At 40.3% G+C, this 112952-nt stretch overlaps 4 protein-coding genes across 5 annotated transcripts; 3 read left to right on the top strand and 1 right to left on the bottom strand.

The window, feature by feature from the left end:
* The first annotated feature begins 11520 nt into the window (after positions 1–11520).
* tmem115 (transmembrane protein 115) lies at positions 11521–24810 on the top strand. Its single transcript, XM_038723016.1, has 3 exons — positions 11521–12987; positions 13954–14318; positions 22678–24810. Exons 1-3 carry the CDS (start codon positions 12496–12498, stop codon positions 22982–22984), a joined length of 1164 nt encoding a protein of 387 aa, XP_038578944.1. The 5' UTR covers positions 11521–12495; the 3' UTR covers positions 22985–24810.
* A 7501-nt stretch (positions 24811–32311) lies between these two features.
* Positions 32312–41725, top strand: rhoab (ras homolog gene family, member Ab). The gene is made up of 5 exons (XM_038723015.1): positions 32312–32465; positions 34648–34805; positions 35832–35952; positions 37832–37962; positions 39482–41725. The coding sequence occupies exons 2-5, from the start codon at positions 34650–34652 to the stop codon at positions 39653–39655; spliced, it is 582 nt and encodes a 193-aa protein (XP_038578943.1). The 5' UTR covers positions 32312–32465; positions 34648–34649; the 3' UTR covers positions 39656–41725.
* Positions 41726–46886: 5161 nt separating this feature from the next.
* On the top strand, positions 46887–64755 carry borcs6 (BLOC-1 related complex subunit 6). 2 transcript variants are annotated; one of them, XM_038723013.1, is made up of 7 exons: positions 46887–47008; positions 53747–54330; positions 54602–54782; positions 55017–55199; positions 61416–61579; positions 61744–61827; positions 62406–64755. In XM_038723013.1, the coding sequence occupies exons 2-7, from the start codon at positions 53755–53757 to the stop codon at positions 62529–62531; spliced, it is 1314 nt and encodes a 437-aa protein (XP_038578941.1). In that variant the 5' UTR covers positions 46887–47008; positions 53747–53754; the 3' UTR covers positions 62532–64755. The 2 variants fall into 2 exon arrangements, with proteins under 2 accessions (XP_038578941.1, XP_038578942.1); XM_038723014.1 differs by lacking the exon at positions 46887–47008 and adding an exon at positions 48277–48296.
* A 2528-nt stretch (positions 64756–67283) lies between these two features.
* Positions 67284–84051, bottom strand: si:dkey-72l14.3 (Glyco_hydro_56 domain-containing protein). Its single transcript, XM_038723012.1, has 6 exons — positions 83442–84051; positions 82321–82569; positions 75691–75837; positions 75259–75345; positions 74799–74993; positions 67284–68062 (listed from the first exon to the last, which is right to left on the bottom strand). Exons 1-6 carry the CDS (start codon positions 84045–84047, stop codon positions 67694–67696), a joined length of 1653 nt encoding a protein of 550 aa, XP_038578940.1. The 5' UTR covers positions 84048–84051; the 3' UTR covers positions 67284–67693.
* Between the last annotated feature and the right edge of the window lie 28901 nt (positions 84052–112952).

The raw sequence follows: 112952 nt of genomic DNA, 5'->3' as shown, positions 1-112952 counted from the left end.
GCTCTTCCAGAGGCAGATCAGGAAGGCTCCTGGCTCAGACGGTGTGTCTCCATCCTGCCTGAAAATCTGTGCAGACCAGCTGGCCCCCACAAGCCCCTTACTGGACCCACTGCAGTTTGCCTACAGGGCTAACAGGTCAGTGGATGATGTAGTCAACTTGGGACTGCATTACATCCTGCAACACCTCAACTTTCCAGGGACATATGCAAGGATCCTGTTTGTGGACTTCAGCTCGGCGTTCGCATCATCCTGGACATCATCAGCACCAAACTCACCCAGCTCACTGTGCCAGCCTCCACCTGTCAGTGGATCACAAACCTCCTGGACAGGAGTCAGCAGGTGAAGCTGGGGAACATTGCATCCAGGAGGTTGATCAGCTGGCTCTCTGGTGTGGCCAGAACAACCTAGAGCTTAACGCGCTCAAAACTGACCAACAGACTCAGGAACAGTTTCTTCCCACAAGCCATCACTCTGATGAACAGCTGACTTCGGACTCACTGTCAGGAACAATTCCTGTGCAATAACCCAGTAACTGTGCCTCTAATCAGCCACCTGTTTACTGGTTACCACTAATTATTTATTCATCATTCTCTGGTTCTCTATTTCAGAGCTGTTTATACTGTTCATATTGTTATATTTTCATATTGTACATACTGTATACCAAATCCACCTACTTCAAGTACATAATACCTGCACATAATACTTATTTATTCCAGCATCCTCTGCACTATGCTCCCTCACACTGCGGACAAGTGTACATGTATGCATGTATGTGTACGTGCACCTGTATTTCATCCATCTCCAACATGTACATAATAATAACACAAATAATAATAATAATAACTAAAGCTGCAAGCAGCGTTGAAAAGGCACTCGCCCCCTTGCGCACCTCAGGTGGAGCGACAGCTGGGGTCTCTACACAGCAGGCCTGCTGATATGGCTCTGAAGTTAATACTGCACATATTACACAGGTGAAGTGTAGAAATTATTTGTGGTTGATGTTAGTTATTTAGTTGTCCAAGTTGCTAACTTCCAGTTGGGTTTAGGGTATATCTCTCAAAAAACAGCTTCCTGTTTAATTGCGAATAATTACTCACCAAGGCAAAAGCATTTGACAAGAACTTTGAGATGGATGTGGTCAACCTGCTATGAGGAGCATATATGCCTCACTGTGACCATTTTTGTCTGCTAAGGTGCTATGTGGGGTAAAAATAAAAATAGGCATTAGAGGTGAAGTTTGAAACATGTCCTTTCCTGACACCAGTAGGTGGCGCTATCACTATGACTGGATATTGACATGTAAGTCTCTAAGGGTATGTTACGTGAATTTTGGAACAGATCTGACCATGTCTAGTCCATTTACGTGTTACTTCCTTTTTCATGGCGAAACATCAAAATTCAACACCACACCATGGACATGCCATTTGAGCAATCAAAAAAAGCTTCACAATTTAACATCGCAAGGCTCTTAAGATTGCACTATCCATATTTGAAGTCGATCGGGTTCTGTAAATGGAGAAACCTCTTGTAAATAATTGAAAATGGCCAACATCCTGTTGGGTTTAGGGTATGGCTCCAAGAGGCTTATTTTTAGGTCTAGAGATGATCTCAACTTTAGTGCTCGGGCCCTAATAATAATAAAATAATAATTTGCTCCTGCATCCTTTGCACTCTGCTCATTGCACTATTGTCTCAATCTGTCAATATTGTTTTTGTTTATAGTGTGTATATATGTGTTCTCTATATCCTGTGTCTGATTTTATTATTGTATTATTGAATAAGTAAGCACATCATGAGCAATGTACAATCCAGAGTCAAATTCCTTGTATGTGTACACATATGTGGCAATAAAGCTGATTCTCATTCTGATTTAAACACAATGAGTGAATCTCTCTGCATTGAATGAAGCAGCTTTACAGAGTAACATTCAAAATAAATTCAGATTGTGTAAAACAACTGGGGATACACATCCATACTTATATACACATATTTGGGCACCTGTATCTCAGTTTTACTGTACTAAATTCATGACAAAACGTTACTGCATACTGCTATGCCCTGCACAGAGAAAGAGTAAAAGCCACAAGTGTTTGTCATTTATACTATCAATGCATAGTTGCAGCTTCGTGTGCTTATTCAAAGACATTTGTGTATACTGTTTGATGCAAAAACACAACTTTTAAAAGACTTTAAAAGTTTTGCAAGAATCTTTAGCTTCTGCAAGAGAGGTATTATGTTTTGCTTTTTGGTGTAAGGTTTTGTGGTTAGAGTGTAGAAATTTGTAGTAGTTTCTTATAGTTTCAGAAACGTTGATTGCCCACTGACTTGCAGCGGTTGTTTTTAAAGTAGTATATCGTTGGTCTTTCTAAATGTAATAATTTACATGTAAATACGTTTTTCATGAAATTAGCTTTCTGAGTCTTCATGTTATTCTGCAACATTGGACTAGATATGATATATATGATATATTTACAAGCAAAACAGTGCTGTGCCAGGCATTGCCTTCTGTTGGTACTTTGGCGGTGAGCAAGTATGTGGCATATTATACATTCTGCTCCCATTAGGGATGGGTTAAATGCAGAGAATACATTTTGTTACATGCCTGTGTATGTGACAATAAAGTACCTTTGTGTTTTTACCTTTACCTGTAGGTAGCACCACAGGATTTGAAAAATTGCTGATGGAGCAGTACTTGCAGAAGTATCAGTCACAGCTAAAAGCTGGCAGCTCTTACACTTATTTTCCATTTACGTGCTCCGTACTTTGACAAACTCCTCCCAGGGATATGTTCACATCAAATTCAGATGTGGGCTGTGCCATCCAAAGACTCTTGCAATGTTAAATTGCAAAGCTTTTTACGATACATTGAACACCGTGTCCGTGGCGTGGCATTCAATTTTGATGATTCGCCATGAAAAAGGAAGTAGCATGTAAATGGACTAGACATGGCAAATCTGTCCCATACTTCAAATGTGCGAGAGTTCCGCCCTGAAGACATCTACATGCCAATATCCATAGTAATAGCGGAACCTACTGGCACAAGAATTGACAAGTTTTAAACTTTAATGTGTTCCTCCAAGCACGTTGACCAAATCCATCTGAAAGTTCTGAGGAAAGCCATCGAAAATGTTGCATGGCAAGAAATTATCTATCCATCTATCTATCTATCTATCTATCTATCTATCTATCTATCTATCATCATGAGGTTTATTTTAACTTTAGAGATGATACATCTGCCTCAAGCTTCCTTAGCCCCTCATAAAAGAAGCTTCCTGATTCATAGTGAATAATTCCATCCATCCATCGTCAACTGCTTATCCTGCATACAGGGTTGCGGGGGGCTGGAGCGAAAGGCAGGGTACACCCTGGCCAGTCCATCGCAGGTCCACAAATAGACAGACAACCACTCACACCAACACCTAACGACAATTTTGGAGACACCAATTAACCTAGCCTGCATGTCTTTGGATGGTGGGATGTCCATATGGAGCCAGGGTGGGGGTTAATAGCAGAGAAAAAAAAATTCCAAGATGAAAGTGGCAAATTAACAAAAATCGCAAATTCCCTGAAATTAAAGTTGCAAAAAATCCTACATACAATCCTAAAAATATCCTCACTCTGGTGTTTCCCTCTGAATAGCCTACTCCCAATCCACGGAAAAGTCTCTAAGGTGCACTGCTAAATCCGATTGTGAAGTCTAATATAATTTTCCACTGCATGCATAATACATGGCAGAGATTCAGTTGTACCTTTACATCTTAACGATATTATGATATAGGTATAAAGATATATAAAAGACAAACCATCAAATACATAATAGAGAATTAGCCAACAATAAGAACCCTGAAAACACACCCCGAACGCGCACAATAAGTGGACACCAGGTTAACACAGACTCAACTAACCAACATCTTTAACCGTTTAACACTAGTATAGGGAGTCAGAGTTTGTCAACCCTTAGTTTTCTTGATAACCCTGAGTTAACTCTGAGTAGGTTAAACTCCCTTCGTAATACAGGCCACAGGAATAAGAACTATGGCACAAAGCTAAAACGCAGGACTAAGAACTAAGATAAGAGACAAGACAGATACTAAGTAAACTTAAACATGTGAATGAACAAAAGAATAAACTAGGCTGGAAGAGGTGTGTTCCCACGCTGCGGCAGTGATGATGTACACACTTTTGGCTGCCGTTGACAAGACAGAAGGGCAGACATGCACTGAAGCCATGCTCATGGACAAAGCCAAGCACAAAAAGTGATGTATGAGTTTTCTAACATTTTTGCTAACCAAGAGCAAGTTGCAACTCAAGACCATTTGCAGTACGAGACCATCTGCCTATGAGTTCAAGCTCTTCCATGCTCCACCAAAGTGAAGACCAAGAGGCAAAACCCAAGAAAAGTGCAATCCTGTCAGTCATCGAAGGCCATTCCTTCAGATACATGCCCAAGACTGTACAGTTGGATCTACCAACACCACTAACCACTCTCTATGTAAGCACCAGGCTTGAAATGGCAGAAAATAATTACATATAATACTTGGCTCTGCAATGTATTTCAGAGTTTACAGGATTATTTAAACTGCAATAGACCCAAGTAACTAAAACTGTAGGAAAAACATTTTACTTTACTTAATAAAAATATTGCCTTAAGATTTCATACTGTAAGCAACTACTGCCTGTCTAATCTGTTGGGACCACAGATGGGCAAATATTACAAAGATCACAGCACACTGCCACCATCTTGTCAAGGAAGGTAGATTGTCCTTTAGTGACTCCTTGGCAGAGAGACAGTTGGATGGTGGTCTGAAGGATGGTGTATTTGTTTCTGAATAGGCCATGACTCTTTCCACCTTGATCCTGACAACTACAAGTCCCCTTGTTGCTTCTAGTTTCAGTGATTGCAGTTGTTGCTTGCCTTTGGTGAATTCTGGTATTTTCAACTGTGCACAAAAGAGGCCTACTGCATCTTTGACATTGAAGCCTCCATCTGCAAGAATTACATCTCCCAGCAGTAATTTCTCAAGATATCCACAGTATTCTGTTTTGTGCTTGTCACTTGTGCGTCTACCCCAGCCATTTGACACAAAGGATAAAACACTGTGTGGTGTTGAAATCAAGTACTTTACAGTGTTGTGATGCTTGTACTGAGAGTATGTCTGTGCACGAGCTCTAAAATTCTTTGGCTTCTCTATGAATATTTCAAAACAGTCAATGATAGAAGTGCAGTTTGTTAAATATATCCCTGAAACAAATGGGCAGAATAACCTGAATTTGTTGTTTTGATGGCCAAAATATAAGTGGTGACAATTAACTAATATACATGCCATCTAATGTACTATTAAATAGTCTAACAACACTTGTCTTAGACATATGAAAAAACAGACAAAGAAATAAAAGGTAAATTAAACCTCATTCTCATCAGTGTTAACACAAAGCTATGAAAGGGAGTAAGTCTTGGACAGAAATACTGACAGGAAAGTAAAGACAACCATTAATTTTGCATAGCTTGGAAGGCCTGTGAGTTCCTGTACCATGTCATCATTTCCTTTAAAGGCCTCAAAGACAGCTCACCCACTTTGTCCTTTAGAGGATGAACCTCAGCTGTAAGTAGTGTACACTCGATTCTCAGTGCCTCGACTGTAGCTTGGCAAGCTGCATTCGAGCATGGTCCCAATATGCCTGAGCTATGAATAGCTTCAGAGTAATTGTGCTCCTCAGTTCCTCAGTGGCATTTATGGTGCTGGAAGGCACTACAGTCTTACAGAAAAAGGCTGGGTAAATAATCAGGGCTATGGGGGTTGTCATTTTTTCTTCCTAAGCAGACAGAGAGGTAAAAATAGAATATTAAATATCAAGATATTGACCGGCATGAGCAAAGTAATTTCCCTTTCATCTTTTTCTCTCAGACAGTTTCTCTCTTATTCACATATACTGCCGGTAAGTACTGTATATTTAATTACATGCAGAGATAATTAAATTTAGGTGTACAACTGGGTTGAATTGGGTTTAATAACTTTTTAACAAATAGCTAGGTAAGTAATTCATGTAATAAATAATGTTTTACTACCATTGCCCACATTGGGACTTGGACAGGTAACGCTGACGTTAGGTCACTTACAAGCATTTGATTGAATTTTGAGGACCCTTGTAACATGGCTAACTAGGGCAAAAATATGAAAGTTCCTGAATAGTTGTAAATTTGAGACTAACATCAGCAAGATAACAATATAGCGTGAGCTAGCTTTCTACACAGTCTGAATTTAACATTAATTTAGCTAACATTAGAATAATGCAAAATCAGGCCAATGGTGTGTTTGATTTGTTGACACTGCCTATGTTAATTATATGGTGACCGTACAACTGAAGTTAATGTTAGAGTATGTTTTTTATACGGCAAATGGAGCTAACATTAAAAGATAACAATTATAATTTGCTAGATTGAGTAGTTATCAGACATAAAAATGGGTGCGGTAAACCACCGTGATGTCATGTGGTCCGAATGAAAAGGCCTACTGCATTATATTCCCTTTAAATACTCTAAATTAAAAAACATTTCCACCCTCAATTGATGCAGAAAAGGCAGAAATTGGTGTAGAGTTTACAGTACAGGCTACTGGCTTTAAAATGAGCATCTACAACTGCTCCTGTCTTTTCCACCTTTGTCTGCAAACGAATAGATCATACTCAACAGTCAGATAGCCACACAAGTCTAGCCTAAAATCTTACATCCACATTAAATGTAGTATTGCTCGGAAATATCAGCCAGCATGCAGCGGTGTGTTTACAGTGAACAGCTGATGGATTCACGCTAAATACTGGGTTCAAAGTTGTTGTTTTAAGTTTTCATCAGTCAGGAAATTTTCACACAGAGATGAAGTCGGTCTCCTCTTCTCCAAAACAAGTGAACAGCTGATTACAGCAGGTAATAAAGCTCCTTAAAAATCCTGTTCCTCCGACGCCCAGGCGACGCATACGTGAGTGCTGCAACTGATCTGCAGCTCTTGTCGGCTGGAAATGTTTTAATGACCTACTAAACTGTCGTGATTTTATTTTTGTGTTGTTTTCTCTGTGCTGAAGTTATTTTAAGAACTGGATGGCTTTATCCAGTTTGTTATTAAATTGATAACAAACTTTATCGTGCGTCTGTCTATTATACTCCCACATAGAAAAAACTGTAGCCTGTAGTTTTTCATTATATTCCAATCAAATCTGATGTTCATTTATAATTTTTGGTCATGTAAAGTGGTTACTAAATAATGCTGGCTGTGCATCGCTTTGTACGGCGTATAGGCCTACAGCCTACGTCAGCTGGTTAATTTCCTTAATCTTTGCAGGTCTTTCGACCATGGTGGAAACGCACACAACAATGGACTGAAGGAACCTTTTACAGTAGTTCCTTGAAAAGAGATCTGGGGACTTAAAAGTCGCGGTTACTTTTGGTGGAAGTATGGCGAGAGACAGCCTATTTTTTAATCCTGTTTGAACTGTGCCCTGGATTAAACTTACATTACATGTTGTTTTGTGTGAAAACCGTTCAATGAACTACGTGGTAATGCTAGCTAACCTTCATTGCTTGGTTGCTGCTACCTAGAGAACTTCGCTATGTTCCACACAGAAATATATCTCACCTGATGTGTTTAATCCTACGACTCTCAGTCCTTTTATCACATCATCCTCTCATGTAAGTTCTTTGATTTTAGCTTCAGTAACGTTAGCTTCAGTCTTGAGAGAAAAAGTTCAGACGTCACATAAGCGACTTTTGGGTTTGTAGTCTTTGTAATTATGTATTTTCACAGTCTTATACATCAACAGTTTTACATCAAACTGCGACTTTCTTGACTTTTAAATGTATCTTAAATTGACCATCATCATATGTGTAATTCAGAGCACATTTTGTTGTCCCTTGCCATTGATACCCTACATATCTTTGCCGAAGTAAGGTCCCATGGTGGTCCGCCGGAAAATGCCAGAGGTATTGGCATATAGCAGAGGTTTGCAAAGGGAAGTAGAGGTGCCCCAAATGCAAAGGTGAGCATAGAGTGAAAGAATCTAAGGAAAATGTGCAGGATAAATGATGTTATTATGGTGGTCAAAACAGGGTAACATATGGTGGACGTAAAGTCAAGAAGAGGGCTGTGGAAATTGCAAGTTAAAACAGTTAACAACATAAGTTAGACTAGAGAAGGAAATATCATAGTTGTTAAAACTTTTGTTCATGTAGTAGGTTGTCATTAGAGCAACTGGATAAACTGGTGATACAGTTTGTAGGGAAGGTGATCTGCTGTGGGGATTTTAATGCCCATAGCACATTATGGGGTAACTGTAATGATACCGATGGAATGGTAATTGAGGAGTTAATGGAGACAAAAAATTTAGTGTGCTTAAACAACAGAAGTGGTACAAGAATTAATATCAGAACTGGCACAGAGTCAGCAATAGATTTTACATTAGTGTCAGATTCATTGGCAGCCATCTGCATATGGGAAGTAGTTAGATGAACAATTGTAGGAAGTGACCATTATCCTATTGTAATAGTAGTAGGCTTGAGTCTAGATGAATATGAAACAGGAGGATTTCAGAAATGGTCATTCAGCAGTTTTGAATGGGATACATTTAAGAATATTAGTGATCAAGAAATGGAAAAAAAATTATAGAAATAAAGATGTTGATAATTCATTTTGTAAAGTTGTTCTAGAGGCTGCAGAGAAGTCAATAAAAAAGAAGGCAGGTAAGCGCAAAAATGAGATTGTAACATGGTGGACAAAAGAACGTGAAATAACAATTACATTTAAAAATAAAGCTTTTAAAGTGTTAAAAAGGAATCGCTGTTTTCAGAATTTTATTGAATAAAAACAAGCAAATGTAAGAAAGAATATTGGAGAAAACTGTGTTGCTCAGTAGGAAGGGAGACAGAAATTGGTAAAGTTTGGGGGATGATAAAAAGAATGATGGGATCAAAAGAGAGTATGGGTACCCAGCCTTAAATGATGGAGAAACAACAGCAGTGAGAGATGAGGAGAAAATAGAGATGTTGGCTAAAACTTCTGTAACAATTCATAGTTCAAGTAATATTTGTGAAGAGGGAAAAAGAGGGAGGTAAACTACAGTAAGGGAGAGTGAATTAATTAGATCAGTATTAGATTATGGTTGTGTGGTGTATGGATCTGCATCAAGCACATCCCTCTTAAAGTTAGACAACATTCAGTTTTAGGCTTTGAGATTATGCACAGAGGCATTTAAAACAACATGCAGAAAGGAACAGGAGAGAAGAGACAATTATATCAAGACTAAGATTTGGGCACACTAGATTAACTAGCACTTTATTCAAAATAGGTAAACAACACAGGCAGGTGTGAATACTGTGGGCAACAAGAGACAGTCAAACTCGTCATGGTACAATGTCAGAAGTATATGGGGAAAAGAAGGAAATGATCCTAAACCTTAGAAGGGAAATAATAATTTTAATAGAAATTCTTACAAAGAACTCAAGAGATAAGTGCAATGGAATAGTTTTTCATTATCTTAGAGTAATCAATATGATCAATATGTTTTGTTCTGGTTTTATTGTGTTTCGTCTAATGTAAGTAGTAGTCATTCTGATCCACACTCCATAAAGCTCAAGTAAATAAGAGACAATGGTTGCAGTATTTTTTGATGTGGAAAAGGCATATGATATGTTATGGAAGGAAGGGTTGCTAATTAAACTAAATGGGTGTTGGAGGGAGAATGTTTAATAGGATTATGGACTTTTTAAATGAAAGCACTATTCGGGTGAAGATAGAAGCAGAATTATCTAGTCAATATGTTGTAGAGTACGGGACACCTCAGGGGAGTGTAATAAGTCCAACTTTATTTTCCATTATGATAAATGATGTACTCGTAAACATTCCAACGGATATTAGGAGATCATTGTTTGCAGATGACAGAGCATTGTGGAAAAGAAGGAGAAATGTGGAATATTTAGTTATATATATATAATATATATAGATATTTAGTTAAGAAAATGCAAGATGGAATTAATCAAGTCGAAAAGTGGGAGGATTTATGTTTTCAGTGGAAAAAACAAAAGTTATGTTCTTCATAAGAAAGTCAGGAAAGGGTATTTGAAATTGTATGGGAATTGTATGAGAGTTGAAAGTTTTTCGTAAGTGTATTTTGATGTGAGATTAACGCAGAGGGAACATATTAGATATGGAGTTGATTAAGTGTAAAAAAAGTTATAAATGTCATGATGTGTCCCCCAGGATTGGGGTGGGGAGCAGCCAAATCTGTTATACAAGACAGGCTTTAAGAGGGTGCTTAGGACCTCCCCAGTATGTGCTCTCCAAATTGAAGCCGGTGAAATGCTACTGTGGTTGCTGTGTCAATCTAAGGGCATCGAGATTGCCATGCAGCAAAAAGGGTGCTACAGACATGCTGGGAGAAGGAGACAGACAGACAAGAGATCAAATGGCAAAGGACGCAGAAGTATATGATAAAGAGTTTGGCGCCAATATGGTGTGGCCTATCAGACCTTTCTGGGAATTAGAAACGTGTAGATTTGGAACTACTTGAGATTAAACACAATAATAAGACTGCTGATTTAACTAGTATATATTATAGCTATAGTGAAAGTAAGTATAAGGAAAGAATTCAGATTTTCACAGATGGGTCAAAGGATAGAGCAACAGGTTCTCCTAGGTATCAAGTGGAACTTAATTAAAGAACATTTGATTGACTCAGTGACTACAGTTGAACTGTTCGCCATATTGATGGCGTTGGAATGGACAGAACAAAGTAGCAGAAAAATGTCGGGGAGGGGAAAAATGTCATATTCACGTGGGTCCCTGCACACTCAGGGATTCAGGGAAATGAGAAAGCAGACAAGTTGGCAAAAGAAGCAGTTAAAAAAGGAGATGTTGAAGTCAACATTAAATTATCAAAACCAGAGGGGAAAGGAATAGTGTGGAGAAGTGTAAATCAACAATGGCAACAGAGCTGGGATAATGCAACAAAAGGGAGACATTTACATGCAATCCAAAGCAGAGTAGGCATATCAAGAAGTAGGGGAGCAAAGCGGAAAGAGCAGGTGATAATAAGTAGGCTGAGAATTGGGCATAGTAATCTTAACAGCACACTTTTAATTACAGGAAAACATCCTACAGGAATGTGTGAACAATGTCAGGAGGTGGAAACAGTAGAACATATTCTTACAACATGCAGGAAATTTACTCAGGAGAGACAAAAAATGATAACTCAATTACAAAAAAATCAGACGGGTGGATACAGTACAGTAAAAAGTTTATTGGAGTATGGAGAGCGTGTGGAAGGTAGGAAATGATATTTGTTTTTCTGAGGGCGACTGGCATGAATGAGAGCTGAGGGTAAATAAAACCTGAGGGTGGTAGTAATGCAACTCAAGGGATGCCAGCTGCCGTAACAACCCAAAGAAGAAGAAAAATAATCTACACTCCATACCAGTTAGTGGCAGTAATGCACCATTTCGCTGTGTGCCAACCGCCGATAAAATTCCATAAAGAAGAAGAAGAAGCAGATGACGGAGGCAGACAACGCAGGTCAGAAGTTGAGTGGTGTATAACCATAACTCAAAGGAGGGGTCTCTGTCGTGATAATAACATTTCCTCCAGTGACCTGCGCTCAAAAGACGAAGAGCTGTAATCTAAACGAATGAAGCTAAGGTAACGGTAGTATGAAAAACCTCAGAAGTATAAACTAACTGACGCTGGTTTAGAAGCGTCTGTAACATTGTTTTGAGGGCCTGTTGCTAGCTACGGGAAATCCTCGGGCTAGCCCGGCATACACCGGGCCGAGAGAGGACCAGGACAGGAGCTTCGTCGGCTAGTTTGAACGATCAGGTTTTACAGACTCTAGCTGCCCTATTTTATCATCAAACGAAGACGTAACCTCATCCGTAGCTTTATAAATAAGCGTGACGTTAACACGACAAGCTTGAGTTTGACAGCTAGCTAACATTAGCCATCCCGTGTTTACAAGCTATCCCAGCCAAGATCCTCTGAAGAAGTTGGCACTTCGGTATATTTGTGTCAGTTAGGATTTGCATATTTGTCTCGTACAACCTGCCTGCTAGCTAGTGGTGGTTTGTAAGCTTGTTCTACTTATATGTACGCCGACTGAAGGTCGCCAGCTAGGCAGCTAGATCAGAAGGTCTCCTAGCTAAGGTTATTACATCTTCAGGCTTATCTCAACATTACTGCAGCCCAAAGTTTGTTAACGTTACCTGGTTTTAACAGAAGGGATACTGTTTCAGAGTAAATTACCAAAGCTATCTTTAACCATTTGAAAGACAGTATCTCGGATGAAGGCTCACATAGAAGTGTGGATTTTGATGCTGTCAGGACATACAGGTGTCACCTGGTCTGGTTGGCATTAATAATCTCACACCAGCATCCAATATCTGCTACACCAGAAGCAACTGATCTGCTGTTTCTCTCTCTTGAGCTGATTTGCTCAAGAAGGATCACCTTCAAGTCCACAATGAATCGTTACCTGCCGGTGGCACGACAGCACTTCCTGGCTGCCCTTGCCAACACCAGTGTGGTGGTAAAAACTGTAAGTGCTGTGGTGGTTCTCCTCTATCTGTTGTCATGGGCCGTCAACACTCCATACGCACTGGGAGTGACCCCAGGCTACCTCTTTCCACCCAACTTCTGGGTGTGGACACTTGTGACCCATGGGGTGGTGGAGCAGCACGTTTGGGGTGTGGCGGCCAATGTGGGAACAGTTATGGCTTGTGGGCACCTGCTGGAGCCTCTGTGGGGCGCACTGGAGCTCCTGATCTTTTTCGCAGTGGTCAATATCTCTGCAGGCCTCCTGGCAGGCATCTCCTACTTCCTCACCTATGTTGCCACCTTTGACCTGGACTTCTTGTTTGCTGTGCGTGTCCACGGAGCAGCCGGATTCCTGGGAGGTGTCCTGGTGGCACTGAAGCAGACCATGGGGGATAGTACAGTGCTCAGAGTACCACAGGTGAGGCTAACAACTAACAAAAGTAAATGTTGCTGTACATTGATGCTGTTTGGCAGTTGATCTATTAACCCTGTAAATAATACTAGACCAGTAAGGAGTGGGACTGCACAGTTAAATTGAGAATGTAGCTAAACAAGAATCTAAACAGCACTGGAAAACTAACCACTAGTCCCTGAGATGTATACATAAAAAAGCCTTTTTCAGACAAGTTTGAGTTAGGAGGTGGTTGGGGTGGACGGGTGGGCCAGAAAGAGGACTCACCCAGGACACCAGTGTTCCTTTCCCTTGTAAAACAAGTAGACAACATTGTTTTTTTAGTTAAGTTACTTAGGTTTTGTAAGCTAAGTGAGTTAACTTACCTAAGTAAAGTATACGTGTGTGTCTGTGTGTGTGTATGTGTATTAGGGCTGTCCCCGATATATTAGGATTATCTCAGCAAAGGACAAGTGCTCACTAACACAGATTGTGACAGGTTGTGAATAATATTTGAGAGAAATGGACCTTTTGTGTACATAGAGAAAGTCTTTGATCGTTGAGTTCAACTCATGATGAATGGGAGCCTAAACAAAAGTGTTTATAAGTGTGTTTATAATTTTGTTCTGTGTGTGTGTGTGTATGTGTGTGTGTTTGCTCGCTCAACTTGGCCTGTGTTCTCTGGTTTAGGCATGTGATTGTCTTCTCAGCTTTTTTTGAATGTTTGAGTTTGTATAAAACTGGGTTACTTCAGTCTAAGCTTAGTAAGCTAGGAAAAGAAGTCTCTCAGTATTCTTGTACACTTTGACTATGACTCCTGACTGCCAGCCTTGCATGTAAACAGATGTTGTTCAGTCTTTCAATTCCATAAATCTAGCTGATTTAAGAATTGTGGGGATTGGCAGCCACAGTGGTCTGTAGACAAAATGGTAGCTGTCCCTTTGCCTAAAGATTGTTTGTTCACAAGACCTTAAATCTGTTTCCCCATCTCAGGTGAGGCTCAAAGCAGCACCTGCATTGGTCCTCCTCCTCCTGGCCTTACTCCGCCTATCTGGGCTGTTGAACAGCTCTGCCCCACTGGCTGCATACAGCTATGGCGCCCTGTCCGGTTGGGTCTATCTGCGCTTTTACCAGAGGCACAGCCGGGGCCGCGGGGACATGTCGGACCACTTTGCATTTGCTAGTTTCTTCCCCGAGGCGCTCCAGCCAGCTGTGGGACTGCTGGCGGGGCTGGTCCACTCCGCCCTGGTGAAGATGAAGGTGTGCAGGAAAATGGTGAAGAGATATGACGTGGGAGCACCCTCCTCCATCACTATCAGCCTGCCAGGGACAGACCCACAAGATGCAGAGAGGAGGAGGTGAGTTAGAGCAAAGAAGAATGAGTTTATCATACATCTGCATGCAAACATGTTTACATACTGATCCCCGTGCAAAGATCTGATATATTGGCGTGCCTTTCATTAAATATCTGATAGTAGCCAATTAGTTTTATAGAGTAAGTAAACAAAAATATACATGAAATATTTAACCTATATTAAAATAAAATGGACATCTTTGAGAATGCTCAAACAGAGCTGTGCAAACAACAATAAAAATGTAAAGAGAACAAAAATAATAAGCCGACAAATTCCTCCATCTCAGCAGAGCATGGAAGGAGGACAAGGACAGAGTCTCTCTCCAGTATAGGGCCCCCGCTGACACTCGGAACACCCTGATCCAAACCTCTTTCAGTTCTTGATGTTTAAAATTAAAATATCAAATATTAAAGCAGTAGAAATATAAACACCCATAGATTAATAGAAATGGAAATTAATTAAAGAAACATTTCTAATTGGTCTGTGTTGCACTGCATCACCTGCCATCAGTGCATCAATTAAATCAGAGGTCACTAATAGACGGACCGCGGTCCGGATCCGGACCCAGCCGCCGTCCTCTCCGGACCGCCGACCTACAGCCCATTTATTATTGAGACTTACTACCTCGTGACGGAGAGTTTCTATTTTAACCCACGCAGCTTTTCTAGCATTTACTGTACTGGTTCAGAGGACCAGGAAACTCACAGACCAATCGCATGTGCTCCAATCGTCTCATGTGACGCTGCTCGGCCAATCAAATCTGTGCATACCGATGCTTGCGAGTCGAGTCCGCGAGATTCACCAGAGACGTTTTGGAAACACACCCGAATTGAGGAGACGAAGGATAAAAGAGATTTCACATGACTTTTAATCAAGAATGTACAGATTTTTACATGTACATTCCTCCCACGGGCAGTTCAAAACCAGAATATCTCATAGATCTCCAATATGCTAGCTGGAGCTCACGTTTCTCACTGAACAACAGAAAGTAGGAAAATGAAAGAGAAGAGGAGGCGTTACAGCTGTTCATTTGTTATGATGTGTTGAGTGTTTATTATAAAATTGGTTAAGACTACACTTCATCACTTCAAGCTACACTTTTTATTACATTTTTTCTAAAAATTAGGCACTTTAGTTTACTTAAATTTAGAATTTATTATTTGAATAGTTATTATTTATTATACCTCCAGTTTGATGTGAAAACTGACTGAAATATTATTTGATTTGACAGTCCGTTGTTGACTAAAAACATGTGTTGATACAGCTATAGGTTATAGTACTGAATGATAACGCAAGTTCGTCGTTTTGATGTTCCGGACCTTTGCTTCAGGAAATTTTCTCTAACTAGACCTCTTTGAAATCTAATTGAATACCCCTGAATTAAATCATAGAAATCTGAGCACCTATCTTTTGTAACTGTGTGTACTCTATTTGCCTTTAGTTATGCCTTCAGCAGTATGATTGCCTTTGCACCTCCTGAAATGTAGGCAGCATCTATAAAAAAGTAAACAGAAACACACAAACTACCATCACAACAGGCCTACCTTGTGTGAAAATACAGCTACACAATAAATGAATGTGTATATAGAATACATAACCCATATTAAACATAAATAGGTATATTTCTGAGAATGCGGCTACTCAGAGGTGCACTATAAATTAAAGAAACAAAAATAATAGGCTTACATGCTCTGAAAAAGTAGTTAAGTATTGTACTGAGGTAGACAGTTATTTACCTAAAGCATTTCCTCCTATGCAGCCATGTAAATCTCTTACAGGTTTAGTGCAAGGAAAACTTGCCTATCAACAGCCTCAGGCTTCAGGGAAGCCATGTGGCAGGTTACAATGAAATCACTGCAACTGAAAACCCTTTCAGAAGGGAAACTGGTGGCAAAAGATACTTCCTTGCCAGGACTTTTTGTCAGAGGATAGGACTTTTGTGAGCGCTCCCTCCTGGTCTGGGAACCTCTAAATCATTTGCTGCCTTGATCCCCGGCGTGTGGCTGACTCGTTGATGAGCTGAAGAGCCGGCAGACCCAGCTGAATCTGAACTTCAGCAAGCTCTCTTTTTCTTCTCCAGCTGTAGGAGAAGCTGCTGACAATTCTCTTACACAGAGAAATGGCCCCCGGGTGATGCGGTTGTCATCCATGCTTTGTCCTGTCAGAATAAGAATCCGCTTTAATGGCCCAGTGTGCTTACGCATCCAAGAAATTTTACTGGTTTACGAAAGCTTCTTGTGCTTGCATAGTTCAGGATAACATATCATAACATGCTCAGGAAGCAGAGACGTATTTCATGTAGGTCAAAATACAAAATAAAAAAAGTTAAAGGAGTAGTAGGCTGAATGACTACCACCCTGTGGCACTCACCCCCATTCTGATGCAGTGCTTTGAGAAACTGGTTCTTCAGCACATGGAAAAACAACATGCAGCCAGCCTGGACCCTCACCAGTTTGCTTTCAGAACCAACAGATCCACAGAGGATGCCATCTCCACTGCCCTCCACTCAGCCCTCACACACCTTGAGAAAAACAACACCTACCACAGAATGATGTTTGTGCGGTTTGACAGCCTTAATACAACCTTAAGATGTATAATGCAACTGTGAAACTGTCTGCTTCTTTCTGAGATCGTCTTTCTCAACAAATCTGACAATATTTCTCCGGGGAGTGCAGTAACACACAGTGGCAGCGCTGACAGTTTGTTGGACTTAGCATTAGTGTCTAAGGGGGGGCGTGGCTTAGCGAAGGGTCAATTGCAGCTTGAGTCAGGGAGATGTTGAATATGTCCATGAAGACATGAGACAGTCGGACTGCTCACTCCTTAAGCAAGTAGCCCGGTATCATGTCTGGACCAGCAGTTTCTGCGGGTGGATTTTCCTCAGCACCTGGTGGACATCTGCTGGATCCAGTGTAAGCACCTGGTCTCCTTCCTGTGGGGTTGGTTTTCCTCGCTAGTGTGGTGTTCTGTGCTTCAAACCTACCAAAATAATTGTTGAGGTTGTTGAGGAAATCCATGCTGTTGTCACAGGACTGGAGAGCAGTCCCATAGTCCGTGACAGCCTGGATTCCCTGCCACAGTATCCTGGTGTCTCTGTGGTTGTTAAAGTGACCCTGGATTGTATTGTCCATGTGCCCTCATTGCCAGTCTGATTGCTTTGTTCAGATTGGCTCTTGCAGACCTGAGAGTAGTTACGTCCCCAGATTTGAAAACAGAGTTCTGGGCTTTAAGCAGGGCTTGGACCTCAGGCGTCATCCTTGGTATCTGTTTCGCCAGGGCTGTGACGTTTTTTGGGACACAGACACGTTCCCTGCACTTGAGTATGTATCCTGATACGACATCGGCATACTCCTCGATGTCTGTAGTAAGGCCTTTGGTAGCAGCATCATTTATTTCAAGGTACTTGTAACAAGCAGTAATTAACAGTTAATAAGACACCTATAAGACCTTTTATAGGATAGCTTAATTAACATTTATTATTGCTTATAAGAAAATTATAGGCTCTTATTAGAAACTTGTTAACAAGTTAAATATACGTCATGAACGTTAATAAAATGTTTATTAACATTAATGAGACTTAGTTAGTAATATCCTAAACACATTTATTATTGCTTGTAAGATATTTATGAGCAGTTATTAGAAACGTTTATAGACGACTTATCAATGTTAATAGGATGATTAATGACATTAATCAGACTGTAAGAGGTTTATATTACTGCCTTATACAGGTTAATATATCCTTATTTATGCACTTATTAACCATTAACAATGCATCTTTGCAGCTTCCTGAACTAAAGTGGGAACAGTGCCTTAAGATGAGTAAATGTTCATAAAAATAAGTAATAAAAGGAGGATGTGTAACATTTTTTGTGGAAAATGAAAATTTTTTACATTTCATGACTTTCAAGTTTCATAACTTTCAAATAAATGCAGCAACAAAAAACATCAACTGTAAACATTTTGTATGACAACAAGTTCTTTTTCAATTAAAAAAGGACATTGTACAGATTTCTTTTCAATACAAGTTTGCTTTTCAGTCCTTCGCTTTCAACAATGTCTGTATGGCTTTATGGTCAGTAAGCTGACTTTGAGATCGGGGACTTGGGGATCATTTTTTGATTCCCATCCTCCAGCTCCAGGAAGATCTTCTGCAAAACATTAAAATGTGTACTTCAGTGTCTTTGGATAGCTTAGTTCCAATCCTTAAATATAGCCCATTCGGTAGGTGAAAGCCTGTACTACAATGGGAATACCAAAAGGGACCATTGCTCCAGCTTGCTGCTTAAGACTTCCCGCCCTGATTTTTCTTGACCACAAAGATGTTGAGAACAAATGAAGGGAGGGCCTCTTGGATGGCTGAAGCATTGTCATCATCTGTAAAATATAGCAGAGAGAAAAAAACCTAAATTTTTTTCGCAAATAGATCGTTGCTCTCCCTCTGAACAGAAATCTGGGTGTGCTCACGTAGTTGCTGCGGTGTTTTGATTTAAGTCAAGAAATGTGTGTGCGCTTCAGAAATACATTTATGAACCTTAATGGTTTTTTTACGAAACAATAAGTATCTTGTGTGAATTAAAATATTTATGTGGAAAGAGTCATGTAAATATAAATCAAGAAATACATTTGCGATTCCTTCAGTGTGCAGTCATAAAAAGTGAGAGGGCAGAAAACAGACTTCTTTACCTGGTAGTCCTTGATTAACTCCTCTGTCTTTCATCAAGGTAGAGAATGAGGCTTCTGATCACAGCTTCTATTAGGGTCTCAATGCTGCTGTCCTAAAGATATATGAAATACAAGATTAAGTAAGTACACATATCAGAATGCTACAACATGGCGATGCACCAAATATAGGGGAACCATATCTCTGGTATGTGCACATTAACATTACCTTATCAATTAACATTTAGATAATCAATTTTTTTTTCATCTGTTAATTTAAAAAAGTAAAACCAGCTTTAATAGTTGAGCATATTTACAGTAAAAACCTTGTCAGTGAGCTATGAGGGCAAAAGTCAAAAACAAAATCGTTCATTAATCTTAATCGAGGTAAATTGTTCAATTAATCGTGATTATGATTTTAGACCAAATTGTCCAGCCCTATATGTGTGTGTCTCCTTTTTTCCTAAAATCAACAATGAGCTCCTTGGTTTTGCTGACGTTATTTTGTCACTTTGTCTGCTTTTACTACAGATAACAGCTCTCTGTGAGCCGGCTTTGTTCCGTTATCTGCACGGCTACATAATCCTGCATAGAGCATTTTAGGAGAACGTTTTGCCTGCCTGATTTTGCTGACTTGTTCAGATTCTGTTGATTCTGTTGAAAGGTCTTAAAATAAAATCAGAAATATTAATGTCTTAAATTTACTGTAAATTTTCTGTAGGTTTAAAATTTGCTGATGGTGCGTTTAAGTCTGGTGGGAAAATTGTCACCCACAGAGGTCTAACGTAAAACGACTAATTGGCATGTATTTGTGTGATTTAACTTAATATTGACAATGCGAAACCCTGCCATTAGTAAAACTTCTATGTTACGTTTTTGTTAGCTGCAGACGTTGATCTTGCCGCATGTCATTTTTCATTAAAGTCAGTCGTGGCTGCAAGATTGGGAGTTTAAAGTTGTTGGAGGAAGATCCGGTTGTTCTGTCTAGCTCAAACAATAGTTGTTGTAAAATGTACAATTACATGAGATGTGTTCATTTTTGTATGGGTGGCTCACAGTGGGTGTGATTAGCCTTGTTAAAGACCACTTAATAGTACTAGTAAAAGGGATAAAGTATGGCAGTTATTAATCCTAGCAAATTCAACTCTTTACTTTGAATGTGTAAAGTATATGTAAAGTTTGTTCCAGATTTGTTAGTAGGCTTTTGCCTGCTAATAAATCTAGACTTGTAGGCTGCTGTGTTACTGGTGTTCAGGAAAATCATTGGTGTTCAGACAGCAATACAATATAATTCATAAGAAAAAGGGGGTATAAGTTTATAAATTAATGGTAATGGTACATTTTTATTTATTGAGCACTTACCAAGCATAGAGCACAAAAGGCTTTCCAAAAGAAACAAATAAAATGATGGAATGCTATAAAAAATTAAATAACAATATTAAAACAGAGCATTAAAACAAGCAAGAAAAAACAAACAGTAAGACAAGATAGTAGGGAAAGTAGTGACATTAAAACATCTAAAGGTTCCATATACTGAAATGCATTTGAAACATAGATGCCTTTATTTAAAGTACGATATAGAGGAATTTAAATTGATAAAGACATTATTTGCCTACCAAGCCAACCAGTCTGCTGAGGATACAGTCTGCATAGCACTCTCCCCTTGGCTCTTCTCTCTTTACACCGCCCACTTTACATCCACACACACACACAGGTGAGAACAATAAAGTATGTGGATTACACAACCATGTCAAACAATGATAAAACCCAGTACCGCAATGAGGTGGACCAAGCTGTTGCTTGGTGTTGAAGCAATGACCTCCAAACACAGCCAAAACCCAGGAACTCATTACTGACTTCAGACGCAGGCCATTAACCAAAACACCAATACAAATGAACGGCAATCTAATCACCGCCACTGACTCTTCTAAATTTCTAGGAACACACCATACCAATAAACTGAAGTGGACAACTAACACTGAACACATCACTGCAAAAGCTCAACAAAGACTTTTCAGACAGCTTAATAAATACCGGATCAAGCATCAACTCCTTGTTCTGTTCTGCTACGCTATCATCGAGTCCGTTATCACGTCATCGATTACAATATGGTACAGTAGCACGGACAGCCAAACGCCAAAAACATTACAGCGGATTGTCAACAAAGCATCCAAAATCATAGGCAACCCACTCCCCTTGGATGGATGTGCTGGTCATATAATTAGAATATCATCAAAAAGTTGATTTATTTCAGTAATTCCACTCAAAAAGTGAAACTTGTATAATGTATACATTCATTCCACACAGACTGATATATTTCAAGTGTTCATTCCTTTTAATTTTGATTGAATTTTGATTTTTGATTATAACTGACAACCAATGAAAACCCCAAAATCAGTATCTCAGAAAATTAGAATATTGTGAAAAGGTTCAATATTGAAGACACCAGGTGCCACACTCTAATTAGCTAATTAACTCAAAACACCTGCAAAGGCCTTTAAATGGTTCTGTAGGCTACAGAAGTCTGGAGGAAGAGAGGAGAGGCACAGAATCCACGTTGCTTGAAGTCCAGTGTAAAGTTTCCACAGTCAGTGATGGTTTGGGGTGCCATGTCATGTGCTGGTGTTGGTCCACTGTGTTTTCTGAGGTCCAAGGTCAACGCAGCCGTCTACCAGGAAGTTTTCGAGCACTTCATGCTTCCTGCTGCTGACCAACTTTATGGAGATGCAGATTTCATTTTCCAACAGGAATTGGCACCTGCACACAGTGCCAAAGCTACCAGTACCTGGTTTAAGGATCACGGTATCCCTGTACTTAATTGGCCAGCAAACTCGCCTGACCTTAACCCTATAGAAAATCTACGAGGAAGAGGAAGATGCGATACGCCAGACCCAACAATGCAGAAGAGCTGAAGGCCACTATCAGAGCAACCTGGGCTCTCATAACACCTGAGCAGTGCCACAGACTGATGGACTCCATGCCACGCCGCATTGCTGCAGTAATTCAGGCAAAAGGAGCCCCAACTAAGTATTGAGTGCTGTACATGCTCATACTTTTTATGTTCACACTTTTCAGTTGGCCAACATTTCTAAAAATCCTTTTTTTGTATTGGTCTTAAGTAATATTCAAATTTTCGGAGATACTGAATTTGGGATTTTCATTAGTTGTCAGTTTTAATCATCACAATTAAATGAAATAAACATTTGAAATATATCAGTCTGTGTGTAATGAATGAATATAATATCCAAGTTTCACTTTTTGAATGGAATTACTGAAATAAATCAACTTTTTAACCATATGACTAGTGTGTGTGTGTGTGTGTGTGTGTGTGTGTGCGCGCGCCATACCTACACACAAAGCATTCTCAGTCGTTGGTTTCAAGTCTTCTTCAACACAGCATGACAGCATAACTGCAATTACGTTTTAGTTTAGTTTTTTTATATCCAGAATGTATTTTAATTATCGATTAAACATGTAAACAGTATAAAAGGGAGGGAGGGACAGCAAAAATTGTCTTCGGGCCAGTAAGTTTCAAACCAACTGGCCTGGTGGGGCCCAAAGCCAAAAAAGTTTAACGTTGAGCCCTATGCTTGTATGTTGTTCCTGAAATGTAAGTCGCTTTGGATAAAAGCGTCTGCCAAATGAGTAAATGTAATTTACTTCCCTCTGGGATTAATGAAGAACATCTCACTTTTCCTTCCAGACAATTAGCCCTCAAGGCTCTGAACGAGCGTCTAAAGCGCGTGGAGGACCAGTCTGCCTGGCCCAGCATGGATGACGAAGAAGACGATGAAGAGGACGAGGTCAGAACTGACACACAGCCGCTCCTCCCTGGTGGGCATGACACCTCCTCCTCCACGCCGAGACAAACAGGGGGACCCGTAGGCGCCTCCCTTTCCACCCCCTCCTCAACCTCAATCTCACAGATCACCGGAGCATCATCCACAGGCGGAGTACAACACCCAGAATCCAGCATTATCACCTTCGAGGATGCAACTTTTAGATCGTAACAAATAGAACACCTGTGTACAGATACACACACTCTGTTTGGTGTCCCTGGAAGGTATAGTGTACTCAGTGTCCCTGACTAGTATACGCATATATTCAGTGACAGTGATTAGGCACACACTTGATATCACACACCAACACACACAACAACTTTGAGCAGTTCATACCCAAGACTGTGCATTCAGAAACACTCTGTCGATGTCATTGTGAAGCCCAAAGGGGTGGTAACTGTACATTGCTTTCAGTTCAGGCATGTTGGTTGTAAATGCTCAATGTAGTTGGGCAAATTGGACAATTAAAACTTAACTCTTCCTTCCTGCATATGACCGAATGTCAACCAAAAATTCTGTCTTGTCTGGACTTAGGCCCAACTTGCAGAGCTCTGTCCACTGCTTCATATGTCTTTTTCTCTTGCTTTCTAAATAAATAACAAAATGGGTGTACAATTAAAAAGAATTTTTGGAAGTCTTTTTCGGGACAGCCATAGTTGTTCTCTAATCGGCTGCCATGAGAAAGCCGTCAATGAAAGACTCATGGCCAGTTCTTGATGAAAGCCGACTATGCGCACTAGTTTGATAAGCAGGGAAAAATAGCTGCAAGTGACATTGGCTTTTGGTTAACTGGTTCTAAAAATGTAACGAGGTGTGTAAATGAGGACGTATGTCATATTCACATATTCAGCAACAATTGCTGAACCAGAGGATAGAAGCTGCTGCATGTCTCTCCTGCTAATGAACTACAATACAAAATGTGTAGAAAGTGCCATTTGAAAAGAATTTTCCAGACCAGGTTAATTTGCCACCTGGTGTCTCTGGAACAACAGGCAGAGAAATGGACCATGTACCTGATTGATTATTTATTTTTTTTTTATCCCCATTTTTCATTCAGTGGAGATGAATTCTGTTTTCTTTCTTTTTTTCTTCTGTATCTGTTCATTACTAATCAACAACAAAAAAAACACTTCTGTGCGCTTACAAGACATGTCAATGGTTAATGATTATTATGATTCCTTTTGTTTTATGGTTTGTAAGTTGATTATATTTTTAAGGTTAGTTTTCAAGCCGCCTACTCAAGTATTGTCCTGTATTCTTTTACACTTTGGCCTAGTGGGATCTGAAATGATAGAAGAATCAGCAATCAACTATCCAGGTGCATCTGATAGTTGTGTATGCACAGACATATTGCCATTGCACATATTTTTAGAAGGTAGAATGATTGATTCATTAATTGTAGATTCAGATTTTTTTATCTGTGTGGCGTCAAATACTGTTTTGTTGTTTCTCAGACACTGGGTAATAGGGATTAATGATTCCATAGACATAGGACAAGGTAAGTAGTCAGCCTAGCCAGGGTTTCCCAGTCATATAACATCTTTAATTTTTGTGCCAAGCAAGGGAGAGTGGTGAATTTTTTTTTAGGTAGGATGATGGGCTAAATGTGTTCATATAAGATGCTTCAGAAATTCTATGCAGATGAAAAGATCAATGATCAATGTCATCATTGTAGCAGTCTAATATGGTAATGATAAAATCACTGAATTCCAGTTTCCCACCTGTCCTTCAGGTCAGCCAGATGAATTTAAACTTGTGAGCTTGTCAAGAAAGTGAGCCACACACTTCTGCTGCACATGTTTAACAAGGAAGATAAAGTACATAAGCTGATGTTCACTTCATCCCTCACCCCTTCAATCTGTTACAAAACAAGCCCATTAGATTAAGTTACAGATTGTTCCTGGTCGGACAGCTTTTGTGTCTTTGAAGGTAGCCGATTCTTTTATTTCACACACAATTTTGGAAACAAAATAAACGATGATTGATGGTCACTGCCATATGGTTTGGATTTTACTCATTACTTCAGCAGTTTCCTTCAGAAGCACTGCACATGAAGAAGAAATCTGGAAACTACCCAAAATTGAATTAAGTACAGAAAAATCTTGTTACATTTTAGTTCCAAATATAGTTTTCTTTTTTCATATTTAATAATCTGATATTTGTTTTAAGACTAATAATCTTGCAGTGGCCTTTACTGACCATTGTATTTGTCACAAACTGAATGGTCCACATTCACAAATTGAAAACAGACCAAAATTATCAAAGCAAATGTAACCCAGCTTGTTATGTGTGAAACCTATTCATGATATGGGAAATGGTAGAATTTGTCAAATGGAAAGAAAAGTAAAAAATTATGGAAGTCTGATTACTGATCAGCTTGGGGTTGTCTCTGGGTGGTTCTGTGGAAACCTTTTAGCCTTTAAGCTCAGTCTCAATGTCTGGACTTGAACTTGGATGACACATTTTATAGTGCAATTATGAGGAAGGCGGCCACAAGATTTGCTTTTTCACAAATACAGATAGTGCTGTTTGAATTGATGTATAACTCTGTGGAATAATCAAAAGATGTGTAGGGAACCTAAAATAATATCCAACCTTCTATAATGTCATAAAGTACGGCAAATTCAAATTACATATGTAGAGTTTAAGTTTAAACTCTGAAGTCCAAGCAATGAAAAACAGTCACTTTTCACCTGATGGAAACGTGGTATGTATAGAAAGTGATAAGCCATATTAATTGTGATGACATTCTCTGTGTTCTGTCCTGTGTTTGTCCTTGTTCCTTCTGCTCATTTCACTGCTCTTATTTTGGCAAGATGTTGTTTACACTGAGTGGGCCATTCTTTAATTAAATATGAATGAGTGAGTTATTTTTATGGACGCATTACTGACTGGGCACAGGATTGAGAGACTTGTCTTTCAGACTGGAGTTTAGTCAGAACTAGCTTCAGAGTAGAGAAGGCTGAACTGCAGTCAAAAATCTGAACTCTCAAACTGCATTCTACCATCAAAAGTATTGACAGTAGCCATCACTGTAAACCTGAATACGGTCAGAATACTCAAAATATTTGTAGAAACTGATTACCTCAAACTTTTTAAGTAGTGGTAATAATATTTTTGAGCAAACCTCAACTTCAATATAATACATTTTTAAAATACCTTTAATTTCCACATACTAAATTACATTGATTCACTGATGCTTATTACAATTAAATTCCACTAATTCTTTACTCAATAAATGTAATTGTGCACAACTTGAGGGAAATCTACTCAAAAAATTAATTGTGCTAGAATCAAATACTAATGGAAACTCACTCAACAAAACTACAACCTACTACAAAATGCCCATTTTCAGATAGTAATCCTGATAAAGACAAATACAACTCCATTATTACAATTCAAGTTCTCTTTATTAGTATCATCTCACAACATCTTCCGTCATTTCTACATTTAACAGACACAAAATAAGGCACATCTTGCACAAAGCTGAATAGACAAAGTAACTGACTGCTTGATCAGATAATGAACCAACAATGTTGATAATCAATTTGTTTTCATTCTTTCTTGCAATAATGTTAAACATTCTCTATTTCCAGATTCTTAATGAAATTTGGTGTTCGGTGTTAAAATAAATATAATTTCCTTTTACTACTTACTTGACTGTGTTTTGTCTGGAACAGGTCGCTGAACCTGCAGGAGGAGGAAGTGATATGATCAGCCGCCACAGTGATGTCACCCGTCAGTGTGTGTGTGAGTGCGTGCGTGCGAACCAAAGGTGAGGACAGACAGACAGGACAGGTAGGCAGGTGAGGACAGAGGGACTGATTAGGACAGGCAGGTGAGGACAGACAGACGGAGACCGGTGAGGGCGGACAGGACAGAAGTGAGGACGGTCTTTGGGTACCTGTTGAACAGCGGTTGTGTCTCCATCCTCAGTCTTCACAGTTCCAGCAGTAAACTGGCTCAGCTCACCCTGGAACAGATCCTGGAGCTCATGGACACCCTGAAGCTGAGCAACACCAAGAACACACACAGGCTTATTGATCGCTTCAGGAGGGATTGATAACTGATAGCTGATTGATTGTGTCTGTCTCTGCCAGTCTTCAGTCAGACCCCGATCCTTCGGCTCTGCAGCACGTTCATTCCAGCTGTGACGAGGTCCACAAGATGAGGTACGCACGCACTCACACACACTGACGGGTGACATCACTGCGGCGGCTGATGATATCACTTCCTCCTACAGGTTCAGCGACCTGTTCGCCCTGGCGGAGAAGTATGAGGACTCCCAGACCGAGCCGTAAGGCTCCGGCCTCCTCTCCTCGCTTCTGCCCAACAACGAGGAGGAGAGCGCCTCCAGCAGTAGCCCCACCTCCACCTGCTCCTCTGTGTGAGGACAACCTGAATCTGCGTCTCTTTCTTTGATTGGTCCGTTTCAAAACCACAACGGAAATTTGATATTTAATGTGTGATTTGTGAAACCATGAAGCAGCTTTGTGTCTTCACCAAGCAGGAACCTCCAGGTTTGAAAAGTGAAGCCTCTAACCTGCATTCTCTCTAACAGTCAGCAGGGGGCGACTCCACCGGCGCGGATATGGTCTCAGTCGCTGGTTTCAAGTCTTCTTCAACACAGCATGATGTTCATTTAGTAAATTATTGTCCCATTTAGAGGAAAATAGGTCAGACCAAATATGGTACCACATGAATGCTCAAGCAACGTATTTGAAGCCTACTGTCGCTGCTTAATGAATGAGCGCCGCTATTAAAATTTCACATGATCGTTATTGATTATCAGTAAGCTATGGTAACACTCAAGGCATGGCTGTCTCCCTCTCCTCTTTCTTCAAATGACTAGCAAATGTGAGAGAGAGCGCGGCAGAAAGTGACGGTGAAAGTTAGTGGAGATCAGCAGCTCTGTCTTCTACTGTACATCTTGATAGTTAAATTAAATTAAAAAGAAGACGGTGGTGACCACGGAGGAGCTGAGGTTAGTAACGTTAGAGAAAATTAGGGATTAGAGATTATTCTTTTGGATTTTGATGTACAAATGAAATGCTTGTAAAAATACAGAAGGGAGACGGTTCTCATGTTGCCTATTATTTATGTTAATTTCTACAAATGTATAAAGCAGTAAATTAAGACACAAAAGGCAAACATGAATAATCCTTTCTGTAGTGATTCTGAGGCCATGTGTTTTCCTGCCATTGTAAGGTGGTGAGGCTCAAAACTGCTTGGTGCAATGCAATGAATGTAAAATCATTGTGGAGAGCATCAAAACCAACCAAATGAATTTTCCCAGGTCTAATGGTTATAATTCAACCTCAGTAGACTTATTTAGCAAGTGTAGTTTTTGGGGTGTAGTTTATTCCAAATCTGCTCTAGATTTTCCAACTTATTATTCACAGATGTGGAAATAACAATGTTCCAAAATTATGTGGAATTGCATATTTCTTTATTGGAAAACATCATTTTCTTGGGAGGACCTCCAATCCCCCACATAAAAATACCATCTTCATTTTTTACATTATACCGCCCTATGAAAGCATGTTTTAATCCCTATGGACATTATTTCTATTATTATTTGTAAATGTACCTGCTTTGCGCCTGCCTCGACTTCGCCCTGCGCTCACACACACACACACACACACACACACACACCTTTTACCTCTGGTCTCTCACTGCAAACACACCTGCTTTCCCAGCTTCTCTTTGTCTTCCTGCCTGCTCCCCTGAGTTTATCCATCAGTAGTAGGTTATGTTTTATAAAGTCACCGAAAACACACAGAGCTTTCTTTATTTTTCACGGCAGCAGGTGCATTGCATGCCAGCTTGTTAATTATGTAGCTTATCAATGTCATTCTCCATTGTGTTTCATTGTTGACATTGTCCAATGCCAATTTTGTAGACATGCACTCTACCCTAATTTGAATACATAGATTTACTCTGCAAGTCATTTTGTGACAGCATTTCCTTTGTGCGTTTCTTTTTTTTAAGTCATGATACAGATCTTAAATTTCAATCATAATGGTCTTAAATAGTCTTAAATTTGACCAGGTGGAACCTGCAGAAACCCTGATATTACCTCCTCTACCTGACTTAACAATTTGCGTAGTGTAGGACTTCTTATTTTAAACAATCCTTATTAGCTATCTTTATTTGCTTGTGATTCCATAAAAGTCCACATTTATAGCTCCCTTTTATATTAAGTAAAAGTGCTGCTCATGGAATGAAATTATGCATAGTCGCTTTTTCCAAAAAACACAGTAAAGTAAGTAGTAAAAGGTAATTTTATTTAGCTCAAGAGACCTCAAGTTATTATCACTTAACACCAGAAAATCTCATTAAGAATCTGGAAATAGAAAATGTTCAACATTATTGCAAAAAAGAATGAAAACAAATTGATTATCAAAATTGTTGGTTAATTATCTGATCAAGCAGTCAATTACTTACTCTGTTCAGCTTTATGCAAGATGTGCCTTATTTTGTGTCTGTTAAATGTAGAAATGACGGAAGGTGTTTAAGGTTTTGATACTAATAAAGGGAAGTTGAATTGTAAAAATGGAGTTGTATTTGTATTTTTGAGGACTACTATCTGAAAATTTTTGTAAATTTCAAGTTGACTAGTAGTAACCTTGTTGAGTGAGTTTCCATTAGTATTTGAGTCTAGCACAATACATTTTTTGAGTAGATTCCCTCAGTATAAGTGGTGCAGAATTATATTAGAGTAAAGAATTAGTGGAATTTTATTTTAATAAGCATCAGTGAATCAATGTAATTTAGTATGCAGAAATTAAAGGCTTTTAAAAAATGCAGTCTGGTGGTGTGGCAGCAGAAACTTCTATATCTCTTCCCAGAAGGCAGCAGGGTGAACAGGCTGTAGCTGGGTGGGTCCTTTAGTATCCTTTGGCCTCTGCGTAGGCACCTCACCTCACCGATATCACTGATGCTCTGGAGATGGCAGTTTTAATCCCCCGCTGCCTGCAGAGCCCTCCGGTCCTGGGCCGTGCGCATCCCATGCCAATTTGTGATGTTTCCAGTCAGGATACTTTCTATTTGCTCCCCTATATCCATTCCTCCCTAGAAGAGGAGGTGTTTGTGGTCTTTGCCAGGTCTGTGCCAGGTCTTTTGTGCCAGGAGGCTTGTCTAACATGCGGTTAATATTTTGAAATGGTCACAGGTTGGTTAGGTTTAGTCACTATGGGTTAAGGAAAAGATGTGAGAATTATTAGAATGTCCCGTCTGAAAATAAGACTGTTTATAGTTTGACGTACAGTATCTCAGAAAAATGAGTACACCCCTCATATTGTTAATATTTGGATATGTCTTTTCATGTGACAACACATGAACCCACATATGGCCAGTCCGTCCTCTCTCTCTACTGCTCTCTACCTGCTTCAGCCTTCTCTTCAGACAGAGCAAGGGCCAGAGCAAGTACTCTGCTCTGTGTTAACATTTTTACATCCAGTAAAGTTAGGTAGAAACACTTGCAACCACGGATTTTATGTATCATAGCAACCGAAGCAGTCGGAAAAAACGCTGTGCCTCAAAAACGCCTGCTAGCGCTCCCTGCTGGGCGTTTTCAGAAGAGCAGCTGGCGTTTTCAGCTGGCAAAAACGCTTTGGTGGACACGGGAGTAGCATGTAGCTGCAGTACCGGAGGCTGGAGTTTCAGGACTGCAATCCTAGGACCGGAACTGCAATTCCAGGACCCTAGCTAGCTAGCCAGTATGTGTTACTCTTTGCAGCCCCCCGAAACCAATTACCCTTACCACAACCAACACTGAGTGTGTGCCTCAACCTAAGTTATTGATTATATATGCATGTCAGCTGGTTACCCCTACAGCTAGCAGACAGGGTTAACCTCCTTCGTGTTGCTGTGCATGACCTCCGCCAATCCAGTAGATGGTTCTGTCGTAAAAGTACTACGGTCCTTGAAATGTGGTTACGCTATCAGGAGCTGGAATACAGACAGTGACATTGAGAGACATTTTATTCCACACTTGATGTACTGGGACATAACGTATCGTTACTGAGTGCTCCTTTGCACCACATAGATAACACAGGAAGTGAGTTAAATATTTCGTGAAGCGTCCAAAGAGCAACACTATCGAGAGGGTCCAGCTGCAGCCCGCAGACAAACCATAGACTGTATATAAAAAAACAGACAAATGTGACAGAAGTTGAACTTCCATATATGGGTTGTCCCAGAAGCCACAGCGCACAAAACGGGATGACGTTTATCTCGACCGCTCGGTCCACGCATAGTTGTTAAATGAAAAAAAGCTGTTAAAAAAAAGGTGTCAAGTGTCAGCGTAGTAATCAGTGTACGATATGTGTTAATATTTACTATACTATACTTATATTATTAATATAGTATATTTATACTATAATTCCTGCAAATACTTATTTATAATAGCCTAATGATAATAATAAAGCAATGTTTCAATTCATACCACTGTTGTATATTTTATTTCTTCCAAAGTGATTTTAAGTTTCACAAACCAAGAATATTCTGTAATGTTACATCACGACCCAGATGTGTCTCGATTCTGGTTAAAACTTAACATTACTGAGAATTTATTGACGGAATAACAGCGGTACGAACATTATCAGCTGTTGCTGGACACGTCTGCTGTGTTGGCTGCAGTGGTCTGTGTGACTGGGCCTGGGGGAGCTAACCGCAGCTAGCTGGCTATTCCTGACAGCCCCCCGAAGTATATTCCTCTTACCCCAACCAGGGTGTGTGCCTAAAGTTATTGATTATATGCATGTCGACCGGTTAACCCTATCCGTTAACCTCCATTGTGTCGCTGTGCAGCCTCCGGTAACGTTACTGCAGCTATATAACACCCGTCGGCACTTGCGGAGCTTCTCAACTCCGAAAACGTTTAAACACATTTTCGATTCGCTGCCAATTTTCGTAAAACTGCCGATCTCCGAAATCTACACAGTTGATTTCTCGCCTAAAAACTTCTCAGAAGTGTATTTAAAGTTCTGTTGTTGGCTTCTAAAGAATAAAACGGTTTGCATTAGGATCTATCATGTACGTAAGCCGAGATGAACGTCATCACGTTCTGTGCGCAGTGTCTTCTGGGACAAACCATATTTGGAAGTTCAACTTCCGTCACGGTCTGCAGGCTGCAGCTGGTTATACTTGACACTATCTGATGCGCCCGTCCAACGCTGATTGCTACTTCAATATTTAACTGAATTAGTCTGTGGCATGTGATTTTTTTTTACCTGTAGGTAGCGCTAAAGGCCTTGAAATTGCTGATGGAGCAGCAGCATTGGTAGTAGCCACAACAGCTGAAAGCTCTAACACGCATTTACTATAGTGAATGCCCGTTCTAGTTTTCAATTCAAATGCATTTTCACCTCCATTTTTATCATTTAATATTCATTACAGACGTATTCAGTTGACTGGCCAGTAATTTACTCTGCTCCTAGTGCTCGTACACCTCGTGTCCGCGAAGGTGTGGCTCTCGGGTCCATGGCCGTCACCCCTCCCCCCAGCTACAAACCACAAACCCTGGCGGCGCGCCCCCGTGAAGTATCAGCTGAGACGGGTGGAAACGGCGGCCGACTAGACTGGTCGACAAAGCAACACTGCTCCGGGAAACACTGAAAAATCCGACTGCTATCCACTTAAACTGCAGGTAAGCGACTTTATGAAGTGGCGGGTTATTCGTATTGTTTATTTTAAATGCTGACAGGATTCTTTTAAAAGTTGCCCGGAGCTTTAAGAGGCCGTGGTATCAAAGCTAAAAGCTAGCGAGGTTAGCTAACTGTAGCTACATTAGCTTTCCCCCAACTAAGCTCAATTTCCGCAATGGCCGCGCATTTGTGCCGAGGAGACAACATCTGTATTCTGAGTGTAGGAACTCCTGTGAACGAAAGACCTTGGCCAGAGTCTAAAACTTAAACTGATGCTTATAAATCTGAGCGTAAAGACCGGCCTGGACTGGCGATCCAGCCTTTAGCCACACAATGACGCTTTTTCACGACTTGCCTCGGCTGACCAGGCGGCTTCCCAAAGTCTCAGCGTCACTTCTTAAATAGGAGCTAGTGTTAGTTAACTTAAACATACAAAATACGGCTGTGTTAAAATTAAGAAGATGTCAGTGACCATAGAGCACACCGGGATGATAGTTTTACACTTTTCTGATACAAGGTTTTGTCATGAACAATCTTCGCATGGAAGTCATTTGTCTGTGTGGGTCTCGCTTAGTGTTGAGTGTGGCTAGGCCCCCCCACCCATTCTTCCACTGCGGACAGTAGCTATTTGTTGTGAAGAAGCAATCTTCCTGGTTGAACCCATCAGTGGCTAGCCAGTTTGACAGAACACTGGAAGCTATTGATGGTGTAACAATATTCTGGGTGTGAGTTGGTCTTTTTAGACAACAACTCTATAAATTAGATCTAGAGACAGGTGATATGGTGTTGGGGACAAACAACAGAAATATACTTGATTGACAAATCAAGACAAAATTTATGATCACTCATTGTTAACACAGTGTTTCCCCTAGGATGAAGTTGTAGCAGCAGAGGTGGAGCGAAAAAGATTTGTACGCATATTGCACCCTGCTGTGTGTCTGAATATAAAACCCCAATACACAACTTCTTAGGAAACAGACTGACTGGTCTTGGTTTTGAGAAGCTGACACACCGTAACCGGCACGTACATTTGCTGGCAGATAATTTTGCTCTGTTCGTATTCACCATCACTTTCTGCCGCTCGAACAATCAAACACTCGCTACGCACCTCTCAATTCCATACAGGAGTTACGCTGCTCTTATAACAGCACCTTTCACATAGATGTTCTGTGAAGAACGAGGAGAGGAAGCTAGCCAAGCGTTTAAAGTTACCGTGCTTGCGCAGTGTGCGAGTGAAAACATTAGTAGCGAATTGTTTAATGATCGTGGGAAATTTCAGTAGGCTGTCCATAATTCAGCAGAGGCACACCTCCACTCCTGACTGAATGAATGAATATAGGGGAAACACTGTTTCATCCCTGTGATGACACAGGGAAGAAAGCAAAATTCACGTCATAATGCTCGCCAAGCGGCTAGTCCGACACGCCCTCAAAACCACCGGTGGAAAACCAGTCCAAACACCAGCTACCCTCCAGGAAGTCAGTGGAGTTGTTACTGTGATGTAGGCAGCTCAGTTAAAACTTTATGGATGAAAGATACTTTTGTTACCTGATAACTCACCACTCTGAAACTCTCAGTCTATGTTGCTAAGCTGGTAAGGGGATGTACAGCTGAAACGAAGCTGTGTTTAGCGGCTTCTGACTGACCCGCCCTTCTCTGCTTCTGATTGGCTAGTAGTCCTTAACTAGGAACTGCACATGTGCGACTCCCAACAAAGATCATGTAGAGGCAAGATGTATCACTCCATAGCTAAAATCAATGTGCAGTAAGTAAAAATATGGTGTTTTTTGAAAATTAAACCATGTAAACCTGTTCTGGTACAACCCCTAAGTAAGATTTTAAACCTAAAAATGAGCATAATACCACGTCTTATATAAGAAATTGTTTGTTAATAAACTCTATGCAACTTAAATATTTTTCACTGTGCTCTTAAATTTCTTTGTGTGCTCCTAATTGTTTTCATTTAGGAGCATGTGTGCTCCTTGAGGGGGAAAGGTTAGTGCAGAGCTGTGACCCAGCAAAATACAGTGAGCTCACTCATGTAACTTGGGCAATGGCTGCACCGAAGCAACACACAATGGAGGACACTTTGCATTTCTGATTCTACTTCATCCTCTTTAGTTCGTCATGCTTTTCCTGTGGCTCCTTGATCATAAACTCTGTCTTCCTCTGTATCTTCTGCAGGGATGGCAGCCATCCGTAAGAAGCTGGTCATAGTGGGGGATGGAGCTTGTGGAAAGACCTGCCTTTTGATTGTCTTCAGCAAGGACCAGTTCCCTGAGGTCTATGTCCCCACCGTGTTTGAGAACTACGTTGCTGACATAGAGGTGGATGGTAAACAGGTGAGACAATTGTAGGGATTCTGTCACTACTATCTGTCTTTTCCATGTACTATCATTTCAGAGTTGTGCCTCTGGGTAGATGAATTGATCCAGTTGTTAAGTGACTCTCTTACTTGGTGTACAAATGGCATTTACACTGCATGCACAATTATTAGGCAAATTGTATTTCTCAGGATTCATTTTATCGTTGAACAAACAGTGCTCTCAGTCAATCCAAAATATAATTGAACCTCAAACCTGAATGTTTAACTAAGGAAAAGCAGGTTTTGTCTTGCTCGGGAGAATATATAAGTGTGTGGAATTACTCCGCAACTATTGGTGTGCAGAATCATTAGGCAGCTCAATTATCAAAATATTTTCTATCAAATTACTTTATTCTCAATTTTCAGAGTAAGTGTAATGACACAAAATGACAATTAAATAAAACCAGGGATGTGATTTTTCCGACCTGAAAATCTGACCTACGTGAATCATGTAGATCTGTAATTTAAAAAAAGGAAGGGGGGGGTGTACAGGAGCTGGCTGAGTGAAATTGAAAGGATTTTAGGCTATCTACAGGCTGACGTGTGTAAAGTTTTCTTCCTTTCCAAGTATCAACAAGGATGTTCGTATGCGTTCAGCTGCCACTTCCACACCTACGCAGTGTGTACCATAGTCTCTTTCGTGCATCAGTGATACGTAATGTGTTGGGCAATAATGAAAATTGTCATTTTATAGTTCCTGGTCAGGACTAAGGAAACTATAAAAGAGTCATTACTTCAGTGACAGCATTAGAACTCCCAGTATAACCCATCAAATCTGTGTTGTTTCACCTTGACTTAAAAATGGTTCCACAATTATAAACAAACAAACACACATTACATGATGTTCGCTGATGTTTTTTATCAAATGTTATTTGCTGGCTTCAGCGTGTCAGTTGTGTAGGTCTGAATTGACATGGTGTATTGACTTCTCTCACTCTGTGTCTTTTCTTTGTCCTCCCTTTCTCGTTCCCCTTTTTTTTTCTCGCTCCCCCCATATTCTCAGGTGGAGTTGGCTCTCTGGGACACTGCGGGGCAGGAGGACTACGACAGGCTGAGACCCCTCTCCTACCCAGACACCGATGTCATCCTCATGTGCTTCTCCATAGACAGTCCTGACAGCTTGGGTGAGTACAAACAAAGTCCTTATAGACAACTCATGCCACTTGGCAGCCATCCTGGTAACGCCTTTGGACAGTTGTTTCTGACTAACAACGCCAGGCCCCTATCTAATTGGATGGGGAGAGAGCCAGAACTTCACTTTAACTGGTCACAGGGACAGAATCGGCAGTAAAACCCTATAAATTGCTTAAAAAGTTTGACGGCTTTGCCCCAAAATATGGTTTTAAAAAAGGTTTTTCCTAACCGGTTTTACTACGCATGTGTGGTAGTAGTGATGCATGCGTAGTAGACCCTTGCGTCAGTGAAACCACACAATTGGTTTTGCTTCCTCGGCTGTTAAAAGAAGACGATTGGCTTTCTAACAGGAGGGGCGGGAGAACCGCTGTCTTTGGCTTTCCCTATAGAGTTGTATTGAAGATTCTAAATGTGGTATGTCACTATAAAACGTCTCTGGTACAAACCGTGTGCACACACACGTATAGACACACATCTTCACACATTCAAGCATGACATAAATTACCACATCTTTGTCTTTCTTATGCACTACCCTATTTTCCTTTTTCATAAGAAGAAAGAATTTTTGTGGTCTGTAGTGTGACCAGCTGTTGTGACTATTAATACCACTTGCATTTGCACATACACCAACACATACAAATCATTAGGCATGCATGGAGAAATGCTGTAAAACAACAAGCCATGCCTTTTCTGTCATAATTATTATGAATAGAACTTCCCTGATCATGTGGAAAAGGGTTTGCATAAAATAAGGTGAAAATAAAGTAGGGCTGCAGCTAACGATGATTTTAGCACTCACAACCATCACCTGAGTGCTATAAAAGTAATGCTAAGGTTTGGCTCCCCGACACCCAGTTAACTCATGGCTATGGCGTTAAAACCCAAAGTCACGGCCCAACCAGGAGAACAACAAACGCCGTGTGGACATTTTCAGCTGAGGCCTGCTGCTTACTTTGGCTAGCCTTCAACTCAATCATGATTTCAGTTAAATGCTAAAGTTGCTGTTACCTTGTGTGTGGTCCGCTGGCAGAACACCGGGTGCTTTCTGATCAGGTGCCGCTGTGCTGTTGCGGTAGATTCGTTTTTACGGTGGACGGACGGTAACATTACAGAGTTGGTTTTTCTTTTGGCTTGAAATAATCCCATACTTTGGACACTTTCTACTTCATCCCACTATTTTCTCTCTCTTCCTCCACTTTGCAAGCAGCGCCGTCATAGTCACGTTGTGTTAACACAGCGTAAGCGCGATGTGCCACAGTAATAAATGTCCGTGTGAAACAGTGTGCTATATAGTTATATGAATTAAACGAAGCGTTGATGCAAAGAATTTGCGTTGATGCTTTTTAGTAATCAATGAATTGAAGTGACTCACATTTTAAATAAAATTACTTTTGTAAATGTTAGTCTAATCAATATACTGGCATCATTTGATTGCTCTCTAACTAATTTAAAGATAAAGGTAATTGCTCAAACTTTTATGCAAGAGTTTAATTGTCAGTTTCTTTGGTTTTTCAGTTGAAGCAAAATAAATGGCACCAGCGTGTCCTAAGAGTTTTTGGGATTATATACTTTGGTTATAGAGACTTCCTGTTTTTAGACTTCCTTTAGTTGAGACATACGCTCCACTGTGACAGGGCAAGAATGGTACTGGTTTTATAGTTCTATCACTTTTTCCTTTGTTCAGCTGTGGTGGCCTCCTGTTGCTGGAAAGTTTTATTTTAGATGTTTTAACTCTATTGTAATGGGCCATGCATTAAAGTTGAGTTTGACAACCAAAATTGTCTTAGATAATACACACAAAATCTGACAAGATCTCTGGCCAGTGAGTACTAATCTATTTCTTTGTTCTCTGGTCTCTTTCCATCACAGAAAACATTCCAGAGAAGTGGACCCCAGAGGTCAAACACTTCTGTCCCAATGTTCCTATCATCCTGGTAGGAAACAAGAAAGACCTACGCAATGATGAGCACACACGCCGAGAGCTGGCCAAGATGAAGCAGGTACCTTTTTAATTAAAAATGTTTTTGTCCTTGACTCAAATTACAATTTAGACCTGTCTTTTTAAATTACATTAAGATGTATAACAATTTATAGTATTCTGCTGATGGGGTTCTTGTGAGTGAATGGGGGCATGGTGGGGCTTCAAATAATCACACTGACACCTGAAAATGCAAAGAGTAGGTAGGCCAGTTCATAAGGCACTAAAACATGACGCCATCTAACTACAACAAACAATTAAAACTGCGAGCAGCGTCGAGCAGGCCCTCACACCTCCCAGGCCGTGACATATCAGCATAGCTGTTGGGTGAGTTTGGTCATTGCGGCAAAGGAATTAAATACAGTTGTTGATCAGTAGGTGGCGCTATTATTATGCAGTATTTCCCCTAGGATTTTTTGGATCTCTCCAAAACTAGTAGTGTCACGGAGCGGGCGTCTAATGTGGACATTTGGTGTCACCATAGATGCAGCGCACTTATTTTTACCTGTGTAGGCTCGTCACCTTCTTCGTTCCTCTTCGACATGCACTTGCTACAGTTACGCTACACTCTGATATGGGGAGATAAATCCATGGATAGGGCCCTATGAAATACGTTTTAATTTTTGCCAGATTCCGTTTGATTATTTCCCAAAATTACGTGTTCTCCGTTAAAATTTTTCTGAATTTCAGGCACATTTTATCATTCGAGTGTAATCATGTGGTGGTAAATAAAATTCTAGTACACACTATTTAAAAGGGGACAATAAATGCATTGTTGCAATAAGGCTATTGTGAATTGTTCCCGATCAATCGGGTTATTACTTGACAGTTATTCTTACGTGGCAAACGCTCCATGTTTACAAAGTTTGACCAGCCGTAATTTTTCAAACAAAATCTGACTCAACTAAAGTTCAAATTAATTGAACTGTTGAGACCCAGAGGTGAATCCCTGTGTGAAAACTGTTACATTGTGCTTCCGTTTTTTTATATATAGACTAATGATACATATTTTTTGTCGTTAATTTATGTTCTAGCCTACTATGCAAATATGCATCAAGCTAGATTCCTGCCTTCAATCTAAACTATTAGCTTCGGGAGCTATCAAGCCATTTTTGCACACTTATTCTTGAGACCCATTCCAAGCATCTAGTTTCACCACTTCTGACTTGTGTTACACAACCACTTACTTAGAAATAAAACATTGCAAACAACAAACAAATTTTTATTCCAGGCATTTCAAGGGTCCTCCCCCCATTGGGGGCCTGGGTAATCAGTCCCTTCACCATTGGATGAATCCTAAAATGCATTGCAATTTAGCATCACAAGGGTAGATGTGTTCAGGGCGTGACCCCTATCACCTAATTCTGTTTCCCCTTAACTATATGCATCATTGAAGTACAGAGAAGTTGGTAAAATAGTATAAACATCACAACTTTCACTGGCATTTAAAGTAGTAGTTGGCTTTATTAGCTAGTTTTTTGGGTTTTTTTAGACTTCTGAATGTGTTCCTACGCTAAATTGGTTTTCTCCTCATTGAATAGGAGCCAGTGAAGTCAGAGGAAGGCCGGGACATGGCAGGCCGGATTGCAGCATTTGGTTACATGGAGTGCTCTGCTAAGACCAAGGACGGTGTGAGGGAGGTGTTCGAGATGGCCACCAGGGCAGCACTGCAGGCTCGCCGTGGCAAGAAGAGCAATAAATGTGTGCTACTGTAAAATGGCCAACACAGTTGGACATAGTTTTCACCTGGAGTGTGGGAGGGAAGGAGGGATGGATCACTTGATGGGGGTAGATGGAGAAACGAGTGCAGTAAGTGACTGCAGCTGTAAAAATCCCTTTGTTGGACTGAATTTTGCCTAGGATTTGCAAAGCTTTTATGGAGAGGGACTGATGGATGGAGGAGGGAGCACAGTAAATGTTGTTAACCATTTGGCTCTTTACCCTGCAGGTTTACTATCGAGTTGGGAAATTACCACCAGCCGAACACTTGTACATTGTGTCTTTTCAACAAGCCACAGACACTGATAAAGATAATTAGGAGATCCCAGTCCTTTCTAAAATAATTAAACAAAGATCTAGTGGACTGGTAAACCTGATACATTTTCTGTGGAATAATGGGATGTTCAATTGACTGTTTTCAGTGTGGACAACAAAAAAACTTTCCTTGCTGGATGGATTGACAGCTGGATTAGGGCAAACAGAGCACAGTTAATGAGTATCACTGTAAATGGCCACCAGTGAACTATTTATTCCCATGTGTTAATACCTGGAATTAGGGTGATGAAGTATAGTTTGTGGGCATGACCGTGATTGCATAGACTGCATACACCAAACCATATCAAAACTTAGTTTTCCTTCTGTTTTTTTTCAGTTTAACTGTTATATGTTCTAGTGACCAGGGCGGGTTATTTGAGCAACCCCAAAGTTAATCACCATGCATTTGTATTTTGGAAAGGTTTGGCCTGAGAGGGTTGTTGGATCCACAATGTTGTGATGTGCTGTCAGGTTTTGGGTCTTTTGTAGATAAACTGCAGCTAGTTCAGTTTCAGTCGGCAGAAAATAAGAAAAGTAAAACTTTTTCTGTGCATCATGTGTGTTGTAATTCAAAGTGGCTCTGTATTCCAGTTGCTGCGTTGCATATTAGGTATCTTACCATAATAGTGTTGTAAAGGGCAGTGTACAGTTTACTTAACTTCCATAGTAGCAGCAATGTGAAGCCTTAAGTGTCGGGGCTGGACATTGAAACTTGGTTTGTGTACTGAGCTGTCACCTGAAGGTTCTTTGACACTAAAAACATTGTTTGCACTGAATCAGTGGAAGTAGCAGGTAAATTATGGTCCTACTTGATGACAAAGGTAGCTTCCCGCCCTGCATAACATCCTGAGCAAACAAACTGCCATGGCTCAGCTCCCATCTCTTGTTCCACAAAGCTGACTGCTGGTGCTCATCTTCCCTCTGGTTTTAGAGGAGACTATTGTTTACATGCACACCACTGATCTCTTTATTTGGGATGAACAACTTAATTTTATTTGTGTAGGCATGTATTAAAGTCAAATGTACAGTTAAACATAAAAGAACAGACACAAATGTCATAACCTTTTTAATCCAGAATACTGTTCATGGAAATGCCAGAACTGTCACGTTGGGCATCCAGATTGATTTTGGGGTAAAACACGTTGGTAATCACTATCAACTTGCAGAATTTACCAATGTTTTTAAATTTGTGGGTATTTTTTTAAAGGTCTTTCCACACTATTAATAGTGTGGCCAGTCACATTTGGGATTCATCAACCAGTGTTATACCTTCCTTTTTTATTTTTTTTATTTCCTGCTTTTAAAAAAATCATAAATCAATCTTATTATTTAAAATAGGTGGAAGACTGCTTGTGTCATTGCTTTAGTTTATTATGTTAATTTCTGATTATTTCGAATGACCCATTCAATCATCCCTTCCAAATTCTGTTGTTGCAGTCAGGAGAAAGACTGGCCTCTCTGCTGCCTGTCTAGAGCATTGCTAGGACAATGTGCTGGCTCTTTTTATGTTTGTTAGTTTTGAACACAAACTTGGCTGAAAAAACAATTAAGTCTTATGTGTAAATCATTTTTAATTCTGCTTTTTATTGTATTTTTAAATCCTATTTTTGGATACTGAAGCAGTGATGTATGCAAAGTCTGTAAATATGAAATGTGGGTTTGTTCATACTAGACCATACACGCACAAGACTAGGAACTGTATTTGTAAACTGGCTTTGGTTTGTGTAATAAATTACTTTCTATAACACCCAGCTCCTATTCATTGTGCTTTTGAGGGGGTTCAGTTAATAAACATGAAGTATGGAGCGATGAAGTAGTAGTTTTATGAACTGATGGTTTTATTTAGGTCTCCTGGCTAAACACTACAAACACAAATGACACTGACAAAAGAAATACTTCTTTTAAAGTGAAAGACACAAATCAAATTTAAAATCTACTCTCACATCTGTCCCAAATAGTGTTTACCATTAAAAATAGTTTATTCTTATTCTACAATAGTTTTAAGAAAACCGTTGAACTTGTAGCTAGTTGTTTCAAGATGTTCACACATAAGGTGGTCTTATAACGAATTTATTCACAATAGAAATTAAGTAAAAAACAATTTGATTGGTATTCATAGAAGTAACTAAGAAACACCAAACCTCAAGGCAAATGCCATGATGGGTATTTCAAAGAGGGGAAATCATATAGACACAGAAACAAGTCTCCTTAATTGTCACTTTGCAAGCATCAGATATAGGGAGAATTTAGAACTGGGCACGCCTTCCCAAAACTAGACCCTCGCCACTTCCACTCCGTCACGGAGTGAACTCTGGACAGAATCACCCTCAGTCAAACTGAGCTCTAACCCGCGTAGGGTATAGATAGAGCGGCCAATTTTCGGACGAACTAGACAACGCCAAGCACACAAGTCGTTCTACCAAAGGGTTAAGAGTACATAGCAGTGTACCTAATAGGAGTTTATTCCGCGCAGACGGGACACAAGAGTCTGGTAAGACAAGGGGAGAAGGTCTGTATGTACATAAATGACGCCTGGTGCTCAAACAAGTGGATGGACAATGTTTATTAGATGTGGAATTTTTAATTGTAAGATGTTGGCCATACTATCTGCCCACATAATTCTCCAGTGTTTTTGTTGTTGCCGTTTACATTCTTCCAGTCCTCCTTACACCCAGCTGATTAAAAGGGTCAAGCCACCAATTAAAACCGTGAGGACAGATGAGGCTACAGCAGCTCTGCAAGACTGTTTAGGGAGCACAGATTGGAGTATGTTCATAGAGGCCGCCGCCGCGGAGAGCCACATCAACCTTGAGGGATTCACATCAGTGACATCATTCATCAGCAAGTGTGTTGATGATGTGGTGATCACTTAGATGATAAAATCATTCCGCAACCAGAAGGCCTGGATGAATGGAGAGGTGAGGGCTCTATTCAGAGCCAAAAAAGCTTTTCGGTTGGGTGATAAAGAAGCCTACAGCACCGCCAGAGCGAGACTGAAAGCTGGCATCAAGGAGGAAAAGCGGAGACATCAGCAGAGACTGGAGAGAGGGCTACAAAAGCAGGAGCTTTTAGAAAGCATCCTGACTGGAAACATCACTAACTGGCATGGGTTGTGCACAGCCCAGGACTGGAGGGTCTGCAGCGGGTGATTAAAACTGCTCAGAAGATCATTGGTACCCATCTACTGAGCATCAGTGATATTGGTGAAGTGAGGTGCCTACGCAGAGCCCAAAGGATACTGAAAGACAGTACCCACCCAGCCACAGCCTGTTCACCCTGCTGCCTTCTGGGAAGAGTTTTAGAAGTTTCTTCTGCCACACCACCAGACTGCAGAGCAGCTTTCCCCCCCAAGCTATCAGACTATTAAACTCTAATTCATCCTCAGCACTGCTCCAGTGATGATAGTTTATTTCTGTTTACCATTTTTATAATTGCTTTTATATTAATGTATATTGTCTGCTAGCCGAAGGGAGTTACAAACTCAATTTCTATAACCTGTTATATCATGACAAAATAAGTCTACCTTCCCACCTACCTTAAAAGAAGAATAAAGTGAATGTTTTAGAAAGGCCAAGTAAAAACTCCTTAAAATGATCAAAATGTTGTGGAAGGTTGAGGAAGCGAGCAGCTCATGTGAGGAAAGCCACCAACATCCAAGAGTTGAAGCTGTTCTGTACAGAGAAATGGGCAAATATTCGTCCAAGTCAATGAGCAGGACTGTTCAAAACTTAAAGGCGAGCCATTGGAGGTGAGCTAATACTGCCGACACTGTGTGAACTAAGTAAGAAGCCGTCACCGGGTGCTGGGTGAATGTCTGTCGAATATCCACCTTAAGACTAACTTCACTGCGGTGTCTGTGATCCATATTTTAAAGGTTCTGGCCGATATTGTACAACAGTTGTGGTGATCTGGGGGCTCATCCTTCCCAGACCCTAGTTTGTCATTTCTTTTCCCCCCTTCCCTGTGGCCAAGACTGAACGACCATCGTTGGTATCTTCAGCTGAGGCCAATAGGTTACGTTTGTTGAGTTTCCTGGGAAGTGATGAAAGGACAGCATTGTAAGTGGGGGATAAGTGGTGGCGTAGACCCCCTCCCCTGTTCAATGACGGCTTCTCAACCCTGGTGTAGATGGCTTCCTTGACACCTCTTTCAAACCATCCATCTTCTCTGTCTAAAATGTGCACCTGGTGGTCCTCAAACGAGTGTCCTCTGTCCTTCAGATGTAAGTAGACTGCAGAGTCTTGACCTGAGGAGTTGGCCTATTGGCCTCAGGTGAAGATACCAACGATGGTCGTTCAGTCTTGGCCACAGGTAGTCTTAATGAGTGTAACGACTGTTGTCACAGCAACAAGGAACACTAACGAACCAGCAGTATCGATGACCCGGGCCAACGACCCCACTGAGGTTAAATAGCTGAGTTTCCCTGCCAGTCAGTCAGAACTGAAGAAGTCCTTTGGATGAGGGACAAAACGTCTTCCAGTATCTACAACCAAGTCCAGTTGCCCTTGATTTTAACCTTTGTTGGATAACTATGACCTGGATGACTGAGAATCTTCATAGACAAGTTAGTTGAACGTCTTCTCCGTCTGCTTCAGTCCAGCGCGTCGCACACTGATGGAGACGCTGTAAGGTAATGTCAGTAGCGAGCCATCTAGCTGCTTTAATACACCTAACTTTCCTACCTTAAGAGTTTTATAATTAGCATTTATTTTACTTTAAATGAGCTATGTGATGTTAGCTAGCTGAGAGCCCATTCTTTCATTTCATTACCACTATATCATTTCATATTTTATGTAGGCCAACACGGGTGCTTAAGCATGAGCAGTGAAGCTGAGGATTAGTTATTGTAGATACACAGTTTGACAATAAATATTCATTTTTATTATTTCATTTTATCTTTTTGTCTTTCTATGAGTCTTTCTACAATAAGCACAATATTTGTTTTCACTGTGGAATTCAGGAGTTTTACCTGGCTAGGTAAATGTTAAAATCCGGGCTTGTTATTTCAGATGTATTCAGTTTTATCGCCAATTCATAACAAAAGGCTTCTCGTTGCACTTTTTATATAAAGCAGGTCTAAACAGTACTCTGTTTAATATTATTTCCAGAGACCAAAAATTCCCAATTCCCCAACTTTGCATGACAATTGTTTTACTGAACACAGATTACATTTCATTCTCATTCAACATGAGTAGGAGGAAAGGAGATATTTGCTAAAAACAAGTTGAAACTTAAAAGTTGAAATTATAAGAATTAGGAATTAGATATGATAATGCAGACTGTATTCAATGATAGTGTCTTTGGTTCTGGTTTAACATTGTGTGGGTCTGTTTTGAGTGGTCCTGATGGTCTGCTGTTGTGTGTCTGACCTGCTGGAAGTTTTGCTGTAGAATACTGACCTGACTACAAAAGTTGGGGCACCCATGAACTGGTGTAATGAATTTGATTTATCATCATCTACAGACTGTAAACATTAGTTAAATAAGCAAGGATATTGTAAGCATTGTAAGATTTAGTTTACTGAAGCCCGCGCCTGCGCTGTACTAGGTTTTCTTTTTGACCTGGAAAAAAAGGTGACCCCTCCACTGTATAATTTGCACCCTGAGTATGCTTAAATCTTTTCATTTGAAACAAAAAACTATTAAAGTTAAAAAAGCAACAAAAACTACCTTGGCATGTGGCCTCCTTAAGAGGGAGGAGCTGCTCTCATAAAACATCGTAGGCCTACAACAGCTTAATCCTGACAGTTTTCTCCCCTGTGAATGCCAGATTGTTGTTACCACATTTTTTATAACTGTTGAACACCTATTCATGTAGGGAGGAACTGCTCAGGCAGGATAGTGCACTAAAATGTTACCAAATTTGTGCGAGCACAGAGGATGATATTAGGAAACCAATGACAATGGTGAACAGTTGAATGATGGGTTTGGTGAAAGGTCAAAGTTCAACTAAAAAGTCGAAGTAGTCACGAAGTGTGAGTGTACATTTGTACAATATCAGCCAGAATATTTTAAATATGGTCTCAGAGGCCTGACTGACGTCCTCCTGAGAAGACATTCTCAGCGTTGACAGCCTGTTTTTTAAATAATTTAATTATGTTGTGGATTTTCTTTTGAGGACCTTGTAAAATGTTCTCACCTTATGGCTCCACAGTCAATGTTCTGCAGCCACAGAGTGTACATTCAGTGCCACTGAAAGTATGTATGTGCTATATATGTTGAATAAATGTTTAAGACTCTCTTCACTTGCATTACACAATGGGAGGGTGAATGATGAAGATGATAACTAGGCTGCACAAAAGACATAAATATCAAAAACCAAATAAAATGAACAATAATAAATACATCTGTGTCAGAAACCACCTGGATTTAAAACATTTAAAACAAGCAGTCATTTAAATACTGCCATCCACTGGTAGAAAGGGGAAACAGCTTGACCCATTACGGTGGAAACCACATTAAATTTAATATTTAAAATATAGCTCTAACAATAACAACTCTGCACACATAATAAGTTCTTAGGCTAACCTATATTACCAGCTGTATTGCGCCAAACAATGCGCTCATTAAACGGTGACTGTTGATGTGTGCATGGATATGCACGATATGAAATCACTGTAATAAACTACTGTTGCTAACATATTTACCTCGATCCAGGTTTATATATTTATTGATTTTTTTTATTCTAACGTTACTCTGGTATAACGTCAGTGGTGCATAATGTTATGACCGTTCTAAAAGCTTGGCTATATTTACTATCACTTCCGGGTCACTGGCCCACCTGACTTGTTTTTAATATGTACCTTGAAACGTAGAATTGAAAATAGGATTTTCTAAAAAAACAAATAAAAATAAAAATAAAAATCGGGCCTTGGTCTCTGTGTCAGTAGAAAAGAGCTGGAGTTTTTTCGCTTGAAAAGCTTTCTTTTTTTGTTTCATTTTTGAGAGGCGGAACTGTTCTGTTGAGATTCGTGGGGAAGGTTTTTCCAATCGGACTCCTTTGCTGCTTACGTTTTCTAAATAGAAACTACACTGGTGAGTGTCTTATTCATTAAATTAAGCTCTGTGGCACCATTGCATGAACTTATAAATAGATACGTGCGCATTTTACAATCAGTTGCCCATTATCATGTTACAGTGCGAGCCATTAAAAAGCAAAAAACATTAATTAAATTAAAGGCCGGGACCTCCAACATTAGCCTTGCTGCGCTAACATCACTCAACAACATTCACCGCTGACGAGCTAGCAAGGTGGCTAATGACACCAGAACAATATCAACTTCCTCCAGGCTGAATAGCAGATATTTATGTCAAATTTATGTATTTGTTCTTGTTTGTCTGTCATGCAACGTGACGTAGTCGTGTCCACGGACTTATGTTTAACCTACACGGCGGTGGTTTAGAGTCTCATGATGAATGCAGTAAAACTAAGATAGTGTTTAACGTTAGTGGCTAATCTTGTGCTAACCTAAGCAACCTAATCATACGTAATTTCACACTTAAGGGAAAATAAATGTAATCTCAAAGTGGCACAGCTGCTATCATGATCCAATAGTTTCGACCACCATGTATTTAACAGAATATTGGTATAATGGGGATGGCGCAGTGGATAAGACACATGCCTTTGGTGTGAGACCTAGGTTCAACTCTCGGCTGTGACACATCTACCAATGTGTCCCTGAGCAAGACACTCAACCCCTAGTTCCTCCAGAGGCGTCTATACCTCTGATATATTAATTGTAAATCGTTTTGGACAAAAGCGTCAGCTAAATGAATAAATGTCTTATTTATTGTTGCTTTGAAGATTAAACATCTGTAAGCAGAGAACGTGACATAAACTGTGAGATAATAAATATTAGTCACTGTCAGATGTTGTGCTATATCTCCTGTTGTGTTGTTAGAGAATTGTTGGCAATGTTGCAAATCAGTGAGCAGGACTGCTTTCCTCCAGGATTTCACGATGTCGCTATCACAACTATCAAGACAAATTAAACAAATCCCTGTGAATCATCGCTGTTTCTGCAAAAAGTTGTCACACGGTAGCTTGTCACTTCCTTGTTTACAAGGCGCAGCATACGTGTGATACTAGTGTCTGACATTTGCTGGAGATAAAAAAAGGACTGTGAAAAACCGTATCCGGATCTTTTTTTCCAAAGTGGGTGTTGATTGTTTTGCTAAACTTGCAACATTGTGGTCGAACATAAAAGGAAATCGTCTATTGACACACACAGTTGCAGAAACGCGTGGAGGATGTCATATGAGACACATTACTGTCACACAGGCTGTTGCATCCCGGTCCTGGTCAAGTGCTAAGAGAGTCAAGGTAAGCTGGTTTAAATATGCATGGTTAGGGCTAAGGTTAGGGTTCGGTCCGCGAAATCCTGGAAGTACTGTTTAATGATTCAACTAGTAAAAAAAACCTCACATTTACCTTTGCAGTTTTCATTTATTCCTACAATTTCATTGCAAAAAAACTCCCAAAACATTGCATCTTTCATCAAAATCAGGCATTTTAGTGGCAACAATTACAACAAAGGCCTGTGAAATCCTTGAGGGAATGCTTTCTGGCAATTAACAGAACTTTTAATTCAATGTAGAGCTGCAGCTAAAGCCAGTTCACACCACAGGATTTTAAGCCTGATTTGCTGTTCGGCTACCGTCAGGCTGTGATCGGGAGTAAATCAGCGATCGATCGGCAGTCGCCATCGTTGTGTGAACTACACAAAGACGCATCAAAATGGCTCCCCGACACATTTCTTACACATCGCCAATGCCAGCCAGATATCGAGCATGCCAAACATCTGGAAGAGTCGGTTGACTTGACGTCCACATCCAGCCAGTGAGAGCAGGCAGCTACTTATTCTCTGCAAAACACTTTTTACTCACCTCCCCCTCTCTCTGTAGCTTAGACGTTCCCTGCTACTTGCGCATGCTAATCCGTTCTTTCACCCAAATTCTTTGTCTTTATAATTGCTATCTTTATAATAACAAACAGCAGCAGTTTCGTGTGTAGGTTCGTGTCATTTCCTGTTTCACATTTCACGTGTGTTTTCTTGACAAAATGTGGTTTGGAGACCAGCTGAGCAGAGCAAGCTGTTGTCAGCTCGTGTAGTGTGTGACCTCCTGTCACGATCAGTCACGTAGTGTGAACGGCCCAACAACTTCAAGACTTCCGTCACAAGAGGGCAAGTTGTGTAGTGTGAACTGCACTTTACACAGTGCCGTGGGTACGAATCGGCTCTAGCTTGAATTCTTTTTGCTACCCGAAGAGTCGCCCCCTGCTGGCCATTCGATAGAATGCAGGTTTAAGGGACTTCTGCGTTCACATCAGATCAGTGGCCGGAAGCTTCCCGCTTGGTGCTAACCTCGACATACCAGCTGTATTGTAACGTTGACATAGCTATACTAATTTGCTGTGCTCCTTACATGCTTGCTTATAACTTATTTGAAGGTGGGTCTCTGACATTGACAGCATTATGTTAAGAAAATGGATAACTTTTTAGAGTTGCTTTAGTTTTTCTATAAACACACGGCTCCCTGTCCGTTTGTGAGAGAGAGAGTGGAGACCACGTGGCGGTGCTGAGCGAATCTATGCGCTGCGGGCAGCTCTGCAATGAATTATGATTTTACTCCTATTTAATAGTATGTGGCGGTCAGCATTGATATTGAGGCGTGTCGTGTCGCCACTAATAAATCAGTCAATGGGAAACACTGCAGTGTGGTGCAAATTCTAGAAACTTTTTATGTCATCTTAGCTCTGATAGTGAATTAGTTAAAATCGCCTCAATAGTGACGCATGAAAAACTCACTGATCATCCCTTCAATCGTCAAGAGCCGATGCAGTCGCCAATCGGAACAAGCCTATTACCAATCGAGACCAATGACATCGGCGATAAATATCTGACGTACTACCGGGTAGCGTCTCTTTCTGTGTGTTTCTCTGCAGGTGTAACTTGCGAACATCGTGTCTTTCACACCTACGATATGTTTTAGTGAACTAAAGTTGCTTTCAACTTTAAACAGCTTTGTGGTGTTGAAACTTAATGACCAACAAAATGTCAGATGCCTAACTAAGATTACCAAAATGACACCCAACAAGCTTTATTTTATGGTGAATGCACTTTTCTATCAACAAAACATTAAATTGTCAGGGGTGTCACATACAGTATATACATCTTTGAATAAGAACATGAAGCAGAAACCAGGTACTGATAGTATAAATGAAGGCACGAAGTGGGTGTGTTTGAATTTGTATGTTGTTGGTCTTTCTAAATACAATCATTGTTTACATGGAAGTAAGTTTTACATGAGGTAAGTTGTTTTCTGTGTCTTCAATTTATTCTGCAACAGTGGAATAGACCTAAAGAAAATATATTTACAATCAAAACAGTCGTGTGCTAATCTTTGAGTGCCCTCTGTTGGTGTCAATTCAAAACCAGATCAATAGAGAGAGTTAAAAGCCTTGTTCTCACAGTAAGACTGAATAGTCCGGTTGTTAAGATCGAGCCCTTCAGTTCAAAGGTCGAGGGATGAAATTAGGGCTGGGCAATAAGGACCTAAAAGTCATAACCCGGTACTATTAGGCTGAATACCGAGATATACAGGTGCTGGTCATATAATTAGAATATCATCAAAAAGTTGACTTATTTCAGTAATTCCATTCAAAAAGTGAAACTTGGATATTATATTCATTCATTACACACAGACTGATATATTTCAAATGTTTATTTCATTTAATTGTGATGATTAAAACTGACAACTAATGAAAATCCCAAATTCAGTATCTCCGAAAATTAGAATATAACTTAAGACCAATACAAAAAAAGGATTTTTAGAAATGTTGGCCAACTGAAAAGTGTGAACATGAAAACTATGAGCATGTACAGCACTCAATACTTAGTTGGGGCTCCTTTTGCCTGAATTACTGCAGCAATGCGGCGTGGCATGGAGTCCATCAGTCTGTGGCACTGCTCAGGTGTTATGAGAGCCCAGGTTGCTCTGATAGTGGCCTTCAGCTCTTCTGCATTGTTGGGTCTGACGTTTCACATCTTCCTCTTCACAATACCCCGTAGATTTTCTATAGGGTTAAGGTCAGGCGAGTTTGCTGGCCAGTTAAGAACAGGGATACCATGGTCCTTAAACCAGGTACTGGTAGCTTTGGCACTGTGTGCAGGTGCCAAGTCCTGTTGGAAAATGAAATCTGCATCTCCATAAAGTTGGTCAGCAGCAGGAAGCATGAAGTGCTCTAAAACTTCCTGGTAGACGGCTGCTTTGATCTTGGACCTCAGAAAACACAGTGGACCAACACCAGCAGATGACATGGCACCCCAAACCATCACTGACTGTGGAAACTTCACACTGGACTTCAAGCAACGTGGATTCTGTGCCTCTCCTCTCTTCCTCCAGACTCTGGGACCAAGATTTCCAAAGGAAATGCAAAATTTACTTTCATCAGAGAACAGAACTTTGGACCACTCAGCAGCAGTCCAGTCCTTTTTGTCTTTAGCCCAGGCGAGACGCTTCTGACGCTGTGTCTTGTTCAAGAGTGGCTTGACACAAGGAATGCGACAGCTGAAACCCATGTCTTGCATACGTCTGTGCGTGGTGGTTCTTGAAGCACTGACTCCAGCTGCAGTCCACTCTTTGTGATCTCCCCCACATTTTTGAATGGGTTTTGTTTCACAATCCTCTCCAGGGTGCAGTTATCCCTATTGCTTGTCCACTTTTTTCTACCACATCTTTTCCTTCCCTTCGCCTCTCTGTTAATGTGCTTGAACACAGAGCTCTGTGAACAGCCAGCCTCTTTAGCACAATGACCTTTTGTGTCTTGCCCTCCTTGTGCAAGGTGTCAATGGTCGTCTTTTGGACAGCTGTCAAGTCAGCAGTCTTCCCCATGATTGTGTAGCCTACAGAACTAGACTGAGAGACCATTTAAAGTCCTTTGCAGGTTTTGAGTTAATTAGCTGATTAGAGTGTGGCACCAGGTGTCTTCAATATTGAACCTTTTCACAATATTCTAATTTTCTGAGATACTGATTTTGGGGTTTTCATTAGTTGTCAGTTATAATCATCAAAATTAAAAGGAATGAACACTTGAAACATATCAGTCTGTGTGGATCGAATGTATACATTATACAAGTTTCACTTTTTAAATGGAATTACTGAAATAAATCAACTTTTTGATGATATTCTAATTATATGACCTGTGTGTGTGTGTGTGTGTGTGTGTGTATGTATGTGTATGTGTGTGTATATATATATAAAATCGGTATTTTCTGCTAAGTGGGCTTGCGGGGGGTGGTGTTTTTACTATTTGTGGTAGCTTTTTTTCTTATTTCACGGTTTTGATTACACTTCATTCTCCACCTTATTTAAGTGTCACTCACTTATTGAATCTGCAGTCTTCAGTTGTCTTTTCCCCACATTCACAGACCTAACGTACCTCTTTTGCAAACATGTCAGCGTGCGCCGCTTCTTTCAGTCTCTCTCTCGCTGTATGATCCATTGATTCTCCTTCAGTAGGCTACGTTATATAAAGTCGCCAAAAAAACCACAACTTCTTTTGGACCTTTCCTCCCATGATTCCGTTAACAGCAGCAGTTGCGTCGCATGTTGAGGAGCCTTTCAAAAACAAGCCAGGTATTCAGCAGTTTACAGTTTGTGAGTAGATGGCTGCATGCAGACACAGAGGGAGGGGTGTGGCTGTGCAGTAAGGGAGAGAGATGAGCAAACACTGGCAGGACTTTATAGAAATATATTAATTAACTCAACAACAAACTATATCAGTGTAAACGGTATTGTCTAATTTTTTTGCCAATGTTTTATTAGCTTTCAAGGAACACAGACTGGGCCTAAATACACCAGTCACAAAGAAGGCAATGAGGGGAAAAAATAACAAAACCCCCCCAAAACAGAAAAATACAAAAAAAAAACAGCAAGGGGAGGATCCAGCTGATACTTTGCTAAATTGTGGCCAGCCTAAGGCACACCTGTGCAAAACCCATGCTGTCTGATCAGCATCTTGATATGCCACACCTGTGAGGTGGATGGATTATCTCGGCAAAGGAGAAGTGCTCACTAACACAGATTGTGAGAGGTTTGTGAACAACATTTGAGAGAAATAGGCCTTCTGTGTACATAGACGAAGTCTTAAATCTTTGCGTTCAGCTCATGATGAATGGGGGCAAAAATGCTGATGCTGAAATAACTAACTCTGCCCTAGTATCCACGGTAGTTTATTCACCAACAATCGCTAGCTAGCTATTGAGAGCTACACTTTAGCTATGAACATTGAGTTGTAAAGAACAGAATTATGTTAGCTAATCTATACAAATAGTACAAACTTGAACACAGTTGTCAAATAATCTTATTGTGATACTATACCTTGGCAGTGGTATCTTCCGCACATGAAACTGATGAGTGGCTATTTGCTACTAACTTCCAGAGACGCTATCTCAAACAAAGGGATGGAGCCGCGTAGAGCGCCTAAAGCAGGAGATCCGCGGTTTGATGGGCATTTCTGGAATCCAAATGGAGATACTTGTTAAATACATAATGAAATAAAACATTGTTTCATTGGTCAATTCGATAACAAGTGCTGACAGTAGGACATATGCACATTCCAAATAAAGAAAAAAGTAAAAATCACTTTAAACAGTGGAGATACGTAATTTTCATCGGACAGCGACAACACTGTATTTGAATTATGGATTAAATATGGATTTAAAAAGCAGAATAGCTTCCTCCTAACATTCTCTCTTTCTTCACCATCAGGTGGAGGGATGAGCCTCTCCCCTGTGATTGCCACTGAAGTGCCAGAAACTGCTAACGGGGTTATGATACCCGTCTCTTCAGAAAACGGCCCTCACGTTACGATCTCAGTGAAATGTGGGAGGAACAGAGGGCTCTGTCCTGGGGAGGCGTCAGAAGATGGAGCCCTCGGATACACAGAGAGCCATGTAGATGGGGAAAGTAGAGTTTACGATGGCGAATACCGCTTGGATACAAAGATGTACAATAATGAGAGAACATCTAATTCATCACACAGCTTTCATGCGACAGACCTCTGCCTCCCTGCTGCCACACTCACAGATGACTCAGAATTAGGTTCCAAACACACAGGCATTCCTGTGGTCTTTAACACTGTTAAGGCCCCTGGTGCAGCTCTGGTGTGGGACTCAACACAGCGGGCTCAATTCAAAGACTCTTCTCAGCGAGAATACAGACATCAGACAGAGGCAAAGAGTGTAGATGGAGGCACTGACAGCCAGCAAGAGAAGAAAGATGGAGAGAAGAAGAAACAGGATAACCAAGAACAGTGGATTCATCAGCATGCATCAGGACGAACAGAGGTGGAGGTGAGTGGACTGTAGGATAATTTTCAGCTTTATTAGATTATGTTTACCAGAAAGAAGTCAGTCAACAGATGTAATGAGCATGATTTTAACTAAAGGCAGTGCAAGTAAATGTTGTTTTTATAAAGCCTCTGATGAGACTTCAGAATGCTTCAAATTAACTACAACACGTTGGCCGACTGAGTCCGACCATCATCCAAGTGAGAAAGTCATCAAAGTTGTCTTCTTCTTCTTCTACTCCATTCTTTGTTTACCTCCTCACCCACTTTTTTAGTCTTCACGACACTACTCCTCCTCTGCCCCTGGTGCTAGCACCTCTTCCTCTTCTCCACCTCCTCTTCTTCCCTCGGATGATGCTCCTTGCCCCCCTCATGTCATGGCTCAGGTCTGGGTACGCAATGTCCGGGGGATGCAGGACAGCAAGAGCCTGGATGAAATCAGCCAAGCATGTGGAGGTAGATATGTCAGACAGGATGGATTTTGTGTTTTGTGCAGTTTGGCGAACTCTTTACTTCCCCTTTTTTAATTGATAAATACATGTAACTTCTTACAGTAAAGCAATAAATTAACAGAAAAAGTACTGGGAATTTTAATTATATTAAATAGAACTCCCATATTGACCCATAGGTCAGTAATTACTGGTAATATTTTACAACTTTATTCAGCTGATATTGGCATATTCTCCAAAGGTGGTTTAGGGGCCCGAGGAGGGGGCAGAGGTGGCCAGTCAGAGGGCCGACGGGCCACAATCTCCTCGGCTCTTGAGCTAGAGGGGACTGTCAGTCATGAAGGAGACCTGACTAACTTCATTACCAAGAACCTGGAGCAGAAAATCAAAATGAGCTCCAAGCCCGGTCTCGACTGCAGTGACTGTGAGTATGGAGCTGATGTAAAGTTCCCAAGATTTTAATTAAAGTGACGACCCACAGCTCTTCTGTGGATTTAGGCAGCCTCAGTTACTTCTCTCTCTCCATATAATTCCAGACAGACTTGCTGTTGAGATCAGGGCTCTTTGGGGGCCATGCCATCACTTCCAGGACTAATTGTTTGTCTTTACTTTGAAGATAGTTATTAATGATTTTTGCTCTATGTTTGCGGTTGTTGTCACGCTGCAGAATAAATTTGCCTCTGTCTTCCTTGAAATTTCTGCCTGGGAGAGACCTTGCTGATGCCATATAACTACCTTGTGTCTTGTTACTATGCTCTTACCATGGTGTATGACTTTGAACAGTCTAACTGTCTTCAGCAACCTCACCTGGTTAACTGAGTTTGGCTGTACCTCACCCAGTTATATTTCTCCTTCACAGCTGTTTCTGTTTCAGTAAATAATTGTGTTTCAAATTTCATACTAAATTGGTGATCAACAGCACCTGTTTGGTATAATTGTTTAATCATACACCTGATCATATGCCTACAATGTCCCTGACTTTGTGCAGGTGAACCTAGAAGATTTTATGCTCACACACAATATTGATTTGATTTAGATTTTTCCTCTCTTTACTCACTTTGCATTTTTTTATTTGATCAATATAATCTATAAAAATGTCTTCTTTTTTTTTTATATAGTATTCTTACTTAACAACAATTTTCCCTGTGGGATACAAGTCAGGTGTATCATTAAGTCATCAGTTCATGATCATTATTTGATGTGTTGGCTGAACAGATTAAAAAACAGGCAAATGTGAAATTGATACAAAGAAGGTTGATGACGACACTTTCAATTCAATTAGGAAGTCCACGATGTACTCATGAAAGCTTTGGTATAGTGAAGAAAAGTGTTGACATAACAGAAACTACAGGGGCAAAATTCACAGCTCTATCACAGTGAAAATCTAAGTTTTTTTTAGCCTCTTTGTTGGTTAGATTGAATGAAAAGTTGATGAAATGGGGTTATTACAGTGACATTGCATGTTTCTGAACTGCTTCTTCTATCTGCTTTACGTGAGGGATGTTAGTCAGACAAAAAACTTTGGTGAGAGAATGATAAGGGACTATCCTTCTGGGCACGAGAAGAGGAAAAAAAAAGTTACGTCAGGTAAACTTGTGCTCTCTCTTCCTCCTCTCCTCTCCAAGTCTGGCAGAAAGAAAATCTAATCTCTTCTCATCTCTAATCTTAAATTTGTGCTAGCTTGCAGTGAGTCTCTCTCTTGCCAGACTTTTTGCCTGACCAGTGTTAGAGTGAAATACAGCTATTTATTACATTTGATAACCACAGATGGGCAACAGTGTTTACAAACAGCAAATGACACATTGCTACAATGTAAAGAAGTGAGTGTACAGCTTGTACAACAGTGTAAATTTGCTGTCTCTTCAAAATAACACATCACACAGCTATTGTCTAAACTGCTGGCAACAAAGGTGAGTACACCCCTAAATGAAAATTATGATAACAGTAAACTATTAACTAAACATTATACTCTCTTTAATACACTCATGTACACATCCTCCTCCAAGTTGTGGATAGAGGCTCTGCAGTAGACAGATGTACACTGAGCTATTTGCTGCTTCTAGCCGCCTCCTCCGTAGAGCAACTTGCTCCCTTTGCTCTGTTTTACTTATTGTTATAACTATTGTTTGTTGTTTAATTTTGTTCAAGTTGAGAAATACACATTTCGAAATGTCAGTATTTTGTGCATTCCTTGATAATCAAGCAAGTAGACTCGTAGTAGTATTTGTTCCATTATAATCAAATTGCAAATCGCAATGTGACTTTTCTTCAAATCTTGCAGCCCTGTTTTGATTGATTTAGAGAATTGAAGAAGGCGGCAAAGGTTTTGGCAGCACTGATGCTGGTTGAGAAGGACTATAGGAGCATTTGGTTGCCCTTAAGGTCTGCAGGGTCTTTGGTTTTTCACCATTTTCTTTCTGCTGCTCTGAGATCAGTACGTCACGGATGGTATCAGTTAGCCACGAGTGGGACTGGTTCAGGCGAGCAGGTTTGGTGGATGGAGAACACAGGCCATCCAGGCATGAGCTCAGTAGAGCACAGAGATTGTGTGGCATCATTGACCTCGAGTGAGGAAAATGTGTTGAGGGGAGGGAGAGCGAAAGCTACCACTGAGGCAAAGTGAGTGGGAGACGAGGTTGTGGAGGTGTGAGACATAAGCTGCTGGAACAGCGGGTTGTTCCTGTAGGCATACTGTGAACTGGATGAACTCCCAGACGGTCGGGGGGGTGTGGGTGAAAGAGTAATTGGTGGACAGCGCAGTGGGAGTAGCAGAGTTTTCTGGTTTGATCCAGGTCTCACTGAGTGCCAGTTGCCCGAGAGATAATGTATTGGCATAAGCAGTGATGAAGTCAGCTTTGTTGACTGCAGACTGGCAATTCTATGACTCAGCAGAGAAGTAAACAGATGTGAGTGGTGTCTGTGCCTAATGGCATGATACCTGTTGTGTGCACCGGAGACAACAGGAATAGTAGCACATGGCCTGAGTGAAGTGGTAGCCGGCAGCTTTAAGTGAGTAGGTGTGCTTAGAAAAAGCTACTCTTGTAGGTGGCGTTGCTTGGTGGACTCACACAAGTTGAATCGCTGGTCTTGACCCAAGTAGGTCTTCACACAAGGAGCAGACACTGATGGGTTTCAGTGAAGTAGTATGAGTCTAATTGCACACAGTTGAGACCGCTCTCCAGATTGCCAAGAGAAAAGGTTGGTTTCACTGGGTGGGGGACACACCCAGTTGTTTGAGCTCGCTCAGCCAGCATGCAGAATCTTGTAGAGTGCACAGTAAAGTCCAAAGAGATAGCGCATAAGAAAATAGAGTAAAGTAATACGTCACTGCTGCAAAGTCACGAGTGAGCTGTGAGTGCACATTGTTCTCTGTTAGGTGCCTTTCTTGAATCAATGCAATAGATATTCACTTGCGACCGAGAAATTCTAGACAGCCAATGTGCTTAATGGGCGAGTTTAGACCTTGAATATTCCAGCTGAGAATATTTAGGTTGGCCATTTAAATGGTAGAATATTTGAGGCCCAAAAATAAAAGGGATAAAAATATAAATGGGAATGCATGTTAATAAAAACCTGCGTATTCCACTACAGTTGAGAGTTAGAAATGTACCAATCGCTGCTGGGATTTATTTTGCCCTGTTTGAATCAGTAGGGAATGGTTAATCTCTGTCTCTCTCTGTTTTCGTGTAGACACACTGGGGTGATGCCGGCGTAAGCTAAATGAGTTGACATGTTTTAAGTATTCCCACTGACGTAACCTTCATTTCATGTAGCAGATGCAACATACCGTTGTTTTTTTTTAATTCCATCTGAAATTTTTAACGTTGGCCATTTAGATGGTAGAATTTTTGAGACACAAAAATAAAAGGTATAAAAATGTTTATGGGAAAGCATGTTCATAAAACCTGCATATTCCACTACAGTTGAGCGTCTCTTGTCTGCAGCTATAAATGTACCAATCGTTGTGATGATTTATTTTACCCTGTGTGATTCAGTTGAGAATGGTTGGAGTATATCGAACCACGCTGCGTATAGATGCCTCGGCTTTAGGTGTACTCTGTTTTTATTTGTTTTTCTCTGTAAACCCAGTTTTCGGCTGTGATTCCCAGAACTCTTTCACAAGAGAAGAGCTCATGAATATCAGTGATTAAAAGGAACAGAAATAAATCAGTGGAATTACTGGACATTTTGGTTAAGGGCACGCACGCTGTTGTTCGCGCTGTGAAGCGCAGGCGGAAAGGGAAACAAGCCGGGTCGCTTGTGCATTTTCGCCAACGCGGACTCCACACACGGCCATGGCAATACTTCTTTCCAATGTGCGCTCACTGTGCAACCAACTGGATGAACTTCAGCTACTGGTGGGGAAAAACGGAGACTTTTTTCATCTAATGTTCTGTGCTTTACGGAGATCGAAACCGGACTCCGTGTTGCAGCTGGCTGGCTTCCATCTGTACAGAGCGGACCGCAACACAGATCTCTCCGGCAAAACAAAAGATCTGTTTTTACATCAACAATGGCTGGTGAAACGACGTGACTCAGCAGCACCGTTCTCATGATCTGGAACATTTACTCATTAACCGTAAACCGGTTTACTCTCACTGTGAGTTTGCCTCATTCTTGATTGGTTTTTACATTCCGACGCGCAGTACGCACAGCGCATGCTTGCCGACCGGATAGTGTGTGTGGAGCAGACAATCCCGGACTGCCTTGTTATTGTCGTTGGTGACTTGAACAGGGGAAACCTCAGCCAAGAACTCCCCAAATACAAACATTTGGTTAAATGTCCGACCAGGGAGGAAAAACGTGTCAGTCGGCTGTTGGACAACTACTTCATATTTATATAAAAAAAGGCTAAAACTTGGACATTACTTGGAGAAAAGAAAGCGATGAAGTTGAACGACCTGATGAATTCACAATATATGTGTCTGTAACTTTATTCAATCTATCGTTATACTTTTACTGTGAACAAGTTAGCATAGCATAGCCCTGATCAATCCGAACTCCATTCAGAACATTTTAGAAGTTGTTGTCATGCTGTCTTGCTGACAGACCTGACAAAGCATGAATTCATATGTTTAACAAATCTGCATCAGATTTCGTCATCAGTTTGATCTGTTTATTGCTATTAAATCACAGCAAAATGTTTACTTGGGTTTCATACAGCTGTAGTAGTGGCGAGTTGTGTTGATTCGTGTTATCGCATTGTGTGAACACTTGGCAGTTGTCCAGCGATGAAACACGTGAGGAAAGCGGATTAAATTCACATTTGGTCTGAATGCAGCATAAAAAACCAGTTACATGTCAACAGACTGTTCAGGAGGCAAAACCCCCGCAAAGCAGCTGGGCCGAACTCTGTCTCCACATCCACCTGGAGTACTGTGCTGATCAGCTGTCTCCGGTGTTCACAGACATTTTAACACTTCAATGGAGACATGCCATGTGTCATCCTGCTTCAAAGCCTCCACCATCCCTGTCCCCAAAAAACCAAGGACCACAGGACTAAATGACTACAGACCTGTGGCCCTGACCTGTGTGGTAATGAAGTCTATTGAGCACATTGTGTTGTCCCACTTTAATCCATCACAGACCTGTTCCTGCACCCCCTGCAGTTCGCCTACAGATCTCCTGTATTTTTATATAGTTATATATTTTTATATATATATATATCAAGTTTTATATAAATAAATAAATTATAATAAAAAAAAATATAGATATATATAGATATATTTTTACATTTTATTTATGTCAACTGTATGTTTGTGTATTTATAGCACATTATTAGCAAATTCCTTGTATGTCTAAAATACTACATGGCAATAAAGCTCTTTCTGATTCTGACTCTGATTCTGGTTGTCTACATGCTGTGAGGATAATTTATAGCTAAATATAGCTTGAGAGTAGAATAAAGAGACACACGTTTCAAGTTCATAACAAACTGGAGAAAGCCTAAAAAGAACTCCAGCACAGAGAAAGGAACAAAAAACACAAACATAAAAATGCAACCGTTTGGCAGTTCTGGAAACAGAATGGGGACAGACATTAAAACATTTCCAGCCGACAAGAGGTCTGCTCGCTGGTGCCCAGTGTCCACTGAGACAATTTTTTTGGGATGAAATTGCTTTTTTCAGTGTCTTTCATTTTTTAATGAGCGAGTTCATTTGTTTTGGAGAGGAGACAACCTCAGTGGTAATTCAGCTCCCAGTAGAAACCTGAAACTGAAAACACCTAAAAAGAGTACCTAAGCTGAGCTAGCAGCTCTAGCAGCTCCGCTCATTGCACTCACGTCCTATGTTTGCCTGAGCATCGGAGGAACATGATTATTATTATTTTTTTAAAGATATTTTAATTAAACATCAAGTAAAAATGCAAACATGAGCTGGTACCTGAGCTTCTCAAATTTAAGGAGTTGCTGCTTTTATCTGTTTTATATCATTATAGCTTAAATATCTTTTGGTGTGAAACTGTTATTTGAACAAATCAGGCTCTGGGAATTTGTAATGAGCATTTTTCACTAGTTTTTAAACGTTTTATAGGTTAAACTATATATAGAATCACTGAAAAAACAATTGATAGATAAGAGCCGTTAGCTGCTGCCCTGCTATTGTGTTGTCCATATAATTCCATAATTTTTTCTGATTAGCGGACTGTTCAGGTCCCATCTACCGAAGCCGCGGGTTGTCACGGAGACCAGCTGATATTCCTCCTATTGATCCCGCTGTCCTACTGGATCTTCAGAGACACACCCAAGAAGTGGCGCAAAGTGTTGAGATGATGATGCAGAGCCTCAATGGAACCATCCAGAATGTGAGTCTGTGTCTTCAAATGACCCAGTTAATGGTATATAGTGTATTTAGCTTCATCATTTTGTTTCACGCTTTCTAGTTGTTCCTCACACTCCCATTCTATATATTTCTCACCCATTTGTTTCTGTCTGTGTAACTGATTGATCCGTCTGTCTATTCATCCAGATGACAGCTCTGAGTGTGGGCTACATCCAGACCTACAGAGACTCAGTTGACAGCCTGGGAGAGTCTGTGGACATGAGTATAAAGGTGACCCTGTGTGTGTGTGTGTGTGTGTGTGTGTGTGTATGTTCCTTTTACAGAAAGTAACAAGTTCATGCTTGTTGTCTGGGGTTGTTGATAGTAATTCTGGAAAATATATGAAGTCTTAGAACAAAGAAAGTTGAGTGGGTCCACATGAATTATAAACTTTCACTACAAAATCAGTTACAATTGGTGATAGTTTTTTTTCTTTTTCTTTCAGTTTGTCCAAATATGAATTGTCATACATTCTCTTGGGCACACATAATACATTTTTATTTGTTGGATATCATGTCATAATCATTTTATGAATAGGTAATTTTACAAGAATACTGGCTACCAGAATACGAAACATATAAACCTAGACTGTTGAAAAACAGCATGAGCAAATGATGTGTGAAGCGAATGCATTCGCCAAAGCAATTTAGCATCGTTTTAAAAAGAAGGTTACTAAATCTATGATGGGCAAGCACATCATAGATTGTTATTTTTGTCATGCCCCAATTGTTTCATCCACTTCTGATTTGGGTGAGGTCTTTATCAAAGTATCAGCATTTTCATTGTCTGCCATATTTTTACTGCCATAGGGCATGTACACGCTGATGGCTCGCTGCGAGGAGTTGGATCGTTCCATGCAGCCTATACACACCCTGGCGGCACAAATCCGCGACATCAAACGCACCCTGGATGCTCTGGAGGGTATCTGCAAGTAACCCTACTTCTCCAGCACGCATACACATCCCAGCTGCAAAGATCCAACATCAAGCACATCCTGGACAAGGTTGCAAGTAAACCCACTTTTCTGCAGCTACCACACACACACTGCAGTGAAGATTAAGTGCACCTCTGGATTCTTGTAACTGTTGCTACTAGGCATGCTGGATGATTGGCGCTCATGGTCCTTTCGCCTGTCCCATCAGTTGAAGATAACTATGTTTGTCTTGTGAGATATCAATTGAATTGGGTTTGATTTCATCTCGAGTGAGCTTTCTCCTCTTTTGTTTTTTTTAAAAAGCAACCTCACTTCCTCTATTGAAGTTGCTATGAGCAAACAGATCCTTGAAGATGTGTGGTCAGTTGCTCTATTTTCCTACTTTTAAGTCTAAGGAGTAATAGTGTGTTATTTTCCGTCCAGCCCGCTTCGTTCAGATTGCACTAACCCTTTCTCCCCACATGGGGGTGATGTTTCTCCTCTGTGTGTGTCTTCATTTTTGGAGGGGCCAGGATGAACTGCTCAGAAGAAGGTGATTTTTGCACAGAAACAGAAAGTCTATTTTTTAATGTTATGCAACAAATATCCAATGTTTTTCAATGCAGGCTAAATGAGAGGAGGGGAGCTTTATGTCTGCCTGTCCATCTTTTTTTTTTTTTTTTATGTGTATTTATTCCGTTTCTGAGCATGCTTGCATTTTCAACTAAACTGTTACTCATTGTCACTGGGAAATGACCAGTACAACCACCACTGGTGGCCACTGAACAGTCACACTGGAGCATTTTGTCAAAGGTAATGAAAGTATTTTCATTTTTCTTCACTCTCAGACTGTCCATTAATTCAAAACTGTATACCTTTAAATCCCAGGTTTGCTTCTCTAATTTAAAGCTTCCTCCAGACATGTGCCATAAGATCCTAAATCTGACTTTCCTCCTCTGTATCAATGCAGTGCAGAACATAACTGGAAAAATATCTTGTAGACTACACAGTGGCTTTAAATCCTTGTAAAGCTTCAGATACTTATAATATGACTTTAAAATATCATCAAAACACCACATGCAAGGCAGATTCATTTAGCCATTTTTCATGAAATTTGAAGCTATTGAAAATGCTAAAATTTCCACGCGTGCAAGTAGCTAATAAACTGCTCAGTGTGTCATTAATTGGATTGTTGTTTCAGTTTTGATTCACGCAATTTAAAGAAATTATATATGTATTAGAAAAGTTAAATTTTAAATCCATTAATTCTTCTTGCCAGGTGAGGACTTAGCAGCTTATCTTAAACCATATATGAATTAATTTGTAGTTTTGGCTGTAAATTTAAGTTTTAGTCAGTTAAGTTAGAAGTAAGATTGTACTGAACAGTCACAGAGAAATTACACAAACAACGGTTAAATTGCTGTGAAGCATGTACTCGCTTTTTGTTTTCTTTAGCTTTGATAAGAATGAAAACTTTCAACAAAGTAGAATTATATCTGGGAAACAGCACTGGATGTAGTTGGGACAAAGCCCACAAACTGTCTCACATGTAACTGATGACAAAGTAATTTATGCGCATGGCTGTTGCTTTACCAACCTAAAGCCATTTGCTGTCATGGAGCATTACCCTGTGCCAGTTAAGTCACTGTACTGGTGAATGGGATTTTGGGATATTTTATCTACAAACCGTTATCAGAGCAATACTGCAGCAAAGTAAGTACACATTTGAATCATGGCTCTGCATTGCCTGAACTGTCTCTACCTGAGGCTCTGCACCTGTTAATGTGTTTTCACTACTATAGGAAAAGATCATGTTATTGACTTCACAAAAAGCTGTAACTGCATTCATTGTAAAATCTGCTCTTTGTTTCCTCGTCACTTTCCTTGACCTTGTCAGCAAAAATATGTGAAAATTGTCGAGAGCTTATATTAGAGAATATAATGATCCTGGTTTCCCTTGATAATACTAAAATTTACTCACATGTCAGTGGTCGTAAAGATGTAAATGATCTTTTGCAGATTAAAGTAAAAATGTAAATTTGGGGTTGAGAAAGGATTCTTGACATGGGAGATATGAGAGGAAATGTCATTTTCTTGTTCATGATATAAATAAATGTATGATTAATGAATTTTCTGTTGTACAATCTGATGCACCTGTGTAAATATGATCTTTCTGTAACCAAAAAACAGTTTAGATACCCTACATCTTGTATATTTTAATTAAAATGACAAATACATTTACATGAGATGCAAAAACAAACGTTCAGTCTTTTTTTCCCATGTACTTGCCTCAAAGAGCACTGAATGGTGTGGATGGGGAAGAAGCAGATATAAACAACACTGACTTATAAATAGGACAGTATAATGAGAAAAAATATATATTATATATATTCCTATTATGAACCAAGATAATAGTTATAGGAGATTAAATGACATGCTGGTGAGACCAATGGGCCTTTTTCACAGCAGATACAGTATTTTACAGTCGCAGTAGGAAAAGCACAGGTTTTAATATTAATAGAGGCTCTGTTCTATTGAACTGTCTCAATAAGTTGAGCCAGCATGCACAATACAATGACTTGAAACTGAAACAACGTGAAATGGAATTCGGACATCATTCATTTTATTATTTACACCTGTGCTTTTCCTGGTGCGTTATTTCAAATAGGACTATGGGCTTTTCTCATTGGATGACTTTTTAGGGCTTTTCTCATTTCAGTATTTTGTGCTTCCTTGATTCTCCGTCCTCCTGCCTGTGCACCTCAAGGAGCGAAGAGGCGTGCCGGAGGAGCCATAAGCCATAAGGATACACGTCTTTTCGGCAGCCTCAGCTTTTAAAAGCAACGTGACACACAGCTGGAATATAGTACCCATGTCAGGAGCAGGACTCTGCAGTGTTCTTTTGTATTAGTTATTTAAGATGATCAAATGCGCCATCATGCTTTCTGCCCTTCACCATTTGTGCAGCGCCTCATAAAGCATTGTTCTAACTGCATTCCTTAATCACGTTTCACCTTGATATTTCTGATGTTTTTATTGTTGAATGTGATAATGTGGATGAACAATGTTTAATAGCAGCTGGGTGAAACAGGGTGAAGCGTCTCCCCATGAAGAGAGACGCTGTGTGCATTTACACACAAGGCACACAATTTTATGTTTAAATCTCCCAACACGCCGACAGGATCAGTCGGGATCTAATGTTAATTAATGGTCTGTGTTCTTCTACACATCCAAAAGATCTCTCACACAGTCCAGGTTCATACAGTGAAACTGTTCAGTAAATCCTGAGCTCTGTCAGAGCAGCTAAACATGTATTTCAGAAGCTAAAAGTTTAATTCTAATTACTCTTTTCTGTTTTCTCTGTCTTCCCTGTCAAGGTTATTACAGTTTACCACAGTTTTCTTTTTTGTCCCACGATATTTGCTGTGACATTAGCCGCTTTCACACAGTAAACGGGGAAACAATATCTGCCAATATGCCGCATTCGCTCATTCATACTGAACCAACATTTGAGGCATAATCCTGCAACCATGTGTGCTTTCACATAGCGAGCCGGCTTTCTGGAACCAGCTGCGTAGAAAAACGCAGGCATGCCAGCTGTGGCTTTTCATGCAGATGTCATTCCGTCTCTGTTACTACAAACATCCGTGGCTCAGAGGCGGATCAGATCTAACACCCTTTCTGGCTCCATACCTTTCATACCGGCAAGCCGGCATATTGGCATATTGGGGTGGATCATGTATGTGTACATAGGGTTAGGGTTATTCAGATAATTTCAGAGCAGATCATGCATCACACCAATTCAACTGCTATGATCATCACAAAATAAGTGCAAACAGCTGCTGACATCAAATTGTTAGGCTGTCTTATCAACCAGAGCATCCTCTGCATTCAGCACTAACCTGCTGTGTTTCATGTTGTCATAGCCTATAGTAATAACCCATTACACAGTTGACAGTTGTAGTTGGGGCAATAGGCTATTTGAGATCAATTTTACATTTCTTACAGGGACTGATGATGAACCGTTCACCCTCATCAAGCTGTTGACTGTTGGTCTGCTCATCTGACAGAGATCACAGTGGCAGGCTGTAATGAAACAATGGACAGATGATCCAGCTGTGCAACATGTCATATTTAACTGACGTTGCTTTAAAATGAAGGATCCCAGGCAAGGACATCTCAGTCTGTTGCCTCAACTCCTCTCCTCGTGTCTCCTCCTCGAGTCCTCCGGTGGGAGGTTTTATGCTGCGTTCCAGACTGCTGGGAACTGGGAAATGTCCGAGTTGAAACATCCATCTTTCAACCTTAAAGCGTTTCAGATGCGTGGTGGTGCCTGACGCTGTGAAGTGAACAAAAAACATGACTGACCGTGACAAACTCTTTGTCAAGTGTACACCCAGTTGCACCCTCAGCACTGACCTTGGTGTGAATTCAAATTATGGCCGTTTTAATGAAGACAAGTGACTGAAGTGGTAATCCTCAAAAGACAGAAATACTTCCTAAAGTTTTGGCATTCTTTACATTTTACTGAATTTTTTTTTTTTGTGCAGAGAAGATGACAGAGATTCTTTAGTGTAACCAGCTACCTAGCAACATATTCCTACATCAATTTACATGCAGAACAGGTTTTACTTTTTAATCAGTCAATCAACATTTTATTTTATTTTAGGTTATTGTTTACCATTTACAATGTGTGCTTCCATGGGAGCTGCCATTGTTGTGTGACATCATTCAGCTGCTACTCGTGAAGTCGGGTTACATATATTTTCTCCAAGTTCACAAGTAGGAAATCCAACTTCAGGTGGCGTTCTATGGTATTTTTTCTAGCAACTAAAGAAATAGTCCCTTTGAAATATGCTGACATGTTTTATGTTTTTTTTGTCTTTATTTAGCTTTTTTGGTGAGCCGGCCTTTTACCCCAGCGCATCTACTTATTAATGGAAAGAGAAACTCCTGAGTACATTAAGTTTAAACTTAAAGTTTGTACCACTGTCTGTTGGCACAAATTTGGAATTTCTAGCTCTGGACAGCTGTACTTTTTTTAATGAGACGGGTTATACTCCGGTACAAAGCAGCACACCTGCAGTTAGCAGGGATTCAGTGTCTTGCTCAAGGGCACTTCTGAAGGGTCCATATTGCAGTTATAACCCAGACCTTTCAGGTGAAGGCTGGTTTGTTAGCATTTTAAGGTTCCAGGTATATACTGCCAGCCACTAGCAACAGCAGTACAGTAAGGTTTGGAGCACTGAGTGGATTCCTACCACCGTCTGTAGTTACTTCCATTAAAGGTGTTGGACTTCCAGTATCAGGTGAACTGCTTCCTCTTAACTCAGTCACAGAGGCACCTTTTGTTGCAGAAGCTGTGGTAGAAGTAGTCCCTATTACTTGTCCAACATTTTCTTCTACTGCTCCATCTTTGGGGGACTGCTGGTCTGAGACGTCACTGTCGGCAGTCTTGTACCACTGGCACTGGAAGTCCTTCTTCCAGATCTCAGCTGTGTCTGGTACAGCTGGTTTAGTGTCGGTGTCCGGCCAATCTGTGGCTTTTGCTGCCTGCGTTTGAGATGTTAGATAGAAAATAATGTTAATATTAGTAAACATTGCTGACATAGCTTTCACCAGAATTACTGGAACGTTTTATAATATCAGTCTGAAAACAAATATTAAACAGCAGGGTTCAAATTCAAAAGCATATAACAAAATGTTCATAGTAGTCTAACGTGCTATTCATACTTTATATTGTGTTGTACTTTTTTTGTTAACTGAATATTACCTAAGCTTCAACAGAGATTTCCAAAAAGTGTTGTGTTCCTGAGAAACACAATGTTCCTGTGTTCAGTGCTGTAGGATCAAACTCTGCTGGATCTTTAGCTTTTGTGTCTCAGCTACAGTTTCCTTTCCCCTTCCTTACTGTCTAAACACATATGACCTCAGGCAACTGAGCTCCCTGCTGATTTTTTCACCCTTTGTTATAAGTCTTTGTCTCTCTTATCTTTATCACTAGTAATTTAAAATGGGTTGTTTTGTTACCAACTTTCCACACAGAATGAACATAAATAAAGTACTCGGGTCTCTTTACACATGCCCTTATTTAATAATTGACAGAATTGAACTTGTTAAATTCACCTTGGGGCACCACTCTGAAGAGAAAATTGAACTGATTCTGATAAAATATACTAAGCTAACAGTTTGGAACTCTGATTAATAATTGAATTAATAACTATGATCAAAATAAATTAGTAGCTAGTAGTTTGAAAGATTTGGATTTCTACATAGAAGAGGTTGGCAATGTTTCACTCTTCTACAACATTAAAGAAACCAGCATGAATATTCACAAGCATTTATTTAAAAAATAAGCAAAGCAAAACACAGAAGATTAAATCTAACTACAATGTACTAAACTAAAGGACAAAGAAGTGTGTGTGTGTGTGTGTGTGTGTGTTTGTGTGCGCCAAGGTACTTTAGCGTGCTAGTTATTAGTTGGCAGATCCAGTATGGGTAAGCCAGGAGAGGAAGAATTGTGGTTGCATTACAGTCTTTTTCTGTGTTGTGTTCCGATTGTGCAGATGAAGGACCCAGTTGCTCCATCTGTTCTCCTCAGAGTTTGCCGCTTGGCACTAAGCAATTTTGTTGCTTCTCCTAGCATGTGAAGTTAGCTTGCAGACTTTGTGTCATTGACACTGGCTCACTAAGCTGGTTTGCAGGGGGTCGCTGCCATAAGTAAGAGAGTTTGGTTCTGCTGTGTGTCTGCTTTGAGCAGGCCACGCTGGGAGACCAGACAAATGAGAGAGTTCAGTTGATCAGTTGACGTCACAATGTGCTTTTTTTCTGCAAAGTAATCTAATTTGTGGGGGCCTAAACATGCTCAAAAACTCACAAAACTTTGCACACACGTCAGGCGGGGTGTAACATTTTGTATTTTATCGGTCATGCACATGGGCGTGGCAAAATGGCTCGATAGCGGCCCCTACAGAGCAACCCCTGGCCAAAGTTTCACCAACGTGTACAGAACTTCTGTGGCACATGTATCATGTCCAGACGTACAAAAAAGTCTCTTGGAGTGATGCCCATCACCCAACAGGAAGTCTGCCATTTTGGATTTAATGGTCATTTTTTGCAGTTAACACACTTTTACAAACTCCTCCTAGGGAATTTGTCCAATTGACTGCAAATTTTCGTTGTGCAGTCTAAACCCATTGACGATTAAAAGTTGTACAAATGGTGAGTTTTTGTCCACGAGCGTGCCCATGGCGTGGTTTCTAAAATCGATGATTCGCCATGAAACAGGAAGTTGTTATAACGTCAGTCTACATGCTCACATCTGCACCAAACTTTACAAGGTTGAAAAGAGTCCTGCCCTGAACACATCTACAAGCCAATATTCACTTATTGTCATGGCATCACCTACTGGCAACTAGGGCTGCAACTAATGATTATTTTCGTTTTCGACTGTTAATTATTTATTTGATTTGTTGATTAGTCGACTAGTCAGGATTATTTTTCTCACCCCCTCACCATAAGTAAACCATTTAACTAATTAAATATCTTTCAAGTGAATTACTGGTCTCTAACACACAGCCTAACTAGCTAACATTACCATTAAGTGAACAAGGACCCGGTCATACGCATTCTCCAGATCTACAAAGCACATGTAGACTGGATGGGCATACTCCCAAGCCCACTCCAGGATCCTTGTGAGAGTAAAGAGACTTTACCAGGAGGCAGAGAAGAGTGATAATCCTGTAATTGGCACACACTGTCTGGAGTGCAAAACTTGTAAAAACAAAAAATGTCCTGCTTTCTCCGTCGCTTTCCGCTTCTTCTTCTTCTTCTTCTTGCCCAAGCACGAAACATGTGCGCTGTGCTATTGGAACACAAGGGATTTTTTCCCCTGTAAAGTAAACTCCATTTTGGCGGCCGATTTGTATGAATTTTTTGTGGAACATGTATCAAGTCCAGACATAAAGTCGGCCATTTTGAATTTAACATCCTTTTTTTACGATTCACATTCTACGAACTTTAACCATAGACCAGAGGTCGACAAATAAGTCTGGTATCGGGCCAAATTTTTTTCAAGCTGTTACATGGTGTCCCAGAACAAGGCCAAATTATTTCAAATCCTTTGATACTTTTGTGTGCACGTTTAACTCAGTCGGTAGTGTGCGGGACTCCAGTTGGAAGGGTGTGGATATTTTTTTTCACACTTTTGGAGTGTATGTGTGCGTCCCGGCGTTTGATCCACATTCATAAACCTTTAGATGCTTATTTTCATTTCCCTGAGGAAATTCAGGAGAATCCAATGACACGTTTACTGACTGCTTTTTCAGACCTTTATCTGATCTCAGCTTCTGAAACTGAATTCCCAAAGTTTGTCTCATCTCGGGGATTAACATACTCAGAGTTTTCACTAAACCTGCTTTCTGAAACAGGGCCCTGTTCTGTCTCGTGTCTTGGCTTAGTCCAGCATTTTAGTTCTGTGTCTTAGTGAAGGTCTTTGTATTTACTCTTGGTTCTGTGTTTGCATTATTTTGGCTTTGTCTGCTGTGTTCTGTTTAATCCTAGTTTCAGTCTGTTTTCCCTGTTGATTGTAGTTTATTTGTATTGTGATCTGTTCTGGATTAGTTTGTTAGTTATATTATTCTGTTCCGTCTTATTTTGATATGGTCTGTTTTTTAACCTGTGTTCTGTCTGTTCCCCCAGTTATTCCTCTGCCTGTTACCCCTGCTTTCACTATGCCTGCCTGTGTGTCTGTGTGATTGATTAGTCCCTTATGTCTCTCACCTGTGTATCCCCTCCCAGCTCATTAACCCTGTGTATATATGTTGCCTGTGTTCCCTCAGTCTTTGTCTAGTCATTGTGGTTTGAAGCTTGTAGTTCCAAGTCTTGTCTTGTCTTGTCTTGTTGTTATGGATTCATTGGACTGAGCTGCTAGTAAGTGTGCTTGCTTTGTGTTTAAATAAATAATTGAAATGAACCAGTCAGCCTTCATGTCCTGCATTTGGGTCCACTAGCCTGCTCAACCCTACATCAATCATGACAAGGAGCTTTATTTAAGTTGTGTTTTACACATACGAGGAATTTGCTTTGGTGATAAGGTGCTACATATAGACAAACATACAGCTGATATAAATAAATGTAGAAATATATAAATATGGAATAAACAAATGCAAGTTATATAAGAATAAAAGAGTAGAGAAAAATAAAACAACTATTTGCAGAGAAAGAACTATGTGGCAGATATTTACATGTGCATTACTCCGGTTTGTGTTGTGCAGACGTATTGCAATGGAAGAGAATATTGTGTACATAAATAATTAAATTATATATATATAATTATGTAAATTATATATATATATATATATATAATTATATAATAAGGTTTGTGCATTATATGAAATGAAATAATATTTAGACGTGCAGAGACATTTGAATTATTTGAAAGGGGGTGTGTCAGTGGGGGTCCCGGGCCTTGATAATGAGGCAAGCTGCAGACGGGAAGAAGCTGTTTTTGTGGTCCTGATGGACTGCAGCCTTTTGCCAGGGTGTAGAGTCTGAAACAGTTTGTGTCCAGGGTGGGAGGGGTATGCTGCAATCTTTCCTGCTCGCCTCCTGCAGGCATACAGGTCCTGAAGTGATGGAAGATTGCAGCCAATCACCTTCTCTGCAGAGTGAATGATACGCTGCAGCCTGCCTTTGTCCCTGGCAGTGGCAGCAGCGTACCAGATGGTGATGTAGGAAGTGAGGATGGACTCAGTGATGGCGGTGTAGGAGTGCACCATCATTGTCTTTGGCAGGCTGAACTTCTTGCCGCAGGAAGTACATCCTCTGCTGGGCCTTCTTGGTGAGGGAGGTGATGTTCAGTTTCCACTTGAGGTCATGAGAGATGATGGTGCCCAGGAAGCGGAAGGAGTCCACAGTGGCAACGGGGGAGTCACACAGGATGATGGGGGAGGGTGCGGCTGTGCTCTTTCTGAAGTCCACAACCTCCACAATCTCCACTTCAGAGGGTTGAGCTCCAGACTGTTCTGGCTGCACCAGTTGACCAGATGGCCAGTCTCCCACCTGTAGTTGGACTCATCCCCCCAAAGAGATGAGCCCAATGAGGGTGGTGTCATCCGCAAACTTCAGGAGCTTGTCCTGCAACAGGGCCGGGATGATGGTGTTGAAAGCAGAGCTGAAATCCACAAACAGGATCCTGGTGTAGGTTCCTGGAGAGTCCAGGTGCTGGAGAATGACGTGAAGGGCCATGTTTACTGCATCATCTACAGACCTGTTTGCTCTGTAGGCGAACTGCAGGGGGTCAAGGAGTGGGTCTGTGATGGATTTTAGGTGGGACAACACAAGGGGCTCAAAACACTTCATTACCACACAGGTCAGGGTGACGGGTCTGTAGTCGTTTAGTCCAGTGGTCCTTGGTTTTTTGGGGACAGGGATGGTGGAGGCTTTGAAGCAGGCTGGCACATGGCATGTCTCCAGTGAACAGCACCGGAACTTCTACATTTTACTCTTTGGCACACCAGGGGCCTCATTTATAAATGTATGTGATAAAGACTCCTAGAGGTTGCGTATGTTCAAAACTGTGCATAAACAAAGTGCGTAAACACAAAAATATTCTGCTTTATAAAACAGTGCGTGCGCACGTCCTACTCCGATTTTCCTTTATAAATCACAATCAACTTGAAATGTGGCGTATGTGAGCGAGCTCAGACCCTTGAAACGCCTATAGTTGCCTATAAATGGTAAGTGAAATTCTCCTCATTAATATTAATATGTACTGACTACATGAAGACAAGGAATGCAAATTCTGACAGAAAAGCTACAAAACGAAAATTAAATTCAGGCTACACAAACAGTCTACTCACTTAATGAGGCTTCTGATGAGCATCTGGCATTCATTTCAATGTAATTTCTCCAACTGTTCACCATATTTATGAGAATAAATTGCACTGCATGCAGCTATTACTTAATATGATAGAACATATTTGAGGCATTCTTTTGCAGAAACATATCTCCATTTGTGTTTATAGTCCTATATCATGGTTCTTTTTGTGTCCGCTGCAAATTATCTTAAATTATGTTTTTCAATCGCGCACTTAAGGGAAAATCAATCAAACAGGTGTTTGTTTATGCAGAAAAGCTTTAAGCCTATAATACTAGGTCATTAATCGATTTATTTTACACTATAATATTTATTTCAAACTGTTTCATCCTTCTGCCACGTGAGTTGCCTTTTCTCATTTCTCCAGTTTATGTGCGTACTCATGCCTCAGAGTTGACGTGGAGGAACGCACATTCTCCTGTCAAGTTTGTTTTTTATAGATCACAACCTTTGCTTGGGAAGTGGTGTATGCACATTTACAGTCCTGCTGCAAATTACTCTTTCCTGCCCGCTCCACTGGCGGAGACAGAGTACGGAGAAGAGCGGGTGCTTTTTCTTTATCCAACCGTGTGCATAAAGTTGCTCATGAATGTCATCATGAACCGATCAATCACAGCCTGGATGTGGCAGGACGTTAAAAAACGTGGTGCTAACATTTTTACACTAAACAATCTGTAGCCAGACATTACCCAAATAACGTGTAACATATTTGTATTATACTAACATTGAACTTAAGTGTTATAATATTGTACTGTAATACTCCGATTTATACTGGTTAGTCCTCCAGTTGAACAGAGCCTCTGCTGAATACATTGCCACGTTGCCATCCAATTAGTTGACTCCAAACCAAAATATGGTCACCCTAGTTACCAGTACTGTACAGCTGTAAATCAGCTGACGTGCAAATCTTAAAATAGATTACATCACACTACATTGTGCAAGTAGTCAAATGCTCTGGCACAAATGAGTCAGTTATCAGTAAAGAAAACAAAAAACTGAATAGCTTCTTAGCTTCTACTTCCGGGCAGTAGTTGAAGCTCCGTGTATCTCATTAAGGGGCAGTGGTGGCCTAAAGGAAAGAAAGGTTGTTGGTTCAATCCCCGGACCGGCAGGTTAAATATGCTTGGGGAAAGTGAAAAGCAGGGCTTGCCCCTCCCTCATTACCACCTTTGTCGTGGAAATTCAATTTAAGTTTGTGTTGTGTCTTTGTCATAAGACACAACACAAGTATAATGACACAAAGCTGCTTTGATGATATGGCTAGACCAAAGTTTAAATCTTAACAAGGCTAAACAGGCCTCTGTCATTATGGCTTATAGGAGAGGGCATCAAACATGTGATAACAATACATAAACAGGGCTTTAAAATTCCAGTACAAATAAATCTAGAAATCTACTTTTATTCTCTTACCTTTTCTATCCCCTTCTCCGCCACTTCAGATGGGGGCGGTAGGTGGAGGTAGGTGGAACTTTCTGGATTTTGACGAATGCATCGGCCCTTTCCCTGGCACAGAGAGGCTGAGCAGAGTCGAGATGCCGTGGTTACATTGATGGAGTAGGGTCCCAAAACCTTACGGACAAACTCTGCCAGGTCCTGACACTCTCTCTGGAAAATAGACAGGCAAGACACTTTTATGTAAAAAGGAAGCATGAACAGTGGCACATGTTGATAGATAGAACAGACACTGTGTACATTTCCAAAACAAAGCAATCTTTGGAGATTTAATTAGTGAGGTAAAAAAAGTTAAATGGTAAAACATTGTCTGGAAAAACATGTTGAAAATGATCATTTCTATAAATATCAGTGGCTGTATAAGCATGTAGACATGTTCATGAATGTATGCATTTTATGCAGATGTATGGTGGTGTACCTCTGTCTTCATCTCACGTCTCTCCCAGATGACAACTCCAGCTGTTCCCATGGCAGCACTCTGTCCAATGGTGCTCACTAGATCTGCCTGTAAAAAAGGAATAATTCAAAGAAGACATAAATGAGTCACAGCACAGCATGCTCTTTTTCAACTTGTCTCTTTGTAATAATCATGGTATGATACAGTATAAACACCATTACACTTGTCACATAAGGCCTCCGTTTTTTCCCTAAATCTTTCACCTGATAGGTGCATACCAAAAGCACATTTCAGCATTATTCACTTCACCAAATAAAACTGTGAGAGAAGAACGAGGAATTAATTAGTGCTATGATACAACATGAATCTACTTCTGTCCTTCCTCTTCACTTGTTCTGTTTCAGCACTGATCCATTTGTAGGGTATTGGATCAAATGCAGATGTATATCTCACCTGTGACAGGAAGGTATTGGTTGAGATGTAGACACTCTTGATCAGTGGGAATACAGGAAGATCAAACGCCATCCCTGTCAAAGATGATACTCGTAGTGCTTCTCTGATTTGACTTGACAGATAAAGCCTGGCTTCAGAGGTCCCACCCTATAAAAAAGAGGACAAACGGTACACAGTTTTACCTATAAACCAAGTATAACACAGTTATACATTATTTGAACTATACCAGAACATAGATTACAGTGAAGTGTGTAAACAACAATAAACTGTGAACTGTTTTTCCTGTGTAATACTTTACATCACAAGGCTGAGGCGTTGGTGTTATGTGTTTCTTATTGTGTTACTTTTGTTGCTTCTGAGCTCAGGGAGATGAGCGCTATGTATGAACCTTTTCAGAACACCAGGGAGGATAAACATAGACTGTGTGTGCTTTCATTGATAGAAAAGACAATATTGTCTAGGCCCAGGTTGTTGTGCATCCCTTTGCTGAGCAGTTGGCCACTATCATGGTCCTCAAAATGAACTTACAGTTTTGTCTAAACACCTCCGACCACAGTGAGTGCATGTAACCGACACCCCAGTCTTTTTCTCAACCTGATGGCAAACCGGCAATACCGATAGCCTCCTAACTGCCTCCGTCTAGGTAGTCCCCAATTTTCACTCGCTCCTGAGCTGGTTCCTGTTTCCTGCTCGGAGTCCCCATTCTGAGACTCCTGGTTAGCATACAGGACAGCTGCCCCGAAGTCACAGCAAGATAACTGCTCCAGGACACTCATTCCTCTGTTGACATTTTTTGCAAACTTTGCTATGGACTTTACAGACTGTCAGCCCTCAACCAGCTAGTCTGTCAGCTAGCCCCTTACCTGCTCTGCCAGATCCACCTCCAGAAAAATCATCTAGAAGGAGACGTGGATCTTGCCATAATTATACCTCTCTACAGCCCAGCTCTCAAGTAAAAGTGAATGTCATCCAGTATAAACCTACTAGTAAAGTAAAGTAAAGTAAAAAAAAACAAAACCTGGTTTTAAAAATACAAAAGTAAAAAGTACTACACATTCAAATCTATTGACCTTTTAAAATTCACTCAAGACAGGTTTGAATACAGCATTATCAGTTATAGCGATTCACAATAAGGAAAGCTGAATTGCAAGAGGAGAAGTGGATATTTCCTGTATGTGTGGAGGTTAAGTCTGTGTAATTGCTCTGCTTGTTGTGGTAGTATCCCCTTCAGACCGTCTGACAGACACAGAACACCATTTGGGACTTTGGGTATTTTAAGATGAGACAAGGAGGCGGAAAACCAAAACTAACTGAAACACATCTCAATTCACAAAAATCCATACAGGTTAACTTCAGCACCTCTCATAAAGTGCAGCTCACACTCCCAAACAGAGCAAGTTTGGCTTCAGTTTTTAGATGTTCGTATTGCAAAACTCTACCAGCTACGTTACCACTCGGTCACAAACTGGCTACGACTCACAGAGTAAAAACAGAGCTGACACCACAATGCTCTCACTACAGTCCTCCCTCTGTAAGAAGCCTGAACCCTATTCTAGAAAAATCCAGTGCTGGTTTGAAAAGACCTCTGCGCACTAACTCAGTCCTCATGAAGTCTGATTTGACTGGGGGACAATCTGCTGGATCATTTGGTGGAGCAGCAACTGTTCCATTAGTATCTGAGCTGCTTGTATCTGATGCTGGCTGTACATCTCTGGTTGTGCTCGTACTGGCTGAGGCTGATTGTGTTTCACCTAGGTCTGTGGGACATGCTAAAAAATTCTGTACTGGGTCTGTGCTGGTACTGGCTGAGGATGGATGTGGATCAGCTGTGCTTGTACTGGCTGCCTGTACTCTACTGACAAACTTCAGCACAGCCCCTGTAAATTATAGATATTTTCTATATATCCATGTTATCAGCTGCATCAGACCCATTCAAACTGGCTCCTCCAGGTTTCCCTCAAAACATTTTCAAATAAAAATACTATTTATAAAATGACTTGGCTGAATATGTGATGCTTATTATTTACTGAGATGTGCACCCATGTTGCCCAGTCTGTCCAGCTAATCAGCATATTAATTAGTCAATGTGAATCCACTGCTTCCCATCTTGCATTAGTCCCGAGTTGTAACTAAACTTCATTGTCAAATGTAAAATGATGTATGAGGAGTGCCATCACATCCTGTCTGTCAGATGTTTCTTGCTCACTCATCTTTCTACAGTTTACAACACTATGGCCCGCCTGCATTTATCAAACGCAATAAAGAGTTGTATTTCATTCTAACAATGTTCAGTCACAGTCTGGCAAGCAACCAAGACACACTGTGGTTAAGTTAGTTTTAAGTTGGATATTTGACAGACATTCACTCAGGATCCAGTGATGGCTTCTTACTCAGTTCACCCAATATAAGTGCGCCTAGCTCACCTCCGATTTGTCGGGATTCATTTAGGGACTATCAATAAATTACTATTGTTAAAATATTGTTATGGGAAAATAATAATTTATTTCAATAGCTTCCGTGTGATGTTACCCAGTAACTCCAAACCAATGCCAAATTGTAGTAGTACACGGGGAAATGAGACACACCTCTTCATATTAGATTTGAGTGCATGTTTTTATATTAATTAATATTTTATTATTTTTTAAATAGCTTGCATTTCACGCAAGACGCAAGAACACCAACCTATGCTGCATTGTAGTACTACACTAGGAAAATGAGACATACCTCTTCATTTTAACTTTGAGTGCTTATTATAATTTATTTAATTTTATTATATTATAATTATTATCATTCTCATCCTGAAGTATTCCCTGTATAAGTAAATCTTAATACACTTTAAATAGATATGTAAGTCAAAAGACAATGTCAGCTCACAAGCTCAGAAACATTTGGTACCACCAGTGAATAACCAATGTTATTATTCATCTAATCGTTGCAAATGCATATGAGGGACGGGGAGAGGGCAGTAGCAATATTAGGCTACTTTATATTAGTAGTAAATGTATTTCTAAACAAAGCTTAAGAATGGTAAATTCTCATGGTAAATTCTTGTCAACTTTTACAGAGGAGCAATAGAAAGCATCCTGACTGGAAACCTCACCACCTGGCATGGGATATGCATGGTCCAGGACAGGAGGGCTCTGCAGCAGGTGATTAACACTGCTCAGAAGGTACTGGTACCCATCTACCAAGCATCATTGATATCGTTGAGGTGAGGCGTCTGCACAGAGCCCAAAGGACACGAAAGGACAGTACCCACCCAGCCACAGCCTGTTCACCCTGCTGCCGGCTGGGAAGAGATACAGAAGTCTCTGCTGTCATACCACCAGAACGCAGAGCATGTACTAGCATAAGCAAAAGCACACAAATATAATATGAAGTGTGTCTCATTTGTCTAATGTAGTATTACAATTCAGTATAGGATTGGAATCACTAGGTCACATGACATGGAAGCTATAAAAAACAGCATTTTCCCCCCATAGAATATTAATAAATATTTATATAAATTAGAATATGCACTCAATGTTAATGTGAAGAAGTGTGTCTCATTTGCCTAGTGTAGAACTACAATTCAGCATAAGTTTGGTGGCGCTCCTTAGCTGGTTAGCAGGACAGACAGACAAAGAGATTCACTGCTGACATCAGACTTGGAAAGGAGAGAGCACATGTTTATCTGACTGCTGTTCCCACACTTCACTCTCATTGAGTTTTTTTCTCTTCTCATGCCTAGAAGGATAGTCCCTCTTCATCCTCTCATCAAAGTTGTAAACATTCGTGTTCACCTTTTACAGGAAAGTCCAGCTCTTCACTCGACTATCACTGCATATGCTGGTGTCGCATCAGCTGGGTGAAGTTGTTTCGCGCCGAGTTGGCTTTATCAGTTTTACATTTGTTTTTCACTGCTGCTCCACTCAGGTGCGCTGCATAGGCTACCAATACTAATGTAACGAGGTTTGGTGCAGAATGTAACGGAGTAAAAAGTCAGATATTTGGTTTAGAAAAGTAAAAAGTTGCATCAACTAAAAATACTCAAGTAAAGTACAGATACTGAAAAAAACTACTAAAGTACTATAACAAAGTATTTGTACTTCATTACTTTCCACCACTGGTCACCACTGCCCGGCTCATCGTCCTCAACACTTTGCTGCGGAAGTGTCACGGCGGGGTGCCACAGACACGGAGCAGTCTGGTGTTATCCAGATGGAGAAGCCCAGCGTCAATGTGACATGCTGCCTGGCATTGCTCCATCTCTGCAATGCCAGGCAGCATGTTACATTGACGCTGGGCTGCGGAGCCAGTTGGCTTGTCAGTGTATCTGCAACTTCACTAACCAGTTGCACATCTAAGTCTTTGAGACTGAGAGAATTTGTCCACCTGTGCCACTGTGAAACAACTGTCTAGTGTTTCTAAAACTTTGTTACCCTGTTCTTCGGAGCCTGAGCTTGCCAGCATACATCAGACTTTGTCCTTCCCCTGAAACTGTGCAGACCCTTGGTCCAGAATTGCTTCAGCCTCATGTTTTCCTGGCTCAGTTGGTTGAAATTGAAGTTTCTGTGGCAGAGCAGCGTCAGGGACTAGCTGCAAACCAGTAGTGATGGGGAACCGCAGCAGCAGGCAGAACAGGCTGGTGGCTAGCCGACTGAGGACCAGTCTGCCGGATGCTTGCTAGCACACAGCTAGCTGGTCAGGAGTCAGACTGATCAATGGCAGCGGACTGGCTGCACACTAGCTGGCCGGCTGGCAGTTGGCTGGATGCTTGCAGACCGGGAATCAGGCAGCTAGCAGACCGTGGATCAGGTGGGTCGATGCTAGTAGCCAGATGGCTAGCAGGCCAGGAATTGGGCTTAGTGCTAGCGGGCCATGGATTAGGCTTGCAGATAGTAGGCTGGGGATCATGTGGCCAGATGCTAACTGGCTGGCTGTTAGCTGGTGATGAACTGATATGCAGTGGAGCTGTCATGCAGAGAAAATGGATAATCCACTCTGAAAGAGAGTCTCTCAACCATTGCTTGGAGTTACATAGTCTCTGAACCATAGCCATGACAGCCCACTTTTGGCTATCAAGGCTAGCTTTACACCACATCTTCTGGGGCTCCAACATATCCATACAAATTTCACAGAGTAGAGTTCCTCAGGCATTGTTTCTGCTGGGCCCATATGTGATCATTCTGTAAGGATTAGTCGTGAGGCAGACGTACAGGTTGTTGGGCCCAAACGCAAGACACAGCAGGATTGGTTCTCAGATATTTATTTAATTAAATGAAAATGTAACACTTACTGGGTGACTGTCCAAACAAAAGACAGTCTATACAAAACTAGGTGTCTAAATTTGCATTAATCCTAAAGGTAACAAAAACGGTTCACTGATTTAAAACAAATATCAAAACAAAAGATAAGCAGTTGTGAAAACAAAAGCGCTGACCATCAAATAAGGGTAGTTCAGGTAAGCAGACATGGACGACTTAATACTAGGACACGGCAGAGAACAGGACAGAGCACGACAAACTACAACGATCTGAAAAAGACAGAACTGAAATGACAACCATTTATATATAGGCAAACAAGCAGGGCGGGAGCAGAAACAGGTAATACAGGTCAGGGAAATCTGGCAGACTGGACAACAAACTATACATGAACAGCAGACGCAGACCAGCGTCAAAAAAAGACAGGCAACAGACAGGAACCAGAACCCAAAACACAGACCAGAATCAAACAAACAACAAAACAAGCAAAGAATAGATAAAACTATCAGGCACAGATCAAAATAATTCCAAATACAGACAGACTCAGACCAGGATCCTGACAGAAACAGGTTTGTCGGGTTAACTCTTCACAACATGTCTGGGCTCAACAAGTTTGTTCAAGTTCAAACCGCGAAGAAGTAGAACACTATTTTGTTTTTGTGTGTTTTAGTTATCATTATGGCCCAAGCATGAAACATGCGAGGACCCTATTGAAAATGAAGGAATTACTTTCTTTCTCTTTAATTTCTTTTTGGCGGCTTCATGAAACTATGCACAGAATTCAAGGGTATCAAAAATTTACTGTTTTTTTTTTTACATTTACAGTTTTTTTTCGCATGGGTATGGCAAAATAGCCCGCTAGCGCCTCCTACAGAGCAGTTTCACCGTATTGTCATTATTATTATTATTATTATTCTAAATGGCCGACTTTCTGTTGGGTACAGGAAGTCAATCTAAGGGCATCAATGATGAAAAGTTTACCTTTCCAGACACGGGTTCGATTCCCACATCTGCCTAATTAAAAATACCAAAACAACAGCTTAAAAGCTTTTTTCAAGGCAAATGCACTTTTCTATCAACAAAACATCAAAATGTGAACTTTAAAACAGTGCTCCTCCGATAGTTTATAGTGTGCTGGACTTAACCAGCACTTATCTTTCCAGATCCGGGTTTGATTCCAGCCACAAAATACCCTCAGGGACAAGGTCAGTCTACAAAACATTTCTGCCATTTTGAATTTTGTGAAAAACAAATCTTTTACATCCCCTCCCCATACATTGTAAGTCAATGTTCCTTGTATAGGTTCTCTTAATTATTATAGTAGGTTTAGATTTAATGTAAGGAAGGGCATGATTATAAAACGTTATTATAAAATATCCTAACCCACCTGCAGTTTCTCCAGGGTGAGGAGAGGATAGAGTGCGGAGCATCGTTTCCATAGCCAAAGAAGCTCATCATTTAGGGCCATCTCTGCAGAAGGACACTGGTTGGTGTAATTGGCTAACATGGTTTGGGCAGGATCGCCGCTGTAGCAGCTGGGGTAAGGGGAGAGGCCCCACAATGCTTTAGGCCTTAATCTTTTCACTTCCCGTAGAGTCTCCATCATTACTGACTGGGCTGCTGCCTCGAAGTCCACCTGTGAAAAGATCAAAACTTCACCTCAGAAGGTCTCCTTCAGACATTTTCAATTCTGATTTAAAAACTAGCAATTATTCAAAACTGTTTGTGAACAGTCCATATGAAATGGCCAAATCATCAGACTTAAGCAAAGATTTAGGGGATACACCAGTATTTACTGTGAGATAATAGAAACATGATGATAGAAAATATTTTCTGCACAGTTTCTACTGAGGTAGCGGTCATTTTAATAGTTCTGGTTATATTAGACCATTGTGGACAAGGTTGCAAATTAGTGACCAGGACTGCTTTATGGCAGTATTGGATTTATGCCTCAATATGATTAACTACCTTGATGTGTCAGATATTTCAAGGAATAATTTGACACTAATTCGCTTTCTTGTCAAGAGTCAGATCAGAAGATGGTACCACTCTGATGCCTGTACATTAAATATGAAGTGACAGTTATCTTAGATTAGCATCTTTAAAGCTTACTTATTAACACACTGTGTGTTTAATCTACACAAAAACGCGGTGATAAAGTGGCATGCTGTGGTTAGTGCTTTTTCTTGACTAGGCACTATGGCTTCCTGGAGTCTCTGCTAATTGCCTGGCAGGAAATAATCAGTTTTTACACATTATTTTTTGTACATACATGAAAGTGGTTTTGAAGTGTTGAAGTGTTTTGTTTTCTTTCATCAGCATCTTGCACGCTCCACCATCTGCCAACAACTTTGCTTTCTCTCCATCTCCCACCATGCTCCATCAACCTCTCCCATGTCCCTCTTTTCTTTTCATGTTCACTTATCTTCCTACTTTTTACTTCTTGTAAACTTGCTTTCTCTTTTACCACCTACCCCTTTTACTACCTCTTTGCCTTAACTTTCGTACCTGTGACCACTTCTCCACCTCCTCTGGGGTCCAGTTAGGGAAGAAGGCCTTCAGCAGCTTCCTTGATGCCTCCAGATACATTACCTGCTTCTCTCGGTTCCTTAACCACTGGGGGAACCACTCTGCCCAGTGTAGCACCCCAAGCCCCAGGTATCTTGGGGCAGGTAAAGCTGCTTCCAAGTCCTGCTGTGTCTTTTGGAGGTGTTTTTCCAGCTGTGTGTTCTGTGGTAGCCCCCCATTGATCGGTGTGTCTTTGTTTATGAAATAAGGGTAGTTCCCCAGTGTCTCCTCGTAAAAAACAGCCACTCGGCCCTCCTGTTCCATTCCGAAAGATCTGGGATCTGGCCTACCAGAGCAGGAAGCATCAGAGATACCCCAGAAGATGATAAAAGGCTGTCCAGATAGGAGAGGGGGGCGAGCTGGCTGGGGTGGGCCAGCAATAGTGAGATCAGCAAAGGCAGCAAGCAGGAGAAAGAAGGGCAGTAAAACTGAAGGCCCAGCTTGAAAGATGGCTGATGAAAAAGTTGTGGGAGTCCTAAGCATATAAGGACTCAGTTTTGGTTTTGGCTTTGGTTCTGGATGCGACCGTGGTTCGGTCCACGCCATTGAAGCGGCCACTTCTCTGGCTTTCACCCTTTCAGGCCCCCAAAGCCAATCATGTTCCTGTAAAACACATAGAAATCACACCTTATACAGTCTGTACTGTGATATAGTCACTAAACAAAGCCTTGATCAAATGATGAGAAGGAAGCAATAAACAAGTCAGCAGTGAGCAAGTATCATTTGTTGCTGGTGTCATTTAACAGAACTAACATTAAGTGATCATTACATACAAATTACAAAAATTACATTATCTCACTTTGCACTAATTAGAGCCACTCTCTAAAACATGAATAATCCCTGTGTAAACTGTTCAGAGTAAGATTTGTGGATTATCCAGAATAACCAGCATATGTTAATTAAAAAAAACCCTCAGGGTTTGATCTGCTTGATCTCTCTTGATTTCTTTACTGTATTCTTGCACACATCTCTTGATATTTACTTCTATTCTACTCTTTCTATCAGTGTCTTATTTTTAAACCTTCCTTAAACCACCATGCTTCAACCGTTTCAGAATAGGTGCCCTGGAACAAAAAGGTTTTGAAATGATTACCAGGGCCAAAGCAGCGACCACTGTGAGGTCCCTATTCTGTGTAAGAATTATTATTAGGGCCCGAGCATGAAACATGCCAGGACCCAATTGAAACTGAAGGAATAAATTTTAGGACCCAAGAATGATCGACTTCAAATTTTGGTTATACATTCCAAAGTCAGTGATGATGAAAAGTTGTGGTATTTTTTGTACACGTGTCCCGTGTACAAAGGCTTAGTCGCTGCCTGCATCAGCAAGGTCTCTCCCTTGCAGAAATTTCAAGGCAGACAGAGTTTACAGATGTGATATCATAGCTCTTTTGAAGAAGCACAAAGAATGGGCAACAGTGTGGACCGGAGATGCAGTGCCAAAGAAACTTGCTGCAGCAGATACACTTTGCTTACTTCCCTTCACAATCGGAAGATACTAACCACAGAAGTCTGGTCAGAAGTGACTGTCATGGAAGACTTTCAGCCAAAAAGCCATGCCTGACATGGAAACAAGGCCCAGCAACTCAATTATGCACGCAAACACAGGAACTGGAGGGCAGAAAAATGGCAGCAGATGCTCATTTCTGATGAATCAACATATTACTTGTTTACCAAAGGGCTGGACAGCAGTACAAGAATGAGAGTCTGCAGGCAACAGTGAAGCATGGTGGAGGTTCCTTGCAAGTTCTGAGCTGCGTTTCTGCAAATGGGATTGGTTTAGAATTAATGGTTTCCTCAATGCTGAGAAATGCAGTAAGAGAGGCATCTAATTGACCTCAGATTTATTCTGCAGTATGACAACAACCCCAAACATACAGTGAAAGTCATTAAGAACTATCTTCAGTTTAAAGAACAAGGAGTCCTGGAAGCGATCTTATGTCCCCTGTAGAGCTCTGATCTCAACATCATTGAGTCTGTCTGGGATTACATGAAGAGAGAGAAGCAAATGAGGCTGGCTAAATCTGTGGGCAGTTGTCCAAGATGTTTTGGCCAAGCTACCTGCCATTTGAAGTTCCTTCAAAAACTATGTGCAAGTGTACCTAGAAGAATTTATGCTGTTTTGAAGGCAAAGGGCGGTCACACTAAATATTGATTTGAATTAGATTTTTCTTCACTTTGCATTTTGTTAATTGATGATTGATTGATGAATATAATCTATTAGCATGGCTATTTCTGAAAGCATTCTTACTTCACAGTATTCTGTCCTTAGTGTGTGTGACTTTACAGAAATCGACAGATAGCTAACAGGCTTCAAGAAAAAGTCAGAGGCTGGAGTAAAGTTCAAGGCTCTTTACTGTTGTTGTAATTCTCATGAAGGAATTTTGTATAACTAAAATGATACAGAAAGATAGCTCCAATCAGTGAATGCTATTCAAACACATTATACATCAACAGACATAAAATAATCTACAGCTAAGCTACAAAGTTGTAACATACACATATATACATTCTGCTGGTACGTTCATAGCTGTAAATACCTGTAACTATAGTTTGTGCAGCTCAACAGCTAAAACCAACGGCAACTATGGGCGACCTCTTTGCAGAAAGGCTATACAATAGCTAGTTTAACTTTGGCAGGTTTCACATGTAAACAAATAAATATTCAAGCAAGATCACAGAATGTCTTACATGACACTTGTGTATCATTGTAATTAACTATAAATTGAAATAACTTGTAATAACAGAGTGGGGAAGGGATAAGGTAACTGGAGCTGCTAGATGACCGCATGACATTTAACTACTAATGTATTTCCTGATCAGACTGCATGATGTGTAGGGATGGGGCTTGATACCCGGTTCTAAGAGGAGCCGGTTCCAAAATTTCTTAAAACCCAAAAATCAATAAGGTCTGAGCTTATCGAGACTAGCAGGTCCTATAATGTAACGTTATGTCTTGAGCGAAACGCGATGGATAGGAAAACTAATGTTTCTAATGATGGCACCCAAATGCGGTATCAAACGGGCCCAGGACTGTTTATCATCAGGCTGCAGCCTCTGCTGCTCTCTGTCGGCTCCTACATACACATACAGCGGCCATCAGAGAGGGACGCCGCTTCGTCGCGGTGGAGATGGTGAAGTGTAGTTAGCTCCAAACTACCCGAGTTGACGACAGCTACGCTACAGGTGAATTGATAAAGCTATACTTTATCAATACACCTGTGTGTGAGGTAAACGTGTCGAAAGGATTCATTTAATCATCTCTGTCCTCAGTCTGTCATCCTGTATGTTATATACAAGCACAACGTTAACTTGGCAATTTGACAAATGTTAAAAACAAGCTAAATAGAAAGCTGTCTGTCTATAGCATAGCCTGGTCTGTAGTCTTAAAATTTAGCACATTGTTAAAAACTCATTTGCTGGCTGAGACAAACCAGCCGCTCTTCCTTCAACCAGGTAAGCAGGCAGTGAAGACCAAGTCAAGACCAAGACCGAGGGAGGGCGAGACCGAGTCAAGACCAAAACCAGTTCCCCACATTATATGACACACAATAAAATGTGGAACGAGATCATAGGTACTTCTCAAATTGATCTGAAAGATTCACATTCCCATTACCCACATACAAACACTAAGAGCTGAAATCAAAGTAAGCATCTTAATTCAACACTCCTTTTCCATGCTTACCATCGCGGGGAGGGGGGACAGTGGTTAACGCTAACAACACATTTTTAATTAGGGTTATTGGTTGCATTTGAAACAATACATTTTACATCCAATCAAAGTTAAGATGTTAACAAATAAATCAGACAATGCAAAAGCAATTTATTGATATTCCCAAAGTTATAGTCTTGACTGGTCTTGAAATAAAATCCAGAGTCCTCAATGTCTGAGACAGAGACAAGACCATCAAAAAGTGGTCTAAAGACCGGTCTCGAGTACTACACTAATGAAAACAATGTAAGAATTATATATGAACATAATGAATTACTACCAGATGATCACTAGGGGGAGAACGCAACAAACTAAATGCAAAGTTCTTACAGAACATGACACAGTATATTTCCACACCTGTTTAAAACTCTTGCACAGTACTGTGTACCGTGCACCTATTCATTTACACCTGTGATGAATCAGATAAGGTTCATAGATTTCATGTCGAAATGTTGAACAGTTTATCCACTGACACTACTGAGGTAAGAGTGAGGTGGACAGGCAGTTTGAAATTATACAGGTACAGTGCATTTTAATACTTAAAAAGCATGCAAAAAATATTTATGTAAATAATTAACCACCATTCTGTTTTTTACTCAATATCAGTAACTATTCTATGATAACCTTTACCTTTAATAGAAACAATAACATTTTATGCAATTTGTTAATGACAGCTTTTAAGTCATTTTTAAAAGACATAATGTCTTCTTTAAGGGCTACAGATTTGATTTAAATTATTTTATGATTTTTAGTTGCATAGCTCATTCAAAACAGTAAACCTGACTGTTAAAACTATAACAACACAGAAAGTTAGTTATTGAAGTAAATCAGGGCTACCTAAGTCTTTTTGCCTTTGCATTTGAGGAGAACTGTTTAAAATTGACAAAGAAAGCCTATTTAGATTTTTAGCCGTGTAGATTTTGGGATTATGGGTACAAATTAGCTGGTAAACTAACCCTGGCACATGTACATTAATTTTGTTAAATGCATTTATTATTGTCCACTGTCCCCTGAATACACAAATAAACAAACAATAATGATTGTACCAAAATATTAGCGGTCATTCCAACACAATGGAGGTAAAAGGAATCTTGTTTGGGATCTCACAATCAACAGTTATCATTTTGTACTGAACATAAAAAAACAGAGAAAACCCTCTACTTAGCCTTTTACTTAATTTTTGTTCAGAAGAAATAACTCATCCTCAAGTCAACCAATTATATTATTTAGGATTTTCATTTGGTTGTTGCTATAGTATTCCTATTCAGGATTTTAGAAAGCCTTTGTTTTTATTTTGGCCACTGATTTAAAACAAATAAAACATACATTTACTTTGCCAGCCCTGATTAGCCTTGATTTTCAGGGTTTCAAACAGAATCTGTGAATAATGACATGAAACAAAATGCTTTTCAGTTCCATGACCAGATTAATAATACTGAACAACAATACAATTGCATTTATTTGAAGAGATGTTGTGTTTTCATTTTTAGTCCAATATTTAATTCAATTGTGAATCTGTTTATTTGTTTTAATTTCTACCTTAATATACAATATTTGTCATTTCTAGATTGTTGATTTTACTTTACTTTTACTTTTTATATTTTATCATGGTGCAAAATGAATTAAACTGGCCAAAAAGAAGTGGATAAACGCTATCCTGACTACAACAATATCATATCAAGGCAAAGCAAACTTACCAAGGCTGGATTTGTTCCTGTATTTACTCCTCACAGTCTGGACATCGTCTCAGTGACTGCTCCTGATATTACAAGATTTTATTCCTCTGTCTTCAGTTTTATTCATTACTCATCCAGCTAGAGAAATGAAGGAAGCCTGCTGGATTTGTGGAAGCAGGGATAAACTGTTCATGTATAACCAAAAGTAGCCAAAAGAAGGCTGTCATCTGAAAGACAGAGAGAGAAAAAAACAGTAAAGTAGGGAGATAAAGATACAGAAATAGACAAGAGAATTAAAAACAGAGAAAATACAGAAAACTGCTAAAAGAAAAGCCAAAAGGGGTAGAGGAGGACCTGAGAGTCTGTCCAAAGAATGACGGGTGGGCAGTTGTGTGTGTGTCCTCACCTTCAGAGTGCGGCTAAGCTTCCTTACTGAGAGAACGTAAGCAGGTGCCAGTGTTGACCACGCTGACTCACATGACCAATGACACCGACCGTAATCCCATAATCCTCTGCTCTACTGCTGCCACTCTTGGCTAAACAAACATCAAAGCTGTTGAGGATCACACCTTCCCCTTCCCCCATTCGTCTTTTGCTTTTTCCATCTTCGTTATCACATTCTTCCCTTCTGTCATCTCTGTTCTTCAATTACCATTAATATTTAGTGCAAGGAACCTATTTATTTTGCTAGGATTATTATTATTATGGTTATTCTGCCCTGAAAACGTGTTTTAGGGTGTCTGAAAAAATCACAAAAATTTGCACACATGTTGGATGGAAGGTTCAGCAGTGACTGGGCTTGGGCGTAGCCAGGGCCACAAAATTTCACCTGCGGTGTATATCACATAGTATTATAAAATTTGGAGACTGATGTGTCATCTCTAGACTTTTTTGCTAGGGCTTTTTAGCCTTTATTTGTGACTGGACCGCTTAAGAGAGACTGCGCGAAGCGACGCGAAGGGGGCGGGGCCGCGACACGAAGGCAACGCGAAGGAATTTGCATGAGTTGAATATTTTCAACTCAAGCGAAGAAGTCGCATGAGTCGCGATAGCCTATCAGTGTTGAGATTGTCCGTACGTCACTGAGGCTTCAGAGCATTGTGTGGAGAGGACCAGGCAGAGCCGGGGATTGAAAATCTGCTTGCCGGCTGAGAGCTGCTAAACTTGGGGGAGAGGAGCAGGGAGCAGCGCTGCAACCATTGGACAAATAAACACCCGTAGTCGGTCAGATTCTACGCCGTTTACTCGCGGGAGGAGCTCGGAGTAAACTGCTTTTGTTAAATTAGCTTTTTACTTAAGTTTTTGGGATTTCAACGTTGATTTATCTTCACTGGAGCTTCTCAGCAGCTAGATTCCATGCACATCCGGTTCCAGTGTTGTTGTTAGCGTCGTTAGCTCTGTCGGACTACGACTTCATATTCATATCAAAACTGGACATTACGTGGAGAAAAGAAAGCAAGGAGGTTAAACTACCTGGTGAGTTCAGAAAACATGTGTCTGTAACTTTATTCCAGCTATCATTGTACTTTACTGTGAAAAAGTTAGCATAGCATAGCCCTGATCGATCCAAACTCCATTCAGTAAACAAACATTTTAGAAGTTGTTGTACTGCTGTCTTGCTGACAGACCTGACAAAGCATGAATTCATATGTTTAACAAATCTGCATCATGTTGTAGTTATTTCAGCATCAGTTTAATCCGTTTATTGCTATTTAATGTAAATGTTACTTTGGGTTCATACAGTTGTAGTAATGGCGAGTTGTGTTTATCCACGTTATCGTGTTAAAATCACCTTCTCGCGTTGTGTGTGAACACTTGCAGCGAATGTACTCACGCGAGGAAAGCATCACGAGGCGAAAACTTGCGTTGGTCTGAAAGCACCATTAGAGCCATACCCCAAACAGTAAGTCAGCCATTTAGATTTTTTGCCATAAAGAACCTATTGTTTTTTGCTCAGATTTTGTTTTCTACTATGGAAACCCATTTTTTATGGTCTTCAAAACCTTACGAAAATGCATACACCTCAGGACTGGTGAAGTTCTGCAGTTTGGCGTAGCAAGGGTGCTCAATAGTGACCCCAAACGCATGCCATGATTGGGACAAAGTTGCTCTGATCTTCATGAGATTTGGTGGGACTGTTGCTCTGATTATAAAGAACACATTTCAGTGTCTTTCACAAGATTTTGTCCAACAGGAGGTCAGCAATTGTCCTGCATGAATAATTTTTTTTTAAACAGGTATTTACCTTTAGAATGCTCAAAAAGTCATGAAACTTTGCACCTACACTTGACATGGTAAATATTTTGATTTGATATCATAATTGGGCTTAGGGGTTGCATGTTTTGTAGGATTCACATGTCCTGCCCTGAAGACATCTACATGCCAATATTCACTCATATTCATGGCACTAGGATATATTGCCATATACTGGCAATAGGAAATGATGTTTTATACTTTGATGTAACCCTTCGATGTAATCCTCCGAGCATGTTGATCTGATGTGGCTTAGCCTCAAGACCTTTCATGATGTAATAGTGTAAAACTTGTGCGTCGACAAACTGCGTTGCCGTGGTGACGCATTATTAGCTATGAAACAGGAAGTAAAGAGAGGCTAAGGATGCTTGATATCTCACTAAACTTTGCACGCACATAAGAAGGTGTACTGTGTTGTCTGATAAAGTTTGGGAATATGGGTGTGGAAAAAGGCATCATTATTTAGTAACGTCACTATCCATGAGCAAAATGTAGATATGAACATCCGATTTGATTGGAATATAATGAAAAACAGTATGCTTGACCACTAAAAATAGCTTTTTTGTGTGGGAGTTTAATACAGAGACATGCACTTCAAGTTAATAACAAATTTCTCATCTTCCAACAACTCAAGGCACTTTTACACACTGAGCCTTATTGCTCAGAACAATAACTAACATTCACACATCGATGGAACAGCCTTCAGGGGCAATTTGGGATTCAGTATCTTTCTCAAGGAGCCTGGATGGAACCTCCAGGGGATGGATTAACAGCCAACCCACTCTACCTTCTGAGCCTCAGTCACCCCAGCTACTACAACTGCTGCTACAAACTGCTGCTCTATAAGCAATTTTTTCAAATCCTATAGTGCTTCCTACAGGTAAAAGAATCTCTTATATACCACAGACTTGCTCAGCAAAAATACTTTTTCTCCATTTGGTTAACATGTCCTGAACAGGCATCCAACGCATCAATAGAGGGCACTCAATGACAATAAATGCCTGGCACACCACTCTTTTGCTTTTTAATATATTTTCTTTTACTTTCTAGTCCGCTGTTGCAGAATAAAATAAAGGGACAGAAAATGACTACTCTTAAGGCAAGACTGAATTCCATGTAAACAATGATTGCATTTAGAAAGACTGACAATATAAACAATTAAAAACAACCACTGCCAGTCAGTGGGAACTGAACATTGTGTTGCTGCATTAAGTTCAAACACCCAGCACACAATGGACATAAGGTTGTTACCATGATGTAGAGACAGTGCACAGTTAAAACTTTATGGATGAAAGATACATTTTTTACAAAATAATAACTCACCACTCTGAAACTCTTGCTCCAGTCTTTGTTGTTAAGCTGGTCCGGCAACATGTATAGCTGAATTGAAGAAGTGTTTACCAGCTTTTCAGGACCTGCGTGACGCTGCTTCTGATAGGCTAGTAGTCCTTAACTAGCGCATATGCAACTCCCAACAAAGATCTTGTAGAACTGAGATGCATCACACACTAAACCACGCTTCTTTTAATGCTCACAATTTGATGTTTTGATGATACATTTGCCTTAGAAAATAAAACTTTTCAGCTGTTATTTTGCTTGAGTAGCTGAGCATAAAAATATGAATCATGTGTCCACACTCCAAACATGAAAGACAATTTTGCAATTCAAAGAATTGGGGAGCGGAGGAGAACTCAGTATGCTGTACAGGAATGAATCAGACCACGACTGTGAGTTACCTATCAACTAAGGTTTAAATCTAAAAAACTAAACCTCTATTGACGAAGAAGTAGGCATTTTGACAGAGAAAGGGTTTGTGGTTACATTTTAATGCTCATTATGCACTTATGGAGATGAATATGCATGACTGGGAGCAATTTAAAAAAACATTTAGTGGTCTGTCAATAGTTGTCTTCCACACTCTAGCTGGTCGTGTGATCCACTGATAATCAGAATCAGAAGGAGCAACATTGTAAGTAGTGTTTTACAGATATGAGGAATTTGCTTTGGGGATAAGGTGCTACATGTAGACAAACATACAGCTGACATAAATAAATGTAGAAATATATAAATATGGAATAAACAAATGCAAGTTATATACAACGGAAAAGAATATTATGTACATATATAACTTGACAAAATATAAAACAATTAACAACAAAGATGTGCAATGTTCCAGGTTTGTGCGTGATATGAAATTAAGTAATATTTAGACATGCAGAGACATTTGCATTATTTGAAAGGGGGGAGTGTCAGTGGGGGATAAGGTGGAGGCTGGCGGTGCCATGCCGGAAGCTGGGACTTCTGTAGAGCTTGGTTCCGATGCTTCACATCTGGAATGATGCTGCCATCAGCTCATCTGGCACCTGTAAAGACAACAATGGTAGAAAGTAACTGTCAGCTTCTTCCCAACTGCCATAAACCTACACAATTCAGAGATTGCATCAGCATGATAACCACTCTGGCATATAACAGTAATTATGTGCAATACATTGTTTACTGTTTACTCATATGTGCAATATTAATCTTGCTGCTGGACACCACTTGAACAGTCAAGTTAGCTCTTATTGTATATTTATTATTTTGTAACTTTAACGTCACACATCCAAATCTAACATTGCCGTTTGCAAGTTTACCGTTAACATTACATTAACATTAACGTTACTTTACTACTTACCTTCTAACAGAAGTTCCAAAGTGTTACCACCCTAAACACTTCTCAAATACGTTTTGACTTCTGTGCATGGTTCTTTAAAAACTGCAGTTAGCACACTCCCATTATTTTTGCATCGCTACCAAAGCTTGAAGCTAGCTAATTAGATAGTTAGGTAACATTAGCTAAGCTAACAAGTGTATTCATACCTGCTAATTATTGTAACACATAAATAAAATACCAAAACTTTTTCTCACCAGCTGGAGCACAGACTTCTTGGACATTCTCTCTCTCTACAATAAATTGCAAAGCCTGCCATTATTCATCCGGTATCTGCATGAAGAAATGTCCAAAAGGCACAACACTGCAGAGTTCTGTGACTGTATTAGCTGAGCTAACATGGCAGGCAGACAGCTAGCACTGACAGCAGCAGCCACCTGTAACTCAAAGTGGCCATGTCCCTAATAATGCAGAACATTAAGGCTTATTATAATTTAAATGGGTGAGTTATAAAAAAAATTGCCCCCCCTCACAGTTGTCATGAAGGGCAAAGTTAGTTATATACACTAAAACCATCTTTTGTACCAGGCTGTAAACATGTTTATTTCTGCAGTAAAGTTGGGCAAGTTGAGCTTTGACTTCATCCGGAAGGTTGCTGCTTGGTGTAAATGAACTGTACATGGTCAAAGACCTTGATGACGTTATATTGTGAAGTTTGTAGGTTTTGTGAGGCACAGAGGGAGAGAAGGGAAGAGGCTGAATGTCCTTGGGAATGAAGACCCAGATCATCAACTGGTTTTAACTCCCTAGGATAGTGTCCAATATTAATGAATGATCTGAGCTGTGTCGATTGATCTCAGTTGATGGCAGATGCGGCACACCCCGATGTGTGGAATGTGCAAGGGCCCGCTCATCACTGCTTGCATCTTTAATTAGGGCAATGTGTGAGGACTGTATTGAAACTGAAGAATTATTAGGGCCCAAGCATAAAACATTGTGTGCTTGATAACAGTTACAACCTGAACACATGCCAGTAGTCATAGCATCACCTACTGGCAACAGGAAGTAAGCTTTGTGTAACAATCATCACATGATTTACATGAAATTTTAACGATGTGTTCAACAACCAGCATACTGGGATGTAACGTATAATTACCGGGTGCTCTCTAACAGCACCTAGGGGACACAGGAAGTGAAGTCCTTCTTGCAGCATCCCAAACGCGTGACAATTCAGAGCCACATCAGCAGAGCTGCAGCATCTGTAGCACAGCCGCAGCACACCCTGATGCGCTTCACGTGTGAGGGCCTGTCCAACGTTGCTCGAAGCTTTAATTAGAGCCCAAGCATGAAACGTGAAGGAATTTTTTTCTTCCTTTTTTCTGCAAATGAATTGCATTTTTGACGGCTAAATGGGCTCAAAGACTCACAAAACATTGCGCACACGTATGGCTGGGCAAAAGTGTTTTTTATGGGTCTCGTACATGGGCATGGCAAATAGCTCAGAGCAGCCACTGGCCAAAGTTTCACCTAAGTGTACAAAATTTCTATGGTACATGTATCAGGTGGCGATGTGCAAAAAAGCCTCTTGGAGTGATGCCTGACCCCTAACAGGAAGTCAGCCATTTTAGATTTAAACCTCTAAACCTATTGACTATATTAAAAGTTATACAAATGGTGAGTTTTCCCAATGAGCGTCTGTGGTGTGGTGTCGGATATTGATGACATGCTCACATCTGTAACACCCTGAACATATCCATATGCCAATATTCACTCAAAGTCATAGCGCCACCTACTGGCAACAGGAAGGGACCTTAAATGAAGCAGCCCCCGCAGCAGGTATTACCTACATGTATGAAATTTCTGTAGTACATGTACCATGTCCAGACTTTAAAAAAGCCAGCCGGAAGGTTGGCCATTTTAAATTTATTGGTCATTTTTGGCGATTTACATGCTCCATATTTTAACGAAATCCTCCGAGAGAATTAAGTAATCAACTACTCCAACCAGGCTGACCACTTACACTTACACACTTACACAAAAAAATCATAACATATTGATGATGCTATGTTTTTATTTCACTGCGTGTCTGTGGCCACCTAATGGCAACAAGAAGTAAGTTCTGTGTGACAATCATCACGTGATTTACATCAAATTTTCACAATGCGTTTCACATTTGACAGATAAATACCAATTCTAGCACCATTTACAGGACACAGGAAGTGGTATTTAAGTCAGTCGTGCAGTGTCCCAAGCATCCAACAATTCAGAGCTGCTTCAGCAGAGCTGCGGCATCTGCAGCGCGTCATGCCCCAAATCGCTTCACGTGCATGGGCCCATCCAATGCTGCTTGGAGACTTAATTTATTTTATAATTTAAGTCTGCAATATAATTAAAATTTTGACTCAAGCAATGAAAACAGAAGTAACCTGGCCTAAATGAATGCAAGTTATTTCTGTCATATTTGTTAACCAAGACAAAATGAAAAACAAATCCTAACCTGCAGCACATGCTTCACTGTAGACACAGGTGCTACTTCTAAAACCTAAATTAGACCCCAGAATTGGATCACTTACCTCGGCCACTCACAGATTACTATGCTATAGCTTGCCGGGGCTGACTGTGCACTGCATCCAGAACAAAGCATAGAGACAGAAAGAAAATACAGGAAGGATAAAAGGGCAAGAGAATCCCAGAGAGGTTGATTTTGAAACAAACTGCTTGTCATCGGCTATGCAGAGCTAAAATCCCCTCTCTCAGCTCTCTGGCTGGTGAACAAGCAGGGAGCCACAATGGCCAGCAGATTCCCCTAGATTTGGAGCACAAAGGGTGGGCAGTCATCCACCCAATAACCCAAAACCCATATCACCATGCTACATGCATCCCTCTCATCAGTGGGATGACCAGGGTGAACAGTCCAGGAATACCCGACAGGAGCTGCAGTTTTGGAAATGTTGTGACCCAGTCATCTAGCCATCACAATTTGGCCCATGTCAAAGTCACCCAGATCCTTACGCTTGCCCATTTTTCATGCTTCTAATGCATTAACTTTGAGGACAAAATCTTCACTTGCTGCCTAATATATTCATCCTGACAGGTGCCATGGTAATGAGATAATCAGTTATATTAATTTTACCTGTCAGTGGTCATAATGTTATGGCTCATCGGTGTATCTATACACACGCAGTAAATTCTCCCATGTAGAATAGCTTGAGTAAGATGCCCTCTAGAGCTAGTGAAAAAATTGATTGTTAAAAAAAAGTGGTGTAAAAAGTACTCAGAAGAGCCCCGCCCACCTCCTTGACCTTTCAAACTGACCGGAATTTTAACAGTGCCATTTTCTTCACGTCAAATGTATGGTTGAAAGTGTACAGAGATTGTGGTAAGTTTACCTTGATCACCTCTTAAACCAATTATTTGGCATTTCAACAGAAGCAGCCTTATCTTTGTACCTTAAAATGCTATGGGCTAATGACTGACCGAGTTGATGACTAGCTTAAATGTGCAAGCAACATTATGTTACTTAATGCTAACTAGCTTTAGTCAAACTAGTCAGTGTCAGTGTGGACGCCCGCCGCCACCGTTCGTGGGTCGTCTAGTTATGATAAAATTTAAAAATAAAAACTTAATTTAGGTAAGGTTCTGCTGGGGAACAGGCTGCATCAAAACAACAAAACGAGGCTCAGACCAGTACTGTGTATAAAACCAATGCCGATGTATTTATTAAAAAAAATTAAACAATGAACCACAAAAGCACCTCAATTAAAAGACCTAAAAATTTCATTATCATTTTATTTTTATTTATTTGTTTATTTGACAGGGACAGTGCTCATTAATTAACAGTAAAATAACTGTAAATGAGCCAGAGTTAGCTCAAATGATAAAGCGGTCAGTCATTTATGATAAAACTTGTAATAAAAGTCACCTGGCAAGCCTTAATCCGTCCGGTCCTCAGTAGTTAGTCTTTACGATCCCTGTTTCAGTCCATCGGCCCGCCGCCTCACTTCCACTGCTCTCGATGCTCGTTCCTCCTCTCGGCAGCGGTCAGCAGTAAACTAGGTGACAGGATGCTCACGGCAGTCACAGAGTTCCACCTCTCCAGTTTTCAGATCACCATTTACAAGGTTTCAAACCTGGAAAATTTGAAAGTGAAAAAAATGTTTGCGCAACATCATAAAAAGGACAACTCAAAAACAAAATAATGTTTGCAGAGATTCTATTTTTTTTAACACTTTGCAAGCCTGCAAAACTTAGTTTTCGATCATACAAAACTGTTTTTGGTAAGATTTTGAGTTTTCAAACACTTAGTTTCAACCTTTCAGAACTTTATTTTCAGTTTTGTCATGGTATCGTAACATTACACCGACGTGACGTCTGGTCACCCTAATGTCTGGGTCTTGTAATCTCATACATTTTAGTGAATTTGTATATCTTTCTTGTAGGCGGGGCAAAGTCAAAAACAATATCATCCTCTGATTCAGAGTAAACATGCATATCTTCCACATTAGCTTGAGCATGCCCTCCTGATTAGATTCTCTGTAGTGTTTCACACTATTAGTAGTTTCCACCAGTTAAAGAAAGTAATATCAACACTCAAAATATATTATAAATATACCGCTACAGTTAAACTGGCGTCACTTAAGGTCCCCCTCAGTAGAGTGAACGGCTGAGGGCCAGGTCTAAACACTCAATCGGCTAGGGTGTAGTAACACTCAGACTTATAGGCTAATGCCACAATAACAATTGCCCTCGTTTTGGATGTTGTTTACAGTATCCAAAACGAGACAATGTTTACAAGCGATCCTTTTAATATATATATATATTTATAGTATAATAGTAAACATACACAGTTTTCACATGAATAATAATACAGTTTACCCAAAAAAAGTTAATCCATAAAACTTTGCACACACACCAGGTGGGTCAATAACCAACAGGAAGTCAGCCATTCTGGATTTAATCGTCATATTTCACAATCGGAATCAGAATCAGCTTTATTTGCCAGGTAAATGTACACATATGAGGAATTTGACTCAAGTTGTACATTGTAAATGTAAATGCTCCGTACTTGTATAGCGCCTTTCTAGTCTTTTCGACCACTCAAAGCGCTTTTACACTACATCTGCATTCACCAGTCACACACATTCATACACTGAGCCTAAGTGCTCAAACGGAAACTAACATTCACACTCATTCATACACTGGCGGAATAGCCGCCAGGGGCAATTCGGGGTTCAGTATCTTGCCCAAGGACACTTCGACACGCAACTAGGGGGAGCCAGGGATTGAACCGCCTTCCGATTAACGGCCAACCCGCTCTACCTCCTGAGCCACAGCCGCCCCAAATTGCTCACGATGTGCTTACTTATACAATAATACAATAATAAAATCAGACAGGCTACAGTATAGAGAACACATATACACACTATAAACAAAAACAATAAAGACAGGCAGAGTTACTGGGTTATCGCACAGGAATTGTTCCTGACACCGTGAGTCAGAAATCAGCTGTTCATCAGAGTAATGGCTTGTGGGAAGAAACTGTTCCTGAGTCTGTTGGTTCTGGCATACAGTGCCCCTCTGTAGCGCCTACCAGAGGGGAGAAGCTGGAACAGGTTGTGTCCAGGGTGAGATGGATCTGCAGTGACGTTTCCTTCTGTTTCCTGACTCTGGAAATGTATAAGTCCTGAATTGAGGCCAGGTTGGCACTGAGGATTTTTTCTGTAGTCCTGACTGTCCGTTGAAGTCTGCTCCTGTCCTTTTTTGTGGCAGATCCATACCAGACAGTGGTGAACGTGCAGAAGACAGACTGGATGATGTATATGTAGAAGTGGATCACCAGCTCCTTCGGCATGGTGTCAGTGTTGGGCTCCCACTTTAGGATATAGTGGATCCCAGAAACCTGAAGGATTCCACAGCAGACACAGGGCTGTTTAGAATGGCGATGGAGGGCAGAGTGGGGGGCTCTTCCTGAAGTCCACGGTCATCTCTACATGTCCTTCAGGTGGACATTACAGGCCCCAGTCTTTCGAAGGACTTAATGACTACAGATGTCAGGGCGACATGCCTGTAGTCATTTAATCCAGAGATGGAGGGTTTTTGGGGGACCGGGATGATTGTGGAGCGTTTGAAGCAAGAGGGAACTTCACACATTTCCAGTGAGCTGTTGAAGATCTGTGTGAAGAAGGGGGCCAGCTGGTCTGCACAAATTATTATGGATGGTGACACACCGTCTGGGCCAGGAGCCTTACTGATCTTCTGCCTCTGGAAGGTCTTGCGCACATCTTCTTACAGATCAGGAGTGCAGGTGAGGGGTCAGGGAGGGGGGTGTCAGCATGGCAGTGGGGGAAGGTGATTGTTTGAAGCTAGAGTTGAAGTGGGCAGAGGTGTGACTGTAGGGTTCTCAAACCTACAGTAAAAACTATTCAGCTCGTCGTTGAGTACCAGCAGTGTTGGGGGATGGTCTCCTGTAGTTAGTGAATTTGTTTTCTCCCGGTCTGATCACAACATCCCATCCCTCTGGTCTGGCGCACGCCCCGTCGCATCTCCAATACGTCATCAGGGCGCTGCCACTCCTAGGACTAATAACACTGGAGTTTCCACGGCAACACCACGCACTCCGGCCAATACAGAGAGACACACTGCTCCATCTACCATCAAGATTGAACTGTTTAATGCACAATCCATCACAAACAAATCTTGCCTCATACATGGCCATATTCTGGAGTGTGTTTGGATTTGATGTGCCTTACAGAAACCTGGCACCAACCAGATGTTTTTTCTGTATTAAATGAGACTTGTCCTCCTGGCTACTGCTACCTACAGAAAGCTCGAAGCACAGGGCGCAATGGTGGTCTGGCTGTCATCCACCGAAGTGATCTGGGCTTGTCCTCTATTACCCTGCCTGAGCTGTCTTCTTTCGAATGCCTTGCTTTTAAATGTAAGCCTCCTCTCTCTACAATGATACTTCTCATCTATCGGCCACCCAAACCAAACTCATCTTTCATCCCAGAGATGTCCAACCTTCTCTCAACATTCACACACACATGGACTGGAGCAAGAGTTTCAGAGTGGTGAATTTTTAATCTGTAACAAAAGTATTTTTCATCCATAAAGTTTTAACTGAGCTCTGTCTCTACATCACAGTAACAACTTTATGTCCATTGACTGCCTGGAGAGTAGCTGCAGCTCAGTGTTTTTCCACTGGTGTTTTTGAGGGCTTGGCGAGGTAGGTAGCGCTCTAGAATTTGAAAAATTGCTGATGGAGCATTACTTAGCAGCACCATTGGTAGCAGTCACAGCTAACAGCTGACAGCTCTCACACGCATTTACTTTAGTAAATGCCTATTCTAGTTATTGATTTATTTTGCCGTTTGTTCGTTATCTATCTTTTCCTCCATCATTTGTCCTAGAAACTTGGTTTCAACTTCAAAATGTACATCTTGTTCATGCGATGTATGCTAATGCTAATAGCATTCACACTCTAGTTATTCAAATCTTTATTGCTGTGAATGCTTCTTAGCATTCACAGCAATAAAGATGTTATATGTCATATGTTATTCTATGGCATTCAGTTCCTGACCTTAGCCACACGTTCAGACAACAGGAAAAAAATATCATTAAATGATGGCAACAAGCAGAAGTTACTAACATCAAAACAGCCCGATGATCTAGACTGCTGCCCCCGATGAGCCTCACTTGACAATATGCCATCTCTGATCATAGACAACCTATATTCCTCTAAATCTATTTTCGGCTTTTCAGAGCTCTGCCGAATTCTCTCCATTTCCAGCTGCTTTTTAACATCTAATTCATGTTTCATTTTCTCATGCTCCAACTGCAACATCAACAATTCTTTCTGTTGCTCAAAAGTTATGTGTTGTTGGACTCTGTGAAAAATTTGACTCCGACATGAATCCAGCTAATAGTGATTTAGATTTAATAGCTGATTTAATAGTTACTATGACACGTTTGACTGAATAATGCTCAGCAATCTGGAGCAACTACTCTTTTGTGCATTTATCCAGGGATTCCTGATATGGAGCGGCAATAAATGCTTTTGCTAAATATTATGAATTCCAATTAAATCTCGTAATAAAAAAATCTGCTTAAACACAGGAGCTATTAAAGTCCAGGAATTTCTAACTTAAATTAATATTAACTTATTTGGGGTGAAAAGGTGCCACATGCAAATCCCCAAACAAAAGACACAAAATAGGAGGCAAGACTTAATCATGCCTGTATGTGTGCTGATCTACAGGAGAAACATCCATCCATCCATCCATCGTCAACCGCTTATCCTGCTTACAGGGTCGTGGGGGGCTGGAGCCAATCCCAGCTTACATCAGGCGAAAGGCGGGGTACACCCTGGACAGGTTGCCAATCCATCGCAGGGCAGGAAAAACATAGGCTATTTAAAAGCAATTGCGACAGAATACCTGAAAGTCTTACTGCATTATATTCTATTATTTTTTTACATTTTGAATTGTCACCTGCTGCCTGAATTTTGTTTCCCTTTACATAGACTTTTCCACCACAAACTGAGGCAGAAAAGACAGAAATTGGTGCAGAAATTTTCACCAGAATGTAGGTTTGTTTTCAATGCTTACACGAGGAAAACCTTTTGACTTGCAAAACTATTTAACTTGCAAAACTTTCTGACTCTCAAGGAAAACTTTTTGACTTGCAATCAAATAGGACAAATCAGCAATTAAAACTTTGTTTTTGGTTTTAATTACTAACTTGATTTTTGATTGCAGTGCAATAAATATGCTCTCAAAACATTTTCTTTTGCTTGCATTAAAAAGAAAACAAACAAAAAAAAACAAAAATACCTTCATGCAGGACCGGGGTACAAATCCAGCTCACGACAAGCCTCTAGACAGGGTTTTCAAGCATAGACAGTAATGCAGTATAATCAAGCTTACTAACATCTCCTTAGTGCTCCTAACTGCTTTAGGAGCAATAAGCAAGACATTAATAAATTCAAAAACATCCAATGATGAGATCTCTTCCATTTCTCCTATTGTAATCTCAAATCATTATCCATTTGTCTTGCCGAACTCTCAAAAACTCAATCTTTCCTTATCTCATCTGTTCTCCCAAGATATACTATTGAGATCTTAGTGTTTTTGCAAGAGTTGAAGAAAAGACTATTCTGAGCAAAAGATTTTTCCTCTGGAATGAGGCTCATTGTATATCATGATTAGCGCCAGCATGTTAGCCCTGTCCTTGTGAGCATGCTAGCATGCTGGTGTCAAAACAGCCTCACTGAGCCACTAACTTGGCTGTAATCTGGTTATAAATTGTTATTATTGTAATGTTTCTTGCATTTGTCTGTCCAAAAATTACCTGTCAACCACTTACTCAAAAGTAAGAAGTTGACAGGTGTACTTTTTGCTTCTGAGCTTTTATTTCTCTGCTCACCACTGTTTAAATTCATGTTAATGCTAACTTTCCAGTTCTTCTGTTTATTTCAAAACAAGCTCCTATTGTTGTTTCCTTAATCACAAAACTCTTTACTTGCTGCGCACAGCAACACCATATCCAGAAACACTTAGCTGATATCAAGACAAAAGCTTGAATCAGTATTTCTGTAATCAGATGGTGAGTATCACGTCAAAGGCCTCCTTAATATTAGAAATGATCAGGATGGACTGTTACAGTGACAGATAGCTTATCTCTGCTACGTACCTTGTATTTGCATTTGACCTGCGTGCTTGAACCATTGGCCTGAACTCTTGAGTGAGCATACAGAAATATGGCCTACTAATATTTAGTGAAGGGGTGAGTTTGACATTCCTTTTTAAACAAATTTTATTCTGTTAATATTGTGTTAGCTGTGGAAATAAATCTGGGGCGTGTGTGCTTGAACATCAGAAAAAAAGTTATATAAGTTTCAATTTTTAATTATAATGTCTATGGCAGGCAGCCTCATTTATCATGCTCAGGGACCACAGCCTATGAGAAAGCAATTCATTCTTTTGTCTAAAAATCGTTTGGCTTGTGTCACGTGATGCAAATCAGTTGTGTGATCAAGGGAATGCAGGGGTGAGTTCAACGCCGACAAAACGTAGCAAAACGTTTTTAGATTGAACTCACCCCTGGTGTTTTATGTGTGCACTTGTGTGTGGGCACATGTTTGTGTTGGGTGGTGGTATTGCGAGTATTGCCTGATGGGCCAACCAATTTCAAATGTGATCCGCGGTCCATGTGATCAACAACTCACGTGTGTTCTATCAATGCCAGGTGCTATCTTGGAAAAATGTGGAACGACTTCAGTATAATCTGACTTTGAAAGAAAGATGCGCATTGTTTCATTCGTCCCTACTTGGCGGGACAGAGTTGGAACACAACAATTTACATTTAAATAGTTTGTTATTCTTATTTTTCTTTAAAAGTGTCTTAATATATAATTGCAAACATATTAAGACATTTTTCTTAATAAAAAAATACAACAAATATATAACTTTTAGAACACCAAACAGTTAATGTGCATTTGGATTAGATCTTAGCTGCCCTTTTTATGTACATCTGCAACCTGTTTTTTGGTTACCAGTATCCTCGTTGTCTAGCCTGCAGTCTAGGGGACTCTGCCCCAGTCTTGCAGTAACTAAAAAGGATAGCATGGCTACATGTCGGGTTGTCCCGACAGTGAGTCCTGTGGAGAAGCTGTGTAACAAAGTTGTGTTTTTTATCCTTATGTGGAGTTTATGTTGGATTTTGTGTTGGACTCTGTGTTGTGCTGGGAGCCAGTTGTTTTATGGTGTAAGTGGACTGCATGTCGTTAGCTGCGTTGTTGTAGCTTTAGTCGGAGTGAGGCTCAGGAGCACACATATAGGCATATCCTGAACTGATACCTTCACATTAAAAGCAGAATAGAAAGTGATTTTATTGAAAAACTACATATAGGCCCTTTAAGACTATTATTGTTTTATTAGTCTGTTTTTCAAGGGCGTTTAAGTGTCATGTTATGGTCTGAATGTTTTTTAATGGGTTGCCAGTTCTAAAAAGAAATTATATGTGATAAAACCTAAACACTTGTCATTGTTTGCTGCATTAACGTGATAAACTTTAAAGCCAGTGAAATGTATTGGTGTCAGTATTGGCCTTCAAAACCTAGCTGAGTTGACCTTTAACCTTCCCTTCTTATATAATCCCTTTTCATCTCCCCCACTCTACTCACATGTGGATCAGTAAGCACCATTTGCAATAATTCTGTTTGCTGTAACCCAAAATTAAACATTAAGGCGGATGTCTGGACTTTTGTATACAGTATCTCCCCAGAGATAGACAGTCTGACATAACTACTTGTTTACTCTTTACTAGTGTAACATGAGGCTGTTTTCAAAACAAATTTAGCAGCTAAGAGCCAGATGTTTCCCTCAGAGTGAGTGAAGACCCCAAATTAAATGAAAATATAATGTTGCTCCTTATCTGCTGGATGTGTAAATAGGCAATTACCATAAAACTTTGATTATTAAAATCACTGAATTGACCCTGACTATATTTGGGACAGACTTCCATATGGGACAGGCCTTTAATTCCTTTCGCACAAAACTGAAATAGGCTACTATGAAACAGTTTAATTATTTCAAACAGTTTGAAGATCACTTTTGTAAATTATCAAAATGATCAAATAATATCAAATACACGCCATTCATTTGATGTAGCTCCGACAGACGGCTTATGCACTTTTATTTTGTAGGCAGCATTGAAACGAAAACAGCAACACGGTGCAGGATGTGTGTGGCAGAGGTTAGCAGACAGAGGCTATTAATTGAAGTTTTACGGTATTTGCTAACAAGTTCACCATATCAACTTAAACAGCAATAACATATCAGTGTACACAGCTTGTTTCCATTGTTCAAGTGGTCACAAAAATCAATATCGTTATTGCTGGTTTAATTAATAACGTGTACATGACATTATAGCATTGGCTTTCAGACAGCTCAGGTGGGAAATTACCAAAGTTATCTAAGCATATGGAATTATCAAGTTATCATAACTTGTGCTTTGATAATTACATAAATAACACCTTAAATCATAGTCAACTGTTAAAAAAACTGATTAACACATCTTTTCAACCCTCACATTCAATCAAATTATGAACATAAGCACATTTCTCTGCTACTATTCCATGCTAGGTAAGATGTGAAAAAACTAATCTGACCTACCTTGGATGTTTTAAACATTCTGCGGTGTTTTATTGGTCCCACTTGTCTTTTATTGTAAGCAGTTTGAAACAAACAGCACCACTTTGCAACTACAACTTCAGCTATGTGAGCTGTGTCACCTGACAGTCTTCTTTATAGTGCTATGCAACTTTCTTTTTTACTCTATTTAACTCTAGTTTATTGAACTTTATTGAAGCAGGTAGTTCAGAACAAACCCATCTGAATTGAATGGCCTAGATAGAAGCAAATGATCTATAACTTATTATTTTATTATAATCAATGAGAAATGGGGGGAGGGTTGGGAGAGTTACGACTTCTACACCCCAGTATCCTTCATTTTCCTCCCCCATCCTTTCTCCTCTTTCCTCCCCCTTGTGTCCTTTGTAACTGCCTTCGCCTCCTCTCACTTCTCGCCTTGTGTTTTCTCCCACATTTTCTACTATCCTCTTTATCTTAACCTTCTTTCACTGTGTAGGCTCCTTCTTTACCTCTTCTTCTCTTTTTTACCATGAATCCTGTCTTTGCCTCTACCTGACACTTTTTCTCTGCACACCATTAATTGGGACCAACTCAAGGAACGGTGTTGCCGGGAGTAACAGGGATTGAGAGTGACGCATTGGAATGTAACTCCAGCCAAGCATCTGAGAACAGCAGGAGGAGGAAGAAGAAAAGGAGGAGGTGGAGGAAGGGGAGATCGAAAGCAAGTGTTTTCACTTCATCCTGTGAAGTGCTCCTCCCAGATTCTCTCTTATTCTGTCTTTGTCTTGTCCAATTCTCATCTATTTTGTTTCATCTCTTGTCTTACTGTGTTTCTACATGTTTATAGACCTTTTGGACTGATTCACCTTTGTTTGCCCGCCTCTGTCTCTGAAAAGATAGTGACAAGGACAGTTATTCTTTGTCTTTATCTATCTTTTTGCACCTCTGTCTCTCCTTATCTCCTTTCTGACTTGTTCACCTGTCTCTCTCCTTACCTTTTACCGTAGGGCTATATCACGTGCATACAACTTTTTCTATTCTTTTCTTTAATTTCTCCATTCTCTTGTCTGACTTTGGGGCTTCTGTTTATCGGCCATTGGTCGGGCTGTACACTCAGCCATCTGTTTGTGTGGCTGTTCGGAGTGTAAATGCCAGAAAAAGCGATGAGGGGAGAGACAGGGAGAAAGAGGGCAAACACAGAAATGCAAATGGACACACTCAAACACAAACACGCCGTCGTTCCAGCATGCCACTGTATACACACACACACAGACGCACACACACACTGTCTCTCTACTTTATCAGCAGAATGAAAGTGCTTTCTGGCAGTATTTGAATGAGACAGAAAAGAGCCCTATTCAGCCCCTCTGCCCGGCTTTTATTAACACTGCACATCACTGAGGCGACATAAGCCCCTTCCTCACACCGTCTATCTCCATACACACACATACACACACACACACACACACACACACACACACACACTACCTTGTACTTCTATCTTTGTGAGGACTGTCTGACATAATGCATTCCCTGGACCCTTACTCTAACCTTAACCATTACTTTACATTTACATTATTATTATTAACTACAATGCGGACCCTAACACTTACACTATACCCTAACCTAAACATAATTCTACCCCAACCCTTAATACCAAGTCTTAACCTTCAAAGAGTCCTTTAAAGTTGTGAGGACCGGCCAAAATGTCCTCAGTTCCCACAAATGCCCTCACTCTGTTTGTTTGTTGTTCCCGTCCTCAATATGCAGTAAGTACAAGTATGCACACGCACACACACAAAAGCAGAGGTAGGTTTCCTGTTCAGATACGATGATGCCCCCTCACATTTTTTCCTGTCCGTTTCCTCTCATCCCTCTTTTTCGTTGGCTCCTCCTCACTCAGGGGCTTTTGTTACCTCACCCCTCCTCCTCCTCTCCTATTACACCACACCTCCCTCTCTCCTCTCACTCTTTCTCTTCGTTTCTATCTGTGTACCTCCACTGAATGGAAATATGCTCAGATGCCTAAAAAGGGCGATCAAACCCAACATATCCACCGATGGCATCAGGATCACCCATCACTGACGCCTTCTCTTAGGACAAGAGGACTGAGCAGGGGACAAACTACTATTGTGGACGATTGTTCAAGCTTTAAGCAGAAGCGATCAGAAGTCTGGAGCCCACCTGTTTGAAGCCGGACCCTGTTTGCGAGGATCATCTGCGGGGCTCAGGGACTCCAGCAGCCTGGCCGGAGGACACAGGGAGCCTGGTTACAGAGGCGTAACAGGACCCGCAGTGTCCCTGCCCACATGCATGGATGCTCCTTTTTTTCACAAGCTGCTGTTGCTGGTCTGTGGCGATCTAGAAATAGCAGCAGGAGCGTCTAATGAGGTTCATTTGCAACAGTTATGTTTTCAGCCAGGGATTTGCCTGTTTCTGTGATTTTTTTGTCTCTCTCATCGCCTCTAGTCTAAGTTTATAGCTTTAATGCCAGTTAGTCTGCCTGAGTTGTACTAGTTAGCAGCTTGGCTGACAGCTCGATAATTGGATTTATTTCATATCTGCTCTTAGAAGTTGTGAAGCCTCTTAAGGCGCGACAGGGATTGTTTTTCTGGCTATTTCTGTAAAAAAATATATAATAACATACTCTCTCTAGACTTGTAGGGACTTGGGTGGGGGTCAGGGATATTCTAATTTTAATGCACTCACTTCCCCAATTTTCAATCTTTTTTCAAGTCATTCCAGGAGCTTATTAGGCCCAAGAAAACAGGACAGAACAGAATCTGTATTTCAGACAGATGAGAGCAATTCTTTTATATTTCTTATATATTTTCCCATAACATAACCTTCAATGCAGAAATGTCCTCTTTTGAATCTCTAATCAGTCTTTTTACCTACTTTCTCAGTTTCTTTTAAATCTAGTGATTCAGGAATATTCCAGAAATAAACGTCCATATGTGGCAGAATGAAGAAGTTGTCCACACTGATATCAAAGATGACTCCTGATTAAAGGAGAACAGGTTGGTTGTTCTGTAAAACATGTGAAATCAACTCAAAATTGTTTTATAAAAATGCGTTCATCTTGTTCCTATGCAAGAGGACTACAGGTACCACAAAGCTCATGGTGTTGAACTCTCATTTTAAAGAGCAATTTTAGTTTTATTTAATCCTAACAGTTGGATTTATAATGATGACAAAATGTCTAATTTCATTTGTAAATCTTTGTGGTGGTTTGTGATCTTTTCACGCAAAAATAAATGTTACAGCTGTGTTTTGACTTTAATACACTTTCATTATAATACACAAGACGAAAATAGTGTTTGAATCTCATTAAAAAATACTCTTGACACAGGCTAAAAAGTGTAGATTACGTGCAGCGTGTATCTGGTTAGTATATGTTTCAAAATAAACTGGACCAAAATCAGTTTGTATGATATAGATTTGAACTGTTGTTCCAATATTTGCAAATTCATGTTGCTAAGGAGGAAACTATATCCCAAATGACCAAAATATGTTTAAAATGACGTATGAATGCATTTTCATACAAACTTTCTAACACTTTTGTCCATAGCTTTTTATTCTTTTAGCATAGGCACAGTTTTTCCTTTTTTCTTTCTTTTTTAAGGTTTAGACATACATGAGGGAGGGAAAGTGATGCAGCCTACTTGTGGTTGAGGGGATAAAGATATAGTATGATAAATAACAATATCCTAAAAGGGACCCTCTGTGACTGCACCATCTAAAACATGATACTTAACAAGTCAAGATTGTTAAAATTATTTTTAGATACTTCTCAAGACCCACACTATCGGTCTTCTGGTCTGTCTGTTGATTAGTCCTTGGCCCAGTGATGCTGTAGTCCCAGTTTACCCAGTATACAGGGCCCATTCTTGTCTTCTATTAGCTCTCTGTCTTCCTCTCTGGGTGAGATGTCCTTTGCCTGCTGATATCCTGTTTTCCAGTTTTGTAGGGCCCAGGAGGTTTTATTTTAATGTCTTTCCATCTGCTATTTGACTGTGTGTGTGTGTGTGTGTGTGTGTGTGTGTGTGTGTGTTAAAATCCAGTCCTCCCAGTCCCCAGTGCGCTGTATGGCTTTTTATTCCTATCTGACTCTACTGATGGTTCATATAGGGAAAGAAGCCATGCACTGCGCTGGGAGCACATCGCACTCGACTCAAGCCCTGTCACCTCACATACCCATACACACTCACAACTATATGTATAAGCATTATTTCAAGAAAAAAATATAAATAATGACAAAATAAATGGGTCAGGCTACATCCAAATCTGGATCTTCATCCAAGCTGCTACTTGATGCATCAACTCGGACTCTCAGCCAGCACCACTTTCTCAGGTAATTGGGATCCATAACTGTTGTGTAAGAATAGGAACATAAGTAAACATTATAATTGACTATTTTTGTTGTTATGTTATCCCATAAGACATATCTGACTACTATCATCATATGATTTGAAATGAAAACATACAGTATATTTCTAATGATAATTCAAATGAATGTAAAAAATGTTTTTTAATTTATAACCTATTTTCCCCCCTTAATTTAAAGCCCTTCTTTATTACAGACCAATTTATCTCCATGGAAAATAACAAGACACATGTTTTAGCCACCATGTTGGATTGGAACAACCAAATAGACAATTGGGAAATTGTTGTGCTTTGTTGACTTTATTGTGGATAATTTGCAAGTAAGTGTCAAATGTCAAAGACTCATATTTTCACATTATAATGATCAAAAAAGTAAAATATATATTTATATATAATTATAATAGGTTGCACATGTTTCATGTTCACCCCCTTTGAATTCAGATAATTAAAAGTAAGAGTTTTTAAGGATATGAGGAAACCCTGGGGTACCATGGGGTTAGAGTCAGAGCTGTTAAATAAGAGTTACGACACTCCCATAGACTTCTGTTGGAAATGTGTAATGCGGAAGTGACCATTTTCACTTTCGCATTACACATTCAATTTTTGTGTTTCCGAAGTACGTTCACTGGTAAGTTGATGATACTACTATTTTTGACATTTGAACGCATTAGCTGACCATTCATGGATGTAGTCACTATGGTATTTTATGTAGAAAGTTTTAGTTAATGTAGTTAATGGAAGATAATAATATAATAATAATATAATAACACTGATTAGATTCTAATTGCAGCTAAGTTAGCTTAGTAACACTTCAATAGCAACCATAACCTTATGTTGGTTGGCCTACAATGTTTATCTTCAGTTATTAGATTTGTTGCTAAAGTTAGCAGCACTTAGTTGCAACCGTATTACACCTAATCATAATGAACGGTAGCTAGCTCAACCTAGATGTCATGGCTAGCTTGTATCTAGCAGGGTTCAGTGGGTCCCTCAATGTCTGAAAAGATTACATGGCATTGTTAGTGTTACTTGGAGAGTGTATAGGCTAGTCAATGAAATAAGAAATATTATTTAAATTTTGACTTCACATTATTCATACCAAAGTTCATTTTAAGCAGTATGTGTGGTCACAGGCCACAGCATGAACTTGCTGGAGGTTCTGTTTGCTTCTCTTGGGCTCAGGGCGATGCACAAATATGTCTGGAACAGCATCAGCCCTCAATGTCACTTTGACTTTTTTTTTTCTCGAGAATTGCTCTCCCTTAAAATGTGCCTTCAGAGTTGCTTTTTGCTGAGGTTATTTTCCACACATTCCAGATATTACCACACAATTGTCATAGTTTCAATTCAGTCATGTACTTGACACTAAACACGTTGGACCTTGACCCACAAGTGAAATATCCATATGTGCAGTGTAAACATAACTTACTGCACACAGTGTTCTGTTGTTGTAATCTCTAGTTATGGTCAGGTTGCTTCTGCTGACTTGGGCTAACCAAGTCAATCTGTAAAAGTGAGATGTTTTGATCAGTTTCCAGAGAAGATCTGACAATTAACCCCTCACTGCACCTTCTCTCTCCTTCTATCTCATTGCACTTCCAATACAGTGGGCCATGTCCCTACACCTCCATTGTCCCATGTTGTCTCTCCCTGGACTAGTGTGCCAGAGAGGCCACTTCATTACAGGACCAGGAGAACGACATCCTCACAGCAAGGAGGTTGTATACACTTGGTGGCCACTTTATTAGGTACACCTGCACAATCTAATGTAATTCAATACAACAGCCCTGTCCTGAATTCAAATTTATGAAGTGTATAATCAGTCAGAAATGTGTAAATTCAATACTGAGGTCAAAGTTAAAGGTGATTTTGCAGTGAACCACATTGTATTGAGAGGGGTTTCAAAGATGTTGTCCACCCTATTTACATCCATGAGGTGAACCACATCTGGATATAAAGCAAATAAGTACAACACCACCACCACAAACTATGACCTCAATGCTTAAACATATAATAAAATTTACTCTCACTTTTGTAATCTCAACCCCATGAAAATGTTTAGGAAACATTAGCATTCCATGTGTATTTAATCTGTGTCCTTCAATGTATTAACCTTAACATGGTTTCCTTTTTCTTTACCACTCCACACCCTCTCCCTGGATATAATATATAATAAAATGTATTGTTGAATAGAATTGGTTGAATTGTATATTTTGCACTATTAAACAAACATCTTTCTCAAACTGAGCAGCTTCTGGCATTCATTGTTATTCACTTGTTGTGCATGTTTATGTGAATGTGAATGTGTCTTAACATAACACAACAGTAGGATGTTAGTAATTATGACTATAGAAGCATGAGGAAAATACATACATACTGTAAATGTATTAAACCTTATGGTAGCAATCCCCCTTCTCTAGATAAAGATAAATGATTACACATTGGGCTACATGTTTATTGTATATAATTGTATACTGTAAATAATATAAATGTATTAGTACATGTACTATTGTTCATTTGTTATTGTTTTTTTAATTGTTTCATCAGAAGTCCATATATGTCAGCCCTGACAAGGTCATTTGAAATAAGGAAAAATAATCTGTCTGTAGTGCATGAAGATTT

Source organism: Micropterus salmoides, unplaced genomic scaffold (genome assembly GCF_014851395.1).
Source record: "Micropterus salmoides isolate LMB-PRFRI ecotype aquatic unplaced genomic scaffold, ASM1485139v1 Ms_hic_scaffold_16, whole genome shotgun sequence".
Taxonomy (NCBI): Eukaryota; Metazoa; Chordata; class Actinopteri; order Centrarchiformes; family Centrarchidae; genus Micropterus; species Micropterus salmoides.
Note: the sequence above shows the minus strand (reverse complement) of the source record. Positions and strands in the feature narration are given on the sequence as shown.

Bases quoted from the DNA above. Each gene is read 5' to 3' on its own strand.
- tmem115 (XM_038723016.1), top strand. From the start codon at position 12,496: ATGAATCGTTACCTGCCGGTGGCACGACAGCACTTCCTGGCTGCCCTT. The intron at 12,988-13,953 runs GTGAGGCTAACA...TCCCCATCTCAG, and splicing joins CAGTGCTCAGAGTACCACAG to GTGAGGCTCAAAGCAGCACC. The intron at 14,319-22,677 runs GTGAGTTAGAGC...TTTTCCTTCCAG, and splicing joins CAAGATGCAGAGAGGAGGAG to ACAATTAGCCCTCAAGGCTC.
- rhoab (XM_038723015.1), top strand. From the start codon at position 34,650: ATGGCAGCCATCCGTAAGAAGCTGGTCATAGTGGGGGATGGAGCTTGT. The intron at 35,953-37,831 runs GTGAGTACAAAC...TTTCCATCACAG, and splicing joins AGACAGTCCTGACAGCTTGG to AAAACATTCCAGAGAAGTGG. The intron at 37,963-39,481 runs GTACCTTTTTAA...CTCATTGAATAG, and splicing joins AGCTGGCCAAGATGAAGCAG to GAGCCAGTGAAGTCAGAGGA.
- borcs6 (XM_038723013.1), top strand. From the start codon at position 53,755: ATGAGCCTCTCCCCTGTGATTGCCACTGAAGTGCCAGAAACTGCTAAC. The intron at 55,200-61,415 runs GTGAGTATGGAG...TTTTCTGATTAG, and splicing joins CGGTCTCGACTGCAGTGACT to CGGACTGTTCAGGTCCCATC. The intron at 61,828-62,405 runs GTGACCCTGTGT...TTACTGCCATAG, and splicing joins CTGTGGACATGAGTATAAAG to GGCATGTACACGCTGATGGC.
- si:dkey-72l14.3 (XM_038723012.1), bottom strand. From the start codon at position 84,047: ATGGCGTGGACCGAACCACGGTCGCATCCAGAACCAAAGCCAAAACCA. The intron at 75,838-82,320 runs GTGGGTTAGGAT...TCTTTTTTATAG, and splicing joins TCACCCTGGAGAAACTGCAG to GGTGGGACCTCTGAAGCCAG. The intron at 68,063-74,798 runs GTAAGAGAATAA...TCTCAAACGCAG, and splicing joins CGGAGAAGGGGATAGAAAAG to GCAGCAAAAGCCACAGATTG.